Source organism: Neoarius graeffei, chromosome 19 (genome assembly GCF_027579695.1).
Source record: "Neoarius graeffei isolate fNeoGra1 chromosome 19, fNeoGra1.pri, whole genome shotgun sequence".
Classification (NCBI taxonomy): Eukaryota; Metazoa; Chordata; class Actinopteri; order Siluriformes; family Ariidae; genus Neoarius; species Neoarius graeffei.
Window position 1 is genome coordinate 20468669 of NC_083587.1, and position 121202 is coordinate 20589870.

The window sequence follows — 121202 nt, forward strand, 5'->3', positions numbered from 1 at the left end:
ACGAAAATTAACTATGGTTTTACTATGAAAACTAACCATGGTTTTACCATGGTTTATAGTTAGTCATGGTTTTTTGGGTAACCATGAAAACCATGGTGCATTTTACCTCAATGTTCACTTAAATTTTTAGGTTCTAAGTAAATGTTAATGTATCTGGGCTGTTAATCGAGATCCTTCTCTACAGCATTGACTGTTGGACGAAAGCATGGTAATACTACAGTTAGTGCATCCTTTTAAAAACCATACTATCCCTTTTTAAACTAATTTCGTAGTTACTATGACCTATTACACATACAACTATGATGCTACCACAGCTACTGCAGTACCATGGATGAACCATAGTAATACTATGGTTGGTTCATAGTACTTAGAATAACCATGAGATACCATGGTAGAATCATGGTTACTACATAAAAACCATGGTAAAACCATAGTAAACCATGGTAGATTTTCGTAAGGGATCACATTTGTGGGGTCGATTAAATGCTCAAAATGGCCAGAAAAATATCTTGACTATATTTTCTATTCATTTTACAACTTATGGTGGGAAATAAAAGTGTGACTTTTCATGGAAAACACAAAATTGTCTGGGTGACCCCAAACTTTTGAACGGCAGTGTGTATATCTGTAAATTAGTGACAGCTGGACTTTACTGTGCGCGTGCAGCGACACGTTTATAAACATAAGCGTCATGACGTCACTTTCAGTTTAAGTTACACACATTTAATCTACAGCTACAAGACCTTTAGTGTGATACTGTTTTACAGATGTGTTTACAGATGTGTCTTTGCATTCATTCACTGATTGGCTCAAACAGTGGTCACATAGAATAAGAGTTCATTCATTCTTCATTAAGAGCTTCATCCTGGTCAGGATCCTGGTGGATTCAGGGTCTGTCCCAGGAACACTGGGAATGAATGGGCTGCCGCTGCCCAGTCCATCGCAGGGCGTATGCGCACATAGACACACACGAGGGTACTTCGAAAAGTTTTTGGCCTCACCCAGAAACAAGGGGTGGACTGTAATTCCCATTCTGGGGCACAACTGTACACTTTTATAAAGCCTTGTACAGTGGTGCTTGAAAGTTTGTGAACCCTTTAGAATTTTCTATATTTCTGCATAAATATGACCTAAAACATCATCAGATTTTCACACAAGTCCGAAAAGTAGATAAAGAGAACCCAGTTAAACAAATGAGACAAAGATATTATACTTGGTCATTTATTTATTGAGGAAAATGATCCAATATTACATATCTGGGGGAGGCACAGTGGTGTAGTGGTTAGCGCTGTCACCTCACAGCAAGAAGGTTCGGGTTCGAGCCCCGTGGCCAGCGAGGGCCTTTCTGTGCGGAGTTTGCATGTTCTCCCCGTGTCCGCGTGGGTTTCCTCCGGGTGCTCCGGTTTCCCCCACAGTCCAAAGACATGCAGGTTAGGTTAACTGGTGACTCTAAATTGACTGTAGGTGTGAATGTGAGTGTGAGTGGTTGTGTCTGTGTCAGCCCTGTGATGACCTGGCGACTTGTCCAGGGTGTACCCCGCCTTTCGCCCGTAGTCAGCTGGGATAGGCTCCAGCTTGCCTGCGACCCTGTAGAACAGGATAAAGCGGCTAGAGATAACGGATGGATAGATTTTTCTTTCTGCATTTAACTTCATCTCATCTCATTATCTGTAGCCGCTTTATCCTGTCCTACAGGGTCGCAGGCAAGCTGGAGCCTATCGCAGCTGACTACGGGCGAAAGGCGGGGTACACCCTGGACAAGTCGCCAGGTCATCACAGGGCTGACACATAGACACAGACAACCATTCACACTCACATTCACACCTACGGTCAATTTAGAGTCACCAGTTAACCTAACCTGCATGTCTTTGGACTGTGGGGGAAACCGGAGCACCCGGAGGAAACCCACGCGGACACGGGGAGAACATGCAAACTCCGCACAGAAAGGCCCTCGCCGGCCACGGGGCTCGAACCCGGACCTTCTTGCTGTGAGGCGACAGCGCTAACCACTACACCACCGTGCCGCCCCTGCATTTAACTTCATTTTTTAAATTCATTTTCTTTTTATTTTCAAACTTTATTTTATTATTCTTTCCCCAGTAAGTGGACTCGCTATGAATGAGTGAACACAAGAAAATAACTTTCCTTTTTACATCTTTAATGGTGTCAAAGAACAGACAGCCTTTAAATCATTTTAAAAAAGTTTACGTTTGCATATAACAGTGAATACAGCAATATCTGTCAACCAAATGAACAAAATGATCAGATTATTCTGAAAGAATATATACACACACATCAGGAAATATCTACAGTACGTATTTGGAAAAGTTTAGTGCTCATGGTGCCTCATTCAGATCATTTACTTTCTGTGAATGTCCTGGATCTCGATCACTGCAGAATGGCATGACAACAGCCACCTTTTCTACTGTCTTGCTTAAATGCACAGTGGATGTGTTTACCACAGTCAGAGAGAGAGAGAGAGAGAGAGAAGCCATCACTAACTGCTAAAATTAACTCGCAAAACTAAATAGTGTGGAAACAACTGAGGGGTTAGTACAATGGCATATTAGGGCCATTATGGGTAAAAAAAAAAAAAAAAAAAACAGAGCTGGGGGGAGGGATATTCTGATTTAAAAAAAACCCGGAGATTCTTTGAGACCATAGTCATAATTTGTGAGAAAAAAGATTTCTGAGATTAATGTTGTACTTTTACAAGAACCCCTCCCCCCCAAAAAAAACCCCTCAGAACCACATCACTTCACATTTACCCCTTTTCCACCAAATCAGTTCCAGGGCTGGTTCGGGGCCAGTGCTGATGCTGGTTCACAACTCATTCAACTTGCGAGCCAGCTGAGAACCAGTTTGCTTTTCCATAGCTCGCGGTGCTAAGGGAAGCCACGTCATTACGTCACTGTATACGTCAGTTACGTCGCTGCGTTTGCATAAACGTTGGTGCAAACATCGAAGCAACAACAACACGGAGAAGAAGCAGCAACAACAACAATAATGGATGACTGCTGCTTTACTGCATCCATGATATCTCATCGTTTATTTAAAAATGGCGACCTCTCGCGGTCTTGCTATTGTTGTTGGTCTTAACAACTCCGCCCCTGCGCTGACATAAGCAGTTCTTTCCTCTAGTCCAGCAGAGAGTTGGTGCTACCCTGGAATCGGTTTTTCTGGCCCCAGAGCCAGTTCTTTGTCAGTGGAAACAGAAAACCCGGTTCCAAACTAAGCACTGGCCCCGAACCAGCCCTGGAACTGATTTGGTGGAAAAGGGGTATTTGCAAGGTTGGACCAACATCATCGCACCACAGATGTCACAGCTGAGCCAAGAGTCATAGGAAATGTAGTCTTTTATTCTTTTATACTGCGTGATCGAGGAAGAAAGCACTACGAGATTTTCAGCTGCATTTCCCAGAATGCACTGCAGTAGTCTAGCCGGTAAGCCTGTGATTGTTGAACGTGCCGGATGCAAAAGGAGATGAATGTGCTTTCAGAATGTGGATTCTTCTCATTTGCCCAAATATGTTCCATTTTTTTTGTCTTTGTAATGGTCTGAGTGTGGGTGGAGCACTGAAGCACAGGCAGGCGGTTAGTGGTACTCAATTCCACGTTTATTCTCGCAACTTGCTTTGCAGCTTTCAAGTATGAGTGACGCGCGCGCGAACACACACACACAAAAATATGCTCTGGTCAGGAGAACTGCCTCCTCTCAGCTCTCATCTCATTATCTCTAGCCGCTTTATCCTTCTACAGGGTCGCAGGCAAGCTGGAGCCTATCCCAGCTGACTATGGGCGAAAGGCGGGGTACACCCTGGATAAGTCGCCAGGTCATCACAGGGCTGACATATAGACACAGACGACCATTCACACTCACACTCACACCTACGGTCAATTTAGAGTCACCAGTTAACCTAACCTGCATGTCTCTGGACTGTGGGGGAAACCGGAGCACCCGGAGGAAACCCACGCGGACACGGGGAGAACACGCAAACTCCACACAGAAAGGCCCTCGCCGGCCCCGGGGCTCGAACCCAGGACCTTCTTGCTGTGAGGCGACAGCGCTAACCACTACACCACCGTGCCGCCCCCCTCTCAGCTCTCTCCCTCCTTATCAGCCCTCAGCCGTCACTACAAAACACACACACACACATCAATTAAACACAGGTGTGATTGTTTTACCCCTCACCTTCCCTGGCCTTGCTCCCCATTCACAAACTGGCACTTGACCACGTCCCCGCTGCCACATACCCCCACCGCCCAACTCAGGCCAGGGAGCTGTCCGGCCTGAAGCTGACTCCCTCCCGACAGGAAAGATAGTCCACCACCACCATTGGCGCCCCCGGCCTGTGGACCACCTTGAATTTGAAAGGCTGGTGGGCCAGATACCAACAGGTGATCCATACATTGGCCTCTTTCATGCGGTGGAGCCACTAGAGAGGGGTGTGAGCCAAGCAGAGCGTGAAAGGGCACCCCAGCAGGTAGTACCAAAGGGTGAGGACCGCCCACTTGATGGCCAAACACTCCTTTTCAATGGTGCTGTACTTCATCTCTCACACAGAGAGCTTGTGGCTGATGTGCAGCACCAGGCGCTCCTCCCCCTCCACCATCAGGGACAGAACAGCCCCCAGCCCTCTGTCTAACACATCTATCTGTAAAATAAAGGGGAGAGAGAAGTCAGGGGAGTGTAACAGTGGCCCCCCACATAGTGCAGCCTTTACCTTAGTCAAAGCCTGTTGGCACTGCTCTGTCCACTGGACGGGATCTGGTGCCCCCTTTTAGTGAGATCAGTCAGCGGGCTGGTGACGTCCGAATAGTTAGGCACAAACATACGATAGTAGCCAGCCAGCCCCAGGAACTGTCTCACCTCCTTATTGGTCTTGGGTCTCAGGCAGGTCGCAATGGCTGCGGTCTTGTCAATTTGGGGATGCACCTGCTTATGACCCAAGTGGAAGCCCAGATACCGTACTTCCACCCGTCCAATCACACACACTACTTTGGGTTAGGCCATTATTAAAAAATGTTCTGTTTCCGGTCAACCGGCCGGGTGAGTGCCGTTTGTGCGGGTGAAATTTTTTTTTTAACGCCGGTTTTTCGACATTTTTTTCGGGTTCGTAAATCTAAAATCAAACTTGACATTTCCGCATTCCCAGGGCTTTCCACTAAGGCTCATACTAGCCAGCCATGATAAGTAAGTAGCCGGGGGGGAGTAAACACAAAATAAACTCCTGTGCACACAGTTCCCAGGGTTAAATGTATTTTCCACAGACCATTTATTTATTCACTTTACTCAAATACAAAATAAAATGGCAGTAAATCTTCTTTCTTTTCTTGCGTATTGCATCATGAGGCGTTCCTGGCTTGTAAATCTCTTATTTTCGGTGCATGACACATTCATGCAGCTGAGTGCGCGCGCACACCGCATGTCGGGGCGCGGATGAGTTACTCTCCCTTGATCAACGGTTCAGTTTGACATTATTGTCAGTCCGTTAGATAAACATTTAATTTTATTAAAATCGAAAATTAATATTTAGAGCCTGTGGGCTACAAAAATAGTCATTAAAGTAGCCGGCTGGACTTAATTGTGTGGCCGGCAGCCGGCGCTTGTGGAAAGCCCTGTCGAATCAGCTCTGCGCATGCGCCGTGCGGCACAAAAAAATGGCAGCCACCATGAAGGAAGGAGATCCGGAGTTTTCAAACATTTGCTGAAGTGTGAAATCGCAAAATGGTATTCTAGCGAACAACAAAATAGTAAAGATTCAGAAAAACAAATCATTCAGTGATCATTTTAATAGTGTAATTTCATCCGAACTCGGCCTAACGGTCGATTTAGAACTACAAAAAGTCCGTGTGTCGGGCATTTTAAGTACCTTTGTAAAAGTTTTGCAAATGTTGCAGTCAGCATTTAAAATGCTAACTTAAAGTTTTTATACAAGTTTCAGTTGATTTAACGGTCATATTTTATTAAATGTCTGCTTTTGTAATAAAAAAAAGTACTGAAAGAAAAAGCAAACACAGCATTGCGATTTCTTATCCATCCATATATAATAATAAAATAAATAAATAAATAAATCCCTCCCGACTGAAATTTTTTTTGCCCACCCGGTGGACAGGAAATGGATTTTTAAGGATGGCCCTAGCTGTGAGCCCTGCACATCCCAACGACTCTAGGACTGCCATGAGGCGTTTTATTTGCCATGGCCAGTCATTGCTATACAATATCATCCAGGTAGGCTGCAGTATAGACAGCATGTAGGCGGAGGATTTTGTCCATGAGCTGCTGGAATGTCGCCGGGGCCCCGAATAACCTGAATGGAAGGGTGACAAATTGGTGTAAACCAAATGGGGTGGAAAAAGTCGTTTTCTTTTGGGATAGAGGAATCAAGGGGATCTGCCAATATCCCTTGGTTAGCTCTAGTGTTGAGTAAACGTGAGTGGTGCCTAAATGATCAAGCAACTTGTCAATGTGAGGTATTGGACATGCGCCAAATTTAGACACCACTTTAAACTTTCTGTAGTCTACACAGAACCAGACCAACCCGTCGGTCTTGGGGATGAAGACCACCAGGCTGCTCTAGTCACTGTGCGATTCTTCCCATTTCGAGCATGGCCTTGAGTTCGTCCTGAACCACAGTTTTCTTGTGTTCGGGTAAGCAGTAGGGGTGGCTCCAGATCACCACCCCTGGGGGCGTCTCAGTGTCGTGTTCCATGAGGTGTGTGTGGCTGGGAGACTGATCCCAGCCTGTGCTCTCCCTCGCTGAGTCATCACTATCAAGATTCCTCAAAGTACTCACCAAAGAGACTGGGATTAGGTGCAAGAAAAAGGCGTTCTTTTATTTGCAAACATGGTAAGGTGTGGGGGGAAGGGAGTGAGGGTGTGAGGTTCTGTGGAATCTTCATGCCAAGTGGAGGACTGCTGCTCGGGGAGGTGCCGTTTCCTTCGGGGAGCTGGTGAGCGCTGTTGGAGATGGACTCTGTTGGCAGACAGAGAGAGCAGCACATTACACAGTGAAATTCTGTCTCTGCATTTAACCTATCTGAACTGTGAACACACACAAGTGAGGAGAAGAGACATACCCAGAGTGGTTAGACATACCCCAGCTAACCAGTTGGGGGTTAGGTGCCTTGCTCAAGTCATTTTCCTAGTTAAAGTAAATGCACGTCCATGCAAGGATGAAACAAGGGGTGTGTGACTGAGCACTGCAGGTGGACGTGCTCCGGCAGACTCTGGTTTTGCTCCAGAATGGCTTTAAACGGCTTTGCAACTCTGAGAACTTCTTACAACGCTCCTGCTTCCTCAGTTCAGCCTCCTGATGCATACGGGACAACTCCAGCTTCTGCTTAGACGTCTGTAAACTATGTGCACACACACACACACACACACACACACACACACACACACACACACACACACACAGAGAGTAAAGTTATTTTTTAATTTCTCTTTTCTCACCCAGTTCTATAGTATTATTGGCACCCTTGGAGAAAGTGATAGACTTTTTTTTTCTCCTGGCATGTTCTCTCTGTAGTGCTTCCTTCATTCTCAGCCTAGAAAAGTTGGCGATTTCTTCTTCAGTGGTTGGCACCGCTATGGTGGACACGGAGGTGCTGAACGCTTTGGAACTGACAGAGAAAGAAACAGTGTGAGTGAGGAACAGAGAAAAGAAAGAAATCATTAATCGTTGCCACAGTACAGCTTTTTGACAAAATCTCTTGTGAAAAGTGAAGAAAAACAAGTCGTGTGTGGGTTTTTCCCCCCCTAAGATTGTGCTTTTCACCTGTTTGTAATAATCCTACAGGTTTGCTATGGGACTGAAGCCTGTCAAAGCGTCTAAGGCTACATCCACACGACAATGAGATTTTTTTTTTTTTTAAATATCGTGTCCACATGGGCAATGGATCAGTAAAATATCAGGTCCATATGGCAACGCAACGCTTGCTGAAAATGATGCAATACATATGCCACACCTCTGCGTGCACTGTAAGACGGTCCCATCGGAGACACCAGAACAATAGAAGTAGGACACATGTGCATAAACCCCTTCTTCTGTAGCATCAGCCACATAAAGTTTTGATTATTAATCAGTAGCGTAAAATAGTATCTATTGTCTAAGACACTTATTTATATTTCATATTAAAACGTCTATGTAAATTAATACATAGAAAGCCTGGCCAGGCGCTGAACGTTCTTCTGCCTTCACTTTAAGAGAAATTCAGGGCGAGCATGAGCCTAGGTTCTTCCCTGTCACTGTCACACGCACACACCTTCTCACTCCCTATCCTATGGATATAGTCCCTTTAAATCACGTGCTCGTTTTTTGAATGGAGACGCGGAAAGAGGAATGAATGGGGGTAGATGGAAGCCGGTACGCCAACATTCTGATATCCTCCAGAATTCTTTAATGGTCTGGAATAAATTGAATGCTACATGTTGATGGATTACTTTGTTCTTCTACGCCCTTTTTGAGGAATGTATTGTCAGACTTAAACCAACATCTGAAGAGGTGAGATCGCTACTTTTTTTTCCCCCATTTTTGCTGGCGGGATTGTTTTTGGAAAGCGCACGGGCGGTGCGCGGTTTTGGTTATACTGCTTCCGCAGTGTTTGGACTAAAGACTCTGCCCTAAGGGCTATTCTCTCTCTCTCTCTCTCTCTCATTTTGCACCATTACACAATAAATACTCACAGTGAAAATATTTTGTAAGCGCGTTTCATGAACCAAGTTATAGGATTTGTTGACAACCCGCATCGAGTTCGTTACACTTCTACCCAAGCACTCACAGTCATGTGGTTGTGACGTCATCGTAAACAAATCCGTTCTACTCATCCAGATGACTTCGCAACGGCGCCGTTGCCAGATTTTTCCACTCTGGAACCCGTTCTCAAAAGATTTCGTTTTGGGGCACCCAAAACGCCGGTGCCGTGCGGACGCCAGGCCGAAACGGTAAACAATTTTATCAGATTCACCTGAATCCGTTGCCGTGTGGACAGGGCCTAAATCTATCAGGCGTGTTGAACAAGTGTCTCTCTCTCCCCCCCCAACACACACACGGAGTGCCCTACAGGAGTCATCCTGAACCCTTCTCAACCCAGAGCTTGAGCACATTATCACTGTCACATTATCTTACAAAGTGCTGTTATTATAACAATGCAGTTTTTGTCCAGGGATTTTATGTTTGTCTCATCAATACTTTATCGATCTTAGGTTTGCCTCGGGATAAATATATGGCTCCGTGTTTAGAGATTAGGCTTCAGAAATATACGGTCATATTCTCAGTCAGTCAAGGGATCTAAGGTAAAGGGGTGCGTGTTTATGGATGAAGGGGAAACTTGGCTCACTGTGTTTGTGAGGCCGGGGTTTGGGCTCCAGCTTCTGGCTGAACACCCCCAGGCTTTGGATGTTCTGTTGATCAGCCTGCTGGGAGCCCTGGAACTGAGGAGTTTCACACACACACACACACACACACACACACACACACACACACACACACACACACAGTAAGATCATTTGTAAGTTCTCTTTTCTCAGCCAGCTCTCTCATAATCAACTGCAGAATTATTGGCACCCTTGGAGAATGTGATATACTTTAGCCCCCCCCAAACAAAAAATGTACTCCATGTTTTTCTGTAGAACCCTTCCTTCAAGAGAATTGGCACCCAGACCTCTCCAGGAGACACTCCTTCCGTCAGGGTTGGAAACACTTGTCCAGGATATTAAACCCTCAATGCAGAAGATTTTAAATTCCTTTATGTTTGTTCAATAATGGAATTTTATCAAGCAATTTGTTTGTGGGTATTTTAAATGGATTTCAGTGGAATATTACTACTCAAAAAATAACTATCATAATGTTTTTGGGTTTTTTTAGCTGGAGGAATGGTAGGGAGTTTCTCCAACTGTTTGAAAAGAAAGTTTGAATTCTTGTGTGTAATTTCTTTTAAAGCATTCACTTGAAGGGTGCCAGTAATTCTGGAGTTCTTTATAAAGCCCACAATTGTTGCAACAAAGTGTAAAAATTGATTTCTGTGTATAAAGAGTACCTGTCTGCTATCATTTAAACACACCTGTAGGAAATGGGGTAGTTTAGATCCAGGGGCAAAGCCTCCGTCTCCAGGCTGAGGTGGAGTGAGGACACACTGGGGTGTTTTCTCTGTAGTGCTTTCTCTAGCTTGTCCCATTCCAGCGATTCTGCGCTGATGAGCAGTATGAGGAGGCAGTCGTGTCGGACACGGAGCTGAGAGAAAGAAAGAAAGTTAACCCTAAGAGTTGTGGGGGTTTTTCCTCGTCAGAGGTCAGAAATTCTTCCCTAATTAGTTTGCTTTAATGAATTGAAGCACATGCCCCAATTTTTCAAAGATAAAAAGACATCAATATAGGGTTTAATTTTTGGCATCCACATTAGACTATCTGCTGTTTTTATGTTTAAAGATTTTTTTTTTGTGGAACAGCACCACTAACACTATAATGAAGTAAGAACGGAGGCTGGAAAGCATGACAGGCTTGAACCACTAAAGAAAACAATATTATAGAGATCCCTATTTGCCTGTGTGTGTGTGTGTGTGTGTAGGACATGGTCACCTTTGAGAGACAAGGTGCTGATCTCCTGCTTCAGCCATTTAATTTTCTCTTCCTGGTTCTGGACGTACAGCTGGAGACTTTGGATTTCCTCTACCTCAGCCTGCTGGGAGACCTGGAACTGATTCCTCTGAAACACACACACAAGCACGGTGACATTCATTCAAATGAAAATTGTCATGTTCACACCAAATAGTAATATCATCTGCCTCAAGTGGACAATGTCTTATCAGAGGTGGACAGCTGAGATGGACGGCTCGTATGTGCAAGATGCATCTTTTAGTGGTCACTTGTGGCTGAATTTGGTAATTAGGTCAATCCATGTTCTCCATGGATGTAAATAGTTCTCATCTCATTATCTCTAGCCGCTTTATCCTGTTCTACAGGGTCGCAGGCAAGCTGGAGCCTATCCTAGCTGACTACGGGCGAAAGGCGGGGTACACCCTGGACAAGTCGCCAGGTCATCACAGGGCTGACACATAGACACAGACAACCATTCACACTCGCATTCACACCTACGCTCAATTTAGAGTCACCAGTTAACCTAACCTGCATGTCTTTGGACTGTGGGGGAAACCGGAGCACCCGGAGGAAACCCACGCGGACACGGGGAGAACATGCAAACTCCACACAGAAAGGCCCTCGCCGGCCACGGGCTCAAACCCGGACCTTCTTGCTGTGAGGCGACAGCGCTAACCACTACACCACCGTGCCGCCCCATGTAAATAGTAAACGGCTTAAATGTACATTTCATTATCCTCTATGTGACTGCGAGCTGGCCTAGTGGTTAGCGTGTCCACCTCTCAACAGGGAGATCGTGAGTTCTACTCGCAGTCAGGTCATACCAAAGACCATCGTAAAAATGGTACCTCCTGCCATCTGGCAAGGCATGCTGCAATATAGATGTGAGTAGGGTGTTAAACTCTTGTGGTTACCAGAGGACTAGCCCCCCACTGTAACCCTAACTGTATAATAGGTGAGAGGCCGAGGACTATAGAAACAGAGATCGGTGCCTCAAGAGGCTGGTTAGTACTGGGACAGGAGACTTCCTGGGAAGACCAGATCCTGGTGCGGGAGGGACTTTGATTCTCTATGTAGTGCGCATGTACAGTCATTTCTAGTCTTCTGAGATGAAGATATTGAATGATATTTTATGTCATTTGTATATAAAATAAACAAATCAGAAACATTAAAGTTAACTTGGATATAATTATGATTTTTCTGTTGTCATGATATTCTTTGCTCAAGAAAGTGACACAATTTAAATTTACACCTTCTGTGATAAATCAGTTAATCTTAAACTTTTTGCAGCAAGGGATTCCTTTCACTGTGAAATAAACTCCATGCACTCCCTTAGTACATAATTATTTTATGAACTAAATCCAACTATTCTAATATTAGCCTCATTATTCTACATATTTCTTTGAGCCATTTATTATTGAACTTTCCACTTAAAGAACGTATTCTGACTATAATTGTCATTAGACCTACTTGTTTTTACGTTAATAAGCTCACTGATGGCTAGAAATGTCCCTGTGTAAGATGGAAGTGGATACGAGGTGTGAACATGATCACGGCAGTTATTTCACTAGCACACACAAACACACACAGTACCACAATCTTCTGCCTGGCATTGAGTTTGTCCTCCACCAGCTTTTTCTCGATCAGCAGGCTGTTGAGTTTGCGCAGACGCTCTGTGTTCTCTCTGGTCACGTTGGTCAGTTTCTGCCTGGCAGCAATCACTTTCTCCTAAAACACAAAGTCATGATTTTTATAGGAACTGAGCAACATCTTTATCCAACACATTTATCCAGTCAAAGATGAGCAGAGATACGTTTTCCAAAGTCTGAGGAACTAAGCAGTACTGAAAATCTCCTGAATTAGAATTTAAGCACACGGTTTCCTCTCGAGGTTCTTGATTTGTTGTGGAAACCTCGAGTATTATGTAATAAAACAATGGATGTGTGTCACGCTGCTCAACAGTGACATTAAAGTGCATATCACGGGTAAATTCAGGAGCAAGATCAATGTAATTCAAATATCGGTCACATTTTGCATTCTCTGCAATTTTTTTACCTTGCGCAATACCAGAAAAATTCAGTTGAAATCAAGCCGTTTGAGGCGAATTGGTCCGCCTCTGAAAAAACTTGCTGTTTGGATTTCCTGGCAAACATTGATTTTTGTGACGCCATCTGAGGGACGCCTCCTTCTGAATCCTACGTCAGCGCTGGTTTGTTTATGAGAAAACGACCTGGTGGTTTTCTGCAAATTTCTTCAACGTTATCGCGTAATTATTAAAATGGTTAACAGATGTATCATAGGAGGGTGTAACAACACCAATCTTGATGGAATTAGTACTCATTGTTTCCCAAAAGACCGCACAATGAGAGAGAAATGGGAGCGCTTGGTTTACGCAGGCTGTGCACTGAAACCGTGCAAAGCTCTCGCAGCCTGCTGGCGCTTCCGCAGGTGACGTCACGAATCTGGCTCCAGACTCCCCTGGGATTTTTCCAGACGCGTTTTGTTATTTTATTTTTTTCTGCTGTAGACAGATGGCCTTATGCAAAATTACCCTTCTGGATGAGCGTGTAAAGGGGCATTCTTTCATATACATGGATTAAAGTTTTCCGTCGCTATGACGGATTTCCGTCAACTGGGAGCGCTAAAGGTCAATAATGAGAGTGACGCAGATCCGAGGAAAAAAAAAGGGGGGGTAGGCCCATAGGTCTGACACCGATGTGATTTAGAACTTCACCAAGCTGCTGTGATTGCCTGTTGTTGAACCCTTTCTTGTGCTATGTTTGAGTATATGTAAAGGAATAAGTTGTTGCGCTAGATAGGCCTAAATAAATAAATACAGCCTACGCTACTGTCTAGTCCCGGGGAGGCTCGGCATAGGCAGCGAGCCGCGGTGCTCGGCTTGAGTTTCGTTTCTATCGGCGGCTCCAGCCTGACTTTGGACGCTCGTAACTCGGCCAGGGGAGGTCCCAGCCTCTCCAAACTTGGCAGCCAGCAACCTCTGCCCTCTCCCCAATGAACCAGCGCTGCCAGGGCGGGCCAGCCCCGCGCCTCGATTCACCCCGAGCCGAGCCGTGGCGCTCCGCATCAGTTTCCTTTTAACGGCGGCTCCACTGATGAAACAATTTGGCTGTCCTACTACGAGGCAACTACTTGCCTACTACTAATACTAGGCCTATTGTAGTAGTAGTAATAATAATAATAATAATAATAATATTTGCCTATTGAAAGGCGATCAGGTGAAAAATCTAAAACAGCCCTGTTGAAGCCGCAGCAAGATCTATGCTATTAAGCCTTTTGTAGGTTAAACAGGCTTCGGCAGACAACGTTCTGGAAAGGCTGTATTTTTCTTTGGTTTGATTAGCCTACGATTTAATCTTTAAACATTATGGTTTCAGCAGTTCACTTAAACATTGGAGGCTGCAGAGTCGGGCTGCAAGATTTCCCGACACTTGTTTAAGATGCCAAACTTCATAGTAAGGAGAAAATAATTCCACAGTATTTAGTGCCTCGTCAGTCTCAAAAATTAATAGTGAAGGACCAACGCGAATTAAGTCCCAAAAAAAACATCTCGTAGACCTATATTTTACATTTTCAAAAAAGTCCGGAATTGGAAGTCGGTCAGTGGAGTGTAATGAAGTGTCTCATTCACTAAGCACAAAAGGTCGGAAAACAGTGCAGAAAACAGCGATTGCTTAAATAGGCTACTAATGGTTTACATTAGTAATTTAATGTATGTGACAAATTCATTGATTAAATAGATAAAGAAGCCAATACTCCAAAGCTCAAAATTCAGGAAAGTGGCTCCGGTGTCGCAAGTGCACAAGAACAGTTATTTGAAAGTTAACCTAATGAATTTGTGCGTGCGCGTGCGATTTCATGAAGAACCAGGACAATTGGCATTCGGTGAAAGATTCACACCTATGACTCATTCTATTCGCACGCGCCCTCTCGCCCACTGTTGCTTCGTTTTCCCGATTTACACGCGTATCTGAAGATGGAGTTTTCAGAAATCTCCACTCTGCCCAGAGTTTGCAAAAGTAGCTGTTTTCAGTGACTGAAACCTCCGTATAGGTGTGAATGAGAGGTGCAACCGAATAAATAAATATGCGTCTTTTTTATCCGGCTACATGTAGGCTATCACTGCGCAAAGCCTCTAATGTTGAAATGGTAGTAATATTTGTTAAAATAATAGTAGGCTAATTTCCACATTAATTGGTAAAATGGCCCAAGGGATGTGATGGGGGGATGGCCGTTTTATAAGGGGGATGATTTAAGATTTTTATTTCAGAAGGGGGATGCCTCCCCCCCACATCCCCCCTCAACTCGAGTACTGCGTATAAGGCCATATTTCACCGGACATAGGCCCTTCGATTTCCATCACTAGAGCGCGTCTAATTACTTTCGGTTTTGCCAGCATGGACGCGCTTCTTTTAAATGAAGGCACAGATGTGTCAGACATCGACAAAACGGTAAAGAATAAGTGGAGATGGGCTTGGCGAAATGAAATGGGCGATAATGGCAAGCTCCTGCTGCTGTGCCAAGGAAAAAGAAACAAAAACAGGCATCAGGTGTTGCCAAACTAGATGCCTTTGGCTTCACTGCGAAGAAGCAGAAAAAGTGAACTTTCACTTTACTTTTCTTGTTTCCTGGCTTTATTTCAACAGATTTTCTTATTTTTCTTTCTGTTCCACCCTTTTGAAAGCATGGTTCAAGTTCGACTGCACTTGCACTTTTCTCTTAACCACTGCTGTACATTACTAAAGTATTGTTGAAATAAATTTGCACTTTGCGCTGAAAACGTGATGTTTCATCATTTATAGCCAGTAATGACAATGGTAAAGTCTTGCCTTAGCTTTAGTCATTGTTAAAATTATGTAAATGTACTATAAGTAGGGGCCGAGGGGATAATGGACAACACGGCATTTAAAATTTGACGCATCGCTGACGTGGTAGGGGCCAATGACATGGAGCTTTTTTTTTTCAGTCAGATAATTTTTTTTTTGCTTTAATCCATGCATATAAAAAAATAACGAAATTGGTCCAGAATATGCACTTTAACCCAAGACTAAAAAGATAAGCATTTTAATTTGTGTTGAATGCATTATATATGTTTCTCACTTTTATCAGTGTTTGAATGTTTGGTGTATTTCTTTCATGTTTATTTTTACCTATGTGTAATAAAACCTTACATAATATAACACGTGATGGAGATCAGAACTCCACCTGTTGTGTTGTGTTTTGTTTTTTTGTTATTATTGAGTTGAATTTGGCTGGAAATTTAAAGTGATCTGCTCCCAGAGCAGGACAGCGACTAATGTGACTGGATGGACTTTATTGTTTCAATTCCTATTTCAAATTTTGTGTGTGTGTACAAGCATGTGTATGTACCTCCCACATCCTGAGCTCCTTCATGTGCTGAGCCTCCTGCACTTGCTTCAAATATTTCAATTCCTCCAGCTTCTGGTTGCCGCCCAGAGTCTGCAGAGCCTCCAGATCCACCATCTTCCCAAACTTCTTCATCATCAGCTGCTCGCAGTGTGCCTTTAACTCTGCACACACATACAGATGGGTCGATAAGTATTTGGACAGTGTGTTTGTAATTTTGCATCTGTACACCACCACAATGGATTTGAAATTAAGTAATCAAGATGTGATTAAAGTGCAGACTTTCAGCTTTAATTCAAGGGGTTTAACAAAAGTACTACATTTAACTAATTTAGAATTATAGTAATTTTTCCATAGTCCCTCCATTTTCACAGGCTCAAAACTAATTGGAAAATTGACTAATAAGCAGTTTCATGGCCAGGCGTGGCCTGTTTCCCCATTTTCCCAGGACAGATTAAGGAAATAAAAGGTCTAGAGTTGATTCCAAATGTTCAATATGGATCTGGCAGCCATTCATGGGAACTTTAAATATGCAGGCTAAAGAGGTGTCGATGCAAGTGAAGGAGGTCATCATTAGGCTGAAAAAAATAAAGCAGACCTATCAGAGAGATAGCAGAAACTTTTGGAGTGGCCAAATCACCAATTTGATTCATTATTAATAAAAAAAAAAAAAAAAAGGATTGCACTGGTGAGCTCAGCAACAATAAAAGGCCTGGAAGACAACTAAAGTGGATGATTGCAGAATTCTTTCTTTTATGAAGAAAAACCCCTTCACAACATTTCATCAAGAACACTCTTGAGGAGGTAGGCATATCATTTGCAAAGTCTACAATCAAGAGACACTTATGAATGTAAATAGAGGTTTTACCTCAAGATGCAAACCACTGGTAACACTCAAGAACAGAAAGGCCAAATTTTACTTTGCGAAAAAACTAGAAAAAAATTTTGCTAGAAAAATTCTTTGAGCAGATGAAACAACGATTATCTTGTACCAGAATGATGGGAAGGGAAGAGTATGAAGAATGAAAGGAAGGGCTCATGATCCAAAGCATACCACATCATCTATCAAACATGGTGTAGGAATGTATGCTGTCAGTGGAACTGGTTCACTGGTGTTTATTGATGTAACTGCTGATAGAAGCAGCAGGATGAATTCTGAAGTGTATAGAGCTATACGTTCTGCTCAGATTCAATCAAATACTGCAAAACTGGTAGGACAGCACAGCTGGATAATGACCCAAAACATACTGCAAAAGCAACCCAAGAATATTCTTAAATAGCCGAGTCAGTCACCTGACCTCAACCCAGTAGAGCATGCTCTTCAGTTACTGAAGACAAAACAGAAGGCAGAAAGACCCACAAACAAGCAGCAACTAAAGGTGGCTGCAGTAAAGGCTTGGCAAAGCATCTCAAGGGAGGAAACTCAGCATTTGGTGATGTCCATGGGTTCCAGAGTTTATCACTTTATTTTATTACTGAAAATAATCCTTATAAATTTTGTAAATTGTTATTTGTTCAATTACTTTTGAGCCTGTGAAAATGGAGGGATTATGTAAAAAATGGCTGTAATTCCTAAACAGATAATGCAGTATTTTTGTTAAACCCCTTCAATTAAAGCTGAAAGTCTACACTTCAATCTCATTTTAATTGCTTATTTTCAAAATCACTGTGGTGGTATACAGATGCAAAATTACACACACAAAAAAAATTGCATCGCTGTCCAAATACTTATGGACCCGACTGTATATACACAACACAGACTTTTCACCAGCTCACTGGACTTCTCCAAGCAGCCCAGTTCATGAACAGAAACTGACCCTGACTCTTGGCCTCCATGTCTCGGAGGTCGGCTCGGAGCTGGACGTGTTGTTTGCGTGCTTGTCTGTATAACTGCTTCTGAGCGATCTTCTCCTGTTCCAGCTCCTGAATGCGTTTATGTAGTTGGCTCACAGACGTCGCGTTTATCACCAGCGCCTCGCTCAGGTCAGAGGGCATCACTCCGTTATTCATATACTCAATCTGAGAGAGAGATTGAAGGAGGTCTTAGGATGCTGTGACAGACTTACAGTTGCATACTGTCATACACACACACACACACACACCTGGTGTAGCCTCAGTGGGACGACCGCATCCAGTTCATTGACTTTCTGCTGCTTCTCTTGGTTTAATAGCTCCAGGTCGCCGTCTACTGCTTTCAGGTTGCTCTGCACTATCTTCACCTGATAGAGGAAACACACACATTTGTGCACTTAGTTGTACTGTATGCTGCGTTTGACTCCAGGTCATAACTGGAAATTCCTACTTGGAGACTCGGTGCATTCTTTTCAACTACGGGTTCAGGGAGTGATGTCAAATCAACATGGCTGCTCACAGCATCAACAATGAAGACAGCAATTCTTACCCTTAAATCAGTTATCATAGTGTACATACAAGTATCTGCTTTAGATCAATCAACATTCAGACACATTCAATTGTTAAATCTATAACACTGACTAGAGTTTCCTGTTCTGAGGAGGAAAATATACAACCCCGATTCCAAAAAAGTTGGGACAAAGTACAAATTGTAAATAAAAACGGAATGCAATAATTTACAAATCTCAAAAACTGATATTGTATTCACAATAGAACATAGACAACATATCAAATGTCGAAAGTGAGACATTTTGAAATTTCATGCCAAATATTGGCTCATTTGAAATTTCATGACAGCAACACATCTCAAAAAAGTTGGGACAGGGGCAATAAGAGGCTGGAAAAGTTAAAGGTACAAAAAAGGAACAGCTGGAGGACCAAATTGCAACTCATTAGGTCAATTGGCAATAGGTCATTAACATGACTGGGTATAAAAAGAGCATCTTGGAGTGGCAGCGGCACTCAGAAGTAAAGATGGGAAGAGGATCACCAATCCCCCTAATTCTGCACCGACAAATAGTGGAGCAATATCAGAAAGGAGTTCGACAGTGTAAAATTGCAAAGAGTTTGAACATATCATCATCTACAGTGCATAATATCATCAAAAGATTCAGAGAATCTGGAAGAATCTCTGTGCGTAAGGGTCAAGGCCGGAAAACCATACTGGGTGCCCGTGATCTTCAGGCCCTTAGACGGCACTGCATCACATACAGGCATGCTTCTGTATTGGAAATCACAAAATGGGCTCAGGAATATTTCCAGAGAACATTATCTGTGAACACAATTCACCGTGCCATCCGCCGTTGCCAGCTAAAACTCTATAGTTCAAAGAAGAAGCCGTATCTAAACACGATCCAGAAGCGCAGACGTCTTCTCTGGGCCAAGGCTCATTTAAAATGGACTGTGGCAAAGTGGAAAACTGTTCTGTGGTCAGACGAATCAAAATTTGAAGTTCTTTATGGAAATCAGGGACGCCGTGTCATTCGGACTAAAGAGGAGAAGGACGACCCAAGTTGTTATCACCGCTCAGTTCAGAAGCCTGCATCTCTGATGGTATGGGGTTGCATTAGTGCGTGTGGCATGGGCAGCTTACACATCTGGAAAGACACCATCAATGCTGAAAGGTATATCCAGGTTCTAGAGCAACATATGCTCCCATCCAGACGACGTCTCTTTCAGGGAAGACCTTGCATTTTCCAACATGACAATGCCAAACCACACACTGCATCAATTACAGCATCATGGCTGCGTAGAAGAAGGGTCTGGGTACTGAACTGGCCAGCCTGCAGTCCAGATCTTTCACCCATAGAAAACATTTGGCGCATCATAAAACGGAAGATACGACAAAAAAGACCTAAGACAGTTGAGCAACTAGAATCCTACATTAGACAAGAATGGGTTAACATTCCTATCCCTAAACTTGAGCGACTTGTCTCCTCAGTCCCCAGACGTTTACAGACTGTTGTAAAGAGAAAAGGGGATGTCTCACAGTGGGAAACATGGCCTTGTCCCAACTTTTTTGAATGTGTTGTTGTCATGAAATTTAAAATCACCTAATTTCTCTCTTTAAATGATCCATTTTCTCAGTTTAAACATTTGATATGTCATCTATGTTCTATTCTGAATAAAATATGGAATTTTGAAACTTCCACATCATTGCATTCCGTTTTTATTTACAATTTGTATTTTGTCCCAACTTTTTTGGAATCGGGGTTGTACATCACTCATCGCAGTTAGCTGACTAGCTTGTTGTTAACAAAAGACGTCCATGGAGGCCATGCTTTCTTCTCGTTTTGTACCTTGAATGCACAGTTTCTGAAAAGTCATTCCGAGCTCTGACTCCCTGCTTTTGAAAGCCGAAAGAAGCGTTACAGCGTTGTAGTGAAGAGTAAAAGAAAGTACTGCTGTAATTCTCCTACTTTCTTGGTGAGTGAGTCGTAGTCCTTCTTCAGGCTGTCTGCTATTATCTTCTCCGCATGCAATTGCTCCTCCAAATCCAGACGATGCTCCCGCAATCTTAAAGTGTTCTCAAAAAGCTCTGGGTTGCAGTCTTACACACACACACACACAGATTATAATATGTACAAAAATGAATCTAATCCAATAAAATATTGTTGTTTCCCAAACCAAATGGACAGAATGTATTTTTTGCAGGCCTGGGCATTTTGGTTTCTTCTCATTATTTATCATCACACTTGGAAATCCGGTGTCTTTAAATGGTGCAGCAAATATTCGTTCACATTTTCCTGACTACTGTAGCTCCGTTCCACTGAGTCAGAGTTACTCAGTGCTGTCGAAAGCACAAACTCTGAAGGTAAACGTGTTTCAGTGCCGCTCACGGCCAGGTTCGATTAAGATATTTATGTGTGATGCACGGGCAAAAACGCTGACCAATATCTTGCTGAATTTGTGTCAGGATGTGCCACATTCAAGGCTGTTAGAAAAGGATAATAAGTACAAACTCATTTGTTTTGCTTAAATCTACATTAATGGACAAACTAGTTCATTATTCTTATGTTATTTCTTTACGTGAGCCAACACTGTGTTTTAGTCGAGTCAGACCCAGGACTTGGCAACACATCAGAGCTTTTACTTGCCCAGTGGGATGGATAATGAATTTGTTCTCCTTTATGATAAAGTATAAAATGCACTCTGATGATGTTGATGTCCGCTTACTTGGAGGACAGACGTTATAGTCAATGCTACTAGTTTCACTGAACCCTTCATCATCTTCATCGCTGTCCCAGTCTGAGTCTTCATCGGAGTCTTCCTCACTCTCCTCTTCTTCATCTGGTACAACAACATGATAAGCACAAATAGTCATTAACACACACACACACACACACACACACACACACACACACACACACACACAAAACACACCATCACTTTCAAGCTTCTCTTTCTTCTTCACTCGTTTGATCTTCTTCTTGAAGACTTTCGTGAGGAAATCTGCGAACGTGTTTTCTTCAACTGAAGCCTTGAATGTGGAGAACAACACTTTCTCGCTCTCACGCAGCTTCGCTATGTCTCTATTCTTCACCTCCAACTGATGTTTACACTCCTCCATCTTCGACTAAAACACACACACACACAGTAGTATTCTATCAGGATCCTTAGAAAAACAAGAAGTGTAACACACACACAGACAATTAAAAATAGACACACATGAACAGACTGTCACACTCGTGTGCGCCCGCCAGCCGCGAACTATCACTCCCATCTATGTGCATTTGCGCTCTGAATGAGTAATGCGCACCTCAAGGACTAATTACACGCGAAATCAGCATGCACTTATAAGGACACTGAACACGTACAGACTTTGAGAAGTAATGAGCTCAGTGCCTCGTGTCTGACCTTACTGAGCCTTTGTTTGTGATATTGTCTTCCTGGTTTTCGACTCAAGTTTGTATTTTGCATTCTGCATTTTGTCTCCGCCTCCTCTAGTCCGTTTGTTCCTCGCATGACACTCGCCTGTCTTGTTTCTGATTCTGCCTGATGATTTGGATTATATGCCTACATATCGTGTTTTATAATAAACTCTTCCTGTACTTACGTCCGTCACCCGCCCCATCAATTACTGACACAGACAGACGCACAGAGAGACAGACAGAAAGATAGACAGACAGATGAACAGTGACACACACCCTGAGCGCTCTCTGCTCCTTCAGGCAGGCATTTCGTCTCTCCTGGAGTGCAAACTCTCTCTTCTCGAACACTTTAAGGATATGGAGCTCCTCGAACAGTGTGATGTGTCGGTATTTAGCCAGGTTCATCTGCACGTCCAGCTGGCCTTTCTCATAACGCAGGAGATGAAACTTGGCATTGAATTCGCAAATGGCCTCCTCCATCTCCATCAGAAAGGGAGTGAGAGAAGAGAACACCGACTATGTTACAATCTTTAAAACAGAGCCACTAATTTCTCTTTATTCACTGTGACTAATGAGTTTGGACCACACACACAAACACACACCTTTTTTATGAGTTTGTGCTGCACGTGAAGGTTAAGCAACTCCTCCAACTCCAGTACGTCCTTCACCTCAGTCAGGTTCTCCCCTGAGATTGTGTGTTTGTAGAATCCAAGTCTATATTCCTCCCATGTATAAAGGGCCTTGTCATCCTGAGATTCCTCCTGCTCATCATCCCAGCTGCTGTGGCTCATTTGGGCACGTGCAGCAGAGTAGCGTTCCAGCTCCCTGTCAGGCGTCTCCTCCGGTGTCAAAGTGGGCATGGTGGGTGGTGGGCGGTGCTTCTCTGGGGGGAGGAGCTTCTGAACAGCCAGAAGCTGGTGCATGTAGGAGTGGAATTGGGAGACAAGAGCTACCTTTAAGTCCCGCAGGGCCAGCACACGCATGTTCATGTGACTTTTCCTCTGGTAGATCTGGATCAGACAACGCATTTATGTAGACACACACACACACAAAGGTAAACAGTGTCAATCCCTGGATTTGAGGGAAGCTTTAAAATTTCTAAAATAAAATTAATTTTCAAAACATAAAATCTGTTTTAAGCTTAAATGAGATGAATTAGGGGCGGCACGGTGGTGTAGTGGTTAGCACTGTCGCCTCACAGCAAGAAGGTCCTGGGTTCGAGCCCCGTGGCCGGCGAGGGCCTTTCTGTGTGGAGTTTGCATGTTCTCCCCGTGTCCGCGTGGGTTTCCTCCGGGTGCTCCGGTTTCCCCCACAGTCCAAAGACATGCAGGTTAGGTTAACTGGTGACTCTAAATTGAGCGTAGGTGTGAATGTGAGTGTGAATGGTTGTCTGTGTCTATGTGTCAGCCCTGTGATGACCTGGCGACTTGTCCAGGGTGTACCCCGCCTTTCGCCCGTAGTCAGCTGGGATAGGCTCCAGCTTGCCTGCGACCCTGTAGAACAGGATAAAGCGGCTAGAGATAATGAGATGAGATGAGATGAGATGAGATGAGATGAATTAGTTGACCTGTCAATAAAAAAAAAAAAACGGCATAAATGTTATAGAAACATATTTGTGCTTCTTTTTGTGCTGAAAACAAATTGCATAACATACTACTCTAATAAAAATAGTATATTCTGCTACACGGACGATGATTTTTCAGGCTTTTTTGATTTTCTCAAAGTCTGTGCTTGAAAACTCAGGGGGGTGTTTGCACAGATCCAGTTTCGGACAAATCCCTTTTTTAAATAAAGACGTCAGAGCAAGTAAACAAATGTACAGGGAATCAATACGGCTGGAAGGTTATTAGATTTCCAATTTGTTTTTTCCTAATGATAAGTCTGTTTTTTACAGAATAAGCTACTTCAGTAAAAAAAATAAAAAAAGTAATGAAGTCATGGACTTGACCCCTGTCTGCTGTTTGTGTATAGAGCTTTCTAACCTGCTCCCCAAGCTCAATAAATTGTGCCATCTTCTTCTCAACGTTCATCCTCAGATGCTGTGGAACTATAAAGCCCTTTTCTGTCTTCAATTTGAAGTCACCCAAGTTCTCCTTGGCCAACTGGATTGCACGGATGTCTTCTGGATCCTCATAGTTGTCGCTCGGTTTGGTAGCATAGCTGAGACGGGGAAAAAAAAAAATACACTACAGAGATGCAGCAGATAGACTGAAAAATGCCTGTAAATAATATGTACTGGCAACCCTCTGATGTGAGTCTATGTGAAAACGTTGAGACTCACAGTTTGTCCCACTCCCTCTTCTTCTGCTCTAACTTGGCGCGGACCTTCTGCGCTTTCTCAGTCGCCTTACGCAGTTTCTCCGCCTGTCTGGCTGCCAGCTTGCCAACAGCTCTCTGCGGCACTTGCACTCGTAACCCTGCTGCGGCTGATGAATCCTCCTCTGCTGCTGGAGATACGTTACACACATTACACGCTCATCTTCTGCAGTACTGACTACCTTCACCTCGATAAAGCAGATTTCTATTACAGCATTACTGGATTCTCGAATCTGGTTGGTCAGAAGGTGTGGACTAATTTTCTACAACAGCAGCTTTGACAGTAGAGCTGGCTGTAATGCGATGCCTCATCATTAGTCTGCTTGCCAAAGGCAAGCACACTATTGTTCTTCTTAAAGGGGTACCAAATATAATCTATACAGTTGCTGATGTGACAAAGTAACGTATTCTTAAGTATACTATCAAATTTATATACTAGAAAACAACGAAATATCTTGGTAATTGTAAATATAATACTTTATACGCTAAACTGCACAAGAGTCGCCATTTTTAAAAGACCGTGACGTCAGCGCTACCCACTGCACTAGCGGAACTCTCCGAAATAGAGGAGAGAAGCGTGTAATCATGGCGTCGGGCGCATCAAGTGAAAGCGACAGCTCTGTCGAATCATACGAAGAGATCCTGCAAGACACACTGCAAGCAGGCTATGGCTTAGAAGGGTACCAGTTTGAACCTAGGAGAGGTACTCTCGACTCCGGTGATGAAATAAGAGAAGAAAGCTCGGATGACGGCGAGGATGAGACCGATGCTGACCATGGGCATGGCGAGCGTGGGGCAGAGCGTCTGCGTGCAGGTGACACGGCGTGGTGCTCGTGCGGAAAGTGTAACGTGGAGTTGCTCACGAGTCCAGCAGAATTTATTTGCTGCAATGAGATAGGCGCCACCCGTGGACTTGCGAAATCGTCGCAAGAGGCAGAAACAGGTATTTCACACGTGCTATTCCCAACCTCAATGAGCCAACACAACTGGGCACATACATACGTCATGAGTGTTACGCAGAGAAAATGAATGTGCATTCTGATTGGATAAAATTAATATCATGGCGGGCTGTTCAAACTGCGGAAATAGTTTGCTCGAGCTACTTTCAAAACACTATAACTTTCCAACCTTAGAACAAAAAACTTTTGTAAGTCTTGAATAAGGTTCGTTAATGTGTGTTTTATTGTTATATTTACTCTATATATTGCCCTCTGTTCCCCTTTAAGTTTACTTATTCTGCCTTATTCCGACACGTTTTTTGGATCCACTACTCCTCCTAGGGCGTTCGAGATAGAGATACCGTTCCAACTCTGAGGTGTCTGGCCCGAAGTGGTGTAGTGTGCTTGTATACAGCTTTTGGATCAACGCGCCCGTTCTCTTGTTCTTGTCATTTTTCTTTTGTTTTTTTCCCATAGAGAATGAATAGGGCTCATGAATCGAATCGTCCTACTCGGACACGCTCCATCGCAGATGCACCAAACCTCATGTGATACTTCAGGCCAACTCCCCTGACACATACATGCAATCGGTTCTGACCTGCACTCATATTTTTCCTTTCTTTTTGCTCATCCCTTTTTCCTCCATAGGCTTGCATTGATTTTTGGCCCCATTCAAATGAATGGAGTTTTGCTCAGTAACACTTCACCACACATCCACCAAACTTCATACGGCACCTCAGGCCAAATCACCATCACACACACGATATCGGTTCTGACCCGCACTCGTCTTTGTCTTGCCTTTCATCCGTCCGTTTTTTCTCCATTTTGCCGCTAATCAATGGAAGCTCGACTGAGTCATTCCTCCCTTCCCCCAAAAGTGATGATGCATTTGGCAAGGATCTGCTCATTTGAGACTTTGACAGCAAATCAACTTCAACTCAATGGCCACTTTATTAGGAATACTTACACGCACACGATAGCAATTAGCATATAAGCATTCACGTGTTACCATGCTAGCTGTTAGCATGTTACCCATTACGATATCATGCCTGCTGTTAGCTCGCGAGTTGTTAGCATGTTCACCATTAGCATGTTATTATGAGAGCTGTTAACATGTCAGGATTAGCATGGTAGCATGCAGGGTTCACGTGTTTGCTGTTAGTGAGTTCACCTGAGCATGTTAGCATGCTAACTGTTAGCTGTTAGCATGTCACCCTCAGCGTGTTAGCATGCTAAAAGTTAACATACTAGCCATTAGCATGTTAGCCTGTTAGCATGATAACCGTCAGCATATTAGCCTTAAAGTGTTAGAATTTTAACAAATAGCATGTTAATCAGTAGCATGTTAGAATGCTAGCTGTTAGCATGTTAGCATTAACATGTAAACATGCTAGCTTGGCGGCACGGTGGTGTAGTGGTTAGCGCTGTCGCCTCACAGCAAGAAGGTTCTGGGTTCGAGCCCCATGGCCGGCAAGGGCCTTTCTGTGTGGAGTTTGCATGTTCTCCCCGTGTCTGCGTGGGTTTCCTCCGGGTGCTCCGGTTTCCCCCACAGTCCAAAGACATGCAGGTTAGGTTAACTGGTGACTCTAAATTGAGCGTAGGTGTGAATGTGAGTGTGAATGGTTGTCTGTGTCTATGTGTCAGCCCTGTGATGACCTGGCGACTTTGTCCAGGGTGTACCCCGCCTTTCACCCGTAGTCAGCTGGGATAGGCTCCAGCTTGCCTGCGACCCTGTAGAACAGGATAAAGCAGCTAAAGATAATGAGATGAGATGAGAGACATGCTAGCTTTTAGTATGTTAATATGCTGTTAGTATGCTAACTGTTAGCATGCTAGTTGTTAGCATGTTGGCATGCTAGCTGTTCTGCTACAGCTCAGCAAGCACACTTTGCATTTTCTCTGCAGAAATGCAGTCTAGTTTCTATTGAGGTTTTTCACCCACGTGACCAAGTCATGTGATGCATCGTTAGGCTGCCATTTTGGACGTCACGGCTCGAATCAGTTTGAATGCGAGGAAGGCGACAAACGAAAAACATAAAAGAAAAAGGAGCGAGATGCAGAAAACACCTTCACTATCCAGCGACGTAGGGCATTTACAGGGCGAGCAGAGGGACAGGTATTTGCAAAAATTGAGGTTAGCAGGCTTAGAGAACGACGTTTACCTGCTTCCACCAGGATTGTTCACTGACGTACGGAAGTACACGAAGCCCTCGTCTTTACCTGACTTCGGCCCACATGATCTGTATACCTATGTCGTTAAAAACCCATCGCCATACACAGGTATTGATCTGAAAGCGTATGAGAGTTTGGATAGCTACAAATATTTTGTGTCAGGCTGGGTAACATGCCTACATCAGCGGGTCGTCCCTGGAGCCGGTGGTCGCCATCTTATTACAGCTAAGGTTTGTTCACATTTTCATTTACTTTCGGTCCTCAGGATAAACAAAATGTTATTAAATGTCATTGAAATAACTTCTTAGTCTGTTGAGACATGGCCCGTTATAAATTTGCTGTTACCAGGCAATGACCAAGAACTGTATTATTAGGGTCGGTGTCTGTGTTGTACCAGTGTACTAGCAGCTAGCTGTTAGCACTAGATAATGTCAACAACATAGTAGCTAGTATGTTACTGTAGCAATGTTTACGTTCAGTCATTTGGATGACTGTTAAAACCTTTCAGTCTCAAGTTTTTCCTTTACTGTATTTACTAGTTTACTGTAATTATGATCCGGCAGCTATTTACACCGGATCCGGTGTAAATAGTTGCCGGAGCGCGCTCCGGCTTGCTCCCCCTCAAATTAAGCAGCACGTTCCGGCTTGCTCCCGGAGTGCTCCGGCCGAGGTTCCGGAGCGCGCTCCAGCTTGCTCCCCCTCAAATTAAGCAGCGCGCTCCGGCTTGCTCTCGGAGTGCTCCGGGAGTAAGCTGGAGCGCGCTGCTTAATTTGAGGGGGAGCAAGCCGAAGCGCGCTCCGGCAGCTATTTACACTGGATCCGGTGTAAATAGCTGCCGGATCATAATTACAGTAAACTAGTAAATACAGTAAAGGAAAAACTTGAGCCTGAAAGGTTTTAACAGTCATCCAAATGACTGAACGTAAACATTGCTACAGTAACATACTAGCTACTATGTTGTTGACATTAGCTAGCTTGACCTTCAAAATGGCGGACACTGGGGCGTCACGTGACCCTGTGACGTCAGGTGAAATACCTCAATAGTAACAACTCATTCACAGGAACTTGTATGGTCTCAGGTGTCAGCACACTGTTGGTACATTTTCTGATCCAGGGAAGTCTTCAGGACAAAAGACTGTGGTCTCTCAGTAGCATGAGAAGCTGTGTATCTTTTGCTTCTTAAGTTCAAGAACAGAAAGAGAGTCTGGTGACAGAATGACTGCTTATCTCTTTATAACGTAACTGATAACAGGATCTTACTTGAAGTCGTTTCACACACACCTGTGCTCTGATCTGAGATGACCTCAGTTTCTTCCTCTTCTTTAGAGCTGCACTCGTCCAGAGTGTCAGGATCAGAGTCTTGCACAACTCTTTCCTGCTGATTCAGCTGGTGGAGTTTTTTGGCCAGATCTATCAAACTGTAGGTGGAAACATTATGATCACTACTGATCGCAGACACCGTCACTGTGTCACACACCGATGAGCCCAAAATCCTGTGGAAAGAGACAGAAAGAGAATGAGAGCGAGTCAAAAAAAAAAAAACCCAGCACTTCAATGAGAAGATGAAGTTCTTTGTTCTACTGAGAAACTTAGAAAGTGGAGTGAGAGAAAAGAGGAATGATAGCACCAGTCATGGAGCTTCTGCAGGGCGATACTGCATCTCTCTGTCTCCCAGGCCAATTCTCTCCTCGCTTCTTTCACTCTCTCAGCCGTCGATCTCTCATTTTCCTCCCGGAAACGGCAATTGATTTCCAGCTCCTAAAACACAAGTCAAATCAACGTCTGCTACATGGGAACAGTTTAGACATTTCATTTGTGAAGGTAATTCACACCTTTTCATCCTATTACTTAACGTATTGTAGCACATTTGGATGCAAAACTTTTTTTTAGTTATTTTCTTGGTAAAAATCTATATCTATGCCAGGATGAAACAAGGGGTGTGTTACCATGGGCTGCAGGCGCATGTGCTCTGGCAGACTCTGGTTTTGCCCCAGAATGGCTTTGTAACGTATTTGCAACTCAGCAAGCTTCTCACGGCGCTCCTGCTTCTTTGATTCAGCCTCCTGATGCATGCGGTCCAACTCCAGCTTCTGCGCAGCTGTCTCGATACTGCGTGCGTACACACACACACACACACACACACACACACACACACACACACACACAGAGTCAAGTAATTTGCAATTTCTCTTTTCTCACCCAGCTGTCTAGTAATTGACTGCAGAATTATTGGCACCCTTGGAGAATGTAATATGTTATACTTTAAGACTATCCCCCCCCCCAAAAAAAAAAAAAACAAAAACTTGTGTTCCAACACAGCTACAGGGCAATTCCATGTAAATGTCAACCTCACCATGCAAAAATAAAGCAACATGTAATACATCAAAACCACTCCCAGAGATATCACCTAGGCCTGTATTTTACAGATGTGAATAAGTTGAACCAATTTGTAACCAATCTAATATGTCACTGTCAGTCTTTCTTTCTTATAATGTAAAACCCAAACTAAAATAAACTTTGATCATGTACAATTCTATATTATTGCCACAAGCCACAGAAATGTATGCTAAAATCCACAAAACAGCAAAACAATAGCCATCCTAAATATTATTTAAGAACTTTGATAGTTTTAGCTGATATTTAGAGAGTTTTTCAAAGGGTTATGGTGGTTAAATTGCTGATTTTCTAAACATATGCCATGTCTATTTCAGACGCGTCACATCCATAACGGAATTTCGTCACATCCATAACGCTGACTTTTCCTTCCGAAACTCTGCATGAAATACAAAATATTTTAAACAAAGATTTTTTAATATTCACCTTGGACCCCTCTATCAAAGGGATATCTCCATTTCGACATTAGGTTTACAATTTCACAGAGTTTGATAAAAATGTACAGTCACCCAGGAAAAGTGATACTTTTTTGTCACATCCATAACGCATCTTTTATTGGCATTTTCTGGCATGCCCTAGATGTATTATGGGAATTGTTCTTGTTCTATCACTTCTCCAGTATGGTACAGCCTTAAAATATACAACACCTGTTTAAATACTGGGAGACAATAAAACATGCACTGGGTCATTTGTTGCCATTTTGAGTTCAAGTGTCACGTCCATAACGCTGGAATTGCTCTACAGCGTGGAGACGACCACGCCACTTCAGCACCACCGCTTGAGGGAAGCAGCAGCCACACAGCACGGGGCGGGGCTGTCTAACTCAGCATGGTTGGAGAGGCAGATTAATCTACCATCCAAGCGGCATCAGGGGAGTATAAAAGGGCACTATGCCTTTAGTCCTGGGTATGACTTTAAACTGCAACCAGTGGTGAGTCTCAGGTCCAGGAGGACTTGAGTATTGAGGAAAGTGGAGTTACCCTTTAAATCACCACTGCTCCCAGTTCCGCTCGGACCCGGAGTGGTAGCACCTGCCTGGGTTCCAGCTACGGGTTAAATAGTACATCACCAATAAGGCACTGGCAGCAGGGCACTTTTCGGTGCAATGTGGATGAAGAACCCAACAGGGTCAATGGCACACCACCTGATGGCATGCGGCATGCTTAAGTGGCAAGTCAGTTGTTACTGCAGGGAACCTTCCATACCCGTCAGGTCAGTGGCACTTTGGTGCACCACTTGGCATCAGGTCTGGAGGTCCAGAGAGACAAGACGATGGGGGCACAACATCGTTTGTCTTATTTTACTACTTCATTAGGAAAGGAGAATAAGTTTGGTGTGCTTTGGTGCGAGCCTCATGGCCCATTTGTGTTTCTGCACATCCTAATGAAGCAGTCATTATCGCTAGTGATGGACAGCCAATGACAATGAGTACTATGCCTCTTTATGCTGAGACTGACTTGCTGTTTGACTGGAGCAGATTTCAGTAGACAAGAGCTACTCCCCTCACCACGACGCAGCAGCACCACCCCTCGACATCTTGTGGGAGCTCCATGAACCGAGACCTCACCTCTCTCCACCACTGCACTAATACTTAACCCACATCACTGAAGACTTGCACTTATCTCCCCTGCAATTCCCCTTCTATGCCCTTTGGGTATTTTTGTAAGCAAAAGAGCTCTCACACACACACACACACACACACACACACACCTGTAAGCAGCAGGGTCGTTTATATCCACAGGCACAGGCTCCGTGTCCAGGATGAGGCGCGGTGAGGGCACTTTAGCGTGTTCCCTCTGTAGTACTTTCTCCAGCTCCTCCATCTCCAGCAGCCTGAATGAGAAGATGTTTCCATCTGCGCCGGTGCTCAGCACGAAGCGGCCATCGTGGCTGATACAGAGCTGCTGCAGGCTTCCATACTGGCTGTCATGAATACTGAGCGTGCAGTACGCCTGCATGTGCACCGGCTGCAGGTCCTCCGACTCCAGAGGATACGCCCGGATACTGCCGTCCTGCATCCCACACAACAGCAGCTGCCTCGCCTCACTGAGGGGGACAGAAGGCAGGGGATTCAAACACAAGAAAACAGATTCACTGTGTGCGCGCGTGTGTGTGTGTGTGTGTGTGTGTGTGTGTGTGTGTGTGTACCAGAAGCAGACAGTGAGGATGGGGTTACGATCTGCATCTTGGATTGGGACATGAGCGAACGGCTCATCTTTCCTCTCTGACAGGTCCACAGACTGCTGCTCCGAAAACTTACAGTGATACAGATACCCTGAGTCATAGCCTCCCTGAGAGGGGGGGGGGGAGGGGGGGGGGAAGCAAAGACAAAAAATAAGTTAAAGGAGGAAAAGGACAGAAACAAAATATTACAAAGAAAAAAAGAGAAAAAAAAAGACAATAAATAAAAGGTGTGTGAAAGAAAAATAAAAACCAAAAAGGAATGAAAAGATGTCGGTGCATTTTGTGTATGTGCGCCTGTGTGTGTGTGTGTGTGTGTACCACAGAGAGCCAGAATGCTCCAGGCTCAGTGGAGTAGAAGGTGCAGTGAAGGGGACTGGGGGTATCGGGGATGCAGATTGGTGGCAGCTCCTCTTCCTCTTCCTCTGTTGGAGTTTGTTCCTGATCCTTTGCCTCTTTCTGTCTCTTTTCCTTCATGGCCTGTCTTCGGGCTATCTCTTCATCCCTCTGGGTCAACACACACACACACACATACATTTTATATATATATATAAGAAAATACACTGAAAATGAAGTATAAGACATGCGTAATGAACACAGTGTGTACTTTATTTCTCTCGGCCTGTTGCTGACCTTAATGCGTGATTTGATGCTCTGGAAGCAGAAGTGCCTGATGGGAAGGTTCGGCAGATAGTATGTGTTTCCTGTAACAGGACCAAGTGTATCAGGAGCCTCGATCTCCACCACATGACTCACCTGACATGTAACTAAAAGAGCGTTTCTCTCCTGGAACACACACACACACACACACACACACACACACACACACAAATTTCCTATCAGATACCAGCAAAACATATAATGACCATGTGCTGGACTTCTCCCTACATACTCACTCACATGTGACTGAGGAGCCCACTGCAGACCCTGCACCGGTCCTGGCACTTTCACAAAGCCGACTGGCTCATAGCTGTCCCCTACTGAGAAGAAGAACACCGTGCCATCCACACTCTGCCGAGAGAGAGAGAGAGAGAGAGAGACCCACACATTAACAGAAAGACACACAGCGAGAGGAAATCAATGAGACAGAGACACAGTGAGCAAGACACACATGGTGAGAGACAGAGATACGGGGAGAAAGAGAGGAACAGACAGACACAGAGTGAGACACACACCCTGGTGGCCCTTTTCAGTATGATTTGAACACAGAGCTATATGAGACACACACACACAGAGCCCGTACCCCAGTAGCCATGATCTGCCCATCGTGCTTGTAGGAGATGGCTGTCACAGATGCATCATGGGGTTTGAAAGCCTGTTTGAGACAAAGCTCTGAGAGATTGCTTTCTGAAATGGCATACAGGCTCTGAGGTTTCGAGAGCTCCAACAGACGCACCACGCCATCCTCAAAGCCCACCACCAGGAGACTCTCACCACCACACACCTGGAGAGAGAGAGAGAGAGAATACAGTCCAGACAGCTAGTTAACGTAACTCAGTCAAATGTCACTTCTTTTTTTTTTTTACATTTCTGCTAGTCCTAAATCCGTCAGAAGGCTCTCTAAGCACTAGAAGGCCCATTTCTATTCCGTAATCAATGTTTAAATACATGTCTTGTATTTTTCTCTCCATTTTCAATTGTAGTTAAATCAAAAGAGAGGGCCAATGTCAAACAGGTGTTAAAGGAAATAACAGACATGAGTTGTGTGAGATGTGAAATGATTTAGTGTCCATACTGTACGAGGGGCCCAGGTGAGAGTGCTTCCGCCCTGTACGTAATGGCTGACTGCAAGCTCCTTGTTGGAAAGGAAGTCAAAAATCCTTACTGAACCTGTCACAAAGAGGAAAATTTGTGTGTGTGCTAAAAGCCTGTAACAAATCTGACAATATTACAGATCTCAATATACACGTTATAATAAGATATAACATGGTGGGAAATAGAGATGAAAACATTCTATTAAGAGCAAAGCTAAAATATAAATTTAGTCATTTGATCATCTTCATTAACCGTTTTATCCTGGTCAGGACTGGACTCTCAAATAATACAACGGAAAAACATTCACACCGTTGTTGTGAGACTACAAATCCCACCAGTGCCACAGTCAGTGATGGCTAGAAATCCAAGAGAGCATAAGTGGCCATGTTTGCTCTGTGGGAGGGACGGTATTACTCTTTCCCATGTTAGTCAAAGCGAGTAACCAATCAGGGGACGTCTCTGAGCTCATGTATAGAGGATGTGCAGTCACGTGACCCGCACGTGTGTACTCCGCCATATTGGACGGCATCAGGATTGTTTACCTTGCGTGAGCGTAATGGATCCAGGGAGTAATCCCCAAGAAAATTCGGAAAATACCCCATCTACATCGCGCGATTACTTGTCTAAGTTTGTTCAGCATCTTGAAGGTGACGTGAGGCAGCGTTACATGAAAAAGTGTTCCAGGTTGGGGATTGCAGATCTGTACAACTTGCCGCAATCCTTGTTCAGGGAAATTCGGAGCTGCGGTGCCGGCGATTTGCCCGATCTGGCCTACCATGACATTTACAATTTTCTCGTTAATCATGAATCATGTTACACTGGCAAAGCCCTCAAAGCTTACAAGAGCCTGGAAGCTTATAAATATTTTGTTGCAGGATGGGTCTCTCAACTATACCTCTGGAAGGTTCCGAAGAAGAATGTCTACTTGATAACCTCACGGGTAAGTGGCATTAAGACGTTTATCATAAAGAGACTATGCAGGACGTTTTATCGTAAGAATGTTGGAAATCTAAACTCAGTTCCAGATAATGACAGGGTTGTAAATATGTATGTTTTTGTCTGAAAAACAGTAAATCAGAAAGCTGCGCACGTTTGCGCGGAAGCTGTGCAAATGTGCGCAGCTTTCTGATTTACTGTTTTCTTCTCATACTTATACTTCCTGTTTCATGGACTGTAACGGCATTTGCTCATTTAGTAATTTTAATACAGAATTTACTTTGATGAAATTATTCAGACACTCCAACGCCCCCCCTAAAAAAAAAAAAAATCGGATCTGCACGATTCAGCCGTGAAAAAGGCGGCATCCGCCGTTTGCATCCCTGTTTAAACTCATAGGTTAACCGACTTTAACCGGCTAATGAGGCTCGGTGGTTGGTCAAGATTTTTTTTTAGTTTTTGCCATCCCTACTATGGATTGGCCTTTCAAAGGCATATATGAGCCAAAAAGATAAAACATTGTCATAGACTAGGCCAGGGTAGTAGGGCTAGGCATAGCCATTTTAAACGTTACAGACTGTCTAGTTTCTAAGTATGCATTCAATCCGAAAATCAACTTAACAGATGTACTAGGAGTATTGAATTAGAAGATTACACCTACCTGATATAAAGTGTTCAGTACAAATTCGGCTGGTAGAACTGGGGTACCAGTTTTCTCTTCGCACAGCGGACACCCATTTTGCGCGTCTCTCCTTGTCTGCGGGGAATCTATAAAATGACAGGCCCTCCTTTTGGCCCTGTCTATTGGTACAACCAAATGCTGAACAAGATATAACCATTCTCGAAAGATCTACTCCCACACACTTGATAATTAGAACGGGTTCGTCTAAGTTCTAGGCGCGACCTTGCCGTCCAAAATGGCGGATAAACAAATATCACATGACCTCGTGATGTCACGTGCACGCTCTCTATACAGAAAAAAGCAGATAGCACTTTGGCCCAAGTGCTTATCTGCAACATGAGCAGCAGTTTAAAAAAAAAAAAAGGTGGTGATAGCCATGCGTGTTTTGAAGCAAGAACATGCTAGCTTTCACGTGCTCTTGTTTGTTGTGTGTTAGGGAAGAGCTAGCTATCGGGTGGAAAAAAAACTCCGGTACGTAAAACTCCACTTGGAACAGTCTAGGGTAGTTTGAGTCCTGTTAAAAGTCTAATTGCTCTTACAGTCTAACGCAGTGGTGGCCATCAGGTGACTGAATCCAGACACATCCATTCCCTTAATTGCACCAGCGTGGAATGAGAAAAGACACTCAGGCGACCGGCTCTGCAAACACACACACACACACATTTGCACCAGTCTAATCTGCTATAATATGATTGCAATACACATCCTGAATGTAGAGACTTTAGGGCAGGAATGTCCAAACTACAACCCACCCACATTTTAAAATAATATTATAATTGCCCTGCTATTAAACAGTTAACATTAAATGTCATCATTAATGCAAAACTAAATGTAAAACAGATCAGCTCTCCATATCCATGTCTATTCCTTCTGTAAGGGTTAATGAACTTAATTCCACAGTAATTTCAGAGAGTAAACACGGCAGTACCAGAGGAATGGAGAAAAGCAGGTTTCTGGTGCACTGACTGAACAATTATTTTTACTGAGTTAAGAGAAAAGTATCTGTTCAATATGCCATCAAATAGGCCTATTATTTATGTTTGTAACCGTTTCTCCTTATTTGGCGCACGCGCACACACACACACACACCTCTGTCTTTTTCCCTGCACCCAACTGGGATAAAAACTCACTAAATTAGAGAATGACAAGTCCAGTTTCCAGATTCCTCCATTAGAATCCTGAAAAATGACACAAAAGGTTATATTACAAAACTTTAAAACAGCAAAACAGCTTCAATGCTATAACAGAGGATAAAAGAGGATTATTTGTGCTCAGATTGAGTTTAAAGTGACAGTTTAAAGCATGTAGACCTGTGCAAACCAGATACTGGATTGTGGGATGCTGCTCCTGACCATGCAGGAAAGATTCACATTGCGGCCTACGATCAACTCGTTCATGGGCTTGATCTCAAACAGGCCGCTGTCATCCATACAGTCTGCTGTATCGATGGTTTCAAAGTCCCAGGTCTATAACAGACATATTGTTTACTGTATTATTCACATTACTTTTAAAAACCTGTGTACTTAGATGCATTTGTATGTATGAATACTTATACCAAAAAAAAAAAACCCAAACAAAGATTTTCCTCTAATGTTGCCCCAGAGTCACGTTTGTGCCAGACAGAGGCAGAACCAGCAGCCCCTGTTGGGGCGACTCACCCTGACCGCTCCGTCTGCGCCCACAGTTATCAGCTCGCCCTCGTCCAGAGCGAACTGATGTATCGGCCCTGCGTGACAGTTGCGTCCGTCTTTACGTCTGAGCTCGACCTTTATCAGATCGCCGTCCCATAGTAGCATGTTTCCCCACTCTGAACCTGAGATCACCTGATGGAGAGAGAAACAGGAAGACAAGGTATGTCATAGATGCAGTGTGTGTGTGTGTGTGTGTGTGTGTATAAGCATGTAGTCAGGAAACACACCTTCCCATCAGGGAGCTCAACATAGCCATCTATATCTGTCAGAGGGGTCTTTCCAAACCTTCCCAGCATGCCTTGCAGCTTCAGACCGGTGAAGGTGTCGGCCATTTTCCAGAACCTAAAAACCAGCAAGCACAATTCCGCTAAACACTCAGCAGCAGTACGACGACTACTAGCATTAAAAAGCATGGACTTGAACATTCACAGTAACACGTCAACTCTGACTTGATGTGTCCTGAGCCGGCGGTAGTGAGCTGACACGGGTTGTACGGAGAAAACGTGACGCAGTAGACGTCCTGAGAGAAGGCCTTATAGCGCAGCACCACCTGTTCCTGGTTCCAGTCCCATAAGGTCAGCATGTAATCAGTAGCGCCTCCAACGCTCGCCAGCAGTGTGCCATCATTATTAAAGTTTACACAGCTGTATGCCTTACACGTGCCTCCTGTTCAACACAACAATACAAACAATTTCATGTCAGTTATTTTTCAATTATTAAAGTGTAACTTCACTCCTAGGTCTAAGCTCAACTCCACCCAATGCATAATTTCAAAAAATGCTAAAAAGTAGGCAATTAGCTGGGAAGAAGGGGGAGAGGCTGAGAGGTGGGTGGGTGGGTGGGTGGGTCACTAAGGAAGGGGGCATAAACTCCTGTGAATGATGAGTCTCAACGAACATCTCATCTCATCTCATTATCTCTAGCCGCTTTATCCTGTTCTACAGGGTCGCAGGCAAGCTGGAGCCTATCCCAGCTGACTACGGGCGAAAGGTGGGGTACACCCTGGACAAGTCGCCAGGTCATCACAGGGCTGACACATAGACACAGACAACCATTCACACTCACTTTAGAGTCACCAGTTAACCTAACCTGCATGTCTTTGGACTGTGGGGGAAACCGGAGCACCCGGAGGAAACCCACGCGGACACGGGGAGAACATGCAAACTCCGCACAGAAAGGCCCTTACCGGCCACGGGGCTCGAACCCGGACCTTCTTGCTGTGAGGCGACAGCGCTAACCACTACACCACCGTGCCGCCCCCTCAACGAACATATAATTGAAAATGAGTGTGGTTTCATAGACTGCTACTCAAGGTCATAGACTGGGGAGGTGGGCCATCCACCTCTGATTAGAGGGCGTTTAACTTTAAAAAAAAAAATTTTTTAATTCCATGATGTAGATAAGTACCAAAGAGTCGATTCTACATCTGCACCTGCCTTTCAAGGTTGAGAATGATGTTAACCAGGAGATGCTGCTTTGAGCCATTTTCAACCCATAAAATGCTTTTGTTTTATAAAAATGGTAACTTTGTCAATTATTACACCAGCGCTGATGAGTTTCAGCACAGCCGTCATTACCATTTGGTTTCTGGCTCAAAAAAAACAAAAAACCCACATTTATTGTACGGTACCTTTTTAAGACACAAATGGTATTTCATTTTTTTTCTTACATGATATCATCATTACATTTATCTTACATTTTCTCTTAAATGCAGAATATCACTTCAGTGAGTCCACAAAATCCATTAAAGGCAGGGTAAGAAATGTTGGAGAAACCAGCAAATGTATGCTTGATTTTGAAAGTATCCAAACAAATAAACAATGACTGGGTGGTGTGATCTCATACAGGGCCGGATTAACATGGCCAGGGGCCCCTAGGCTACAAGTTGCTGTAGCCCCCCCCCGGCCACCACCACCCTCACCAGAGCTAGTAGTACTACTGGCTGCAGCTGCAGCTAACATAGCGTTTGCTACGCTAGTGTCATGATGACTTGCACTTGCCAGTTGGGTTTCATTAGGTTTAAAAAACCCTGTTAGTTTTGGTATATTGCTCAATAGAGCTTTGTCACGTTGGGCTTTTTGCCGTTGCGCCTTGCGCTTTTGAGCACCGCTCTCGTATTTTCTGTCACACATGTTCACTGTTCAACTGTGGAGTGACGTCGTGCGTGACGTCTAACGTTTATATATGGAAGGCGGATTTGCCTCACCCAATCAACGTCCGTTTATTTAAATATTCATTTTGAGCCAATGAATATGAAGGGTTTTTTTTCTTTTGACCAACTGGGGGCCCCCCTGCGAGGCGGGGGGCATGGGGGCCCCTAGGCTGAAGCCATATGAAGCCTGTGCGGTGATCCGGGCGTGATCTCATATACAACAGCAATTTGTCAACAATTAAATTGTTTATTTATTCAAGAAATACACATTGTACTTTTTTAATCTGCTTTATTGGTACTTAAGTTACAACAGCTATATTATATAAAGGAGAAAACTTAAGGGAACTGATTTTCATGTGGAAAAAAACTGATTTATTATCTGTGGAAGTTTGATAAATGACAAATAACCACCAAAGTTTGGTAGCTTGACGTATTATACAATACCTCGGAGGGTACGGTAGGGCTGCAGTGACGGATATTCATAAATGATTATGTCAGGCTGCTCGCCTTTCTCTGCCACGGCAAAATAGCTCCTACTGGGATGAGGCTTTAGACACAGACAGAAAGAGAGGTGAATTAAACACGCACCAAATACTTAAAGACAAAAAGGATATTATCCAGCTGGATCTTATTTTATTATCATTTTATAAACTATGCATAACATCTGGTCATAGGTATCACAGTATCAGAGTACCATCATGGCACCAATGCCGCCTCCACCAGAGCTGGGGATATAGCGCTGCTCTTTGGTGTTCATGTCCAAAAGGACCAACATGTTTCCAGCCACGAAAGCCAGCGTGTCCTCGTCCAGCAGGTGGAGGTTTCCTCGTCGCTTGCAGTCATAGCCAAACGAATGCCTGGCTCATGGTTAAGGATTGCGTCTCATGATTTTATATGTAGATTAGATTACAACCCCAATTCCAAAAAAGTTGGGACACTGTGTAAAACATAAATAAAAACAGAATGTGAAGATGTGCAAATCATAAAACCCCTGTATTTCATTGAAAATAGTACAAAGACAACATATCAAATGTTGAAACTGAGAAATTTTATTGCTTTTTTTTTTAAATATATGCTCATTTTTTAACTTGATGTCAGCAACACATTTCAGAAAAGTTGGGACAGGGACAACAAAAGACTGAAAAAGTTGTGTAATGCTAAAAAAACCCAAACAAACTAATTAGGTTAATTGACAGCAGGTCAGTAAGATGATTGGGTAAAAAAAAAAAAGATCATCCCAGAGAGGCGGAGTCTCTCAGAAGTAAAGATGGGGAGGGGTTCACCGCTCTGTGAAAGACTGCGTGGGCAAACAGTGCAACAATTTAAGAATAACGTTCCTCAATGTAAAATTGCAAAGAATTTGGGGATCACATCATCTATGGTCCATAATATCATTAAAAGATTCAGAGAATCTGGAGAAATCTCTGTATGCAAGAGACAAGGCTGAAAACTGACATTGGATGCCTGTGATCTTCAGGCCCTCAGGAGACACTGCATTAAAAGCAGACACGTGTCTGTAGTGGAAATCACTGTATGGGCTCAGGAACACTTCAGAAAACCATCGTCTGGGAAACCAGTTCTGACATCAAATTCAAAATGAGCATATATTTTTCAAAAAACAATAAAATTTCTCAGTTTCAACATCTGATATGTTGTCTTTGTACTAGTTTCAAAGACATACGGTTTCCATGATTGGCAAATTATCGCATTCTGTTTTTATTTACAGTTTTACATAGCGTCCTGACTTTTTTTGGAATTGTTGTGATTAGTTAGTTAGGTAGCTAGTTAGACAGACAGACAGACAGACAGACAGACAGATCTGATATTTAAGGATACAAGAGTTGCAGCAGGTTCTGTGGGATGCTTGACTCTTCGCTTGTAAACTCGGCTGCCATTTCAGTCTCTGAATTTAAACTCTGCCGAAAATCTGCACAAACACAAGAATATAAGAGTTTCAGTCTTCACCAAATTACAGGGGGTGCTAATAATTTTGAAACAAGTGTTTTCAGTGAGCACAAGAACACATCCATACATGGGCCACAGTCCACTCTCTCTCTCTCTCTCTCTCTCTCTCTCACACACACACACACACACACACACACACACACACACACACACACACACACGAAGCCTTTCTTTATCACACATACACTTGAGTACAGAAGTAGAAAGGAGGTTGAGTTGGGCTTGGAGAGATGGAGGTATGCATTGGAGCGAAGAGGAATGAAGGTGAGCAGTAGCAAAACAATACATGTGCATCAGTGAGAATGGGGATGAGAGTGTAGTGAAGATGCAAGGAGTAGGCATAAAGAAAGTTGGTGAATTCAAGTACTTGGGGTCAACTGTGCAGGAAAATGGGGGCTGCGATAGTGAGGTGAGAAAGAGAGTGCAGGCAGGGTGGAGCAGTTGGAGAAGGGTTTCGGGAGTCATTTGTGATAGGAAAGTCCCAGCAAAAGTGAAAGGTAAGATGTATAAGACAGTAGTGAGAGCAGCTGTGATGTATGGATTGGAGACCGTACCCGAAGAGACAGGAGGCAAAGTTGGAGGTGGTGGAATTGAGGATGTTGAGGTTTGCGATGGGAGGTTGGACAGGATAAGGAACGAGCACATCAGAGGGACAGCACATGTGGAGAGCTTGGGAATTAAGCTAAGAGAGATGAGACTGAGATGGTACGGACACATCCTGAGAAGAGATGCAGAGCATGTGGGAAGGAGAATGTTGAGGATGGAGCTGCCAGGCAAACGAAAACGAGGAAGACCAAAGAGGAGATACATGGATGTGGTGAGAGAGGACATGAAAGTGGCAGGTGTGGTAGAGAAGGATGCGGAAGACAGGGAGCAATGGAGACGAAAGATCCGCTGTGGCGACCCCTAATCAGGAGCAGCCAAAAGAAGACACTCAAGTACAGAGAAATTCCTCCACTGCATTTAACTCATCTGAAGCAGTGAACAGACTCCATCATCAACATCAACAGAGCAGTGGGCATGCTACAGCACCTGGGGAGCAGTTGGGGGTTAGGTGCCTCGCTCAAGGGAACTTCAGCCTAACCTTCTGGCCATAGCTGCCCCATGTTAAACCAGAGCATGGGGGAAACCCACGCAGACACAGGGAGAACATGCAAACTTCATACTGGGCTTGAACCCAGAACAGTGGCGGCTGGCCCATACGGCAGACTCGGATCATTTCTCTTCTTGAGCGCTCGGCAAAGCGTCCCAGAAGTGCAGTGAAATAGCCAACCATGTATGGTTGCTAGGGAAAAATAATAAATATTTGGCCAATCAGCATCGCCGAATTTAATGGTTTTGGGGCGCTGGAAATTTCGTCCCTGCCACAGAAAATGTGGGAAAGTTTTGGTTGCTATGGTGACAAACTTGAGGTCTCAGGTCAGAATCAGAACTTTTCTTTATTATTATTGTTAGTTTTGGTTAGTGTTGTCTCTCAGTTCTGAACTGGACAATAACTTCAAATCCTTCACTCCCTCACACAGAAATCTTACCCTCATCTCAGAAACACACACACACCACCTCTCTCTCTCTCTCTCTCTCTGGTTAGAGGTGATGTTCAAAACTAGACTTTTGGTTCATACTGGACAATAATCACACATCTTTCTTGTCATAGTTTGTATTCACAAGAGTGTCAACACTGTGTTTCACTCCCCCTCTCTCTCGTTTCACAGAAATACACCGAGCTCAGAACACACACATACACACACACACACACACACACACACACACCTCATTTCATAGTCACTCTCTCACACAGAAATCTTACGTTCACCTTAGAATCAGACACACACACACCACCTCTCTCTCTCTCTCTCTCTCTCTCCATACAATCACTCAGTCCCACACTCACCTTAGAAACCCCTCTCTCTCTCTCTCTCTCTCTCTCTCACTCACTCATTCACACACACTCACTCTCTCTCTCTCTCTCTCTCTCTCTCTCTCACACACACACACACACACACACACACACACACACACTGTTGATTTGTATACAGATATATACAGATATATTGACAGATATATCTTTCTACACATATAAAGATATTAAACGCGTGCGTACGGAGCAGATTACTATATAGTGTCCAAGCATGGCAACTCTCATCAGCAGAGGCCAAGAGACTGGACGTTATTTGGAACAGTTTTCTTAGGAAAATGGTTGCTGGCAGGTTCTCCATGAGATGACCCAGAACCAACGAATTGAAGAATTTTGCCATATTCAACATCTCCACTATTGATTGATTGATTGATTGATTGATTGATTGATTGATTGATTGATTGATTGCTTTATTCCGAACAGTAAAGAAGATATAAAACAAACAAAAAAACAATAAATAAAAATAAAAAATGTAATCATCAAAACATCGTCATAAACAGAATAGCGTAGCCACAAGGCAATAACATAATAATGTTCGGAAAGGATTAGGAAGAAGTAAATAACTTATCAAATCCTAACCCTCTATACCACCGTTAATCAAACGTCACTTTCCACCATAATAAACTATATATACAAAAGAAAGCAAAATCAACAACAACAACAAAAAAAAAAAAACATACCAAGACATACCAACATGGTATAATATCGCCCAAATCAAATCATATATATACACAAATACTTATGCTATGCATATATACACACATACAATACATATATACAGTACATACATATACACATACCTATAACTATACACATCCATAAGTACACAGACACCCATATCATAATTATGCATATTATGCTTATATATTATACACAGTTATGTACTATACATACATATATATATATATATATATATATATACAAACACTCACTTTTTATATAATCTATCCATATGTACCCATACCCACATATATACTTATATTATCAATAGCATGTTATTGTAATTCCTCCTCCCTATACCTCATAAAGATCTGTTCCTTATACCTTTTTTTTGAACTGGTTTATAGTTGTACATTTCATGAGCTCCACATTCAAACTGTTCCATAGCTTTACTCCACAAATAGAGATACTGAACATTTTTAACGTTGTCCTAGCACTGCGAATTTTAAATTTCAATTTCCCCCTAAAATTATAGCCCCCCTCTCTATCCGAGAACATTATTTGGATATTCCTTGGTACTTTATAATTCCTTACTTTGTACATTACTAAGGCAGTTTTGTATTCTATAATATCCCTGAATTTTAAACATTTTGAATTTAAGAGTAGTGAATTAGTATGATCTCGGTAACCAGCACTATTATTCTTATAGCTCTTTTTTGTAGTTATTGCATGAAGTGAACATTTATACGTATTTCCCCACACCACTGAGCAGTAATTTAAGTACGGTAAAACCAGGGAACAGTAAAGAATGTGGAGTGAATTATAGTCCAGGACATGCTTAGCTTTACTCAACACAGATATGTAGAATGGACAATACTTTCCTCCTTAAACAGGTCCTATTCGATAAAAGGCGAAATTGGGGTAAAATGGAGAAAATATGGAACATTGAAAAAAGACAACTGATAAAAACATGCATGGACAAAAAGGACATCATGCAACTTATTTAAGTTGCAAGCCCCATGACCGTCCACGTGTCAAGTGGGAAAATCTGATGATGATGATGTATAGATTCAGCTGAAATCATACCCTTGCTGTAAACTTCTCTCAAGAACTTGAGTATTGGAACGGTATTTGATACCATTCCTTTCCAAAGCATAAATGGAGCCTAATAAAGCTGTAAATTGTTAATTAGGGGTTGTTTTACAATCAGGGTACGCAAGCTAAAAATCACATTTAACACTTATTATCTTCAATATCAAAAGGCTTGACTAAATAAACTTGGTTGTTTATTGTAGCCCTGTGATAGCTCTATTTACCATGCAAAAAAAAAAAATTTGGTGATAACGTTATTTTTGGTGAATGTATGGCAATATATGTCATATTTAGCAAAATTACTCGTGTCATTTAGAAAAAGTGCTTTTTTGACCACAGGTAGCTCCAAAAGGGATGCACTTAAATCATTCTTTATACCATAAAACACATATTTGGTTCCATATCATTGGAAACATAGTTAAGTTTTAATGTTGAATGCCAGTAAGCTTTTAGACTATTTTGATCAAATTAGTATGTAATTGTGTCAAAAAAATGTCCTCTCCGAGACAGCTAATTCTTCAATATAAAATAACATATCTAAAATGATTATTTTCATCCTAAAATGTGGTCAAGATATTGGGACATAAATATTAGAGACAACTAACACAAAGCTTACAGCCTTATATTTAAAAGCACTATGGAAGTAGTGGATTCTGAATTGTCAAAAAAAAAAAGTCCTCTCCGAGAATCACTTCATTTGTTTCTCCCATCTTATAGCAGATTACACAAAACTACCATACACATATGTCAAAAAATTACCTGAAATCTGTTCTTTAACTTGTCCTTCACTTAAAAACTGGTACAAGAACCAGTTTGAATCAGTTTGAATTTTGGACCCCTGTGACACAAACTTTGTACCCTGATTGTAAAACAACCCTTACTTTATCTGTGAAACTGCTGATTTTGAGAAGGAAATTAAATTATTGTGGAATTGTTGTCATTTTCTGACTGTTCATTTGAATGCTTATACTGGACTAGGCAGGGAAATCTACTGGCACACACCAGCCCCATCAAGAATTTTTTTCACCAGCCACCACTGACCCACAACCTTCTTGCTGTGAGGCAACAGTGCTCATTGCTGCCCACATTCTCTCTAACACACACACACACACACACACACACACACACACACACACACACACACCTAGTGGATGTTTATTGTACCCAGTCCACCTACTGACTTTACCATGTAAACAGTTCCTTTGCTCTGAAGTGTTCTCCACCTGTCTGTCTGATGTCCGGTGGAATTCCTATCGGTAATAACAGCCGGTCCATTCAGAACCCACTGGACTCAGTGCAACAGTTTCATTTCGGTTGCAATTTAAGTGCGTTTTACGTCCTTGGTAGAAGAGAGCAACTGGACTTGCTTGAAGATTCTTGAAAACGTTTCACCTCTCATCCGAAAGGCTTCCTCAGTTCTGTCTGACTAACAGGGAGTATCAGGTATTTATCCTTTTATGGATCATCATAGAATCAGAATGCTGATGGCTGCATTGTAGGTGGCCGATAAAAGACGTCCCAGACCCCCACCTCTGTTCAGTGATGGTCGTTCCAGGTTGACAAAAATGAACGATCCTCTCTGGCTAAGATGTCTGCCAGTTTTCTGGAAGTCCTCTCATACTCCCGCACCAGTCGAAGGGATCTCATCCCAAAGTGCGTAGAAACATGTCCGTGAAGATTCTCAGTCATCCAGGTACATAGTAATCTGTGGTTGGTAGAAAGAAGAGAGCAACTGGATTTGCTTGAAGATTCTTGAAAACGTTTCGCCTCTCATCCGAAAGGCTTCCTCAGTTCTGTCTGACTAATAGGGAGTATCAGGTATTTATCATCTCATGGATCATCATAGAATGACTGAGAATCTTCACAGACATGTTTCTACGCACTTTGGGATGAGATCCTTTCGACTGGTGCGGGAGTATGAGAGGACTTCCAGAAAACTGGCAGACATCTTAGCCAGAGAGGATCGTTCATTTTTGTCAACCTGGAACGGCCATCACTGAACAGAGGTGGGTGTCTGGGACGTCTTTTATCAGCCACCTACAATGCAGCCATCAGCATTCTGATTCGGATTCTATGATGATCCATGAGAGGATAAATACCTGATACTCCCTAGTAGTCAGACAGAACTGAGGAAGCCTTTCGGATGAGAGGCCAAACGTCTTCAAGAATCTTCAAGCAAGTCCAGTTGCTCTCTTCTACCAACCACAGATTACTATGTACCTGGATGACTGAGATTCTTCACAGACATGTTTCTACGCACTTTGGGATGAGATCCCTTCGACTGGTGCGGGAGTATGAGAGGACTTCCAGAAAACTGGCAGACATCTTAGCCAGAGAGGATCGTTCATTTTTGTCAACCTGGAACGGCCATCATTGAACAGAGGTGGGGGTCTGGGACGTCTTTTATCAGCCACCTACAATGCAGCCATCAGCATTCTGATTCTATGATGATCCATGAGAGGATAAATACCTGATACTCCCTATCAGTCAGACAGAACTGAGGAAGCCTTTCGGATGAGAGGTGAAACGTTTTCAAGAATCTTCAAGCAAGTCCAGTTGCTCTCTTCTACCAACCACAGATTACTATGTACCTGGATGACTGAGATTCTTCACAGACATGTTTTACGTCCTTGAGTTTAAACTAGGGTGACCAGACGTCCCGGTTTTACCGGGACAGTCCCGATTTTACCGGGACAGTCCCGATTTGGGGTTGTGTGTCCCGAGTCCCGACAAAAGTCTGTCGGGACACGGATATGTCCCGCTTTTCGCCACTCGCGACATTTGTGACTGAGCAGCGTGGGAATCATTAGCGGAGAAATGTCTGCATTTACTATTTTGATGAATTGACAGGAATCGCAAACTTTCCTGGTTACCGCCCCCTGGCCCTGTGGCATGGGTGTTTATTTAGCCGCATTATTCCAGACAACAGAACGGGTTGCCATGCAACAATAAAATAAACATTAACTGGCGCGAATGTTCTTTGTCTAGCAGCAGTAATGCCGCAGCAATTATGCCGAAAAGAAAATGTACCTTTTCCAAAGATTTACAGGGCACCTACCCCTTCCTCCGAGAGGTGCAGAACAATGCGCACGAAGCCTACTGTAAGTGCTTTGTTCTTGTACTGAGTTGGGTAGCCTATGTTGCAAATGCTGTGCGCGCCTGTGGGGGCTTTCCTCGGGCTGTCGCCCCTCTCCTCCTTTATTGCTGAGAGAGGCCCTTCATATAATCTTTTTTTATTCACCTTGTTATCCCGAGATAACGACATAATTAATTCAGGATCTCGAGAAAACAACACAACTAATTCAAGATCTCGAGAAAACAAAACCATTATTCCGAGATAACGACATAATTAATTCAGGATCTCGAGGAAACAACACAACTAATTCAAGATCTCGAGAAAATAAAACTGTTATTTCAAGATCTCGAGAAAACAAAACAATTATTTCAAGCTGGATCACTGTATCTCCGTCGGTAGAGACGAAGCCGGGCCAGTCTTCTGTGGAGGTGCTGCGGACTAATTTTGAAATGATCCCTTATTAAAAGACTTAACGCAATCTCTCCCTGTGTCAACCCCTGATCAAAATATTGCCTTATTAGGTGATCGATTATTCCAGACATTCTAATGACCAAAGTTGCGTCTATACAGAATGAGAAATAGCCCCAAAGTCAGCATATCACAAGTCTCTTGGCGCACCTGAATGAACCATTTCTCAGCTGTTTACTCGAGATCATGAAATAATTGTTTTGTTTTCTCGAGATCTCGAAATAATGGTTTTGTTTTCTCGAGATCTCGAATTAGTTGTGTTGTTTTCTCGAGATCCTGAATTAATTATGTTGTTATCTCGGAATAACAAGGTGAATAAAAAAAAGGATTATATGAAGGGCCTCTCGCGGCTTCCGTAGTATACAGTTGTGTTCAAAATAATAGCAGTGTGTTTAAAAACGTGAGTAAAGCTCAAAATCCTTATAATAGTTTTTATTTCCATGCATTGGGAACACTGCACATTATATTCTATATCAAAACATGAAGAAAAATGTATGAATATTTTAATTACTTTACAGAAAATGAAAAAAATGAACATTGGGCTGTTCAAAAAAATAGCAGTGTCTGCATTTTTCATTACAAACTCCAAATATTTACTGTATAAACTGAAAAAATCTTAAGGATTTAGTATTCCTGTGAATCACTAAACTAATATTTAGTTGTACAACCACGGTTTCTGAGAACTTCTGGCACCTGTGAACAGGTATTCCAGCCCAGGATGATTTGACAACATTCCACAATTCCTCTGCATTTCTTGGTTTTGCCTCAGAAACAGCATTTTTGATGTCACCCCACAAGTTTTCTATCGGATTAAGGTCCGGGGATTGGGCTGGCCACTCCACAACTTTCATTTTGTTGGTCTTGAACCCTGATGCTGCTCGCTTACTGGTGTGTTTGGGGTCGTTGTCTTGTTGAAACACCCATTTCAAGGGCATTTCCTCTTCAGCATAAGGCAACATGACCTCTTCAAGTATTTTGATATATGCAAACTGATCCATGATCCCTGGTATGCGATAAATGGGCCCAACATCATAGTAAGAGAAACATCCCCATATCATGATGCTTGCACCACCATGCTTCACTGTCTTCAGAGTGTACTGTGGCTTGAATTCAGTGTTTGGGGGTCATCTGAAAAACTGTCTGCGGCCCTTGGACCCAAAAAGAACAATCTTACTTTCATCAGTCCACAAAATGTTTTTACATTTCTCTTTAGGCCAGTCGATGTGTTCTTTGGCAAATTGTATCCTCTTCAGCACGTCTTTTTTTTTTAACAGTGGAACTTTGCGGGGGCTTCTTGCCGATAGATTAGCTTCACACAGGCATCTTCTAATTATCACAGTACTCACAGGTAACTTCAGACCGTCTTTGATCACCCTGGAGCTGATCATTGGCTGAGTCTTTGCCATTCTGGCTATTCTTCGATCCATTCGAATGGTAGTCTTCTGTTTTCTTCCACGTCTCTCTGGCTTTGCTGTCCATTTTAAAGCACTGGAGATCATTTTAGCTGAGCAGCCCATCATTTTCTGCACTTCTTTACAGTATACGTTTTACCTCTCCAATCAACGTTTTAATCAAAGCACGCTGTTCTTCTGAACAATGTCTGGAACGACCCATGTTTCTCAGGTTTTCAGAGAGAAATGCATGTACAACATGTGCTGGCTTCATCCTTAAATTAGGGCCACCTGACTGACATCTGTTTTTTCACAGAATGAATGATCTCACTAATTGAACTCCACACTGCTATTATTTTGAACATGCCCCTTTCACTTAATTATTCGATTACACAGACTCAGGAGCATGCATATCATGAATGTTGGGTCTGTTGGTTTTCTATGACTCTACTACACCTACTGGTAAATTATTTGCCATGTAGTAATATAATTTCCACCAAAAACAGTGATTGATCTGGTTAGTCGTGTTGGACTGCTATTATTTTGAACACAAGTGTATATTCTCAAATCACTTGTCTCTTTTTTGTTTCTATTTAACATACCATTCTGACAGTTTGGCCATATTGAACAGCTTGTTGCACCTTCCATTAACCTTCATCCTACCAAGTGGGGTCCATCTGGACCCCGCACCTATATGTTTGTTTGCCATTTTAAAAATATGTGACATACTGCCTCACCGTTTTATGAATTTGTCGGAATTTATGTCTTAATTAAAACACTAAAGCACCGGAAGATCAGCTTTTTGCATTGTGAAGGTATAATTAATTTGTTACTGGGGTCCAACCGGACCCCAGAGTAAAGTTTATCTGTCTTTCATTTTATAATTGAATAGCACACTGAAAGTTAACTTCTTTTATGTTCCATAATGAAACTACCAAGGCATTCCTTCTTGGGGTCCGTGTGGACCCCACTGCTGCAATAAGCACAGGCTGCAAAACAAAAGCCCTAAATTATTTTACAATTACTTTTTTGTTTTAAATTCTGTAAGAAAAGACCTAAGTTGTAATCCAGAATGTTTTACAGCTGCATGAGCTGCAAAAATCATGTATATAATGCCAATTTTTTTTGTGGCGCTATAATTTGCTACATGTATGCTAGTTATTGCAATATTATTGCAATGTTATTGCATTTATAATACATCATTGATATTCAGCCATAGTGGATTTTGTTCTTCAATAAAGTTATGTCTGTTTGCTGCATTGAATTGGTTCTTACTGCATTGATTTCAAGGTATTCCCTCCTGGGGTCCATACGGACCCCGCCTGGTAGTTTGTGTATGTAAAATTGGCTGGTAGGATGAAGGTTAAGTGTGTTCTTTATGCCTTGGGCCCTTTAGTGTATTGCTGTTATTAATACAAGATGTTCTGAACAAAACTTATCTGGTGATTTTGTCTTTATAAGCTTTAATTTTAAAGAAAAGTATTGGGGTCCAAACGGACCCCACATGGTAAGATTAAGGTGTAAAATAGCATGGTAGGATGAGGGTTAAAGTGTTCACTTTTGTACACATCTTCTTGCTTTATTCATTCAGTTGTGGGGAATGGTTAGTAAGGTTGATTCTGACCTAGGCTATGTTGAGGTCACATATCTACTTTTTAAGTTCATGCTATAGTGCATACAATTTTAGAGATATAGCCTACATGTGCATATGCATTCTGGTGAAATAAATCAGTTTAAATGTGGCCTATGGACATAGCCTGGCCTATTCTCAGCCATTACAAAATCTGTTGTCTGACCATAATTTAACTGATCTGTATACCACTATGCTACTAGATAACAACATGCCTGTTTGCTTTATTTCATGTGAGATGTTGATAAATGTGAGCTTCAACAAAATGATAAGAGCACCTCTCTGAGACCCCGTCCACACGTAGCCGGGTATCTGCTAAATCGAAGATATTTTTCTACGTTTTGGCCTGTCATCCACATGAAAACACATCAAAAACGAATATTTAAAAAAACTCCGGGCAAAGTGAAGATTTTTGAAAACTCCGTGTATGCCTTTTCGTGTAGACAGAGATAACCGGAGTTTTGCGTTTTAGAACGTCACAATCTGCGCCAAAAAATGACAACAAATCTGCCCTGACGTCAAACGTGCGACCTTTGTTTACTGCAGAAGCCAGATTAAGCATGGACTTAAGCAAGCCGCACACCACGGCGATCCACGCGGTACCGAACCGACCCATTTCAGAGCCGACTCCCGACTGTTGACGAGTGCAGTCGCGATTGAAGCGACACGTGACAACTTAATAGCTTTGTGATTGGCTATTGGATATAGTTACTGTTAAATCCAACACTTGAAGATGCTACAGGCTGAATTACAAATGACACAACACGGAATATGTAGCGCACTATCTAGGCTGCATGAGCTATTATTCCCAACCTTAAATAGTGCACTTATATAGGGGAGTTAAAGCGATTTGGAATTCAGCCACACAACTTGAGCAGAGTGGCTTTCCAGCCCACTGTGTCTATGGATAAAGCTTCAGTCTATGGAATTACAGTATATACCTGCAGTAGGTGCTACCAACACGTATTTCTCGCGCTAGAAATTGTGTTTAATGATGTCACGTGTTATATGCGAAAGATATGATTGGCTATTGCTAGCGACTCTCGCCGATCAGTCTGGCTCCCGATTAGTTTTTCGAATCGGCTGTGAGATGAGTCGGTACCATCGAAAACTAGTCTTTACGCCTGACTCGCGACTTCAGTTGGCTCGGTACGCTGAAAATCGGCGTAGTGTGCGGCTAGCTAAAGAGTAATGGATCGGAGTAGTGCCTTGAAAGCGTTAATTATTGTGCAGGTGCTATTTACATGTTTAATTTTAGAAGCCCAACTACTGCTCCAAGAGCACAGGCGATGTGATTAGGGGGTCGGATTTGGGGAAATAGCCATCTACAGGTTTGGAATGCTTATGAATGTGATTGAAAACGCAGATGTTCGGTTATGTGTGGAAGGGATTTTTTTCGAAGACGAGGTGGTGTGGATAAAACATGAGTGTCACGTTTACGTAAAAAAAAAGGTGTGCGTGCACGAGCATGGTCGCGCACAAAAGCGTCCCGGTTTCAGACTCGGGAATCTGCTCACCCTAAATTAAACCCATTAAACCCCTGCCTGGTGTTTTCAGTGTCAGTCTGTAATGAGCTGCAGGTTGAGCTCTGTGGTCACCACACAGACCCGCTTTACTCCTCATTCAGTAAACACAGTGCACAGGCGACATTACATTACATTACATTTAAAAACAACCTGGACAAACTTTCTCACACTTACTCACTCAATCCTTCCAAGACCTCAAATTTTCACTTCTTGTTCCTTGAGAAACTTTCCGTTTCTGCTGCTGAACTCGAAGCTTGAAAATTCTGTAGGAATCCGTTACCTTAGCAACCACAAGGGGCCATATGACGTGTCGCGTGCTGGCAGAGCATTCTGGGAAATGTGGTTTCTTGGCGTTGAAGCCACAGCAGCCTTGTTGAATAAAAGCTGCGCCGCCTCGGCTGTGTAGAAAATGTTGTTTTTACGGTTTTTATGGAGGGTGATTAGTGGTTCCTGAGAGAATCTAAATCTATAGCTTTATAAACGGGTTGATAACGAGGCTGTCGAGTTTTAAGCTTTTTTTCTGGAGTTTAGAAACAACTTCCAGGAAGTGAAGAGCTTTTCATTTCAGGTACCGTGAGCACCGCATAACCTTATATTCACATATGAATTAATGCTAATGGTTAGTAACCTGTAAAGGTGTAAAGTTGTCATATTTGGTCATTTTAGTCTCTCAGGGTGAAAGAATGAACGCAGTTTAGCATTAGCATTAGCATTTAGATTCAGGAACGGGCGGCTTGAGGCGCGCGCTCACATTTACATATCTGTAAATTAGTGACAGCTGGACTTTACTGTGCGCGTGCAGCGACACGTTTATAAACATAAGCGTCATGACGTCACTTTCAGTTTAAGCTACACACATTTAATCTACAGCCACAAGACCTTTAGTGTGATACTGGTTTACAGATGTGTTTACAGATGTGTCTTTGCATTCATTCACTGATTGGCTCAAACAGTGGTCACATAGAATAAGAGTTCATTCATTCTTCATTAAGAGCTTCATCCTGGTCAGGATCCTGGTGGATTCAGGGTCTGTCCCAGGAACACTGGGAATGAATGGGCTGCCGCTGCCCAGTCCATCGCAGGGCATATGTACACACACACACACACACACACACACACACACACACACAAGAGGGTACTTCGAAAAGTTTTTAGCCTCACCCAGAAACAAGGGGTGCACTGTAACTCCCATTCTGGGGCACAACTGTACACTTTTATAAAGCCTTGTACAGTGGTGCTTGAAAGTTTGTGAACCCTTTAGAATTTTCTATATTTCTGCATAAATATGACCTAAAACATCATCAGATTTTCACACAAGTCCTAAAAGTAGATAAAGAGAACCCAGTTAAACAAATGAGACAAAAATATTATACTTGGTCATTTATTTATTGAGGAAAATGATCCAATATTACATATCTGTGAGTGGCAAAAGTATGTGAACCTCTAGGATTAGCAGTTCATTTGAAGGTGAAATTAGAGTCAGATGTTTTCAATCAATGGGATGACAATCAGGTGTGAGTGGGCACCCTGTTTTATTTAAAGAACAGGGATCTATCAAAGTCTGATCTTTACAACACGTGTTTGTGGAAGTGTATCATGGTACGAACAAAGGAGATTTCTGAGGACCTCAGAAAAAGCGTTGTTGATGCTCATCAGGCTGGAAAAGGTTACAAAACCGTCTCTAAAGAGTTTGGACTCCACCAATCCACAGTCAGACAGATTATGTACAAATGGAGGAAATTCAAGACCATTGTTACCCTCCCCAGGAGTGGTCGACCAACAAAGATCACTCCAAGGGCAAGGCGTGTAATAGTCGGCAAGGTCACAAAGGATAACTTCGGAGGGGCGGAGCATGGAGAGGGAGTAGACGCTTCGACCACAGCTCCTGCAGAATCCTTTAAAATATAATACACTACGAGTCTCTTTATACTCTAACAGTGACAATTTATATTTTAAATGAACCAACAATAATACCACGATGTCACACAAGACTTCCAAAGAGCCTAAAGAAGGCAGGGCGTCGAGAAACACGACCTCAGACGTGGATGCTAATACCAAAACCATGGAAGCGCTAGCTAAGTCAGTCAGTGCTATACAAGCGTCAATCAACTCCTTTCGTGAAGAAAGTCAGTCGTCTATCGCTTCTCTTCAGTCAACTCTGAATACCTTTGGCCAAAGAATTACAGATGTGGAGGATGGACTGAACGAGTTTGATAAAAGACTGACTGAGGTGGAGCAGTGCCAAACCAATCTGGCAGCAGAAAATGCTACGTTGAAAGAGAAGATCATGTATTTGGAAAATTATACAAGGCGACAGAATATCCGTATCGTGGGCATACCGGAAAACACAGAGGGGCTGCAGCCAACAGAATTTATTTCCAATCTGCTTTTTGAGCTGTTTCACCAGGACTTTTCTAAATCCCCAAAGGTGGACAGAGCCCACAGAAATGTAGCCCAAAAACCGGCAGGGAATGAACGACCACGGCCATTCATAGCAAAGCTGCATCACTTTCAGGTCAAAGAAAAAATTCTACGCCTTGCAAGAGAGAAGGAGACGCTTAACTACAACAGAAAAAGAATTCACATTTTCCCCGACTTCAGCGCCGAGGTCAACAAACGACGAGCTGCGTTTTCTGAATGCAAACAGAAGCTCCATGCCGCCCACGTCAAGTTCGGTTTACGCTACCCAGCCACATTACACTTCAGCCACGGCCAAACGCCCTTGAAGTTCACAAATCCAGCGGAGGCTCTCGCGTACATCACCAATAACATTACCAATTCAGCGCACTCTCCGTCCCCCGACGATGAGTGAAGTGATGGTCTAATCCAATAATAGACTATTTTCAGGTGGTGTATCCATTTACAAACGGACATTGTCTGTGAGTACTGATACTGTTGGGTGTTATTTTCACTACTAGAAATGAAAGGTTTTATGAGTCGCCCCCTTTTTATTCTGTTCTTTCATGGCGGCCATCAATGTTGTTTTTTTCTTGTTTATCATTACTGTATTGGATTGTGACGCGTCTTAGATGACTTACTCACTATGGAGGTCTGTAGTGTTTAAAAAAAGGCACTAGTTAAGCAGCAGGAAGGTGCAAATTAGAGTTTGCGAAAGTTCAATGTGTGTAAGGGGGGGTTGCCATCTTCAGGCATTGGGGTTATTATTGCATGTTATATGTACTGTCTGTGTCTTTTACTTGTTGTGTGCATTCTGGCATATACCTATTCATTGTTGTATAGATAGGATAGACAACATATTTGATATGCATAGTCCAAATGGCTAATAGGTTGGTGAATTAGGGATCGACCGATATGTTTTTTTCAGGGCCGATACCGATTATTATGGAATTGGGATGCCGATAACTGATATGTGCAACCGATAAATGTAAACATTATAATTCACATGAAATTAAACATAGCACACACTGACACAGACCTTCATATCCATGAAATGTATGTTTAATTGTAAAATTGAACATGAAATTTTGTGCAGGGAGATGCCAGCAGCATTTGTACAATAAAGTCAAACATTAGTTAGAATAAAATGAGAAATAAAATAATAAAATAAATATTCACCAATAAAAGAATAAATCACTCCCTACTATATTACAGCTCACCATTTTCAGTGGAAAATAAATGAAAATACACTCTGGATTCTTTTACACTAAGAACTAAGTAAGACTTACCAACTTCAAGTAGTTTTTAAATAACAAATCAAGTGTAGGGAGGGCGGCACGGTGGTGTAGTGGTTAGCGCTGTCGCCTCACAGCAAGAAGGTCCTGGGTTCGAGCCCCAGGGCCGGCGAGGGCCTTTCTGTGCAGAGTTTGCATGTTCTCCCCGTGTCTGCGTGGGTTTCCTCCGGGTGCTCCGGTTTCCCCCACAGTCCAAAGACATGCAGGTTAGGTTAACTGGTGACTCTAAATTGAGCGTAGGTGTGAATGTGAGTGTGAATGGTTGTCTGTGTCTATGTGTCAGCCCTGTGATGACCTGGCGACTTGTCCAGGGTGTACCCCGCCTTTCGCCCGTAGTCAGCTGGGATAGGCTCCAGCTTGCCTGCGACCCTGTACAGATAATGAGATGAGATAATGAGAATACAGTACCCTATACAGATAATGAGATGAGAATGAGAAGTGTAGGGAGCTGCCTGCAGCATTTTTAAAAAAAGTAAAATCAAACATACAGTAAAGTAGGCTATCACTCCCTATTAGGAGCGACTGCTCCTTTAAGAGTATATCACTTTCCGAATCAGAAGCGCTAGCGAGGAGAATCACTTGCGCAAGAATTATAAATACTAGTCACACCTGGCTTGTTTAAATGTTTAAATAGCGCTTTATAAAGTTACCGAACATATACAAGTGCAATGCGCTTTTTGAGCACGAGTCACGTCATGAAGTTTACTCATCACCATAACAAATAGCCTTCTGTAGGCTAGGCTTGCGCTAGCCTACAGAACACAAACACTACGTTTTATTTCATCTTCCCTTGACCACCTCTCTGTATGGCTGTCATTCTACTGTTCGAGTAGAACTACTGACACATTCACAACGTTTCCACACGGGGATTTAAAAATGACTGCAGCCTACGTTATGCTGTTTCAGCGAGACTAGTTGGTTGTCGGCTAATTCAAGTGCTTCCTTCCGTAAGCTGTTTGCCTGGCTACACAGATGCAAATGGACAATTTTAACGAGTAGTAGATGAAGAATGTAAACATATAATGATGTTGTGCTTTTGCGACTTGTGTGTTTGTGACTTATTGCGGGAAAAGCAGCGTGTCCTTACCTTGATACGGGCGCCTTGAAACAGTTCAGAGTGTTTAGCTGCGCGTGTCGATTGGCTATATCTCTTGTGCCAAACAAATCAGATGTTGTGGTGGGCGGGACCATGTTCTTGAACTCGGAGAGGTGAGTGCAGGAAAGGACGTGCAGTGACAGTCGCGTTAGGAACGAAATGGCTGCAAAAAGGCATGTTATCGGCATATCGGTGGAAATTATGGCCGATACCGATAACCCTAAAAATGCAGAATATTGGCCCGATATATCGGCCAGGCCGATTATCGGTTGACCCCTACGGTGAATATTATAAGTTGGAACGTAAAGGGTCTCAATCAGGGTGCGAAGAGGAAAAAGGTCCTCTCTCACTTACAGCATCTAGGAGTTGGCATTGCAATGTTACAGGAAACCCACCTTATTAAAGCAGATCACTTTAGGATTCATAAAGACTGGGTAGGACAGGTGTTCCATTCCAAATTTGACTACAAAAGTAGAGGAACAGCTATTCTCATTCATAAAAATTGTTACATTTACTGCCTCAAACATAATCTCTGACCCAAACGGGAGATATGTCATTGTTGTGGGACAACTCTTTCAACTACAAGTAATACTTGTGAATATTTATGCTCCTAATTTTGATGATGATGTGTTTTTCAAAAGGATGTTGCACTCTATCCCGAATCTAGATAGTCATCATCTGATTCTAGGTGGGGATTATAATCTTGTGATGGACTCAGATTTGGACCGCTCCTCTCACTCTGTGTCAAAGTCAACTAAGTCAGTGCAGGTAATACAGGCTTTTATTGACTCCCACAAGCTGATAGATCCATGGAGGTTTAAAAATCCAACTAAGAGGGAATTCTCCTTCTTTTCTAACGTGCACAATACATTTTCTAGGATAGATTTCTTTCTGGCTGATCCCCTCTTACTAAACGTGATAACCCAATGTACATATAATTCAATCATGATCTCCGACCACGCCCCTGTGAGTATTACTCTGACTCTTCCAACCCAGAAAACAAGACGTGCATGGCGGTTTGATCCCCTTCTACTAGCCGATACTGACTTTGTACGTTTTATTTCCATGCAGATAGATTTTTTCATGCAAATGAATAGGACTGATGGCATGTCTTTTTCAGCTCTTTGGGAAGCTCTTAAATGTTACCTTAGAGGACAGATAATTGCTTATAGTGCACACTCTGAAAAAGTCCACCACGGTAAAGTTATGGATGTCTCTTCCAGGATAAAGGCATTAGATAGCCTCTTGTCTACTTCTCCTACCCCTGACTTGGTTAAGAAGAGAATGGAGTTACAGACTGAAGCCGAACTTTTAGCCACTGTCCCTGCAGAGAGGCTAATATTAAAGTCCCGCAGTCGATTTTATGAAGAGGGGGACAGACCCTCCAAACTTCTGGCCAGTCAACTTCGCCAAAAAAGTGCATCTCACATTATACCACAGATTAGATTATCTGACGGCTCATTAAGCGAAGATCATCAAAATATTAATAGCCATTTTAAGGAGTTCTACTCCAAACTGTATTGTTCAGATATACAACCAGATCAACACCAATTTGACACTTTCTTTTTTAAATTTAAGATTCCTACAATTGCATCAGACATTAAAGCAGACTTAGAACAATCTCTCACATTGGAGGAAATTATTGGTGCGATAAAAGGCCTTCAGAGTGGAAAAGCTCCAGGCCCTGATGGGTTCTCCACCGAATTTTATAAGACTTTCAAAGATCAGTTGGCCCCTATTCTCCTATCAGTTTATGAGGAAGCTCTGGAAAATAACATTCTTCCCCCAACACTCCGACAGTCAACTATTACACTACTATTAAAGAAAAATAAAGACCCACTCGATGCTTCATCCTATAGACCTATCAGTCTGATAAACTGTGATGGGAAAATATTTTCAAAAGCCCTTGCATTTCGCCTTGAGCGTATTCTTCCCTATGTCATTTCAGATGATCAAACTAGATTCATTCAAGGCAGACAGGCTTATTTCAATCTGAGACGACTGTTCAATATAATCTACACAAAATCTAATACCTTATCTCCAGAAGCAGTCCTATCACTCGACGCGGAGAAGGCGTTCGACAGAATTCACTTAGAATACCTTTTTTATACCCTGGAGCAATTTGGATTTGGTCCTCAATTCATAAAATTAATTAAATTAATATATACCAACCCAATAGCCTCAGTGCGTACAAACTCAATCTCATCTCAATATTTTCCTCTCCAAAGAGGGACCAAACAGGGGGACCCACTCAGTCCATTACTCTTTGTTCTTGCCATAGAGCCCCTCTCTATTGCTTTACGAAGCAGCTCTGGCATTGAAGGTATAATACGTGGCGGCTTAACACACACTGTCTCACTGTTTGCGGATGATTTATTATTATATATAACCAACCCCATTTCTACCATGCCAGAAGTTCTTAATGTCCTAGCAGACTTTGGTAACATATCAGGATACAAACTCAATTATGAAAAAAGTGAGTACTTTCCTATCACCGCCAATGCCAGGACAATCCCCAATCTACCATTTAAACTTTCATTAGATTCAATCACATATTTAGGGGTTAAGGTAACCAAATCATTTTATGACTTATTTAAGAACAATTTCACTCCTTTGTTAGAACAATCAAAAAAAGATATCAAGCGGTGGTCAAACTTACCTTTATCCTTTATTGGGAGAGTAAATTCTGTGAAGATGAATATGGTGCCTAAATATCTGTATTTGTTTCAAGCTATACATCTATTCATACCACAGTCATTTTTTAAGGCATTTAACCAGATAATTTCTTCCTTTATTTGGAATAATAAATCCGCCCGCATCAGAAAGGAATTCATGGAACGACCAAAAATGGAAGGTGGGCTCTCCCTTCCAAACCTCCGCTCATATTACTGGGCCGCCAATCTCAATGCCATCTCCCTATGGCTAAGGGATTGGAATGACACTGCCCCAGCATGGCTCCAGATTGAACGGTCCACAAGCAATCCATATTCACTCCCTGCCCTACTTTGTTCATGCTTGCCACCACTTGTGAAAAATATCAAAGGAAACATAATTGTTACTCAGTCTCTACGTATTCTGAAACAATTTAAGATATGTTTGGGCATTCAGCAGATTTCCATACACTCACCTATAGTGAATAACCATCTCTTTCTGCCATCTTTATTAGACAAGGGCTTTCAAGCCTGGTATGAAAGGGGTATACATTGCATTGGGGACTTGTACATTGATAATACATTTGCCAGCTTCGAACAACTATCGCAGAAATTTCATCTGAACAATACTCATTTCTTTCGCTACTTACAAATTAGGGATTTTGTACATAAAAAAATGACTATCTTTCCCAATAGCCCTCCCCTGTCATGCCTAGATTCTTTACTGAAAGGCAATTTTCTAAGCAAGGGTAGGGTTTCTATGTTTTATGCACACATAATGGCCAGATATAGCCCTACTATTTCACATATCCGAGAACAATGGGAAAACGATATGGGGACCTCACTTTCTGATGAGGAATGGGAATTGGCCCTCACAAGGGTCCATTCTTCCTCCATATGTTCCAGACATGCCCTAATACAGTTTAAGGTTTTACATCGACTACACTTCTCTAAAGCTAAGCTTGCAAGAATATTCCCTAACACAAGTCTCATCTGTGACAAATGCAAACAAACAACTGCAACCTTATATCATATGTTTTGGTCTTGTTCAAAACTTGCCCCTTTTTGGTCATCTTTTTTTTTTATACCACGTCTCCAATATATGGTTTTGATATTCAGCCTTCTCCCTGTGTTGCAATTTTTGGCATAATTCCTGACTCAGACCAATGTAGTTTCCCAACCTACCTGCAGAGGGCGTTTGCCTTTTCCTCTTTACTGGCGAGACGGTTAATTCTATTTAAATGGAAGGACACAACTTCTCCAACTCATAGCCACTGGATCAGAGATATGATGCAAAATATAAAACTTAAGAAAATGAGATGCACGCTAAATGGCTCCCTTCAGATTTTCTATAAAACCTGGGACCCCTTCATAAGCTATGTGAACTCTATGTGGACCTTTGAAATGACCTTGTGACCTTTGAAAATCCTGATCTATCCTTTTCTATGTATGAACAGTGAATGCACTTTCGTTTGTCTGTTTGTTTTTGTCTCCAGTTTTTGTTTTGTTTGTCTTTGAATTGTTTTGTTTGTAACCATAGGTAACAGGTATCCTTTCAGAAATGTTTGATTGTTTGTTTGATCATTGAGAAAATCTTAATAAATAAACAATTTTAAAAAAAGGATAACTTCTAAGCAACTGAAGGCCTCTCTCACATTGGCTAATATTAATGTTCATGAGTCCACCATCAGGAGAACACTGAACAATGGTGTGCATGGCAGGGTTGCAAGGAGAAAGCCACTGCTCTCCAAAAAGAACATTGCTGCTCGTCTGTAGTTTGCTAAAGATCATGTGGACAAGCCAGAAGGCTATTGGAAAAATGTTTTGTGGATGGATGAGACCAAAATAGAACTTTTTGGTTTTAATGAGAAGCGTTATGTTTGGAGAAAGGAAAACACTGCACTCCAGCATAAGAACCTTATCCCATCTGTGAAACATGTTGGTGGTAGTATCATCGTTTGGGCCTGTTTTGCTGCATCTGGGCCAGGATGGCTTGCCATCATTGATGGAACAATGAATTCTGAATTATACCAGCGAATTCTAAAGGAAAATGTCAGGACATCTGTCCATGAACTGAATCTCAAGAGAAGGTGGGTCATGCAGCAAGACAACGACCCTAAGCACACAAGTCGTTCTACCAAAGAATGGTTAAAGAAGAATAAAGTTAATGTTTTGGAATGGCCAAGTCAAAGTCCTGACCTTAATCCAATCGAAATGTTGTGGAAGGACCTGAAGCGAGCAGTTCATGTGAGGAAACCCACCAATATCCCAGAGTTGAAGCTGTTCTGTACGGAGGAATGGGATAAAATTCCTCCAAGCCGGTGTGCAGGACTGATCAACAGTTACCGCAAACGTTTAGTTGCAGTTATTGCTGCACAAGGGGGTCACACCAGATACTGAAAGCAAAGGTTCACATACTTTTGCCACTCACAGATATGTAATATTGGATCATTTTCCTCAATAAATAAATGACCAAGTATAATATTTTTGTCTCATTTGTTTAACTGGGTTCTCTTTATCTACTTTTAGGACTTGTGTGAAACTCTGATGATGTTTTAGGTCATATTTATGCAGAAATATAGAAAATTCTAAAGGGTTCACAAACTTTCAAGCACCACTGTATCACTGTCCACAAAAAGTCAAATAAAAGAAGTAATCAAAGAAAAAAGGACAGAAAAGAAAGCTTCGAGCTGGCGTGATGTTGCTCCAGGACAATGCGCCTGTCCACACAGCACAGGTGGCAGTGGCAGAAGCAGCCAAATGTGGCTTTGAACTGTTTGCCCATGCACCTTAAATCACCCACCCTGGCACTGTCTGACTTCTGTCTGCTCCCCAAACTGAAATCCCACTTGCGTGATCACCATTTTCACAGTGATTATGAAGTCATCTGTGCTGAGGAGGATCTGGAGGCTCAAGATGTGACCTTCTTCTGCAAAGGGGTAGTGAAGCTTGAACATTGGTGGACCGAGTGCATTGAAGTTAAAGGAGACCATGTTGAAAATAATGCAAGAACAATCTTTCTCCTGTGACGTTTCCTGGGCGAGGCCGAGAACTTTTTGAAGGACTCTCGTATATATTTGCACCCAGCATAGCCAAATCACATAGCACCATGTTTTTGAGAAGTGAGCGGAAATCAGAGACCCCAGAGGAAACCCACATAGACATGGAGAACAAATGAAACGTCACACGGACAGTAACCCAAGCTCAGGGTCAGATACCGCCTGCATCACCAGTCCACCACATGTTAAGTTTATAATAATGAAAATGATAAGTTCAAAAATGTGCATCCCTTTTTTAAATATAATGTAATATTCATGTTTTCGATTTGGATTATTTTCGAAATATCCGTCTTTAGAACTTGAGACTGAAAGAGTTTTTGTTCTTTAGGCCTTTTAGAAATTGAGCCACGTAGATGAACTTGAGGTCTGACGATGGCGTCCCACCCTCAGATGTACCCTGAGTTAGGTGCGTACACTAAACTAAACCTGAACAAATGTATACACACATTGTCAGCTTTTCTGACGGATAATGTCCAGTGAGCTTTCATCCTGCTTGATTCAGTGTGTGACTTGTACTGGATGTTTGACCCCAGGTTCAGGATGCAGGCAGTCAGCGAAGGCTCAACTGTTGGCATCTCAGCAGCACCTGGTGGCATCTCTGTATAACTTGGCGCCGCTATTAGACTGCGTCCTGGCTGCAGGTCTGCTGTCTCAGGATAACTACCACGAGGTGAAGGCGGAAAAGACACCACAGAAGAGTGCCCGCAAGCTGCTGGAGATTGTTCAGTGTCAGATGGACGAGAACGGAGCCACACGCTTCCTAGAGTGTCTGCAGGAATGTAAGCAGCATTATCCACGTCTACGCACCTGGCTGTCTGCTGAAGCAGGTATGGTACCGTATAAGCATAGGATAATGTCTGTATTTCACTTTTCATAAAATAAAATACAGAATTATAGCCACTAACAGCATTATCTTTTTTTCTGTTTACAGAGATCCAGCGTGGACCCACAGGTTTGTCTTTTTTTTATACTCATCTTAAAGGAAAACTCTGGGATTTTTTTTTTAACCTGGGCCATATTTCCCCATTACCTTGGGTCCACAATTGAAATTGGTCCAGTACTGAGTTAGCTATAACTGGCAACCTCAAAACAGCTATAGAATGTAATTCTACGGGGCAAACACCGCGTCAAAGTAATCTGCTTGTTTTCATCTCATCTCATTATCTGTAGCCGCTTTATCCTTCTACAGGGTCACAGGCAAGCTGGAGCCTATCCCAGCTGACTACGGGCGAAAGGTGGGGTACACCCTGGCAGCGCTCGAAACTAACGGTGTCCCGACGTCCCGGGGACCATAAAAAATGTCATCGGGACACAAAATTATCATATCTGGGACAATCCCGGGACAATGGAAAAAAATAGATCTAGAAAAAAAGTTCTACATTAATATTATTTACAGAGCCGTAACACATACGTAGACATTCACCTAATTTGTCAATTTTAATTTTAAAACGTTAACAGCGAAAAATACATAGTAGCTACACTTTCGATGCACCTGCATCCGTAGGCTACAGAGCAGCGCATTCTGTTCTAGAATCTTCGGCCGGAGTCCGCATTATATGGGCTTGGAATGGAATTGCTACCGCACACGCTGCGCCGACTCTTGCCAGAACAAAAATGCTGAAGTGGTTGAAGCGGACCGACCGCGGGGAAGAAACTGAAAGCCCAGACATAACGTCTCCGGGACCTTCAGGATCCAAAGTGTCATCGCCTGGTCTGCAGGCAACGCTAGCAACTGAATGAACTTAATGAACACTGTTAGACACGTTATAAAATACAACAGGAATGATGCGGATGACATTGACGGAAGATACCGTTCAACAGAATAAGTGAGTTTTCTTGGTGTCTTTCTAGTTCAGAAAGTTTAATCAGTCAGCAGCACAACTAGGCTCGGACCTGCCACTATGCTGATGTTGCTAACATTTGCACCCGGCAGCGAAAGTTCATAAAAATGGATAACGGAAAGTTCATAAAAATGGATAACGGAAAGTTCATAAAAATGGATAACGGAAAGTTCATAAAAATGGATAACGGTAATGGTGAAAATTATAAGTTGGCCTTATAAGTGCCAACAGATATTCAAGGTATAAGTAGATGAAATGAACATAAAAGGGGTCTTATTTTCAGCTAAAGTGTACTGCAGATGTAGGGAGTTGAAACATTTTCTGAATGAGCTAGTTGGCCCCTTTAAATAAACGGGTATCTATTCATACAGTGAGATCGCCAAAGTTTAATAAACTGAAAATGCAATAATTGTAATTTTGAAGTAGATGATGTATAGGACATGTGTCGCTTGTGTCTTGTGACTTATTGTAAAAATGATATAAAGGGTTCAAAATCGCATAGTTACAAATATAATAGTAACTTCATATGATGGGCGGCACGGTGGTGTAGTGGTTAGCGCTGTCGCCTCACAGCAAGAAGGTCCTGGGTTCGAGCCCCGGGGCCGGCGAGGGCCCTTCTGTGTGGAGTTTGCATGTTCTCCCCGTGTCTGCGTGGGTTTCCTCCGGGTGCTCCGGTTTCCCCCACAGTCCAAAGACATGCAGGTTAGGTTAACTGGTGACTCTAAATTGACCGTAGGTGTGAATGTGAGTGTGAATGGTTGTCTGTGTCTATGTGTCAGCCCTGTGATGACCTGGCGACTTGTCCAGGGTGTACCCCGCCTTTCGCCCGTGGTCGGCTGGGATAGGATCCAGCTTGCCTGCGACCCTGTAGGGCAGGATAAAGCGGCTAGAGATAATGAGATGAGATTTCATATGATAATATTAACCACTGGTTATTTCAGAGAGGAAAAAAATGGGGACACTATTGCTTCCATTCGGGACAATACAACACAGAATTCGGGACCACTGGGGGACACAAAGAAAAAAAGTTAATTTCGAGCCCTGCACCCTGGACAAGTCGCCAGGTCATCACAGGGCTCTGCTTGTTTTCTTTTTTTTAAATTTTATTTCGTATACCATACAATTATACAAAACAATCACAATACAACTACACAAAAAAACAAAAATCAAACACAACAGCGAATTTAAAATTGAGTGAAAAACCAAAATTAACAGTGAGGAATAATGTGTATATGGAGATCTCCATGTGTGTGTGTGAGTGTGTGTGTATAAGGAGTAGTACTGACTTACTGTTGGACCGGGGAGATGGAGGCTAGATCGCAGAGAAGGAGGGTTCCAAAAGAAATTAGTATTATTATTTTTATGTAGGATAATAATAAGAGAAATAAGAATAGGATAGGCGGCACGGTGGTGTAGTGGTTAGCGCTGTCGCCTCACAGCAAGAAGGTCCTGGGTTCGAGCCCCGGGGCCGGCGAGGGCCTTTCTGTGCGGAGTTTGCATGTTCTCCCCGTGTCCGCGTGGGTTTCCTCTGGGTGCTCCGGTTTCCCCCACAGTCCAAAGACATGCAGGTTAGGTTAACTGGTGACTCTAAATTGAGCGTAGGTGTGAATGTGAGTGTGAATGGTTGTCTGTGTCTATGTGTCAGCCCTGTGATGACCTGGCGACTTGTCCAGGGTGTACCCTGCCTTTCGCCCGTAGTCAGCTGGGATAGGCTCCAGCTTGCCTGCGACCCTGTAGAACAGGATAAAGCGGCTACAGATAATGAGATGAGATGAAGAATAGGATAAGAATAGGAATAATTTGATTAGCTGACTGATTATACAGATTGCCTGGGCACCCAAGTATGACCACGGTGTCATCCCGCCCCCGCACAGGATATACCACAATGAGACGGCAGAGGGAAGGCCCTGCGTGCTAACCAGCCCATGGCCCCCAGCACCCCCCACGACCCACCACACCTCGACTCCAGACCATCACTCAACACGCCATATTTGTTCTATGTAAGACAGAATCTGCTTGGTTTCATCAATGACAGGCTCCTCACGTGTCTGACAACATGGACAGGATCTCTACAGACATACACCTGTGTCTGTTTACCTCAATAACTGTAAAGAAACTGTAGAAAACTGTTTCTACACTTATTGTTTTACCTTTCTCTACTTCCAGTCTCTGACGCAGGGCCCCGTTCAGTGCCTGCGGTCGATTATCACATGGAGGATGGTTTCGGATTTTTACAAAAAGGATCCTTTCCACTAACGTCAGCAGCTTTAGGACCAAAAGGTTGCCGGTTCAATTCCCAGGACCAGCAAGGCACCTAACCCCCAACCACTCCCCTTATCCAATATTACATTACATTAATGGAATTTAGCAGACACTGTTATCCAGGTTGCTCTGGATAAGAGTGTCTGCTCAATCCCAATTAATGTAATGTAATATTGTTGTAATCAGTGAAATATTCAGGCATTGCTTTGGAAATAGACTTCTTCACAAATTCTTCTTCTCCTTTTGTAAACATCAGAAAACAGCCACCATGAGATAATCGACTACAGACACCGAATGGTGCGCTGCGTCAAAAACCAGAAGAAGAGAAAGTTAAACAGCGACAGAAATGCATTGTATAGCTGTTTTGCGGTTGCCAGTTATAGCATTCTAACTCAATACTGGACCCATTTCAATCATTTTTTGTCCTTCATAAAAACAGGCCCAGGATTACACTGACATTTTTAACTTCCTCCTCAACATGTTTGTCATTCAAATAAGGGAACTTATCAGGATTCTCAGGTTCAGGTGGAAGTGGAATTTCCTGTGAAGCAAAATGATTTTCAAAGTGGATTTTCAATTTCTCACTGGATATTGTATGTTTTGAGCCAGTTTTGAAGACATTATAATTTTTTAGCCATACTGAACTCCTTTTCAACTTCTCTTGCAAGGGCAGCGTGATTAATGTTCCTGGCAAGTTCATGATAGAACTCATGTTTTTAGGAATGTTCTCCTGGTCTTGATTTCCTTTTGAAGTTTTCTCATTCGTTGATGGTTATTACATTCATATAACTTCATTTGTTCCTTCAAGACGTCACCTTCCCACGGTTCACTTTTCTTGAAAGGGCTGATTTTTGGACATACACTATTTACCTTTCTTTCACTGTTGTTACTATATGATCATTAAGCTGGTTAATATCATCGATATTCACACCTTCCAACTTGGTATCAAGACTCCGCGTAAGTTGCTCTTGGAGTTGGTTGGTTCTCAATGCTTGAAAATCTACTAATTGTTTTGGCTCCATTGAGTGCTGATTTTAAGGTGAACGCCTCTTTTTGTAGAAGGGAATTCAGTGTTCAACAGTCTATGATCAGTGTCAAATAGATTAGATGCTTTCGTGTACACCCGACATGATTGAACAAATTTTAACACCCACTTAGTCGTACATATATAATCTATTTGTTTCCATAACCCTGTTGCTGCATGTCTCCATGTTTCATGATGCATTCTTTTGGTTCTAAACATTGAATTCATGATCATAAGGTTATGCTTTAAGCATTTAACCATTGAAGAAATCTTTCACCGTTGCCATTCGTTTCAATCCTATCCAGATTGTTCCAACCCAATATTCTATCCCACACACCTGTTTTTTTGCTTGTTGATTAAATTGTTGTATTGAAATCCATCCATCCATTATCTGTAGCCGCTTATCCTGTGCAGGGTCGCAGGCAAGCTGGAGCCTATCCCAGCTGACTACGGGCGAAAGGCGGGGTACACCCTGGACAAGTCGCCAGGTCATCACAGGGCTGACACATAGACACAGACAACCATTCACACTCACATTCACACCTACGGTCAATTTAGAGTCACCAGTTAACCTAACCTGCATGTCTTTGGACTGTGGGGGAAACCGGAGCACCCGGAGGAAACCCACGCGGACACGGGGAGAACATGCAAACTCCGCACAGAAAGGCCGTCGTCGTCCACTGGGCTCGAACCCGGACCTTCTTGCTGTGAGGCGACAGCGCTAACCACTACACCACTGTGCCGCCCTGCATTGAAATCTCCAAATGCAATAATCTTATATTTTAGGTTCTGATCAAGAACCTCCGTGGTCAATGCATTATAGAATGATGCTTTCATAATATTCAACAGTTGAGTCAGTAGGTGCGTGTGCATTTAAAATTGCAAGCCTCATGCCTTCGATAGTGATGTTAGCTGAAATTATTCTTGCAATACGGGGTTCCTTATGATCTTCCAACACTACAAGAGGAGAAATTATTATGCCAACCCCGTGTTCGGATTTTCTCTTGTAACCACTCCATACTATTTGCCATCCTTTCAGAGATTCATCATCGAGCACCATTATTCCAGTGGATGTTCCAGACTCCTCATTTCCTGTAATGCTAGCACATCAATATTTAGAGTTTTTGCTGATTTTGATGGTTGCGAGCTTGATATCGTCCTGTAGTTTTTGAACATTGTTTGTGGCGATTCGGATATTATTCATTTTAATTCTACTTGCATCGTTCAAGGATTTTGTTCTAGTACCTGATCGCTTGGTGGACAGGGACAAGCTGTCACAGCCAGACGCATACTTCTCGAACTCAGCCTGACTGGTCACTGAGGGACGCATCCCTTGTTGACCCGTGTGACAGATGATGTGGTATTATATACTTTTGGTCGACATTTCTATATGCTTTTTCAAAATAAGGAACAAAGAAGGAAATAACTTGTTGTGAGATGCTTACATGCACAGAGGTTAGTTCCACCAGAAGCCACCAGATACTGAAACAGATGCATCCTGGATTTGTAAAGTTTACCAGAGCCTGCTTTAATTACAGTGGTATGCAAAAGTTTGGACACCCCTGGTCAAAATTGCTGTTACTGTGAACAGTTACGCAAGTTGAAGATGAAATGATCTCCAAAAGGCATAAAGTTAAAGATGACTCATTCCCTTTATATTTTAAGCAAAAACAATTTTTTATTTTCATCTTTTACATTTTCAAAATGACAAAGGAAAAGGGCCCGAAGCAAAAGTTTGGGCACCCTGCATGGTTAGTACCTAGTAACACCCCATTTGGCAAGTATCACAGCTTGTAAACACTTTGTAGCCAGCTAATAATCTTTCAGTTATTACTTGGGGGATTTTCACACATTTGTCCTTGCAAAAGGCTTCCAGTTCTACAAGTTTCTTGGGCTGTCTTGCATGTACTGCTCTTTTGAGATCTATCCACACATTTTCAATGATGTTTAGGTCAGGGGACTGTGAGGGCCAGGGCAAAACCTTCAGCTTGGGCCTCTTGAGGTATTCCATTGTAGATTTTGAGGTGTGTTTTGGATCATCGTCTTATTGTAGGACCCGTCCTCTTTTTAACTTCAACTTTTTTACAGATGGTGTGATGTTTGCTTCCAGAATTTGCTGGTATTTATTCAAATCCATGCTTCCCTCGACCAATGAAACGTGCCCTGTGCCACTGGCTGCAACACAACCCCAAAGCATGATCGATCCACACCCATGCTTCAGAGTTGGAGAGGTGTTCTTTTCCTGGAATTTGGCCCCCTTTTTTCTCCAAACATGCCTTTGCACATTGTGGCCAAAAAGTTCTATTTTGATTTCATCAGTCAACAGGACTTGTTTCCAAAATGCATCAGGCTTATTTAGATGTTCATTTGCAAACTTCAGACGCTGAATTTTGTGGCTAGGACGCAGGAAAGGTTTTCTTCTGATGACTCTTCCATGAAGGTCATATTTGTTCAGGTGTCGCTGCATAGTAGAACAGTGCACCACCACTCCAGGGTCTGCTAAATCTTTCTGAAGGTCTTTTGCAGTCAAACAGGGGTTTTTATTTGCCTTTCTAGCAATCCAATAAGCAGTTCTTTCAGAAAGTTTTCATCTTCCAGACCTCACCTTGATCTCCACTGTTTCTGTTAACTGCCATTTCTTAATAACATTACGATCTGAGGAAACAGCTACCTGAAAACACTTTGCTACGTTCTTATAGCCTTCTCCTGCTTTGTAAGCATCAATCATTTTATTATTCAGAATGCGAGGGAGTTGCTTAGAGGAGCCCATGGCTGTTGATTTTAGGGACAAGTTTGAGGAGTCAGAGAATTTATACAGCTTTGAAATCTGCATCATCTGACCTTTCCTAACGAAGAATTTGAACAAGCCACAGCTCAATAAGCTAATTAAGGTCTGGAACCTTGGTAAAAGTTACCTGAGAACTCAAATGTATTGGGGTGCCCAAACTTTCGCATGGTGTTCCTTTTCTTTTTTCACTCTCCAATTGTACAAAACAAAAATAATACACAAATCTTGCAGAAGATGCTGAAATGTGTCATCGTTACCTTTATGCCTTTATAGGTGATCAGTTCATCTTCTGTTCACTTAACTATTCGCAGTAACAGGCATTTTCAGTAAGGGTGCCCAAACTTTTGCATGCCAATGTAGCCAGAGCACAGTCATTAACTGCCTGTTCGCCTTGGTCCAACTCACCAGGGACTTAATCCCAGATGACATGGCTTCAGTGTGACTCCGTTGTCACCGCTCCGATGAGCCCAGCAGGATGGGTTTGAGTAGCAGCGTGCTGTTGCTGTACTACGCTGCTGCGACATGATTGTAGAACTTCATGACTGATCAGGTGTACATATGTTCCTATTAATGTGGCCAGTGAGTGTTCGTATAAAAAACGGCAGTCAAATAACACTGGTCTACAGCCAAAATGCTTCCAAAATAAATAGGGTCAAACTTTACTAATTCTGGGTCGCTAAAAATGAAAATGAAACTTAAAATTGTTCATTGGCTGTAGTTTTCAGGATTGGCTCTATGAATAAATCTATGATTGGGTTTGGATAGTACTTACTTTTTTGGCAAAACAATGAATGACGCAATCTGAAGCCGGTATTGCATCATACATGATCTCATGTTATTCCTAGAAGTCACCGATGATGCAATCATACAGTAAGTCAACTTGCATCACTGCTGAACAAACTGCCCTATTATCAGCTCAAAAAAAAAAATCATACAGTGCTATGCACTCGAGATTAAGTTTTTGATTTATCTGTTTAGACAAAGTGAGCATGGATGCCTCATAATTATATGAACAATGCAGATAACTTCTGCTATGTTTGTGATGAAGTGACTTTTGCATCACAGAAGTACAGTATACACTACCGTTCAAAAGTTTGGGGTCACCCAGACAATTTTGCGTTTTCCATGAAAAGTCACGCTTTTATTTCCCACCATAAGTTGTAAAATGAATAGAAAATCTAGTCAAGACATTTTTCTGGCCATTTTGAGCATTTAATCGACCCCACAAATGTGATGCTCCAGAAACTCAATCTGCTCAAAGGAAGGTCAGTTTTATAGCTTCTCTAAAGAGCTCAACTGTTTTCAGCTGTGCTAACATGATTGTACAAGGGTTTTCTAATCATCCATTAGCCTTCTGAGGCAATGAGCAAACACATTGTACCATTAGAACACTGGAGTGAGAGTTGCTGGAAATGGGCCTCTATACACCTATGGAGATATTGCACCAAAAACCAGACATTTGCACCTAGAATAGTCATTTACCACATTAGCAATGTATAGAGTGGATTTCTGATTAGTTTAAAGTGATCTTCATTGAAAAGAACAGTGCTTTTCTTTCAAAAATAAGGACATTTCAAAGTGACCCCAAACTTTTGAATGGTGGTGTAACTGCTGTAATCAAGAAAGTCTGCCACCTTTTCTATTTTGGTTACAAAATTGGAGATCAGGACAAGAGTTGGGCCCCACACACATGCTGTGACACCTGTGCAAAAATTCTTTGCCAGTGGTTGAACAGGAAAAGGAAATCCATGCCTTCTACAGGGCCAGTGACTTGGAGAGAACCAAGTGATCATATCAACAATTTGCCCCAGTTGGGAAAGGTTTGTCAAAGAAGAAAAAGTGGACTGTAGAGGATCCAGACATTCCATCAGCTCTACACCCAGTACGGCAGAAAAGCACGCCTGTTCGTAACGCACCATAATCATTCTCATTTGAGTCAGATGAAGAAGAAGAGTGTGAAACTTCTGGTCTTGACAACACAACGTGAACTGGATGACCTTGTCAGGGATTTGGAATGACCCAAGAGTAAGGCAGAGCCTCTTGGGCTTCAGATTACAACAATGGAATCTCCTGGTAGGCGATGTTAGCGTTTTCATGTTCTGTGACTGTCAAAAGGATCTTGTCCCATCCTCCTCATGGAAGGTGATCCATGGAAGCTTGACAAGAGATGCTCCGTTTCATGAATACAAGAGACAAGCTGTCAAAAAGCACTGAGTACACACTGAATAAGGACTAAACCTATTCAGTACTTATATATAATTGTTTTTTGCCATTTGGTTCATCTCATCTCATCTCATCTCATTATCTCTAGCCGCTTTATCCTTCTACAGGGTCGCAGGCAAGCTGGAGCCTATCCCAGCTGACTACGGGTGAAAGGCAGGGTACACCCTGGACAAGTCGCCAGGTCATCACAGGGCCAACACATAGACACAGACAACCATTCACACTCACATTCACACCTACGGTCAATTTAGAGTCACCAGTTAACCTAACCTGCATGTCTTTGGACTGTGGGGGAAACCGGAGCACCCGGAGGAAACCCACGCGGACACGGGGAGAACATGCAAACTCCACACAGAAAGGCCGTCGTCGTCCACTGGGCTCGAACCTGGACCTTCTTGCTGTGAGGCGACAGCGCTAACCACTACACCACCGTGCCGCCCTGCATTGAAATCTCCAAGTGTAATAATCTTATATTTTAGGTTCTGATCAAGAACCTCCTTGGTCAATGCATTATAGAATGATGCTTTCATAATATCCGACACTGTTGAGTCAGTAGGTGCGTATGCATTTAAAATTGCAAGCCTCATGCCTTCGATAGTGATGTTAGCTGAAATTATTCTTGCAATACGGGGTTCCTTATGATCTTCCAACACTACAAGAGGAGAAATTATTATGCCAACCCCGTGTTCGGATTTTCTCTTGTAACCACTCCATACTATTTGCCATCCTTTCAGAGATTCATCATCGAGCACCATTATTCCAGTGGATGTTCCAGACTCCTCATTTCCTGTAATGCTAGCACATCAATATTTAGAGTTTTTGCTGATTTTGATGGTTGCGAGTTTGATATCGTCCTGTAGTTTTTGAACATTGTTTGTGGCGATTCGGATATTATTCATTTTAATTCTACTTGCATCGTTCAAGGATTTTGTTCTAGTACCTGATCGCTTGGTGGACAGGGACAAGCTGTCACAGCCAGACGCATACTTCTCGAACTCAGCCTGACTGGTCACTGAGGGACGCATCCCTTGTTGACCCGTGTGACAGATGATGTGGTATTATATACTTTTGGTCGACATTTCTATATGCTTTTTCAAAATAAGGAACAAGGAAGGAAATAACTTGTTGTGAGATGCTTACATGCACAGAGGTTAGTTCCACCAGAAGCCACCAGATACTGAAACAGATGCATCCTGGATTTGTAAAGTTTACCAGAGCCTGCTTTAGTTACAGTGGTATGCAAAAGTTTGGACACCCCTGGTCAAAATTGCTGCTACTGTGAACAGCTACTGTGAACACCCGGAGAAAACATGCAAACTCTGCACAGAAAGGCCCTCGCCGGCCCCGGGGCTCGAACCCAGGACCTTCTTGCTGTGAGGCGACAGCGCTAACCACTACACCACCGTGCCGCCCCATTTGGTTCATAATACATTTTATTTATATAAACTTTTTGCTGATTTTTTTTAGTGTTACAGAAAAAGAACAGGTGAAATATCATGTCAACCAACCATAAACACATGAAGAGACCTAGGTTTACAATTTATACTTAAAATGTTACCATCTACACAATGTACATAAGTATAAAATGTAAAATCTTAAATATCCTGGAAGCTGTAGCCAATCAGCTGTTTTAATTGTCATATTTGAATTCAACTCACCAAATTTCACAACAAACAGCCAAGTTCATCTCTGAAGCAGACAACTTCTGAAAAATTGTTGACCAGTGTAATTTTTATTTTTATCTTTTCTGGCTTCTCTCAGAGCGGAAACTGCAGGCTCAGTTCTCCTGCCTGTGCAGCCGCCTGGGCTTCTCCGTGCTGCCTGTGTCTGTGGCTCTGTTCTCCAGCAGCACCCTCACACAGTTCGATCTGGAGCGGATCCAGGGGGCATCGACCCCCATGCAGCAGACCCACATCCTGCTGACCATCTGCCTGAATAAAGGAGAGTCAGCATGCAAGAACTTTTATATGGCGCTGTACAACGAAGACCCTCAGCTCGCCGAGGACATAAACAGTAAGGAGTCACATGCAGGTCGCGGGTCAGTCCTCCGACACAGAACAAAGTGAAATGTTTTCCTACAAAAAGTGACAAGCAGCTGAACTGTAATGTGTGTGAGCAGGTGATTTACAGCACTGAAGCTGAATGAAATGGTTTCCTTGTTTAAAAGAGTGTTTAAATCGAAAACACTGATCATTCTGGAGTTAAAAAAATTCATTCATTCCGCTACATCCACTTTGTGCTTGTAAATCCGTGTTGTATTATTTGCATTTTCATACTGGAACCTGATAAGTTGCTGTACAGTGGTGCTTGAAAGTTTGTGAACCCTTTAGAATATTCTATATTTCTGCATAAATATGATCTAAAACATCATCAGATTTTCACACAAGTCCTAAAAGTAGATAAAGAGAACCCAGTTAAACAAATGAGACAAAAATATTATACTTGGTCATTTATTTATTGAGGAAAATGATCCAATATTACATATCTGTGAGTGGCAAAAGTATGTGAACCTCGAGGGTTAGCAGTTAATTTGAAGGTGAAATTAGAGTCAGGTGTTTTCAATCAATGGGACGACAATCAGGTGTGAGTGGGCACCCTGTTTTATTTAAAGAACAGGGATCTATCAAAGTCTGATCTTCACAACACATGTTTGTGGAAGTGTACCATGGCACGAACAAAGGAGATTTCTGAGGACCTCAGAAAAAGCGTTGTTGATGCTCATCAGGCTGGAAAAGGTTACAAAACCATCTCTAAAGAGTTTGGACTCCACCAATCCACAGTCAGACAGATTGTGTACAAATGGAGGAAAATCAAGACCACTGTTACCCTCCCCAGGAGTGGTCGACCAACAAAGATCACTCCAAGGGCAAGGCGTGTAATAGTCGGCGAGGTCACAAAGGACCCCAGAGTAACTTCTAAGCAACTGAAGGCCTCTCTCACATTGGCTACTGTTAATGTTCATGAGTCCACCATCAGCAGAACACTGAACAACGGTGTGCATGGCAGGGTTGCAAGCAGAAAGCCACTGCTCTCCAAAAAGAACATTGCTGCTCGTCTGTAGTTTGCTAAGGATCATGTGGACAAGCCAGAAGGCTATTGGAAAAATGTTTTGTGGACGGATGAGACCAAAATAGAACTTTTTGGTTTAAATGAGAAGCGTTATGTTTGGAGAAAGGAAAACACTGCATTCCAGCATCAGAACCTTATCCCAACTGTGAAACATGGTGGTGGTAGTATCATGGTTTGGGCCTGTTTTGCTGCATCTGAGTCAGGACGGCTTGCCATCGTTGATGGAACAACGAATTCTGAATTATACCAGCGAATTCTAAAGGAAAATGTCAGGACATCGGTCCATGAACTGAATCTCAATAGAAGGTGGGTCATGCAGCAAGACAATGTCATTCTACCAAAAATTGGTTAAAGAAGAATAAAGTTAATGTTTTGGAATGGCCAAGTCAAAGTCCTGACCTTAATCCAATCGATTAAGGGGGTCAGACCAGATACTGAAAGCAAAGGTTCACATACTTTTGCCACTCACAGATATGTAATATTGGATCATTTTCCTCAATAAATAAATGACCAAGTATAATATTTTTGTCTCATTTGTTTAACTGGGTTCTCTTTATCTACTTTTAGGACTTGTGTGAAAATCTGATGATGTTTTAGGTCATATGTATGCAGAAATAGAAATTCTAAAGGGTTCACAAACTTTCAAGCACCACTGTACTTGATGATGCAATAACATCTACTTGTCTAGCATCTACGTGTCCAGCAGTTTTCAGATGGTGCGATTAAGATTTTAAGCTGTATGAGATTCACAGAAACAGAAACAATCTTCATGATTTTCCAGTGACATTTTCAACTTGTTTACATCCTATGCGGGAAATTTATTTTATCAGACCACTTTTTATAAATGATTTCATGATTCCATTCAGGCCAGCACACACATTTGATTGTCCATATTATAAAACCAAATTGAAATAATTTACATTGACAAGAGGACCTGTAACAGTTTTATGACTGACATTTTTATTTTTCAGTCAGTAGCTCGTTAAAGGATCTGTCACTGAACAGCAAAGAGGGCGACAGTGTCGGCGTGGCAGTAGAGGAGACACAAGGCACAACAGCAGGACACCTGGCTTACTCAGGTGAGCAAATATTCCCACATATTACGGTTCGATCATGACATCCTAGGTTACAATGCATACAAATGTGCTTTGTTTATTGATCGATTTATTTCAGGAGTACTGCAGCAGGTGAGAGCTCAGCTAGGTGTGGCTGTAGGAGATGAGGCCAGGCTGAACGTGTGTGAGCTGGGAGTTGCAGTGGGTCTGCCACGTCGCACAGTCAAAGAGTGTCTTCTAGAGGGCGTGAGTTTAGAGGACGCAGCCCAGCTGGAGGCTCTGGTGGCTCTGTTCATGGAAAAGACTCGGGACGCGGACCGGCTCCTCAGCAGAGTGGCTGAAGTTGAGATTCGAAGTAGGTCAACAATATAGATGTTACATTTTCATGTTTGCTGATTGAAAGGCAAAACATCCATATTTTAATGTTTAATATGTTTTTTCTGTCCACATTCACTGGATATGAGCAATCGCGCACTCTGATTGGCTACTCCACTACTAGGCTATCAGCTCATATACCGTGAGTAGAGAAAAACAAAACCACAGAATGTGTTACTGAACCAACTGAGGATGAAATAAAAACTCTACTCAAAACCAAAACCCCCCAAAAATACAAAAAAAATGGAATAAAAATATTTGATGGTAAGAACACGTTTTTTTTTTTCAAAATTATTATAATAGCATTTTTCACAAATTGCTCCTGTCATTTCGCCAGTTTGTGTAGATTCTTCATGTTTAAAGCAGATACGCAGAACCTTTTATTTTTAAATAAATTTGAGTGGATAGTATCTCCATCCTTGACTCTTGTACACTGCATAAATGGGAATTAAAAAAAATACATTTTTGAGAGTTTAAAAAAACCACAAAAAACAGCAAAGTTGGCATTCGAGCTTCCCCGCTGAGCCAGCCAGCCCTGAGCGCGTGACGTCACAGCGGTAACCGGTTTTAAGGCCAAGGCTTTGGACAGCTATAGACCAAAGTCATACTGTATAAATAAAAATTTATGGTGAAAGTAAGAAATATTGTTACCGACTTGCTCAACTAAGACTGATGTGACTTCACTAATTGTGGGTTGACTCTCATTAAAACAAGATAGGTGTTATAACTTATGCAACATACAGCTACATGCATGCATTTTCACTGATAAAACATAAAAGGCTAATTAAATAATCAGATGAACTGAGACAATCACATTCTGAAGCAAATTAAATAATCTTATATCGGTAACTTAAACACAATACAAGTTACATGTATTAATCTAAATGCAGGTAAACAATGAGTTGTTTTTGTTGTTTTATATTCAAATGAGAGTCGGAGCTTACCCATCTGTGTTCTCGCTTCTTGAAGGCCAAGCTTGTGGCCGATTGTTTCAAAACAATCTGACTTTCGGTTGTTCGTTCAGTTCTCCGTTCATTCATTTCTTTCACGTAAGGGCGAGATGGCAGCAATATCCAGCGGAAAAATCAGATGGCTGGTCCACTCATTCTCCATTTTCTCCATACTGAGTACTCCGCCATTACTTCTCGGCTCAGGCAATTACTAAAACCCGGGACAGGACATCACCGGTTTTAGCAACAACCGCGGAGAGGTCACTGCCCGAGCGATAGGTCACGTCCCATTCCATCCCAGGTTTTACCAACAACCCTCGGCTCACACTCCAGGAGGACTGGTGCAACTGAACTTATTTTCCTTTTTTAAAAAGTAATAAATACTTTCCTTTGCTGGCGGCACGGTGGTGTAGTGGTTAGCGCTGTCGCCTCACAGCAAGAAGCTCCGGGTTCGAGCCCCGTGGCCGGCGAGGGCCTTTCTGTGCGGAGTTTGCATGTTCTCCCCGTGTCCGCGTGGGTTTCCTCCGGGTGCTCCGGTTTCCCCCACAGTCCAAAGACATGCAGGTTAGGTTAACTGGTGACTCTAAATTGACCGTAGGTGTGAATGTGAGTGTGAATGGTTGTCTGTGTCTTTGTGTCAGCCCTGTGATGACCTGGCGACTTGTCCAGGGTGTACCCCGCCTTTCGCCCGTAGTCAGCTGGGATAGGCTCCAGCTTGCCTGCGACCCTGTAGAACAGGATAAAGCGGCTAGAGATAATGAGATGAGACTTTCCTTTGCTTGTAGTTTTATTTAATTGTTGGTACTGCACCCTCTTTCAATACGGGCTTATAGCCAATGCTCCTCAACAGATCAGAGGTCTCGTACGAGTCTTCAGTAAAATGTGCAGAGCAGAGGAGAGACCACTTCGTTGCCACCCAATGTGCTCGTGAACTTCTCGCAAAACGCGTCCAAATTTTTGCAGTTTGAACATTCTTGGGCCATGAATGCAACATAAATCCACCTTCTGTCGTGTTGCTGCACCTGCCAGCAACACATCTACGTGGCATGGCGATAAATTAGCTCAAAATGGAGGATCAAGTTGCAGTCGGCTCTGTGTTTTAGTATAGCGGAAATGGCGATGAGCCCGATAGACTTCCTGCGGTAACGTTATGGACATCAAGGTCATTCACTCAGACCGCTACCTACAGGTATATAAATGTTTTTAATCATAAAAATTACTATATTAGATTTATTGTTAGCACTTAAAACTATTCCTGTTCCATTCTTGAGGTCTCAAGGCATTTATAAACGAAAGTGAGGCCACGGCTCTTCGTATCTCCTTTAAGCATTAAAACTTGTTGAATTTTTTTGAGACTGGTTCAAAAGCTTAAAGAAGTTTGAAAATTACAGAACTGAAATGTCCAAGGAAGAATTAAATAAACATCTAAAGTTATTCTATACCTCGGCACGACAACAAGACGGCACTTTCTACAAAAAGCCAAACACTAAAGTTAATTTGCGCAGCCATCGAATGGTGTTTAAGAAGTCCGCATCAGCGAAATTATTTTATCAGACGTTTTGTATAAAGTTTTTATTTACTGAATTTGCAAAAAATGAAAATGCTCCGTTTCTCAAAATCCAGTGAATGTGGAGAGAATAAAACAGTTAATTCCACTCATTCAATCTCATCATACATGGCTTATAGCTAACTCGGTGCTACGCACCTTGTCGGCTATCAGCTCATATACAACTCAATTTCTTGGAATAACTGTTAAATTTAGTGCTGTTATTCACTTCGTTTTCTAATTAAATACAAAAAAAAAATTTCAAATGTCATCCTATTGAGAATATAGTTCATTACACAGGGTCTGTAACACCATTATTTTATACCCTGTGTAGTGAGAATATATTCAGCAAAACTGTAAAATAAAGTTAAAGATGGTCGATATCAATCCAAATCATGCCTTGGAAAATCAAGCAGAAAAAAATAACTTGCTGTGGATATCGATTAATTATAATAGTCAATCAGTTAGTAAAATTCAAATGGAATGCTTATTCGGCTATCCAATTTTCTTTGTTTAAGGAAGCAACACAATTTTCAAATGAACAGCCCTAGTAGTGAATTTGGTTCATTATCTATGCATGTTCATCCGCTTTTATTAATTTACTCAATAAGATTTATAATGTTCTCCAGACGTGCAGCTCTCTGAGCGAGGCTGTTTGTGCCTGAGGCTCCTGCAGGACGCGGATGCTCTCCTCCGTAGTGGGAGCCACAGTCAACTCCAAACCTCCTGGGATTATCTGCGTGATCAGGATCACATACACAGTGCAGACTGCGGTGATGACTGCACATTATGGACCATCTTCAGCTTCCTGGTGTGGGACTGCCTGGCCGAGGCTGTGGAGGAACCCAAGCTGAAGCCCAGTGGTGGCCTGGCTGCGATGCTTCAGCAGCTGCATGGCTGTGCTCAATTGGACACAGCACTCCTGCAGGAGCTGGACCAGTGCTGGAGTGAAGGAGGATCTGAGAACTTGCTCCAGAGTGTAAGGGTTCTGGCACAAATTCTGAGGGACCTGCACCTGCTAGATGCTGGTCTCCATCCATCAGGTCCTGTGGAGGGCTTGTATTCCTGCTGGACCCGACTTCACAGGGTCACATCTTTTCAGGGCGTGCCAGTCCGGGCCATCCGGAAAGTTCTAAACAGTGTGGTGGCTGCCTCTACGCAGCAGGACGCAACTCCTCAAGCTCGCCAGTACAGAGAGGTGTGTGTTTATGTTGCACGACTGTTAGATACAGTGCAAGCAGAAAGGAGCATTAGCAATTTCGAAAGTTCTTCCCTTGCTCAAATCACCCAGCACATCCGTTTTGTTCTCTCTGGACCTGCCTTTAACTCACAGGCCTTTGATGCAGGAGTCTGGAACCGCTTGATGTCGCTGACGGAGTTTAATCCTGCGCAGCTGGGCTTGGGCCCCCTCATGCAGCTGCATCAGGAGACCCTGTCCAACCTTAAGTGCTATCTCCAGCCAAGCGAGTGCCACAGTTTCCACTTCATCGTGGAGTCCGTTCAGATGCTCGGGTCACCACGGCTGATCTCGGTGAACAGCACCAGAGGGGCAGTGGCCATTGATGATGGTGTGGAAGAGGTCTTTTGTTTCAAAGCATCCGAGCCAGCTTCCTTTCTGGTGCGTCTGAACTACCTTGGTTACGAGAAAATCAAAGGGCGCTATGAAGTTCACAAACCTCGTTGTGTGCGCGTTTCCCGGCTCAGCGAGGAAGGATCACGGGCGATTCACAGCTTAGGCGGAGAGGTTTTAGCAGAGGAGGATGATAAAATGTGGATTCGAGAAAGTGGGAGTGGATGGTGGGAGGAACTGCAATGTATAGCGCTGAGATATTCTGTACAGCTCCAGGAACAAGGCTGCTGTTTTATGATCATGACCTCAGAGTCAGAGTGCGAAGTAAAGTTTATATACAGACGAGGGAGGCTGTGGGCCACGCCCCAGACAGGATGTAAGGTGATTTGAGACTGCACTTTAAAGCAGTTCCACGCCCGGATCACAGGGGTTGGGTATCGTTTGGGGTTTTGCCAATACCGGTGCTAAAATGATACTTTGAACATAGTGCTGGTGCCTAAATGGTGCCTGAACCAAAACTTAAAGCATAAAACGATAGCCGACAGAATTAAAGAACGGCTTTTTTTTATTTCTAAGGCAAATCTGAACAAATTAAAAATGATATACATTTAGGCATTTTAACCATGTTTGCGGTAGCTACTAGCTAACCTTAGGCATCTGCTGCCATCAGACCAAGTTAACTAGTAGTGATACTTAAGTTGCCTGTAATGTCTGTTTCAGAGCACCAGAGGGCAAATATTTTGATATTTTATTAAATTGTTTTATTTGCACAATATTATACTCAATTACTTCTAATGAAGACAATTTAATAATGTTCTTTCATTTCAATTTGTTTGCAGGAAAATGGCAATAAAAACACTTGTTTTCAAAATCATTTTGCTGTCGTTGCCAAAACGACACTGACCACATAATATTTAAAGCCAAACAAAACCCAAAAATTAAAAACTCCTTTATATTGACAGGTAATATCCACACAGCACATGTAGATTGTTTATCTTTTAAAATAATACCTCTCTGGGCGCTGCCATCTTACTCTCTCCGAGGTTCAAATAAATATCGGGCTCAGAGTGCAAATTAGGCGAGAGAATTCGAGACTGCGACGTAACTTACCATGTGACTCGCCGAGGCTGAGATCTAGGGTATACATCATTTCAAAATTCACCTTTGTAAAAGTGAATCAAATTCCTGTTGATTCTCATATTTTATTTCTGTGTATTTAAAAAAACAAACAAACAAAAAAAAAAACCACATGGTTACAGAACATTTCTGATTAGATTTTTAGAATTAGAAGCCTTTACTTGTCACAGACATTACAGCACAGTGAAATTCTTTCTCTGCAGTTAACCCTTTGGGGTCTGAGGGTTTTTTCTGGCACTCTAATAATTTTGGCATATTTTGATGATGTCAGTTTCAACAAATCTAAGCAGTATTTTCAAGTCATGACTGTGTTCAGCGCAAGTTCAGCTATAATAATATCTATGTAGTATGTAGATCATGATTGTACTTAAAAAAAACATAAATGAAGATGTTGTAAAAAGCAGTTTTAGAACTGTGTTGGAATGTGTGAAAAAAACATGACCTTACCTTGTGACGAACTGTTTTGATCATTTGAAGTGATTCTGTTCAGTCTTAGGAGTGGTTCAAGCACAAACTCAAATCTGCTCCATTGATTTGGACAATTAACTGGGCATCAAAAAATGTGCGCTATTATTTTGGGAGGCGGCACGGTGGTGTAGTGGTTAGCGCTGTCGCCTCACAGCAAGAAGGTCCGGGTTTGAGCCCCGTGGCCGGCGAGGGCCTTTCTGTGTGGAGTTTGCATGTTCTCCCCGTGTCCGCGTGGGTTTCCTCCGGGTGCTCCGGTTTCCCCCACAGTCCAAAGACATGCAGGTTAGGTTAACTGGTGACTCTAAATTGAGCGTAGGTGTGAATGTGAGTGTGAATGGTTGTCTGTGTCTATGTGTCAGCCCTGTGATGACCTGGCGACTTGTCCAGGGTGTACCCCGCCTTTCGCCTGTAGTCAGCTGGGATAGGCTTCAGCTTGCCTGCGACCCTGTAGAACAGGATAAAGCGGCTACAGATAATGAGATGAGATTATTTTGGGATAAAGAGCTGGCAGTGGGCGGCACGGTGGTGTAGTGGTTAGCGCTGTCGCCTCACAGCAAGAAGGTCCTGGGTTCGAGCCCCGGGGCCGGCGAGGGCCTTTCTGTGTGGAGTTTGCATGTTCTCCCCGTGTCCGCGTGGGTTTCCTCCGGGTGCTCCGGTTTCCCCCACAGTCCAAAGACATGCAGGTTAGGTTAACTGGTGACTCTAAATTGACCGTAGGTGTGAATGTGAGTGTGAATGGTTGTCTGTGTCTATGTGTCAGCCCTGTGATGACCTGGCGACTTGTCCAGGGTGTACCCCGCCTTTCGCCTGTAGTCAGCTGGGATAGGCTCCAGCTTGCCTGCGACCCTGTAGAAGGATAAAGCGGCTAGAGATAATGAGATGAGATGAGATGAGCTGGCAGTGGGTGGGGCAATTCAATGAGAAGAGTAAAAAAAAAAAAAACCTCCATTCCATTCAATGAGAAGAGTGAAAACCCCTCCCACTGCCAACTCTTAATTCAATCAGGTCACATGACCAAAACGGTTCATCACAATGGGTAAGGTAAAGTTTTTACACACATTTCAACACAGTTCTAAAGCTGCTTTTTACAAAAGCTTCATTTATGTTTTTTTTAATTCAATCATGATATACACAGATAATTATTATAGCTGAACTTGTGCTGAACACAGAAAAGTCATGACTTGAAAATACTGCTTAGATTTGTTGAAATTGACATCAAAACATGCCAAAATCATTAGACTGCCAGAAAAAATGAAGAAAGCAAACAAGCACTAGTGCACATTTTATTTACTCAAGAAACACGCAAAGATTATGCACCACACCACATCAACCGATATGCTCATAAGAAATATTTACTCGAGTTGATTTTCGGCTGGATCGAGTCGAAGTTCAGAATGGCACCGCTCATCATCAGCGTCACAGTCCTCAAGATCCGATGAACTGCTGAAATTGAATCGCTATCCTGAATCATTCAAAGTGCCTCCTGAGCATCAAATCCACATGCCATCTCGCAACAACTTTTACTTCCAAACAGGTAGCCTAAACTATGACAGATTTGATCCTGTTTACGGTGGGCGTTCCAACTGTGAAAGCGAAACCAATCGAAACTGAAAGAGTGAAAGTGATTATCATGCCGTTACCATGTGAATAGTCTTTTATGAATGTGTGAGTGCAGGCTCAGTGCTCCGACTCTGGTGTGACTGAGTAAGGTGACAAGTTTTATGTTTCATCTAATTAAAAAAAAAAAATTATTTGGCAGTGGGCACATAGGAAAGTGTAAAGTTTCTATCAATATTTTTATAATGCTCATATGATAAACTCAAAAGATATTAATATAAATACATGACCAACTCATTCTAATCCTGCCAAGCTTCACCAGTGAAGCTCTCGACCCCAGAGTGTTAATCCATCTGAAGCAGTAAACACACACACACACACACCCAGAGCAGTGAGCAGCTGTGCTACAGCGCCTGGGGATTTTTATTATTATTATTTTTTTTATAATTAGAAGACTTTATTTGATGGCTCTGTGTTACTAAGGTAAACAGCTACGTCACAAGCGGATATCCAGTTTGAGTGCAAATGGCCACACCCAGACAAGCCTATTCTTAGCAAGATCGCAAATTTTAAAATGAATAAATTAAGATTTTATTTTTAATTAAAACATGCAGGGGGAGGGGGGCATATCAGGGCATTTGCCATGATTGGTAAATAAACAGTGTTTAGTTTTTGAGTTTTGTTTGGCTTTAAGGCTCCTTTCACATCTGCATTGTTTAGTCCGTTTGAATGGAACCTTGTTGTGTTCTCTCAGTACGGTTCTTGAGGTAGATGTGAACATAAATCACACTCGAACAAAAACAACTGGTCAAATATCATCTGAGCGAGTTGGACTCGGTCCACCTTAAAGTGAACAATTCAACTCTGAATCAACTCACCTGCAGGAAGTGACTCAATCCTGCCATGTATTTTTGGGTTGCATATTTTTTGAAACCTGTGAGCTCAGGCATAAACTGAGCCATTGCACTGAGCTGCTGAAGTACCATGCGTTCTGGATATCTGGAGTGACGAACAAAAAAAATGTTCTCGATGCTCAGGTGACCTTTGTGTACTTAGTAAAAGTTTGTTTACATTTTAACATTGGGGTTTTTTTTTTTGACCAATTACAGTGCTGTTATGGGTTGAAACCCAATTTTCGCACCATGTCAGTGTTGTGAAATTCACTACAAATTTCATGGGACTCTTAAAGGGAAAGTGTTCCAATTTCTGTTACTTTCACCGTTACTGTACATTGTTACAGCCATACAATAAAATGTTTGTCTAAAATTTATTGATGTGCAAAATTATAAACTAAAACAGGGTGACACGAATTAAAGAACGAAAGTAGTGGGTTACTGTAGCATCCCACCAGTCCTCCAGTCAGTCAAGCTATCGAATGTGAGTGGAGAGCGCAAACCAGCCTTCTCCTTTCAGTTTATCCACCTGCACAAAACACAATGATGGACGACATATTTTATTTTGGATCATGCCTTTAGCTTTTAGTACCAAGATTATGTTTTTTAAATGCAAGTGTGGATGCCAAAAAACCACAATAAAATGGAAAGTAATCAATGTTCTTGAGTTTTATTTGTTTGAAATGGAACTAATATTGAAATCCTGCAGCTGCAAACTTTTTGTTGTATAAAACGGTTTAAGTGTATTATTCTAAAAAGTCAGAACATTTCTATGCATCAAGAACATGTCAAACGGCAGACAAAATTGTGGATTTCAGTGCAAGCAGAGCTTCATTATAACGGTTGGTAACAATCTCCTGTGACCCCAGGGGTGAGAATGTGTGTTGTCGTCGTGTGTGAAATGCGTGTACCTGTGGATTAACAGACTGCTTTTGTCTTCCTTCTATATTTTGTGGAGAAACTGCTTCAGCTGACCTGCAGAACAACAGCAATGGTTTAAAACCCTGAACAGCTGCAGAGAAGCAGGCTGCTGAGATTCGCCTTATAGCCTCAGTAGAGCCGTTAGTGTGAATGTGAAGCACCTTCTACTGTTTGTCTTGGCGTGAGAGGACTCGGCTCTTTCAGGTACAGACACGCATACTTCAGGAGTCCGCCTTCCAATAACTGCAGGGGGAAAAAAAAAGTTTATTTTCACATTTGTCAGTTATTTAATTACAGTTAAAGAAATTACAACCAAACAAAATTATATTCATCATTAAAAGAATCAGTAAACTCAACTTGGACCTAATGTGTTCTGTCATTTCAAACTCTACACACTTAATTGTACACCTTTAAACAATCTACATGAAGTAAATCAATATCAAGAAGTGCCGTTGGATTTACAGTTAAGTCCATATATATTTGGACACTGACACAAATTTTGTTTTTTTACCTGTTTACTGAAACGTATTCAAGTTATAATTATATAATGGACATGGACATAAAGTCCAGACTTTCAGCTTTCATTTGAGGGTATCCACATTAAAATTGGATGAAGGGTTTAGGAGTTTCAGCTCTTTAACATGTGCCACCCTGTTTTTAAAGGGACCAAAAGTAATTGGACAATTGACTCAAAGGCTATTTCATGGGCAGGTGTGGGCAATTCCTTCGTTATGTCATTCTCAGTTAAGCAGATAAAAGGCCTGGAGTTGACTTGAGGTGTGGTGCTTGCATTTGGAAGATTTTGCTGTGAAGAAAACATGCAGTCAAAGGAGCTCTCCATGCAGGTGAAACAAGCCATCCTTAAGCTGCGAAAACAGAAAAAACCCATCCGAGAAATTGCTACAATATTAGGAGTGGCAAAATCTACAGTTTGGTACATCCTGAGAAAGAAAGCACTGGTGAACTCATCAATGCAAAAAGTCCTGGACGCTCACAGAAGACAACAGTAGTGGATGATCGCAGAATAATTTCCATGGTGAAGAGAAACCCCTTCACAACAGCCAACCAAGTGAACAACACTCTCCAGGAGGTAGGCGTATCAATATCCAGATCTACCATAAAGAGAAGACTGCAGGAAAGTAAATACAGAGGGTTCACTGCACGGTGCAAGCCACTCATAAGCCTCAAGAATAAAAAGGCTAGATTGGACTTTGCTAAAAACATCTAAAAAAGCCAGCACAGTTCTGGAAGAACATTCTTTGGACAGATGAAACCAAGATCAACCTCTACCAGAATGATGGAAAGAAAAAAGTATGGCGAAGGCGTGGTACAGCTCATGATCCAAAGCATACCACATCATCTGTAAAACACGGCGGAGGCAGTGTGATGGCTTGGGCATGCATGGCTGCCAGTGGCACTGGGTCACTAGTGTTTATTGATGATGTGACACAGGACAGAAGCAGCCGGATGAATTCTGAGGTATTCAGAGACGTACTGTGTGCTCAAATCCAGCCAAATGCAGCCAAACTGATTGGTCGGCGTTTCATAATACAGATGGCCAATGACCCAAAACATAAAGCCAAAGCAACCCAGGAGTTTATTAAAGCAAAGAAGTGGAATATTCTTGAATGGCCAAGTCAGTCACCTGATCTCAACCCAATTGAGCATGCATTTCACTTGTTAAAGACTAAACTTCAGACAGAAAGGCCCACAAACAAACAGCAACTGAAAACCGCTGCAGTAAAGGCCTGGCAGAGCATTAAAAAGGAGGAAACACAGCATCTGGTGATGTCCATGAGTTCAAGACTTCAGGCAGTCATTGCCAACAAAGGGTTTTCAACCAAGTATTAGAAATGAACATTTTATTTACAATTATTTAATTTGTCCAATTACTTTTGAGCCCCTGAAATGAAAAGATTGTATTTAAAAAATGCTTTAGTTCCTCACATTTTTATGCAATCATTTTGTTCAACCCACTGAATTAAAGCTGAAAGTCTGAACTTCAACTGCATCTGAATTGTTTTGTTCAAAATCCATTGTGGTAATGTACAGAACCAAAATTAGAAAAATGTCTCTGTCCAAATATTTATGGACCTAACTGTACATTACAAAATCTAAAAGGTGTTTCTGATAACAAAACATTTAAGAACAACTTAACACTGAATAAAGAACCTCAAATTTCAGTATTACTCGGTCTGGGAGCAGTTTCAAAAAGAAAACATAGTATTCTTTGATCAAAACCTGGTACTTGTTAATGGCTGTGAAACACACACACCTGTGTGAGGGCTGGTGGAGTGTGGGGGTATTGGGGAGATGGAGGGAGAGGCGCTGTGAGATGTGTTCTGTCTCTGCTGTTCAATAAGCTCCAGCAGTTTCGCTCTGGCTGCTGCGCTCTGTCTGTTCAGCTGCTCAAGTCTGTCCTCCATGAGCCTCACCGAGTCATCGTCCACACCCCGCTGAAATTATACAGTTGGGATTGTCCCTGACTTGAGTTTTAGACATGTTAATACACACATAAGTCGATAAAGTCTGTGGAAAGCATAACCCACATTACTTACAGTTGCAATCAGAAATATTTAACCCCCTCACCTCAAAAGACATTATAGTGATGTGGATGAAAGATAATGAAAATGACAAAAAAAACTCAAACAATAAAAAATATTTATCAATACATGAGTTATTTTGACAACAGAAGTTGCCTTAACATTGAAGTTCAAATGAAGATGTAAATCTTTTAAACACGTGCACTATTATTCAACCCCCAGCTTCAGTACTTTGTGGAGCATCCTTTAGCTTTTGTTTCGGTAAGTGCTGACAAGCTTCTTTCACCTCTTGATTGGAATCCTTGCCCATTCTTCATGTGCAAAAGCCTCTAGCTCAGTGATGTTTGATGGTTTCCGTGCTGCAACTGCCTTCTTTAAATCCCACCAAAGATTTTCAATCGGATTTAAATCTGGTGACTGAGAAGGCCACTCCAGGACGTTCCAGGATCTTTTTCTCAACCAAGCTTTGGTTGACTTGGAGGTGTGCTTGGGATCGTTGTTTTGCTGGAATGTCCATTGATCACCAAGGTTTAATTTGTCAACAGAAGGCATCACGTTCCTCTTTAAAATGGCCTGGTATTTCTGGGAATCCATGATGCCAGGTACACGATCAAGATTGCCAGTTCCTGCCACAGAAAAACAGCCCCACATCATCAATGACCCACCTCCATGCTTGACTGTGCGGATGGTATTCTTCTGGTCCTAAGCCTGCCCTTTCGCATGCCAGACATACCGCTGGTCCATATGTCCAAACAGTTCCAGTTTGGTTTCATCAGTCCATAGAACTGTCTCCCAAAACTCTGTAGTCTTATCCAAATTCCTCCTGGCATATTCTAGTCGACTTTTGATGTTCCTTGTGGTCAAGAGTGGAGGGCGTCTTGGAGTCCGGCCATGAAATCCTTGTTTATTCAGTGCACATATTATAGTTGCCACTGAAGCATTTGTACCAGCCTTCATCATGTCATCCTGTAGGTGTCTTGCACTCACATGGGGTTTTTTCTTAGTTGTCCTGACTAAGTGGCTAAGGGCCCTTGATGAAATTTTGGGCTTTTTTCCACGGCCAGGCAGGTTTGCAGCTGTTCTATAAATTTTAAACTTCCTTATAATGCTCCTAATGGTGTCTCTTGGAATGTTAAATTTTTTGGAAATCTTCTTATACCCAAGACTCTTTAGGTGTGATGAAATAATCTCCTCTCAGCTTTTGTGGAAGCTCCTTTGTCTTTCCCATGACTGCAACTGACCTTAAATACTTTCATGGGTGGGGTTTATACTGTATATGCATCACAGTTGAAGCAAATGGAGGATCATTATAGGAGTTCCCAAAGGCTTAATTATGTTTCAACTCCACTTTAGGCCATAAAAACTGTCAGAAAGCTTTAAAAACAACATTATTATATAAGGGTCGAATAATTGTGACATGGCTATCTTAACAAAATATGCTGTTATACACAAATACATCATCACGCATTTTCTGTGTTGATTTTATGACTCACTCAACTCAAAGAAGTCATCCAAAGCAGAATCTTGCTCTTTGAAAAAACTTTAACTGATCTTTGGGGGGGGCGGCACAGTGGTGTAGTGGTTAGCGCTGTCGCCTCACAGCAAGAAGATCCGGGTTCGAGCCCCGTGGCCGGCGAGGGCCTTTCTGTGCGGAGTTTGCATGTTCTCCCCGTGTCCGCGTGGGTTTCCTCCGGGTGCTCCGGTTTCCCCCACAGTCCAAAGACATGCAGGTTAGGTTAACTGGTGACTCTAAATTGAGCGTAGGTGTGAATGTGAGTGTGAATGGTTGTCTGTGTCTATGTGTCAGCCCTGTGATGACCTGGCGACTTGTCCAGGGTGTACCCTGCCTTTCGCCCGTAGTCAGCTGGGATAGGCTCCAGCTTGCCTGCGACCCTGTAGAACAGGATAAAGCGGCTAGAGATAATGAGATGAGATGAGATGATCTTTGGGGGGTTGAATATTTCTGATTGCAATTGTAAGTTTAAAAAAAATTCCCTGCCCGAGGGAACATCTTGATTATAATGCACCATGAAAAATGTAATGGCGTTTTTAAAATGCTGGCAATGGAAATAGCAATTATCAGTAATATCGTTCATGTATACTCCAGTTTTTAGGTAGATGAATGAAATGTTCTTATCATTAAAACCTTTTTGAATAAATACTATTATTCTATCCACATTCACTGGATATGAGCAAATCGCACACGCCGATAGCCTAGTAGTAGAGTGGCCAATCAGCTCATGTACCATGAGTAGAGAAAAACAAAATGGCGGCGCGTGTTGCTCAACCAACTGAGGACGAAATAAAAATTCTACTCAAAGTATTTGATCGTAAAAACTTTTTTTCCAAGAATTATTATCACATTTTTCCCAAACTGCGACTGTTATTTCGGTGGTTTGTTTACATTCTAAGCGGAAATGATTTTGTCAGACGTTTTGTATAAAGTTTTTATTTATTGAATTTGCAAAAATTAAAAAAATTACTCTGTTTCTCAAAATCCAGTTAATATGGATAGAATAAAACAGTTATTCCACTCAATCTCGTCATACACGGCTCATAGCCGTCTCGGGGCTACGCGCCTCGTCGGCTATCAGCTCACGTACGACTCGATTTTGTGGAATAACTGTTAAATGTAGCATCACATGACGTGATTTTCATCACCAGCCTTTCCAATAACAAATTAACAAAAGTTCGTTTTTCTGGAAAATAACATGACGTCTGTATATTAAATGGGAAACTCTGGAACATTAAAAGAGCACTTCCTTGTAGTTTCATGCAATCCATTGCTTTATTTTTATTAAATATTGATGGTTACTGCATTTAACATTCGTTTTTATCCACAGACTTGCTCTGAGAGAGAAAAAGTACGTTTTCTCAAAAGCAGGTGCTAGTAGAAAACTTTGCAAACATTTTTAACAAATTAATTATTTCATGTGCTTTTTTTGTATAGAGTGTAGATTGAAAATAAAACTTCACACAAAATTAATCATATTAAATATTTCTAAGGATTAGGACGAATCAAGTTTTACAATACTGAGTAACGTCACCTGTTGTGTGGGCTGGGGTCCAGCAGGGGGCGACGAACGGGTGTCTGAGCACTGCGTGGGAGAGGCATGGTTGTCCCTGAGCCGAGTCCGGATCACTGCGTTCTGAGAGGTTGACTCCGCTATCTGCTCCAGCATGGCACCCTGGGATAGCTGGTTCAGCAGCGGGGCAGGACGAGGCAGGATGCTCTCGGGCAGGCTAGCGAATGAGGACGGAGTGCACGAGATATCCGACTCTTCTCCTGACTGGCTGCCTGGTGTGTGAGAGCCCTCGAAGTGCAAAGATCTGGTGCGTGCTGTCGGGAGGTGAATCATTTCAACATTCTGATTTGCTTCTGATGAATCGTTTGTGCTTCATGATCATTATAATAAAAATATACATGTTACAAATTTTGCTTGAGAATTTTCAGCACACGGCCCATTTACACCATCTTAGAGACTCACCTGTAGGTGGCGCTCTGCTGTCTCTCTGCTGTGGAGGAGAGAGTAACACCACAGGAGAGATCAGGGCTGGCTCCTCTTGGTCTCTCTCAGCAGTTACAGGCTGGAGGCTTCCACCTGTAAAGGGGACACACACACACACACACACACGCGCATGCACACACACACACAGAGCAGAAATGTATTCACTGGTGATTAAATGAGGGCTATGATGGATTAGACCAGTGTGCAGCCGACTGTCCTGAAGTTACACTACAACATTTTAACAACCATTTTCATCTTTTATGTGTAAAAGAACTATAAATTATAAACCCCACTTTTTATTTAAAAATGCATCAAAGTCAGACGCATTATTTTTTTGTAAATCAAACTTTCATGTCGGGTCATGTCATGTGCTTAGCTTCGCACCAGCTTGGTTAACAAATTAGCAAAGCAAGTTACTTGTACTGGTGGTGTATTTTTCTTCTTAAAGTGCCATTCCACCATTGGATGTATTCTTTGGCATAAAATACAATAGAGAAATCTTTTAGCTTCAAAATGATATATCAAACATAATTTTTTGACAACGACAAGTATATTAATTTTGCGACCAAAGTCACCTACCCTTTTAATTTCTGCGCGTGATGTCATCGGCAGGTTCCCCTTCTTGTGTACCGTGTGACGTGGCACATATTATCAGCAATGGCGGATAGAACGCGATAAAAATAATACCAATAAATCTAGCTAATACCAATAAATCTAGCTAACTGAAAGATTAACTAAATTTTTCGCAATTTTTTTGGCCCCCATATACGAGGAGAAATGACTCTCTCACTTTGGGGGTTTCCTGGTCTAAAAATAGACCGACACGTGGTACACAAGAAGGGGAACCTGCCGATGACATCACGTTTCACTACCGCGCGGAAATTAAAAGGGTAGGTGACTTTGGTCGCAAAATTAATATACTTGTCGTTGTCAAAAAAGTATGTTTGATATATCATTTTGAAGCCAAAAGATTTCTCTGTCTAGTCATGTTGTCATAAAATGTATTGTATTTTATGCCAAAGAATACATCCAATGGTGGAATGGCACTTTAAGGTTTCTGTGTATGTTTAATGAGATGAAACCACAGGTGAACGTTTCTCGTCCGTTTTCCTTCACTAAAAAGTAAACAACTGCAGGCAGAAACTAAAGTTATAAACAAGGAAGTGAAAATTTTTTTTAAAAAAATGTAGGACAGCATGTGCCACAGAACTGGTCTGCAAGTTTTTAAGCCAATCCTTGGGATTTACAGCATCATACCTAAATTTGTATAGAATTGAGAAATTCTCAGCTCAGTTGCTGCTTTGTGATTAATACTGGCCCAGTGATGTATCTGTAAGCTACTCGTGTATGCTGTAAAGCTAAGACGGATAGCGTGTGATAACCCATACTTGGTGCGTTTTCCTCTTCGCGCCGTGTGTCTACATTTTTTCCCAGTTCTCCCATTGCAAGGATCACCATATCCAGCCGCTGTTCGAGTTCGGCTATCCGTTCCTGCAGACTCGCCTGTACAACACCACCATAACACTCAACTGGACAATTCAGTGCATATGGCCATAAAAGAGTAACGAGGGCACACACACACAAAAAAAAGAGGAGAACTTTGGGAGGACAGCTGACCTGTAGGACGCCACTTTCCTCTCTCAGTGCGAGACACTCCGCTGTGAGGGCATCAATCAGGCTTCTCTGCTCCTTCATCTCCTCTTCCATCCTCCTCCTCACCTGGGCCTCCTTCTCCGTCTGAAAGACCAAATACATGATACACTCAGCAGAAAACATCATCAGAGATCATACTGTTCATTCAGTGCTGATGTATTTCTCCTCACTCGTCTCAGATGACCGACGATGCGTCCTAGAGCACTAACAAGAGCCACAGAGAAGCCAGTAAGGCCGCGGCCATGCTGAAGCTCTGGTTGCTCCGAGGGTACATGAAGCTCCTGTGACTCCAAGCAGGCCAGTTCAGTCTCCACCTGAGCCAGCATGTCCTGCAGCAGCTCCAGGCTCGACTGGTTAGCGCTCTGAGAACTAAAGCCTGAGGCTTCAGGAGAGCGCCCTCTGGTGGTTCTGAAAGACCTGCTCTTACCACCTGAAAGACAATTAATAATTATCAGATTATTCAAGTGGACATGTAAACCCACTAGCCTGGGCACCAATTACAAACGGATATACTTTACTCATTCAACAGTCAGAGGACGTTTAAAAAAAAAAAAAACCCTGTACTTCCTGTTGACTTTCGAAAAGAAACTTCTCTCTGTTTAAGCATGTTGCTCCCTTTGGTTCATGTATTTCTCTATGAACATTCAGGGGTAAAAGCATCAGCTTATGCAACGTTACCAGAATGAGATGGAGACAATTCAGGATTGAGGACATGATTGATGAGAGCGGTGGACTGGTCTGCCTCGGACCGAGACTGCCTCGACTTTAGACGCTGCACAGCCAGGGTTGCGTTCAGAGCTTTCCGGAATAAGCCGAGAAAAATAAGAGAAAGATTTGTAAAACTTCTCAGGGACTCCAAAAAGATTTTATTGACAGGAAGTGTTTTTACCTGCATGGTCCTCGGAGTTTGTTGCGTTAGAGGGAGTCTGAGGCACATTCTGCTGCTGCGGTTGCTGAACTGTTCTCCGAACAGCAGGCTTTAGTTTACACGTTTTTCTCTTTGACCTACGAAACAGTGCACGAAGCTAATAATCTACTGCCAGGCTAGTTGTCTTATTAATCTGTCATAACACCTCCTCAATAGAGCATATTAGTGACGAATACGGACCTGCAGATCTCACTGTCGAAGCTGATCGAGACATCCTGAAAATCTTCCTTGTGCTCTGCTGCAGAATCATCCACTTCATTTAAAGCCTGAAGAAATAAGATTTTATGTTAGAAGACCATGTTATTCACTTAGGCAGTTAGGACCAAGTTGTATACACACACACACACACACACGATTGCTATTTCACTTCTCACATAAACCTATGCAGTTTTTAATATGGACGCTTCATGTAAAATTTAGCATTTACGGAATGATTCATCGTCAATTTTCAGCACTCAGAGTCACAGCTTCATAAATGAAAAGTTTAAGTGATTTCTCAGTAACACAAGCAGTGGGTTGTTGTTGTTGGGTTTTTTTTTTTTTGTCTTACTCCCTTCATGAGAGAGAGAAATGAGAGGCTAGTGATGGAATGACTCTTTTTATACCTGCTATACAGATGTTCCATATCATTCAATGCAACTATAAACGGATAAAAAGTAAATACACTTTATCATCGCTAAACTACAAGAGGAAAAAAAAAAAAAAAAACACTCCGGGTCGTCCTGATACATGAAAATAATCATTTATAATAGAGGTGGTAACATTCACTCCACTGCATCGCATCACCCGGTCCATGATTATTTTCCTAGAACAGCATGCCTCCAAGTGTTTTATGCTAAATACAGTATGTATGAAGTCTTTGCTACCTCGAAAACAAATCTCCAGAATGAAAGAATTTCACCCCACTTGGACGTCTGAACTTCGAAGGCACTCAGTACCTGTTGGTCCATCACGGACTGGCTGAGCGGGGACAGCTGTGTTGGTGGATCCGGTTTCTGCGGCACAGGAAGTTCAGAATCCGACTCGCAGTCAGGCGCCATGGTAACACTCGGAAAGCCTGGAACAAAACCGCACACCACATAGACAAAGTGAAGAGAATAAACTTCAAAGACAGGAGTAAGTATAGTGTGGAAATAACGCTATACCTTTCTGTCTGCGAGGCGTGTCACCAAACAGATCTTTCACCACCGCCAGTGCTCTGTCAGACCGTGCGAGAACATCCTGCAGCTCACAGTGATCTGAGAACACCTACATAAACACAAACACGCCTCATGTAACAGCATGATGTATTTCAAAAGCCTCTAAAAGAGCCTATAAAGAGAAAGTGGCTGCTAAAATAATCTGAGCTTTTCTTACGTCAGTGACATGAGAATATTATCAAGTGCTAATAGCGTGAACAACAGCCTAAATTGCCAGATGATGATCTGACCTTCATTCCAAACCCAAATCAGACCAGTCAAATTCTAAATAAAGGCCAATATCCATCTCTTGATAACTGAAACATGTGCTGCTCACCTTATTTACACAAAGGGAATCATTTTCGGTGTGTGGGATCAACTCCAAGGTTTGGTTTGGGAGATGGCTCTTGGGTTTCAAAGCCTAGAATCAGTGAACCGACTTGTGTTTGGATCGACCGCGAACACCTTGACGACTTGACACACAACAGATCTCAAAAATTCATAGTGTGTATGTATGTAGCTACTTAGGAGCTGTTTGATTCGAACAGCTTTGTGTGACGGTGTGTGCGCCTCATTACATAGAGCAAATAATCAAAAATGAAATTTGCTGTTTATCAAATTTGATCAGTTTTGCCAATTAGTTGATGCAGCTCTGCTTACGTCCCTGAAAATAAAAGATTATCCATGTTCAAGATTGCAAAGAAAGCAGTGATTTTTTTTTGTGATGGGATATTAAGTTTAGGGAAATGTTAAAATACAGCTGAGGAGAAAAACAACAGCGATAGATGATTTTTTATATACATCTCACACACATACACACTATGAATTTTTAAGATCTGTTGTGTGTCAAGTCGTCAAGGTGCTCACGGTACCAGCTACTTTAATAGGAACTTGTTCTTGATTCTAAGGTTCCTGTTCTTGGCTGCAGGAGCGGAACCCGATGTGTTGTTCTGCTGTTGCATGCTGAGATGCTTTTCTGCTCACCGTGGTTGTAAAGAGTGATTATATGAGTTACTATATCCTTCCTGGCAAAAAGGCTCGAACCAATCTGGCCATTTTCCTCTGACCTCTCTTATCAACAGGGTGTTTGTTTTCACCCACAGAACTGTCACTCACTCAGTGTTTTTTTTGTTTTTCGCACCGTTCTGTGTAAACTCTAGAGACTGTTGTGTGTGAAAACCCCAGGAAGGACATCAGCAGTTTCTGAAATACTCAAACCAGTCCATCTGGCTCAAACCACCACCCATACCACAGTGAAAGAAAGTCACACTTTGAGATCACAGTAATTTTTCCCGTTCTGATGTTTGAAGTGAACATGAACTGAAGCTCTTGATTCGTATCTGCATGATTGTATGCATTGTGCTGCTGTCAAGGGATCGGCTGATTAGAGAACTGCATCAAACAGCGGGTGGATGCAGGGGTCTTCATAAAGTGGCCAGTGAGTGTGTGTAATTTTATATGTACACACACCTCTCTGAATAATCGCAGTCTGGTCTGGTCCAGTCCAGGAGGGCTGCTTGGCCAGGGCTTTCTCTTTTTCAGCGTTTTCTCCCTCAGCTCCCACTGTGCAGCAGCTCTGTTGCGAGATCGGTGCATTTCATGACGCCTGGACTGAAGAAGGAAACGAGTTTTAACAAACAAAACGCACAAACCGGGATAAAGTTAGTTAATATTCAACTTGAAAATACAAACCTATAACACCAACCATTTGAGTGGATGACGTCAAACCTTCGATGTAACATGAGATTAATGGTTTGACACCATGAGGTCAACTAGTCAGGGAGTATAATGGATTTTGCTTGTTTTACAAATTCTTAAAAAAAAAATATATATATATATATAGTACAAAAAAAAGGTACATAAAAAAAAAAACAGGCCTTGTGTCACACACAAGGGTTATTAGTTTTTATGTTAGCCAGTTGATTTGACATCATGAGGTCAGCTGGTTGGGGAGCGTAATTAGCTAACTAGCTAGCTAAATAAATAAATAAATAGAATGATTGATTAATTGATTTATTAATTAAACAAACTTTATTAAGCACAGGATTTCAAAAGCTGGGTGGCATGGTGGTGTAGTGGTTAGCACTGTCGCCTCACAGCAAGACGGTCCTGGGTTCGAGCCCAGTATGGAGTTTGTATGTTCTCCTTGTGTCTGCGGGAGCAGAAGCAGGAGGTTCTCCGGCTGTTCTCCAGGGTCGTAGCAGGGCAATGATGGACTGAGGGTATTTCTGACGTCATGCCCAGCTCAGAAGGTTGGCCTCTGCGCATGCGCACTCACCACCTTTTTTGGACTTTTTACAGCTCCGCCAGTTGCTGGTGCGAACAAGTGTCATTAGATAACCCTGTGTGGAACCTGTCCTCTTTAGACCCCTAAATATATATATTTTTAAAATTCCTTTATTAGAACTGGGGCAGTGATCTATAGTCTGGTGGTTAAGATTTCATGTAAACTACTTTCAAAGATGTATTTATATAGGCTATAATCAATGTATTATTGTTAGAAGTTTAACTATCAGAAATAATAATAATAATAATAATAAGGTGGGGGCGGCACGGTGGCGTAGTGGTTAGCACTGTCGCCTCACAGCAAGAAGGTCCTGGGTTCGAGCCCCGGGGCCGGCGAGGGCCTTTCTGTGCGGAGTTTGCATGTTCTCCCCGTGTCCGCGTGGGTTTCCTCCGGGTGCTCCGGTTTCCCCCACAGTCCAAAGACATGCAGGTTAGGTTAACTGGTGACTCTAAATTGACCGTAGGTGTGAATGTGAGTGTGAATGGTTGTCTGTGTCTATGTGTCAGCCCTGTGATGACCTGGCGACTTGTCCAGGGTGTACCCCGCCTTTCGCCCGTAGTCAGCTGGGATAGGCTCCAGCTTGCCTGCGACCCTGTAGAAGGATAAAGCGGCTAGAGATAATGTGATGTGTGTGATAATAAGGTGGCACGATGGTGTAGTGGTTAGCACTGTCGCCTCACAGCAAGAAGGTTCTGGGTTCGAGCCCCGTGGCCGGCGAGGGCCTTTCTGTGTGGAGTTTGCATGTTCTCCCCGTGTCCGCATGGGTTTCCTCTGGGTGCTCCGGTTTCCCCCACAGTCCAAAGACATGCAGGTTAGGTTAACTGGTGACTCTAAATTGACCGTAGGTGTGAATGTGAGTGTGAATGGTTGTCTGTGTCTATGTGTCAGCCCTGTGATGACCTGGCGACTTGTCCAGGGTGTACCCCGCCTTTCGCCCGTAGTCAGCTGGGATAGGCTCCAGCTTGCCTGCGACCCTGTAGAAGGATAAAGCGGCTAGAGATAATGAGATGAGATGAGAATTGTAAGTCCGGGCCAGTGATCTATAGCCTGGTGGTTAAGATTTAATGTAAACTACTTTCAAAGATGTATTTATATAGGCTATAATCAATGTATTATTGTTAGAAGTTTAACTATCAGAAATAATAATAATAATAATAATAATAATAAGGTGGCACGATGGTGTAGTGGTTAGCACTGTCGCCTCACAGCAAGAAGGTTCTGGGTTCGAGCCCCGTGGCCGGCGAGGGCCTTTCTGTGCGGAGTTTGCATGTTCTCCCCGTGTCCGCATGGGTTTCCTCCGGGTGCTCCGGTTTCCCCCACAGTCCAAAGACATGCAGGTTAGGTTAACTGGTGACTCTAAATTGAGCGTAGGTGTGAATGTGAGTGTGAATGGTTGTCTGTGTCTATGTGTCAGCCCTGTGATGACCTGGCGACTTGTCCAGGGTGTACCCCGCCTTTCGCCCGTAGTCAGCTGGGATAGGCTCCAGCTTGCCTGCGACCCTGTAGGACAGGATAAAGCGGCTACAGATAATGAGATGAGATAATAATGTGGATCAAAATATTAAAACTTATAGCGATTTGTATTGACAATTGAAACTAAGAAATAGTGTGAAAATTATAATAACTTAGGTGTGAGTACATTAGACAGTTTAGAGTTAATCTAGAACATTTTTAGTTATACACATAACCAATATTCTTTATATTTTATTTCTAAAATGAATGAATGAATTGTATATAAAGTGTGCTAAAGGGATTTGTCCTACCAGTTCCTCAGCTGTAGACTTGTGCACTGACAGGTCACTCACTGTGCTCTGAATGAGGAACAGAAAGAACCAGAATAAGCAAAACGACCAAGATTATATATAATAGATATAATTTATTATTATTTTAATTCTCACTCACCACCCATTCTTTCTTCGGAACTGACACTTTCTTGGTTCTGACTGGTCTTCGGTTAATCCGGACAAACGACATCCTTTACAACATAAAAGCACAACACCAACATGTCAATAACACTGTCACCATGTCAACATGGGGTTTTTATTCAGATAGAAAGATTAACATAGTGCTGAAAAGACGTCAAATTATCTTTAATAATTTAAAAGCGTTATTATTTTAGCGACAAAACTAAGGAAGTTAGTAAGAAGCCCGAGCTTGTCACAGTTAGCTAACTATGCTAAAGAGCTTCTTACTATTTTACTCAGACAAGCTCTAAATCTACTTAATTCATTAAAGACAAAATAAGTAAAGTTAATAGTAAGCTGATAGTATTTACTGAATTATATTATATTATATTATATTATATTGGACTGGATATTTTACCTCTCGGGATATTAAAAGGCAGTCGGTTGGATTTTGTTGCTAAGAACACATCAGTTTTTAAAATCCACCGCCAATCAGCGCGCGCTTCAAAATAAAAGTCCTAAACAGGCGCTTGTTAGCAACATTAGCTTCAACTATTGTACAAAATATTTCTTTAGATTAATCTCCAAAAATTGGATTAAAAACGGTAACTGTTTTTTGTCATATATAGTCGCTCGATTTAAAAAAAACAACAACAACTTCCTATTCCTAAATAAATAAACCTTTATCTTGAGTAAGCGCTTTATCATGGTCAGTGTGTGAAGTGGGAAACCACCCTGCGAGGAACATCAGCATCATTCACACGCATGTTCACATCTGGGGGGAATTTATTGTATTCCACATAACGGCATGTTTTGGGGAGGCGGGAGGAAACCAGTTAACCTGGAGGAAACTCACCCAGACACGGGGTGAATGTGCACAGAAACTCCTCACAAATGTACTTTAGTCCCAGGTCATAAATCAATAACATGCAAACTCCACACAGAAAAGCTCCCGCTGGGATCGAACCCAGAATGTTCATGCTGTGAGGCAACAGTGCTAACCAGAACACCACCCAAATCAAGAAGCACTGCAGTCTAAAGACATTAAGACCTTTGCTTCTGTAACTAACAACGCCAGACTATGTGATATGATTTAGCTCTGCATGGATATCAGCATAATTTTAGTAGGGACATTTTCTTCAGACAAAATCTGCCCCATATTAGGCAGTTGTTCACTTTCAAAGTCTACAATGAGTTGATTCTTTTTGTCCATCAGGTGGTGGTGTTGGACAAGAGGTTACAATCCAGTGCAGCTCCATTTTCCTGCCAATGAACGCTAGGTTGATTTGGTTATTTAATCTAAAACTGGTCTTTCCTTTAACAGGTGAAGCAGAAGTTCTCCATGTAAGGCAAAGCATTTCAGATCCACAGCTTAGATGACCAGAGGTGAGCAGTTTCAATCTCAGGACTTTATCAGTAGTGTGTGAGGCATCTTTTAGAAATTCAGCCCTATCCGTATCTAGTTCTCATCTCATCTCATTATCTCTAGCCGCTTTATCCTGTTCTACAGGGTCGCAGGCAAGCTGGAGCCTATCCCAGCTGACTACGGGCGAAAGGCGGGGTACACCCTGGACAAGTCGCCAGGTCATCACAGGGCTGACACATAGACACAGACAACCATTCACACTCACATTCACACCTACGCTCAATTTAGAGTCACCAGTTAACCTAACCTGCATGTCTTTGGACTGTGGGGGAAACCGGAGCACCCGGAGGAAACCCACGCGGACACGGGGAGAACATGCAAACTCCACACAGGAAGGCCCTAGCCGGCCACGGGGCTCGAACCCGGACCTTCTTGCTGTGAGGCAACAGTGCTAACCACTACACCACCATGCCGCCCCAAGAAGCCTTTATTTGTCACACGTACACTCAAGCACAGACTTAAGCACACAGTGAAATTTAACCTCTGTATTTAACCCATCTGAAGTGGTGAACACACACATGCACACACAAGTGAGCAATGAGCACACGCATATACCCAGAGCAGTGGGCAGCCATGCTACAGTGCCCGGGGAGCAGTTGAGGGTTAGGTGCCCCGCTCAAGGGCACTTCAGCCCAAGGCCACCCCACGTTAACCTAACCTAGTGTCAAATAATTACCATCGGTCCCTTTATTATTGCAGCGTATTTTATTATTGTATTATTTATTATTGTATTTATGAATATGATCCAACTATCCAAGTGGTGGTATTCTCAAGCATGCACATTTTGTTCCTTTAAAGGTGTTCATGGTGGATCTTTAAAGGTTTACTCTAATTATTTTTATAGGTACACTATTCCCATTTCCAGGTGAAAGATACATACAGTCATCATTGTCACCAATGTCAGCTTGAGGCGAACCATGTTTGGTTGATTTGGCCAGAATTGCAGCAGTAGGATGGCCAGTTCCTTTCTGTGCACTCACACACACATTCACACCTACAGGCAATTTAGAGTTGCCAGTTTACCTAACTGCATGTCTTTGGACTGTGGGAGAAACCGAAGCACCCGGAGGAAACCCATGCAGACACGGGGAGAACATGCAAACTCCACACAGAAAGACCTCTGTTGGCCACTAGGCTTGAACCCAGAACCTTCTTGCTGTAAGGCAACAGTGATAACCACTGTGCCGATACATACAGTATTGAAGGTTAAATAAATAAATAAATAAATAAATAAATAAATGCCACCCTATTCAATAAGGAAAGGTACAGTGTAGTACCCATTCTTCTGTGAGTGAACATGCATCAATACTATATTTGATGCACACTAACAAATGTGGTGGTACAGCAGGTACTGTAACACTGCTGCCTCGTAGCTCCAGGACCCTTGATTTGATTCTCAGCTCAGGTTATTGTCTCTGTGCTTGTTATGTTGTGGGTTTTCCCTGGGTTCTCTGGTTTCCTCCTACCTTCCTTAATAATTGGTGACTTAGTGTTGCACTTAGGTGTGAAAATATGTGTGCATGATGCTCAGAGATTAACTTGTGTAACAGTCAAGGTGTATTTGTGTCTTATACCCAGCGTTCCCAGGATGGCTTGTAGGTTCTTGACCTGAATAAACTGGTTACTGAAGATGAATGAATGAATCATAGTCAAGTATGTAGCATTATATTTGTTTATTTATTAGCGTGACCGACATTTATTATTATTATCCATCCATCCATCCGCTTATCCTGTCCTGCAGGGTCACAGGCAAGCTGGAGCCTATCCCAGCTGACTATGGGCGAGAGGCAGGGTACACCCTGGACAAGTCGCCAGGTCATCACAGGGCTGACACAGACAACCATTCACGCTCACACTCACGGTCAATTTAGAGTCACCAGTTAACCTAACCTGCATGTCTTTGGACTGTGGGGGAAACCGGAGCACCCGGAGGAAACCCACGCAGACATGGGGAGAACATGCAAACTCTGCACAGAAAGGCCCTCGCTGGCCACGGGGCTCGAACCCAGGACCTTCTTGCTGTGAGGCGACAGTGCTAACCACTACACCACCATATTATTATTATTTCTGATAGTTAAACTTCTAACAATAACACATTGATTATAGCCTATATAAATACATCTTTGAAAGTAGTTTACATGAAATCTTAACCACCAGGCTATAGATCACTGCCCCAGTTCTAATAAAGGAATTTTAAAAATATATATATTTAGGGGTCTAAAGAGGACAGGTTCCACACAGGGTTATCTAATGACACTTGTTCGCACCAGCAACTGGCGGAGCTGTAAAAAGTCCAAAAAAGGTGGTGAGCGCTGGAGTGAGTGCGCATGCGCAGAGGCCAACCTTCTGAGCTGGGCACGACGTCAGAAATACCTTCAGTCCATCATTGCCCTGCTCCGACCCTGGAGAACAGCCGGAGAACCTCCTGCTTCTGGAAGATGACACTTGAGAAATCAGTGGCGGATTCAGGAGGACTTCAGAGAAGGTGAAGAAAGAAGAAGAAGAAGGCAGGAATGGAGCAGTGAGAACGAAATTTAACTGGAGTCATAAAGAAAGGAAGAAAAGAGGGATTTGGTGAGATTGAGCGCGGAGTTTGAGCGGGTGGATTACACTCCAGAAGTCCATGTTGGGTTCGCTCTGTCTCCAGGGGAAGACATTTGAGAAGCGCGTTTTGGAGAGGACGCGCACACACGCACACGCGCACACACCGCCCCGCTTGCCGTCCACAGCGCAAAGGATCGATGCACAACTTGCCAGAAATTTTTAAACACTGGATCTTCTTTGATTGATGCTTTTAATACTCCTACTAATAAACACACCAGGTGTTTGTTTGTTTGTTTGTTTATCAGCTTGAGTATGCAGCAACTTTTCATTCACACTCATGACACGTTTCTCGGACACAGTGGATATTGATTTGGATTTACCTCCATCCAGTGTGTTTACGGATCTAGTCATTTTTGGACTCTCTGACAGATGACCCGCCCATGCGCAAAGGTCCTTTCCCTTAGCCATTCTTCATCTCGGCTCCTTACGCTTCCATAAAGGCGTAAGAGCGGCTCGGCAGCATGCAACCCGCGGGCTTCCCCATGGCCCTCGCGGTGCTTTTGACCTTGTTAACGGTGATGGATGTGAAGGCGAGCGGGGAGTACTGCCACGGCTGGCGGGATCCGCAGGGCGCGTGGCGGGACGGCTTCCAGTGTCCTGAGCGCTACGACGCCGCCGAGGCGATCATCTGCTGCGGCAAGTGCGAGCTGCGTTACTGCTGCTCCAGCACTGAAGCCAGGCTCGACCAGGGCACCTGTGACAACGACAAACGGGGCAAAGAGGAGCCGGGTGCGGGCCATGAGGAGGGCAAAAACTCCGGGGCAGGTAAACTGGAGCGCCTGTCAACCAACCATGGGGGTCTCTGCTTGATGCGTAAAGGCGCACAATCGGCTACTGTCCCTACAGTTCTACAGGAATAATATAGTCAGACCATTCATTACGCCTTCATCCACCACATCAAACAAACAAACTGCAATTTGCACCAGGATGGAGTTGCATTTGCAAAATATCTACTCTCACTTCAGATGAAAATGTGCACAAATTTACAAAGCTTTAAATGTGCCAGAATAGATAGATCTCATCTCATCCTGTTCTACAGGGTTGCAGGCAAGCTGGAGCCTATCCAGCTGACCACCATTCACACTCACATCTACGGTCAATTTAGAGCCACCAGTTAACCTAACCTGCATGTCTTTGGACTGTGGGGGAAACCGGAGCACCCGGAGGAAACCCATGCGGACAACATGCAAACTCCGCACAGAAAGGCCCTCGCCGGCCACGGGGCTCGAACCCGGACCTTCTTTCTGTGAGGCGACAGCGCTAACCACTACACCACCGTGCCGCCGGAATAGATAGATGATTAATTAAATCTGCAGGGTGAATCACATGCCACTGACTGACCGGTCAGAAATGCAAGTTCAGATGGCAATATGGTTATAAGATGTGTTTCAAACCACCCACATAACCACACCCCTGCCAATACTGTTCACTGTTCACATGTACTGTTCACTGTTCACTTTGTGTGTATGCAGAAACTTGGTCTGTTTTTCTTGATTCCGTATTTGGAGAGATATTGCAAGCTAGTGACGTCTATAATGAATTGATCCGATTTCTTGAAAGGGTGGAATCGGATTAAGTGAATTTTGTGAACTTGCACATCCAAATCACCACTGAGAAAACATGTCAAATTGCAGTAAGGTGAAACTACTACATTCACATTCTTTTCAGGGATTTCATGTCAGTTTATCAAAAACAGCCTGCTCTTCAGGACTAAGAAAGAATGCGTACTTGTGTGTCAATAATATACATACCCTAGGAAAGGGTTCATTATTGGGCTCAAAAAATACTGTATAACTACAGCTGTCTTTCAACACCAACATTCTCCAGTACAAGTCAAGAGAGACAAAATGGGGGGGGGGGGGGGGGGGGGTGTCAGAGCTTTAGATTCGTTTGACTCACAAATCAAATCTCTTGTTCAGTTTGCTTAAGAGTCATTTGAACTGCCTCATTGGCGAATCGCCCATAATTACAGATCACTGCATCATCCTTGTTGATATCCACATACAGCACATCCTTTGTCTGCACCGAGTCACTGCTTAATCAAGTTTCGTATGGCCCCGATTGCTTTAACTCTGTAAAATTTAGAGCAAGCTCCAGTCTAGACGAGGGAGTAACATACCCTATAGTAAAGGTTGGAGGCCCTCAGGGGCTTCCAAAGCTTTCTTCAATGAAAAGCAAGTCAGGTTTTTGGTTTCATGCATCTACGAGAGAAAATTAAAAGGCGTCCTCAATCCATCATATTGCATCCTTTTCTAACAGTACAATAGTGTTTGACTGTGACAGCTGCCATTGGATTCGTCTGCGCCTTGGCAGGGCTGCCACATTGTTCTGAAATGTTCCAACAAAAATCCGTTCCAGTTTAGCCTGAACTGTAACTCTGAACAGTATCGGTGATTTTGCCAAATGAACGCATACGCACTACTTCACATCTACTGCTTCTCGACTGACCTGATGGACAGGGTAGTACGTTTTCTGCCACAAGAGAGGCTTCTGGACAGAGGAGTTTGCACTTTCCTGTTTCTTGATAACAGACAACAAGATCTTTATTTCTGTCTTAGTAAAAATACCAAGAGAGAAAAAGAGAGGCCAGTCAGGGAACAATGTTAGTAGCTGCCGCAATGTAAGTGATAACAGGAATTAACTTGTCTGGCAGACATTCCACAACATTAAATGTAACTATAAACCTTAAAAATGTCTTATTTGTTAATAAATTAAAAACTGGCATGCTGTTACAGGAAACTAATCCACTTCATGATGAGAACAGTAACTCTGCTTTACGTCAGACTGTATCACACCGACCTATCGTTAAATGTTTTCCAAAAATAGCACATCCTGTCATGTTTTATTCCTTAGTTAGACATGAAGAGTTAATTCAACACTATAGGTGTTAATTCAACACTGTAGGTGTTAATTCAACACTGGGGGTTTTGCTGTACCATTCTATCCTGCCCAGCCCCTTCATTAATAGCCCACTTGGGAGGAAGTGTAAAATCTGGACTAGCAGCATTGCAACCCTAGAAAGCAAACCCAGTCAGTTCACATACACAAGTGGCAAATTGTCCCTCGTGGTTATTAATAGCAGAGTTCACTCAGTGCGCGTGTTGCACAGCAAGAGGATCCAGTTCGGACTTGACTGGGTCTCCATAGCGACAGCACTGCTCGCCGTGCCTGTTCACAAACAATGGATCATGTCTAAGGCTTCTGAAGCACAAATCCCAAAAAAACACTTTCCAAGAGTGAAATGGATGTCTGGCGGCCTTGCTTTTTTTTTGAGTGCTTAAAGTGCAGCCTGGAGAAACCTTAGAAATCCTATCAAGCTTTAGGAAAGAGCTCTCGTTGCAAGAAGACCATTTTGTCCACTTCTACAGTCAGCGTGCTGTGTCACCAAAACCAGCCGGTTCACCTTTACGTCCTTGAAAGCAGGGATTAAGCAGGTCTGATATAAACAGAAGGAATGACAGCTAAAACCCCACAATTAACATTTCAAACCCTGCGCTTGCATCCAGTTGCACTTATAAATGCTCTCGTTCTTTGCGCAACACAAGGGATTTTCTGCACAAATCCGCAATCAACATTCAGCTTCATTTTGTTCTAAAGATTTCAAAGAAGTCCACAAATATCACTTCTCCATTATTTCTGCTTTGAGCTTACTAATGACAACGCTGAGAAACCTGAACTAGTGAGCCCATAGTTCAGTGGTGGAGGGGAATCACCCAAGCAAACACGAGACAGCTGCAGTTTAAGACCATGGGCTCTGACACATGATGTCTGGCTCTGCGACCACTTCTGTGAGCTGAACGAAAATGCAACAGGTGTGCCCTTAAGTTAAAAGAAAGCACCTTTTATGGAGAGCTGAGAAGCTCAGGAGGAGCAAACACGTACTGTAGATCAGAAAATGCAATCTTTATATTGTATACATGCTTTAAATCACAAAGCTATATTCCATAGTTCCCAGGTACAAGTTCAAAGTCCATCTTTGGAAGGTGGGGAATGAGATCAACCTCAAAACCAGCTACAGTGGTGCTTGAAAGTTTGTGAACCCTTTAGAATTTTCTATATTTCTGCATAAATATGACCTAAAACATCATCAGATTTTCACACAAGTCCTTAAAGTAGATAAAGAGAACCCAGTTAAACAAATGAGACAAAAAATATTATACTTGGTCATTTATTTACTGAGGAAAATGATCCAATATTACATATCTGTGAGTGGCAAAAGTATGTGAACCTCTAGGATTAGCAGTTAATTTGAAGGTGAAATTAGAGTCAGGTGTTTTCAGTCAATGGGATGACAATCAGGTGTGAGTGGGCACCCTGTTTTATTTAAAGAACAGGGATCTATCAAAGTCTGATCTTCACAACACGCGTTTGTGGAAGTGTATCATGGCACGAACAAAGAAGATTTCTGAGGACCTCAGAAAAAGCGTTGTTGATGCTCATCAGGCTGGAAAAGGTGACAAAACCATCTCTAAAGAGTTTGGACTCCACCAATCCACAGTCAGACAGACTGTGTACAAATGGAGGAAATTCAAGACCATTGTTACCCTCTCCAGGAGTGGTCGACCAACAAAGATCACTCCAAGAGCAAGGCGTGTAATAGTCGGCGAGGTCACAAAGGACCCCAGGGTAGCTTCTAAGCAACTGAAGGCCTCTCTCACATTGGCTAATGTTAATGTTCATGAGTCCACCATCAGGAGAACACTGAACAACAATGGTGTGCATGGCAGGGTTGCAAGGAGAAAGCCGCTGCTCTCCAAAAAGAACATTGCTGCTCGTCTGCAGTTTGTTAAAGATCACGTGGACAAGCCAGAAGGCTATTGGAAACATGTTTTGTGGATGGATGAGACCAAAATAGAACTTTTTGGTTTAAATGAGAAGCATTATGTTTGGAGAAAGGAAAACACTGCATTCCAGCATAAGAACCTTATCCCATCTGTGAAACATGGTGGTGGTAGTATCATGGTTTGGGCCTGTTTTGCTGCATCTGGGACAGGACGGCTTGCCGTCATTGATGGAACAATGAATTCTGAATTATACCAGCGAATTCTAAAAGGAAAACATCAGGACATCTGTTCATGAACCGAATCTCAAGAGAAGTTGGGTCATGCAGCAAGACAATGACCTTAAGCACACAAGTCGCTCTACCAAAGAATGGTTAAAGAAGAATAAAGTTAATGTTTTGGAATGGCCAAGTCAAAGTCCTGACCTTAATCCAATCGAAATGTTGTGGAAGGACCTGAAGCGAGCAGTTCATGTGAGGAAACCCACCAACATCCCAGAGTTGAAGCTGTTCTGTACGGAGGAACGGGCTAAAATTCCTCCAAGCCGGTGTGCAGGACTGATCAACAGTTACCAGAAGTGTTTAGTTGCAGTTATTGCCACACAAGGGGGTCACACCAGATACTGAAAGCAAAGGTTCACATACTTTTGCCACTCACAGATATATAATATTGGACCATTTTCCTCAATAAATAAATGACCATGTATGATATTTTTGTCTCATTTGTTTAACTGGGTTCTCTTTATCTACTTTTAGGACTTGTGTGAAAATCTGATGATGTTTTAGGTCATATTTATGCAGAAATATAAAAAATTCTAAAGGGTTCACAAACTCCCAAGCACCACTGTAGTCATTACTAGTGACACTTTCACCACTAATCCAATTTTGTTTAGAGCAGTGGTTCTCAAATTTTATGTACCCCTTAAACTGTAAAATAAATTCCACAGATCTCCACAGTATAGATTAATTTCATGAAAAATTATTTAATCAATTTTAATGATATTTTTTGGAGCCATAGAACTTACTGAAATTTACACTCATAGAACAGAACACGTTCAGTCTGAGTTGACTTTGATGCTTGGACCCCTAAATGTAATAACTGATAATGTGACATTGTGATTTCCACCAGTGTAACCAAAAAAATAAATGAAAAAATAAAAATAATCATGGACCCCTGGGCTATGCTTTACAGACCCCTGGGGGTCCCCGGACCCCACTTTGAGAACCACTGGTTCCTAGAATATCCTATGCACGCCATTTTGCAGCTGAAAGGGATTGGTTTACGGACTATCCCACGGTTCTATTCATAAGTTATGCTGTAAGGGCGTGGCTAAAGAAGATCCTTTTTACACAATCCCATGCAAAGTCTGTTTACATGGTTATTATAGATGGTATTTGCATTCTAATCACAAACGTTAACACAGACACAGCTCAAGACAACAATCACTAGGACTCGTTCAAATACACCGTGACAGACAGCAAGGTCAGAAAGGTTGAGGCTGCATGCGGTAGATTAGAGCTGATCAAAACAATGTTAATAACCGCTAATGAGCAACTCTGAACCCCTGGGGACACATCACCGCCGTGTCTCTTCACTCCGTCTCACTCACTCTCATGTGGACCTGTGAGTCGTGTCTCCTATGGATTTGACGTACAGCTTCACATGAGCGGTGGTTTATGTGTCTCGGGTTCTTAACACAGAATGGCAAGGGACTGATGATCTCTGATGATGATCACCTGATGTCTTGCTGCTTTGTTTGAGAAACTTGTGGTTGTAAAGGCAACATTGGTGCAAGATTATATGTCAGTACAATTTGCACGATGATGATGATGACGACGACAAAGGAGCAGGTTTAAAGTGATAATGGAACTGGAATTATAAATAACATGATTGAATTACAGGCAGTGGAAATTTTGAACTCACACATGCCATATTTCACAAAAATCTGCCTGTTTATTTGGCAAACGCTATTAAACGTTAAACATAAGTCAGTTTTTCATTACAATGCTCAAGGTTTGATTCAGCATGTTCACATTTTAAATGTTATATTGCTGTATTCTTGGTGTTGTGTTAAACGTCTTTGCTCTTTGTCGGTCTCTTTTTCTTTGCAGTACCCATCTATGTGCCTTTCCTGATTGTGGGGTCGGTCTTTGTGGCATTCGTCTTGCTCGGCTCGGTGGTTGCTGTGTGCTGCTGTCGTTGCCTTCGACCCAAACAAGAACCTGCTTCCGGGGGTGGGCGTCTCCTAGAGTCCATTCCTATGATGACCTCCAGGGGCTCCTCGTCCCGTCAGTCAAGCACAGCCACCTCGTCCAGCTCTTCAGCTCCACCCGCCGTAACTCGCCCTGTCCCTGTCCCTGCTCCCGCCCCCATTTTGCGCACCCAGGCCTCATGCTGCCTGCCGCCAGACGCCAGTGTCTACGTCAACATGCCCACCAACTTCTCTGTGTTGAACTGCCAGCAGGCGACGCAGATCATGCCCCACCAGGGTCAGTTCCTGCATCCTCAATACATCGGTTACGCTCACCCAGTCTCACCCACCCCGGCCTTCCTGGACCCTACTCAGGGTGCCTACAGGCCCCTGCAGTCTCCATTTCCTCCACCCACTAGTGTGACGAGCGTGACAAGCGTGACTAGTGTGAGTGGAGAGCAGAAGCAGCCGTCCGTGACTATATGAGAGGCTCTCAGTACACATGTGTCACACAATGGAGGAGCAGAAGTAAAGTCACGAGGATCAGTTCAGGGTCAGGCGCAGTGTTCTGTGCATCATGTGCGCTGCAGACAGTGTGAGCTGCGTTTGTGTTGAGAAGACAGCCATCCAGTCTGTATTCTCCTATCATTAGCACACATCATGGAGAAAGAAAGTGGACGCTGTGCAAATGCTGTATCCTTAGATTGCCTGTTCTATTTCATAAAACGTTTTCACTCCAGGCATCTCCACCTAAGGTGGTCTGTCCCCTCCAACCCGAGTTTCAGTTTCTTGCAGTACAGATACATATTAGATCCCATTTATTAGGTGGCTATTGAAGCCACTACTCCAGCAGCGCCCACTTCCTGCAAGAAAGTGCCTAATCAATCCTCGACTTGCCTTCACTGTTAATGATTTTAAATTTTTCAAAGATATGTTTCTTTTTTCTTAAAATAATTGAAGGTATTTTTTTCCACAGAGAATGCCTGATTAATTCTAATATAGTGTAATAAATTTTGGCTTAAGAATTTAAATAATAATAATAATAAATCCTTCAAATTTGTAACAGCTTACATCTGACCTGTTTCTTGTACAGTTCTAAAACTGGATAAGAGTGACTTATTCCCCCCCATAGAACCAGGTTACTTTACCTGATTAGCTGAACTTGCCTAAATAAATATTATAGCAAGGTATTTGTAGTAACAAAACAATTGTACACATACACAGTACTGTGCAAAAGTCTTAGGCCCCCTATTTTTTTTCTTTTTCATACAAACTTTGTTATAGCTTTCTATTTTATGGCTTCTACATTATCGAGTCAGTACAAAAACATTTTAGAGTCCAAATATTCATTTTCCAGCACAAAATTAAACGTTACAGATAAAAAAAAAGTTTGTATCTGAGCAGCATATTACATAAGAGAGCACTTTTCAGATTTAATAAATAAATAAATAAGGGCGGCACGGTGGTGTAGTGGTTAGCGCTTTCGCCTCACAGCAAGAAGGTCCGGGTTCGAGCCCCGTGGCCGGCGAGGGCCTTTCTGTGTGGAGTTTGCATGTTCTCCCCGTGTCCGCGTGGGTTTCCTCCGGGTGCTCCGGTTTCCCCCACAGTCCAAAGACATGCAGGTTAGGTTAACTGGTGACTCTAAATTGAGCGTAGGTGTGAATGTGAGTGTGAATGGTTGTCTGTGTCTATGTGTCAGCCCTGTGATGACCTGGCGACTTGTCCAGGGTGTACCCCGCCTTTTGCCCGTAGTCAGCTGGGATAGGCTCCAGCTTGCCTGCGACCCTGTAGAACAGGATAAAGCGGCTAGAGATAATGAGATGAGATGAGAAATAAATAAGGGCGGCACGGTGGTGTAGTGGTTAGCGCTGTCGCCTCACAGCAAGAAGGTCCGGGTTCGAGCCCCGTGGCTGGCGAGGGCCTTTCTGTGCGGGGTTTGCATGTTCTCCCCGTGTCCGCGTGGGTTTCCTCCGGGTGCTCCAGTTTCCCCCACAGTCCAAAGACATGCAGGTTAGGTTAACTGGTGACTCTAAATTGAGCGTAGGTGTGAATGTGAGTGTGAATGGTTGTCTGTGTCTATGTGTCAGCCCTGTGATGATCTGGCGACTTGTCCAGGGTGTACCCCGCCTTTCACCCGTAGTCAGCTGGGATAGGCTCCAGCTTGCCTGCGACCCTGTAGAACAGGATAAAGCAGCTACAGATAATGAGATGAGATGAGAAATAAAACATAATGAAGGCTGCTGGGTTTCGGTGCAAAATGAAGAAGCGAGTGTGACAGTCAAAGTGTCCAGAAGAACTGTGGCTGGTTCTGTAAGATGCTCAGTAAAACCTACAGCTCATTTCCGCATAAAACTGCACTCATTGTACCTGAGACTACTACTACTATTATTATTATTATTATTATTGGTCATCTCACACCAAATATTGACCTTGTTTCATTTATTATGGCTTACTGCTTACTGTTTATAGTATTTTTTTAATGTTGAAACATTTCATTTCATTATATTTTAAGCCATTTTAATCTACAGCATTTGTTTACACGTGCCTAAGACTTTTGCACAGCACTGTAGAGTTACAAAATGTCTCAGAGTTGTGAGGAAATTTGGTGTTTCTCAGTACGGCTATAAGAGCCTACTAGAAGTTCAGTTGCTAATTGGAATTAGTGCAATATTAGCTGTATTGGCTGGGTTTTTTTTTTTCGTAATTTGCCGGCAAATCTGAGGTAAATGTTGCTATTCTTGGCAATTTTGTCTTGTTTTCGCTCTCGCTGTGCCTTTTCAATGTCTCTACTAAAGACTTCATGGATAACTGCAAGTTAAATCGTTAGCCTGCAAGTTTTAGCTTGCTTCCAGTAACCTAGCGACAATGTTTCTTTTATGACTTTAATCACTGAAACGGAGCGTTTAATATGTCAAAAAGCACAAATTCACAAGTTTCATTTAAACGTGTCATATGTTTACACTGCACCTACAGAGAGCTGTTAATTTTATAGGAAAAACCAATACGGTGGCCAGATGTTCTTCACATCGCACATGACATCACCTCTAAAATGAGTTTGTGCCGTAACGTTGGCACTGTGAACGTGTTAGCTTGTGAACATTTCCGTCATAGTCAATGTCACATGCGTGTGTGCGCACGTGGTGTGTTCGTGTAGTCTCCACATGTTCCCTAGGGGGTGTGAGTGTATGTAATAGTAGGTGTGTGTGTATGTATGGAGCATATGGCATGTGTAATGGGAATCGCAGGTGGTGTGATGTGAAAAGCAGGCCTGGGTCCCTATTGGATGCTTAAACTCTAATGAAGTGAGCACGAGACACAGACTGTGACGCTCCACCTCCTTGGTCAATTCTCTAAACGGAAAACACACACACACGTTCCTGTAAGTGCTCACTCTGCGGAAAACACACTAAACATACTGTCCCTGTTCCAGGATACATGCTAAAAAAATACAGTATATACATGCCAAAGAAAGGTGTGTATATGTGCGTGTGTGAGAAATGGTTTGATTCACTCTGAGCCTCAATGTAGCTGAGATCGGTGGTCTTCAGAAGGCAGCCGACTTTATTATGCAGTAAAACTCTCTGCCAAGCCTTACCCCTTCACTAGTTGCCCTTGTGAAAGAGGTGTGTGTGCGTGTGCGTGTCACTTTCTCTCTCGCTCTGTTAGCATAAGGTGCCCTGGAGCAGCACCAAAAGGGTCCAGAGTATTTCATTTGGAGCGCGATTCTTGGAGACGAAGCTAGATGTTCTGCCAAAAACCGCCACAAGAGCTCTACACAGAATTAGTGCCCATATTAAAGGAATACTCCAGCACTTTTCAGCGTAATCTCCATCGAACATATTTGGTGCATATGTGATTTCTACAGATGAGAATTTCAACTCCAGACGTTTCCCTTAAGTGAGAAAAGAACGAAAACAAACCACATTGTCTGGACATAATGATAGTCTAAGGGCAGTTGTCAAATTCTGTCAATAAAGGCTTAAATTTAAAATGTATCAAAAACAATAAAGGTGTTAGAAGAAATGGACATAAGATAAAGCCTTACTAAAGCTTTCCAGCACTGAAGCAACATACCGTTACTCATGCTTTCCTGAAGGTTTTGCGGTATGCATCATCAGACATCGCACAACTACAACAGCACTGAATAACCACAAATTATTTCTTCTGAAAGACTTGTTTCACTCTTGAAAAGACATGTTATACATAATTAGGACTTATCCTGACACCCTTGACTGAAGCTTTCCTAAAATGTTCTACAAAGTAGTTTTCCATTTACGAAATTCAGCAACTGCCCTTAGACCTCGGTTATACACGAGTTTGGAGTAAAAACACTTTTAGTGCACCTTACTTAAGCACCTCCTCCCACATGGAATACCAGCTGAGAGATATTTCTCTGATAACAGGACAGTCTGGAATGAATATCACAATATATCATGTGCCTGATTATCAGCACAAGGTTAACACTGTTAACTGATCCAGGACCTGATTTTGTCATTTTGTACTGGGCAACTTTTAAGGCTCAGGGTTGAACAGCTGATCCCAAGTCAGCGTGAACTGAACTGCCCTGAGATGAGGACCAGACTCTCCACGTGTTCCTGCAGAAGAAAAAACAAACTGGGCTCGAAAACACATCTTTAGCCTTCACTACAGAGGAGTTCATGGACAGTCAAAGATCTGTTCCATGTCCATGCTGCATTCGTTAATGCATGCAAGTGCAAAAGTGTTTATTTTGAACTGAATGTCTTCCTGACTTTCTCAGTGAGAACAGTTTCCTTTTTATTTGAAATGTGTTAATGATAATAAATATTGTAGAGTGTGCTGGGTGTCTCCAAGTTGTTTCTGACTTGCTCCATCAGCGACATGTCATCCACTTCCATATGTACGGTAGAAGTGTCTATAAATTACGGCTCTAACTACTGTATATAAAACCAAACAGCCTCAAGCTGACTCCAGATCAGTTTTCAGTGTATCTACCTCACCGGCCACTTTATTAGGAACACCCATACAGCCACCTGCTGTTTGATGCGGTTCTGTAATCAGCCGATCCCTTGACAGCAGCACGATGCATCAAATCATGCAGATACGAATCAAGAGCTTCAGTTAATGTTCGCTTCAAACATCAGAACTGGAAAAAGTACTGTGATCTCAAACTCTGACTTTCTTTCACTGTATCATGAGCCAGATGGACTGGTTTGAGTATTTCAGAAACTGATGATCTCCTGGGGTTTTCTAGAATTTACACAGAATGGTGCGAGAAACAATAAACATCGAGTGAGTGAGCGACAGTTCTGTGGGTGGAAACAAACGCCTTGTTGATAAGAGAGGTCAGAGGAAAATGGCCAGATTGGTTCAAGCTGCCAGGGAGGCTATAGTAACTCATATAATCACTCTTTACATCCGTGGTGAGCAGGAAAGCATCTCAGCATGCAACAGCAGGAGATCACATTGGGTTCCACTCCTGCAGCCAAGAACAGGGATCTTAGAATCAAGAACAAGTTCCTATTTAAGTGGCCGGTGAGGGATTGGCTGATCAGATAAGTGCATAAAACAGCAGGTGTATGGGTGTACCTAATAAAGTGGCCACACACACACTCCACATAGAGATTCTCTGTCAGTAATGGGCTTCGGCCCACCCACTTTGCTCACTGGCCCACTCTGGACTTACATACTTTGTTAAGGAAAGCCAAAAGTTAGTTGCAAATTAATTGGAAATTATGCATAACTATACAAATATTAACATTACACACCTGTATAGCTTTTAGTGCAAGTTAAATTGGATTTCTAAATATAAACTTATATTTTTTAAATTTATAAGTACTCATAAAAGCATAAGCAAACAAACAAAAAAAACTTTATCTGCTGTAGTGTGGCTGTGGACGCACCTCTCTAACTGGCTTTCTTTTTTTAAACTAATGGGAAAAAAAATGCATACAATACTTAGATCCATATCATTCGTCTCAAACGCAACACGAGAGAAATGTTGTTTCTCAGTATAGGAGCCCAACAGAAGTTTGTCGTCATGTTAATGCTAAGTTAGGTTGATGCTAATAGGAACTATTGTAATACTAGCTGCAGGGAGTCTATTCTTTGCAATTTGCCAACATATCTGAGGTAAATGTTGACATTCTTAACAAAGTTGTACTGTTTTCGTCGTTGCTGTGCCTTTTCAAAGTCTGTACTAAAGACTTCATGGGACGCACGAGTTTAGCTCCCTATAGCTCAAAGGATAATTAGCTAAAGCACGTGAAACTTTGCCTGGTTTTAAAAACTCTTAGTTTTATGATTTGCCTGTGATTCTAGAAGAGTAACAATGATGAAATAATAAATATTAGCCCCCTCTGTTCTGCACTGCAGATGCCATTACCGCCTCCGCAGAAATGAAATAAAAAGCAAGGGGTGCAGAAATGACCCTGGAGGGTGTTAAAATTCAAGCAAATTCTCTCTCTCTCTCCCCCACACCCCAGACAATGCAGTGTACATGAAACGTGGTATAAGAAACAACAACGATAATAATAATAACAATAATAATATTAATAATAATGCGCTGTTTCCGGCAAGTGAAGGGCGTACATTTTTGGCACACTCCAAAGCAATCCCGAGAGTGGGTGGAAAGTGGAGAGGACGTTTGAGGAGACCTTGGACGGAGCTGAAATGTATCTGTGTGGCCCCTGCTGAGGTGGAACGGATCACTAGAGGAATGGATTCCCCATTTCGGAGGCGCTGGAGCAGGACAGAACTGGGTCTGATCCAGAGGCTGGGCGTGGGCTTCCCAGCACCGAGCCAATGGGGACAGGACAAAGGGACATGGTTACACACACACACACACACACACACACACACCCCTGAGTATTCATATTCAGATTAATTTCCATCAGCATGATCATTATAACTCAAGAACACATGCTGAGATACTCAGAATTCAACCAAGTACTTGAGGTCGACTGGGTGGTCTGCATTCTAAATTTCATGCTCTGTACACACACACACACACACACACACACACACACACACACACACATCTTCTCAGCACACAAATGTACAGCATGTTTTTTGGACAATGTGCAAGTTCAAAGCAGGGCTTACATTAAGTTTAAAAGCTACACATGCTCCTAATGTGTTTGTCATAATCTCATGTCAACCCGTCACATTCAGGCTGCTTCCAGGAAACTAGCATGTCAAAGGCACGAATGAAGAAGCAAAACAACAGATAATAATGTAACAATTAAGCACAGGATCTTGAACCTCACCAGCTCACACTGATATCACCAGTATATTCATAGTCCAGGGGATGGAGCTGGATTTAATCCAAGTTCCTCCTACGAGCCTAACCCTAACCCCTAACCCACACAACTTTGTACAACACAAAACAATACATTAAACTCACTTATCCAGTCTGAAACACAAAGTTGTGTTCACCCCCCGGACCTTTGCCTCGACTCCGCCCACACAGGAAAACCTGGATCAGGTCTGACTCCACCACATGGACTTTTTATTACTTAAATAAACCAAGACTTCATTATAATGAGTCCGTCATGAGCAATAATCATGTGTTCATATTAGAGTCATTCACGTCACCTCATTTATCTTGTGATGCAAATGCGCCACTTGTAGTGTGTGTTTACGTATCATCCAAGTGTTTCAGACTTCATCTCATCTCATTATCTCTAGCCGCTTTATCCTGTTCTACAGGGTCGCAGGCGAGCTGGAGCCTATCCCAGCTGACTACGGGCGAAAGGCGGGGTACACCCTGGACAAGTCACCAGGTCATCACAGGGCTGACACATAGACACAGACAACCATTCACACTCACATTCACACCTACGCTCAATTTAGAGTCACCAGTTAACCTAACCTGCATGTCTTTGGACTGTGGGGGAAACCGGAGCACCCGGAGGAAACCCACGCGGACACGGGGAGAACATGCAAACTCCGCACAGAAAGGCCCTCGCCGGCCACGGGGCTTGAACCCGGACCTTCTTGCTGTGAGGCGACAGCGCTAACCACTACACCACCGTGCCACCTGTTTCAGACTTATGATAAGAAATTATCGCAGTGAAAACTGTCTACAGGCGAAAAACAGCTGTACACTTTGAGGACTGTATTCTGTTCATCCAAATCACTCTCACACTATTTCCAGGGTTTTCGCATTTTGCTGATTTTCGTTTCTGAAATTTATTTGAACATTGTGAAACGTTTGAATGGAAACGCAGCTCGTGTAAAATGGTAGCACTGACTAGCATGAGTGAGGCTAATCTCTGAACTGGAAAAAAACGCAAACAGAAGCCTGAGACAAACAAACAATGTGCAGGTTCTCGCGTTTTACTTTAACTTGAGCAAAGTCTCTCTGAAAAGTGAGGTCCGTCGGAACCAAACAAAGCCCTGAGATGAGAAAGTTGGGGACCTGACAACCAATTCAGAAAATATGATCATCATTCTTGTAACTAATTATCATAAAATTGAGAAAAACCACATCCTGTGTACCCTCACAGCAGCAAATAGTTCAGGGTACAAGAAGAGGAAAAAGAATAATAAAGACAAGGTTTCTAGAGAGACAGACACAGAGGCATAGGTTTATTCAACAGACAGAGGAGACGCCGCCAGAGAGAGAGAGAGAGAGAGAGAGACACACACGAAGAGGGTGATAATCCGGAAAAAGGTGGAGAAGAGAGAAGTAAGGTGTGTGTGTAGGAGTTGAGTGTGTTTGGGGAGCTCCACACCGAGTGAGGTTCTGCCTCAGTGCCATCTTTGTATTCTTTGGCACAGAGGCTATGATGGTGGGTGGAGGGAGTATTCATTCTCTCTCTCTCTCTCTCTCTCTCTCTGTGTATATACGAACTTAGAGGAGGTCAAATTGGGCTATGGTTCTGCATCTGTCCACTTCACTCACACACACACACACACACACACACACAAGTTCTCTCAGGGCAGAAATGATCACTGTTCTGTCAGACCACCAAGAAACTAAAACTCACTACAGTACGTCTCCTGACTACTTTATACTCAAGCTAGGATTATCCAAGCACTGTTCATGTAATTAGCGACATTAAAACATCGGGATTTCGTTCACCAGTTATGAAAGCTAGCATTACCTAGGGCTCTAATCCAAATAACAAACAGCATCAACCTATAATGATGACATTTAGCCAATATGATGGATGGAAAAAAGGCAGATGAGGGGAGGACGAAACCTGAAACAACAAAAACGTCCACGTCTCCTTGTTGCCCCCCCTTTTTTTTTTCCTTAATTTTTGTCCCTGCTGAATAGCCCGTGTTTACCAGAGTGACTGGATGCTGGGCTTATGTGAAACATAAGCTA

At 42.7% G+C, this 121202-nt stretch overlaps 4 protein-coding genes and 1 long non-coding RNA gene across 8 annotated transcripts; 3 read left to right on the plus strand and 2 right to left on the minus strand.

Annotated features, from left to right (window-relative positions):
* Positions 1–6576: 6576 nt before the first annotated feature.
* Positions 6577–52970, minus strand: LOC132867872 (cilia- and flagella-associated protein 44-like). Its single transcript, XM_060900843.1, has 37 exons — positions 52880–52970; positions 40819–40909; positions 39677–39839; positions 39427–39529; positions 37280–37496; positions 37058–37172; positions 36798–36962; positions 36450–36605; positions 36270–36317; positions 35679–35778; positions 33502–33596; positions 33010–33210; positions 32667–32777; positions 32400–32552; positions 32088–32273; positions 31734–31876; positions 31296–31631; positions 29138–29300; positions 28819–28949; positions 28473–28684; positions 24047–24209; positions 23748–23925; positions 22368–22775; positions 22042–22245; positions 21278–21470; positions 21071–21184; positions 20314–20444; positions 18085–18201; positions 17800–18001; positions 15986–16146; positions 12191–12325; positions 10580–10706; positions 10066–10235; positions 9343–9436; positions 7501–7626; positions 7081–7359; positions 6577–6977 (listed from the first exon to the last, which is right to left on the minus strand). The coding sequence occupies exons 2-35, from the start codon at positions 40875–40877 to the stop codon at positions 7592–7594; spliced, it is 5289 nt and encodes a 1762-aa protein (XP_060756826.1). The 5' UTR covers positions 40878–40909; positions 52880–52970; the 3' UTR covers positions 6577–6977; positions 7081–7359; positions 7501–7591.
* Positions 52971–53056: 86 nt separating this feature from the next.
* Positions 53057–83331, plus strand: LOC132867099 (uncharacterized). 4 transcript variants are annotated; one of them, XM_060899831.1, is made up of 9 exons: positions 53057–53273; positions 63532–63609; positions 63737–64030; positions 64135–64155; positions 75103–75354; positions 77382–77489; positions 77584–77820; positions 80966–81534; positions 81670–83331. In XM_060899831.1, the coding sequence occupies exons 2-9, from the start codon at positions 63576–63578 to the stop codon at positions 82294–82296; spliced, it is 2142 nt and encodes a 713-aa protein (XP_060755814.1). In that variant the 5' UTR covers positions 53057–53273; positions 63532–63575; the 3' UTR covers positions 82297–83331. The 4 variants fall into 4 exon arrangements, with proteins under 4 accessions (XP_060755814.1, XP_060755811.1, XP_060755813.1 ...); XM_060899828.1 differs by having other exon boundaries at positions 80966–83331; XM_060899830.1 differs by lacking the exon at positions 53057–53273 and adding an exon at positions 58077–58261 and having other exon boundaries at positions 80966–83331.
* A 1335-nt stretch (positions 83332–84666) lies between these two features.
* LOC132867102 (uncharacterized) lies at positions 84667–92579 on the plus strand. Its single transcript, XR_009650684.1, has 3 exons — positions 84667–87086; positions 92269–92309; positions 92499–92579. It is a non-coding gene; the product is annotated as an uncharacterized LOC132867102 (long non-coding RNA).
* Positions 86322–101364, minus strand: spice1 (spindle and centriole associated protein 1). The gene is made up of 18 exons (XM_060899832.1): positions 101303–101364; positions 100883–100955; positions 100744–100791; positions 98164–98304; positions 96661–96763; positions 96454–96572; positions 95696–95781; positions 95477–95592; positions 95266–95385; positions 94758–95017; positions 94552–94671; positions 94323–94437; positions 92914–93027; positions 92473–92765; positions 89158–89338; positions 87044–87125; positions 86873–86936; positions 86322–86490 (listed from the first exon to the last, which is right to left on the minus strand). Exons 2-18 carry the CDS (start codon positions 100952–100954, stop codon positions 86437–86439), a joined length of 2088 nt encoding a protein of 695 aa, XP_060755815.1. The 5' UTR covers position 100955; positions 101303–101364; the 3' UTR covers positions 86322–86436.
* A 3313-nt stretch (positions 101365–104677) lies between these two features.
* Positions 104678–113439, plus strand: LOC132867873 (protein shisa-2 homolog). The gene is made up of 2 exons (XM_060900844.1): positions 104678–105679; positions 111807–113439. The coding sequence occupies exons 1-2, from the start codon at positions 105376–105378 to the stop codon at positions 112370–112372; spliced, it is 870 nt and encodes a 289-aa protein (XP_060756827.1). The 5' UTR covers positions 104678–105375; the 3' UTR covers positions 112373–113439.
* Positions 113440–121202: the final 7763 nt, after the last annotated feature.

Bases quoted from the DNA above. Each gene is read 5' to 3' on its own strand.
- LOC132867099 (XM_060899828.1), top strand. From the start codon at position 63,576: ATGGCGTCCCACCCTCAGATGTACCCTGAGTTAG. The intron at 63,610-63,736 runs GTGCGTACACTA...GTTTGACCCCAG, and splicing joins TCAGATGTACCCTGAGTTAG to GTTCAGGATGCAGGCAGTCA. The intron at 64,031-64,134 runs GTATGGTACCGT...TTCTGTTTACAG, and splicing joins CTGGCTGTCTGCTGAAGCAG to AGATCCAGCGTGGACCCACA.
- LOC132867873 (XM_060900844.1), top strand. From the start codon at position 105,376: ATGCAACCCGCGGGCTTCCCCATGGCCCTCGCGGTGCTTTTGACCTTG. The intron at 105,680-111,806 runs GTAAACTGGAGC...TTTTCTTTGCAG, and splicing joins GGGCAAAAACTCCGGGGCAG to TACCCATCTATGTGCCTTTC.
- spice1 (XM_060899832.1), bottom strand. From the start codon at position 100,954: ATGTCGTTTGTCCGGATTAACCGAAGACCAGTCAGAACCAAGAAAGTG. The intron at 94,438-94,551 runs GTCAGCTGTCCT...GGTGTTGTACAG, and splicing joins AGGAAAGTGGCGTCCTACAG to GCGAGTCTGCAGGAACGGAT. The intron at 92,766-92,913 runs GTGAGTCTCTAA...ACCTCCCGACAG, and splicing joins CAGCAGAGCGCCACCTACAG to CACGCACCAGATCTTTGCAC.
- LOC132867872 (XM_060900843.1), bottom strand. From the start codon at position 40,877: ATGGCAGCCGAGTTTACAAGCGAAGAGTCAAGCATCCCACAGAACCTG. The intron at 33,597-35,678 runs GTAAGAGCAATT...TCTTTGTGACAG, and splicing joins GGCCACCACTGCGTTAGACT to GTTCAGTAAGGATTTTTGAC. The intron at 20,445-21,070 runs GTAAGCGGACAT...TGTGTGTGTAAG, and splicing joins CTATAACGTCTGTCCTCCAA to ACTGCAACCCAGAGCTTTTT.